The sequence below is a fragment of the Balaenoptera ricei genome, chromosome 21, assembly GCF_028023285.1.
Source record: "Balaenoptera ricei isolate mBalRic1 chromosome 21, mBalRic1.hap2, whole genome shotgun sequence".
Taxonomy (NCBI): domain Eukaryota; kingdom Metazoa; phylum Chordata; class Mammalia; order Artiodactyla; family Balaenopteridae; genus Balaenoptera; species Balaenoptera ricei.
In genome coordinates, this window is record NC_082659.1 from 32,052,453 (window position 1) to 32,196,631 (window position 144,179).

The following is a 144,179-nucleotide window of genomic DNA, read 5'->3' on the forward strand; positions in this document are numbered from 1 at the left end:
GCCTCAGAAACTTCTGTATGTTCACTTTAACTCTGCAAATGCAGTATTTGGTAAATGAATGAATGAATCAATGTAGAAAAAAAGGTCTTTGGTTTTGATTGGTCCTTAAATGCCTACAGACTTAGAAAGTGATGTAAATATACTACTATCCAAACCTGGGAGAACTTGGATTTGAAGAGTTCCAAAAGAACTACGAAGAGGCAATTAATTCTGTTGCCCATTTTGAGTGAGGGCAGCAATGTTCACTAATATTCGAGCTCTGCGATCTTGGCCACACCACTGCTCTCTCTGGGCCTCACTGTCTTCCATTGCAAAGTGACTTCTGTCGACTAGACCAAGTTTTTCTTGCTTTGACCACTAGCCACAGCAAGAAATTAATTTTTCTTCATCACCTAGCTCACATGCACTTATATCCGAAACAAACTTCATGAAGCAATACTTATCCTTCATTTGTGCAATGCACTCTATTTCCTGCAGTATTTTCTCTTAATTTATATTTATTATGTATTTATTAATTTATTAAATGCTGTGCCACCTCCTTTGGTCATTTTACAGGATTCCCTCCAGGCAGTTCAGCGGGCTCACTAGTGGGAAACACTCTTTTTAAGAACTTCAGAGGCTGCCATGTCTTATGATGTAGGAAATAGTAACAAAGTTAACAGTGCTGATTTTCCTTAGTGGATCCCCACCTAAGTTGTAAATGGAGCCTTAACTGGCCTCTTAATTTATCTTTTCCTGTAATAAAACTCATGACATTTCCTGCCCAGTCTCCTACTCTTTAAGTGGAGAGTTGGCCTGGTTAGTACCGAAAAAATTTTTCCTGGTATTAACCTAGAAGAAACATAAAACGTCAACTATTTTTTGTGGGCCGTGCTGCAATGTTTACACAGTTCTGGCTGATCCTGTGTCCTTCAAGAGTCGGAAAGCTTGGGGTGACTTAGGTTCTTACGACTTGAAATATGCCAGGGCAGACAAGCAGTCTGTTAAGGAAAACCAAGATGCACGCAATTAAATACTTTGTTTGCACAGATGCAAAGGCATGGAGATTTATGTGGCAAGGTCTGAATTCCAAAGTTTGTTTTGTTTTCAATTACACACCTAACCAAATGCATAAAATCCCACAAAATGAATGTAGCGAAAATGTCACCTTTTGTATTTTTAGACTGAAATATGGAGCCCATAAAAGTGAGGCTGTCATGAATTTTCACATTTGGGGATAAAGTGACTTATAACCAGGATAAAAAAAAGTCTCCACACAGCCACATCTAACAGTGATAAACAGTTTTTATTCAGGCAATGAAACATGGAAAAAATATATTAGTAATCATTATAATAATTTCATTTGTGTGAGTATAACTTTTACAAATATTTACCTGACATATAAAAGGGAAATTACTTGTGCATATAAAATTTATGTAGATGATTTATTCCACACAACACAACCCTCATAGCAGTAGTCAACGCAGCGTTAGATTCCTCCGGACGAGGCTCCTCACACACTTCGTGGCACCCGTGGGGACACAGTGGAAGCAGATGTGCAATTAATTAACATTTACTTGTTGGCACGTTAGTACACAGGGGTATCTAATGGCAAACACACACTTGCTAAAAGCGACACTGAAAAGGTTGCTGCTACCTCTGAGATTTCAAAGAAATGCCTGGATCCTGTCTCACTGGGTGGGAAGGACCAAGCCTGAGGCTGAGAGTGTGAAATCTGCAGACCTTCCTGCACTGGGTCGGGGGCGGGGGTGGTGGTGGTGGTGGTGGTGGTGGTGGTGGTGGTGGTGGTTTCAGAGCTCGTATTTTTATACGTCCCCTTGAAAATTATTCACAGAGCATCAGTTAACAACGTGACTGGGAGATTCTTTATGGAGCATATTTCAGATGCTGCTAAAAGGCAGAGGGACAGAAACTGGCATCTTTAAGGTTCTAAAGTGATGAATGGATACAGGGAAGGTTCAGACCACACCTCAGCACCAGGCCTGGTCTCCGCCGGCTGAGTCAGGGCGCTAGATGGACCGTCACAGGCCAGCATTGCACGCGACATCTCCATAGTACAACTATAACCAGTGTGTATATATATGTGTATATATATATGTAGTAGCTGTAACCATATTATAGTTAATAAAGTCATTCCTTAGGAATCTTGTTTGTCCAAATCTAACTGCATGCTAAGAGGCACAGAAATGGGATTGCATTTGGACGAAAAAACTACGGAAAGTGCAATCTTTAGTCTCCAGAATGCTAGCTCTGGGCACTACGGGGTGGGTCTTTGCTGGAAATTGTTGTTCATACAATCTTCCAGAGGAGAGCCTTAGAGAGAAGGATCTATCATGTCCATTCCTTTGCCTTTACTACATGGGAGACTCAAGGTTTGAGTGACAAGATGCTTTCGTCAAATCACTGGAATCTGGAGGCCAGTCAAACCTTTTTGGACAGAAGTCTCCTTAAAATACTTCTTTATGAAAATCTTTGAAGAAGATGACCCTATAGACTTTTGGCTTGACATTCTGGGATTCCCAGACTGTTATTTGTTCTTTAATAAGCAAATAATAATCTGCTACCTTTTAAATTCTTCAGAATATATACATCTTTACCCTAAAACACTTTGCTTGAATCATTTAATCCTTCAAACACCTAGTTTCTCTCTTCCCAACAAGAGGATAAAGTAAGAAACCACCCAAGTCCGAGAGCAAGCCTGCATGGTCACAAAACTACAAAGAAGAGACACCGGTCGCGGACAATTCATGAGATGGCTACCAACTGCGGCAAAAAACCAAAAGGAAAACAAAAGGGAGCTTTAGGGATTTCACTCCACTGAAAAAGGACGCGCTGAATTATCTCCAGTTAGTAGTGCATGCAGACTCACCACTGCCTGCTTATCACAACTCCACTTTGAGCTTTAGAGCCATCAAGTCCTCTGTTACCTTTCAGTAAAATGAGTGCTTCACTCTGGCTGCACTGAGTCAGCCCAGGGACGTTTGGGGCAGTTTACTCTGCTGGATTATCATCAGTCAGTAAGCATCCAAGGCCCGTACTAAAGTATCTAAGTATTTGTGTGAGAGTTGCAGAAAGTGTGGGACGGGTCAAAAAAAGGTAACTGGCTGGAAAGAAGATTCAACTTGAGCCATCCTCCAAAACGAAAGGTAAATCTTCCCTTGGACTCCGTATCAGTTTGGAAGGCTGCCAGGTCCTCAGAGTTTTTCACCATCATGTGCGTCTACACTTCCTAATTTGGGCTAGGTCTGAAGATGCTAGAAGCCATGCGAGCAAACTGGGCTTCTCAGTGTTTCCAGGACGTTTTCACAGAACAGAAGGTCTGGGCAGGTCACTGGCTTCCCCGAGTGTCTCCAAATAAAGTAAATTTTGGGAGGTCTGACTGTAAATGACTAGCCAACCAAGTGACAAACTGTGCAGTCTGTCTTCCAATAGATCCTCCAATTAAAACACTTTTAGGTAAAGACTATCTATACTTTGGCAAAATGAAAAACTTAGGATATGGCTCTGGATCCAGAGCCTCAACAAGACCACTCACGTTCCCAAACCACCGTCCAGGCCAGTGGCTTCCTCTCATTTTCCCTTCACGTTTGTCACAGGGAGTATTACTGTCTAGCTTACGAGTAATTTGGCCCGCCCACGTTTTGAAGCAAAATTCTAGGCCACATTCTTACTCTCCAGATTACTAAAAGTTTCTTTCTCCCCTTTATGTTTTTAAAAAAATAAACAAACATACTTCATTCTGCCCAGTATATTCTCTTGATCTGCCAGCTGTACAAGCTACATTTTTCTTCTTGTTGGAGAATATCCATCTATTAAATTAGAAGGAAGACCATTTCCTTGTAATGGTCATAGCTGAGAGGCCAGTGGCAAGTATTACTGAATAAGGGCCCTTTCGTTTTCCTTGTGCAGCAACTTTACTCCCTAGGGTCTAGTTTTAAGGGGTCTCTTCTCACCAGTGTGCTTGGGAAAGATTGTCATCACCTCTGTTTCAACACACAGCTACTTTCTCTTTTTATACACAAGAAGCCTAAAAGAGAGGACTGTAGGTTTATAACAGAGACCCCTATAATAAGCCTTTCATGCGTCAAACAGAGCAATACGAAACAGGTAAACATGGATATGTCACCAAAACACAGCAGCAAAAAGGTTTAGCAATGTTTCTTTCTGCAAAACACAAAATGAGTTTCTCTAGTGGTGGAGGATTGGAAGAGGCCGCAGTCACACTGCCTGGAGACACCTGCTCGTCCAGGGACACGGCTGTAGCAGGGCACTCACATCAAACCTGCGACTGCTTTCAGGGCCCAAACGATTGTCACATCACTTCTCCAAACACAGATCATTTCTGTTGTTCTGTTGTTGTTGGGTTTTTTTGTACAAAATGTTAAGACGGTAGGCTTTAAAACACAGCCTAAGCACCAATTGTGAGAAATGCATATCGGTTAAACGGGACTTCTGGCTTTAAAAGACATTACTGACCTCCCTGGAGCTAAAGATTGCACCCGTGTGAATAGTACACGGCTAAAGAAAAAGTCATCTCGAAAGAGCTAGAGCGGGTCTCCACGAGGCACAATTCATTGCTGAAGTTGGGTCATGCAGTAGTTTTACAAGAAAAGTATGAAAACTTACGTGTACTGGAGATAATGCATATCACCATGAAGACGCTCAAGGTGTTCAGATTAAGACAAAAGAGTGCTTTAAAACACCTGTGTGGATTTGGTTTCGCCTATCAAATGGGAGGGGTTCACACGGGAAACTTCCAATTGGGGGTTAGGGGCCCCGCCACTCTGAATGGAGTCCAGGACCGGCTTGAGGAATTTGCTTTTGTGAGTGGGGATCTGCTCCCTGCACTCCCCTCCTCCAGTCTTCGAATGGCCTTGGTTTAAAAATATTCAAAACGCACTGATTTTTGGAGTGGCTCGCGTGATTTTTCCTGCCCATTTGGTTGAAAATTCTACTGTCCTTAAGTTTGCAAGTTTTTTTTTTTTTTTTTGCCTTTGGGGAAAAAAAAATCTGAAGAACAATGCATCAAACTTGCAAAAATCCAACTGTTGCTTCACCTTACGATTGCTAATGGAGTTAATTAAATAAGATCATCTAAACCTTTGACAAGCAGACTTTCTTTGCATATTCCGAATAGAGAGATAATAGAGGGGCAAATGTCGATTTTGGAGCAACAAATGGAAGCAGAGGAGACTGACGGCTCTAGGACAGACTTGCCGAACCCCAGCTGTGAGGGATCCCACAAAGTAGATGCCCTGGGTCTGAGGACTAACTCCAGAGGGGCCGCCTGCATTCAGGCTGAGAAGCGTCCCAAGTACGGGGCAACAGGACACTAGGGCCAACAGTCTCCCTTATGTGACACCTGAGTCTGAGGTTATGAGTCACGCCAGACATGGAGTCCGGGGGCTTCACCTCCTCAACCCCCCAAATTCTGAAGTTGGCATTCTGAGACAGGACTCTGTTTCAAAATATGGGTTTTACATTTATGGAAATATGTCCTTCTGTAGAGAAGTTCTTATTTGATTATGCTTCAGGGAAACAAAACGCAGCAGCATATATAAATATGCGTGCGTGCATGCGTGCGTGTGTGTGAGAGACAGCGTGTGTATAAATGGGTACTCAACTGGAAGTAACAATAGGCCAAATTATCTCCTCAAATAAAACCACTAATATTGAAAATTAAATGTAAAAGATGAAATAAATTTTTAAAAAAATCAGACAGGTGGTGGACAGGATATGGTCCCAAATAGTAGCCATAAACTCATACACTGAACGCACTTGGGGAAAGTAAAGATGACTTTAAAACAAACCAAAGATAGAGAATCCTGCCCAGACTTGGCAGCCCGTCTCACTGAGCCGGACGGCTCGGTCAGGCCACTCCTTCCGCGGCTGCGCAGTAAATCCTCCAGTGGCGCCTCCCGGGCGGGTGCGTCGGCAGCAAAGCGGGACAGGCAGCGGTGGGCATGTGCTTTTGTAAAGTTCCGTGGTTTTTTTTTTTTCTCTGCAAAGGGGCAATTATTCCTGGATAAGGCAAGATAATCGTGGTCACGAGAGAAGCAGCCAAATGCAGATCTGCCGAGCTAACAGGGGAAACTCAGTCCGTCTTTCCCAGCTTTGCAATCAGCTCGTCACAGATTTTTGTCAGTTCTTCAATTTCTTGGTTCTGAAAGATAAATGATGTGATGATGCAGGCTGTGTCCCGAGATAACAGATCACAGTGAAATAGCCCCCAGACTGGCTATACTCCTTCCTAGGCATCCCAACTCAGTGGTTCTTAACTTCTCTACATCAGAAAGCCTTTAAAGAAAGGAAAGCTCTATACCTTCTCCCCTGAGAAATGGTCTTGTGTTCACAAAGTTATGCTTCTATTGAGTAGGGGGTGAGGGTAATTACTGGCCCTCTGAAGTCTGTCCTTGAAGTTTGTTTGTCAAACTTCCTTGCTATCATAGGAATTACTTGGGGGGTATTTGTAAAAAAAAAAAAAAAAGAAAGAAAAACAAAAAAAATAAGTATCTGGGCCTCACCTCATTTGATCCATCAGCATCCCCAGGGACCTGGGATCCCAGAGTCTAAGGATCCCAGGGGCCACTGTCTTAGGGGTTATCAGATGCCATGATAAAAACCCCTGCCCTGGCTGAATGGATGCCACAGGCCTGACAACATGATTGGAGACACAGTAAGAAAAACACTAGAGGCACAGAAAATGAAGGCTAAGAGTCACTAATTAGCAAGAGAATGGGGATCGTTATCACCACTGATGTTTACTTCTGTAGCAGAGTTTCCGGCCACATCTGGGCAGGGCCAGTCTTGGTGCGGGGCGCATCCTGTGCACCATAGATGCCTGTAACATCTCCCAGTCGTGACAACCAAACATACCCCCAAGACGTTGCCAAATGTCCCCTGGAGGGGGAAATTGCGATGAAGGGGGAAGATGGCTTCACATATTATATTACAGAAAAAAAACAAAACGAAAAGAGAAAAAAAAGGTAGCTTCGGAGCCTAACTAAGCGTTTGGTCCTCTGAGCTTCAGTTAATGCAACCTCCTCTCTGCACCCTGCCTGTGGCCGGGTCCCACTAATACACCTGGGAGTATCTGTTGCCACCTGAGTCACTTCCCAAAGGAGCTGGATTGAAGCGTCTGCGCAGAGATAAGCCCCTTTCATCCAGACGACGTGGGAAACCAAAGGTCTCGGTGGGCGTGACACCGCCCCTCTTACCTTCTGCTGAAGGGCCCTTTCCAGGGACTCCACCTTCATCTGCTCTTTCCGGAGCCCCGCGTGGAGAGCGGCGCTCTCAGCCTTTGCTTTTGTTCGAACCTGAGCGATCTCCTCATTGGCTCTGTTTATGGAACAAAGGGACAAAAAGCACATGGTTTGCCATCAGTCGCGGCTCCCGATGAGGGTACTAACCGCTGACACCTGTGACACAGAACTAGGAGGACTGACTCCACCACAGAGGAAGAAGAGGAACTGGTGAGCGACGTGATTCAATTTTAATTTATAAAAATTCCATTTACACCCAGCTGCTAAGGAGATTTCCACAATGCAAACCAACGGCAGAATCAACCTTAAAAGACACACGGGACCCTTCAACGTTCACATGCCACTAGAAAACAGAATCACATGACAGTTTCTACAACAGTCTTAAGATTTTTTTTAACCCAGTACAATAGCAGGTGGGATCTCTGTGGATTAACACAGCCAATGAGTCAGAATGCTAACCACTGGCATCTATGAAACAGACCTGCAAGCGACTTTATTAATAAAAATCTCCATTACAAAAGGAGATTCTCACATTTAAAAAATGGTACTTATGTGACGTGATGGAGCATTAGCTAACTCTATGGTGATATGTATATAAATGTATCAACTCAATGTCGTACACCTTAAGCTTACACAATGTCTTATGTCAGTTATAGCTCAATACAGCTGGGGTGGGGGGAAAAAGAACGATTTTCTGGGGTGAGGAAAGAGGTGGGAACCCACTGGGAGGGGGAGGGGGAGGGGGTGGGAGGGAGAGACTGTATCTTTTTATTCTTTTTAATGTCTGAACCTTGTGAAGAGTCCACCTATTCAAAAAACTAAATAAGACACACAGGTACACACAAGTGCGACCTGGAGTTGCAAAATAGTGATTTTTTTTTCTCGTCTCTGTCAATCTTCCCACAACATCAGGAAAAGTGGAATTCTTATGCACAAGCTCTTACTTGTCCAGTTTTTCCTCCGCGTGGATTTTCAGGGCCTGATACCGCTGCTCTTCTTGTTTAACTCTGGCTAAGTAATCCTGAGCACATTTTTTCAAGGCTTCTTCATTCTGTTCCCAAGTGACAATTTAAAGTGAAAGAAACAAGTCATTTTGTTTTCCTTCTACTAGTAACATACCACATATCAAGGTTTTCATTTAAAAAAAAAAATGAAAAAACCTAATATATTCAGATGCCTCCAAATAAGACTCCATTGTAGTTTGAAACAGGCACAGATAATTCTCACTGAAGAAACTGTAGATAACTTCTTCATGTATTAACTTTCAAATCATACAGTAAGTTACACTGACACACCTGCTTTAGGAAGGGCAGATATTCAAAACTGAAGGGCAAGCTGATCCCCATTTTAGACAAACCGGACAGTCATTTTTATGGTTAATGTGAAAAAAAAAAAAAAAAAGTGTTCACTGCTATAAATGTTCTTAGTGATGGTGTATAACCAAATCAAATCAATATGCTCACTTACACTAAATTTGAAACTTTACACTTACTTTCTTCCAGAATATGCAGCCTGTATTTTTCAGTGCTATGGCTTGACTCCCTTTTACTTTTACTAATATTAAATTGGTGAATAATCAAAAAGAACATTTCTAGAATTCTCCTAAGTCTGAGGGTCCCACGGTTCTTACGCTCCGTGCCACACTCCGGTCGTGTCCAAGGCTTCCTGACCTGACCCAGGAGACGAATGACCAAGACACGCCACCCAGGGGCCCCGATTCCCTGTTTCTAGGCCACCCGCACCTCTGGCACGTGCGTTTGAAGACCCAGAACCAAGACACACCACCAGGGAGGCAGAAGGCAAAGGACGGGCTACCTTCTTGAACCCTTCCAGGACGCCTTTCAGGTTCTCGTATCTCCTGAACAGGTCGGAGAGGGACCTTTCCACCGAGTTTAGGTCGGCCAGGGCCTGCTCCTTCTCCATGGTCAGCTGCTGGAAGCTCTTCTGAGAGGTCATACTCGTCCTCTGTTCATCTTCTGTGAGTCATGATCAGAAGCAACGCACGTTCTCTCAACACACAGCTCACAGCCGCCCTCCCGAGCCACCAGGCAGTACGCTGGGTCGGGGAACCCAGCAGGGAAGGTAACAAAGGTTCCACCCTCAAGGACTGCCCTTCTGGCGGGGGAGACACAGCCGGGCAAGAGGGGTGAGCAGCCTCTGTCAGAGGAGAGATGTGAGCGGAGACCCAGAGGAGCCGAGGGCGGGCGCCATGCATCTACCCGGGCGTCAGGTGATGTGGACGGCAGAAAATATCATCTCGCCGCCTAAGTTAATGCAGAAAGACCTGACTGACTTAGGGAGTCGGTCCTTACAACAGAGGCTACGAGAGGTTCTAAATGCAATGCAGGAGGGTGAAGAGCTGTCCTTTTCTAAAGGCACCGACGGGTCTGGCGCAGGGAAACCAGCACCTGCAGCGGAGTGAGGCCGCTGCATCAGAGCAGAGACGCCCCCCCGGGGGTACGAAGGGCGAGGTGAGGCCGCCCACCCTGGTGCTGGAACTCGAGTGTCTGCCGTCCCCTAAAGGGAACCTAACGACAGCGATCCTCATCATCTGCAGATGCCCTGCTCGCTATAGTCTATGTGCAGCCCCCAAATCAGTATGTGTGGTGCGCCCCCGGCCGTTCGGGGACACGCGTGGAATGGCAGAGAACCGGAGTCACCTGCCGGGCACGTTCTCGGCTGAAGCTGGACAAGGCGATGCTCTGCCTCGTTTCATACTGCAAACAAGTGTCCTTTTCAGTCTACTTAGGGCCACGTTTCTGGCATTTTTGTGCTTCCTGTTGGGGATTTTGAAATGGGCCCCAAGCCTAGGCTGCGGGGCTGTCTCGTGTCCTAAGGGCCACAGGGCTGGAGGTGTCTTAGAGGGAAAACCCGTGTGAGATGAGCTCTGTCCTGGCGTGAACTGCAGCACTGGCCGTGAGCTCAGTGTTAATGAGTCAACAGTACACCTTGAATAAGGTGTCTTTAGACGGCAACACCCATAAGGCGAGCTCTCCTGAGGATCTGTGATTCAGTATCGGCTAATTCAGTGTTTGGGCAACTTCATCAACTACTGCAAATGATAAGAATCGCTTGTATCTCCGGGATGGACAAACTGACATTTATAGTCTGATTTGAAGATCACCTTTGGATCCCACCGCTCACGCCCTAGAAAACAACTTCCTTACCGATCATTTGGGCAATGGTCTCCTCATACTCAGCCACAATTTTCCTTAAACAAACAAACAAAAACTTATCAGAAGAGAATTTTATTAACAGTGGAAGTTGGAGAATCGCTGCCCCAAACAATTAAACACATTAACATGTACTGACAAACTTACATAACCCAGTTACCTGCTTTGGGGCTCCTCCTTTTTTTTACGCTTAACCTAAGATTTGTTAATGTTCAGAAAGGTTTTTCTTGAGATTTTGTTTAACAAGGTTTTTGTTCTATTTATAGAAACAACTGCCTTCACCTTTTCTTTGCACTTGTGTGAATGACCCCCAAGGCAATACGTGAATTCTGCTTAGAGAAGTGAATCTTTTACAAAGTAAGTTAAGGACATTCTTGGGGCTCTTCCTAAGAGACCTGACCTGAGTTCAGGCTTCCCCTGGCCCCAAACCACTCTTACAGGCAGTGGGTCCCCTCTGATTCAGATCCAGGTTTTATTTGATTGTCCTAATTCCAGAAGTATTTTAGTTATTCAAAGAGGTTTAAAGATCGCCCTGCCGTGTTAACCTTTCTTTTAGGGAAGTGCAGTGTTTTCCTGATCCTGCCCAGTGACGAGTGCCCCTCCCTGTGACCTCATCCCCCATCGTGAGAAGTGACCACTCCCCCGCCCCTCACTGGCGGCGCCTATCACACTGACCCTGCATCCAAGTTCTTACGATGGCTGCTGTAAGCTCCCCAAGGTCGGGGGCTGTGCCTTCCTCCCCACCATGCCTGCACAGGGACTTACACCCAGTAAATGCTCAAGAAACCAAATAATACAAGAGCCACAGATTAGAGTGGACATATTTAAAATGTTTCTTAATCATTCAAGTGCCGACTGCACAGTTTATAAATTATTTATGCCCCCCACTCTTTGATGCCATCTTTAGTTATTTCACAGCTCCTAACTCTAGGGAGTGAGCAGCAAAAATAAAGAGATTTCAATGTAAACTCAGTTTTGTTTCCTGTTAACATGCTTTTTATAATCTATTTTGTAGTTGTGAAATTTGAAGCTACCATGTATAATTCGTTTTATAAATTATAGTGTTTCCATAATTGAGTATGTCAATAAATCTCTGTATTTCTGTTATAATATCAAATATCAAATGGATATTTTTGCACAAATTTGTCTTTTCAAAAGACAAGAATTATGTGGGTTCTGCTTATTTGCAATGTTCTGAACAACCCAAAATGAGCTACAGCATTTGAATACAATAACTGGTCGGCAATCCTCCGGAAATGACACCATCAGTCACAAATTAAGGTGCAAATAGCAAAGCCCTCGAGTTCTCAACAGCTGGTTCTGTGTAAGCAAATACTGTCATCACTTCCTTTGTATTAAATCTAAAAATGCATAAAGGTACCCACCCCTCCCGCAAACCTCCAGTCTAACCTCATCTCCAAGACTTCTTGTCGGGTTTCTTCGTATTTTTTCTTCCATTCATTTGCTTCCATCTCTTTAGTGATTATCTAGATTATAATGGAGATAAAGCTTGGTTTTACCTACTCAATCTCTTGAATTTAAGACTAGAGCCTGAAAACAACACACAAGCAGGTCCATCCGAAGGCAGTCAATCTACATTAGGAATAAAAAAACCTCAACATCTGTGTATAATGCTCACAAACACTGGGGAAATGCTCTCAGCTGCAGAGGACGCTGGAACGTGGTCACCAGGATGAAGGTGACCAGAACCTCTCCCAGGAAAGCTCCAAGTGGTTATTACCATCTCTGTTAACTCCAGCTCGGTCCGGGGTCTGGCTCTCAGCCCAGAACCCTGCTGGGTCAGGATGCCAACAGCTGAGCCATTTGTCTGGCAGAGACTCATCTTAACCAAGGGAGACGCCAGAGCACCAATTTAATTGGGCTGAGAAATGAAACTGCCACAAAATCAGAGCGGTGGAAGTTGGCCTGACCAGACAGTCTCTTTCCGCAGAGATTTCCAATTGAGTCAGAACAGGGCCCCGAAGTTCCTCTAGGCAGAGGCGTCCATCTCACTGTTGGCAAGGTCTTGCTCGCCAGACCAGAACCCATATCGCTGCGTTTGGGAGGCTCGTGCTAACTGGAAAGAAACACTCTAAATTCATGGCCTCAAATGCCATTTGCCCTGCACAGAGCTTAGATGGGCATCTATCGTTCTCCTGTGATTATACTTCTCTGTGCTTCTTTCTAGTTGGTACAATCTTTATTTTGGTGCCATCAATCAGGATCTCAAGAACTAGAAGCCAACCTGTCTGCTTCAGGGGATCAGGCACATCTTTGATGCATCTGGTGGTCCTCTTATAGTTTTAACTCTCAGGAGAAAGAAGAAGTCATTTTTCTCATTTACAAGATTTTGTAGGGGCCTCCTTACCACAGCGCCTAAGTTTTGACAACAGGACTAGCTGACACTCCTAATTACCAACTTATTGCTATGTTTTAACAGTTCGAAAGACCTAGGTCAGAGGTACTTAACCACTCTCATTATATTATAAAAATTAAGTCGCTACACTGAGGGAATTACCTTCTTAAAAATAAGGTGGAATCATCAAGAAACACACAAACCAAACACATAAAATACAGCAGAGAAACATAACAGAGGAGGGAGGTGACTGATTAATGGTACCTAACAGTGTCTTTCACATTTTCCAGATCACCCAGGAAAGGCCTAGCAGAGATCTGTTTTGAACAGAAGGTGTTCAATAAACACGATACAGGGATTCGAGAGTTGAGTTCTTTAATTAAAGAATGGATGAAGGGATTACAGGCATTAAGATGTGAGAGGAAGTCTGCTGGGGACTTTTGGGAAAGTCCTAAAAAAGAGGACTTTGCTCCTAAAGAGAGGTGAATGGCGAGAATTAGACGTTTTCTAATGCTAGGCACTGATGTCTGCAGTATGAAGCATGGAGCTGTAGCAGCCATCTTAGGACCATGAGGGGAGCTGACCTATGACATTGAACGGGACAGGCCAGTACGCTGAAGATGAAATGGCAAGAACTTAAGTCCTTGATGACCCAATTTGGCTGTGGGACACTATACAGATGTGAAAAAGAAGTAGGCACGCGGGCTTCCCTGGTGGCGCAGTGGTTAAGAATCCGCCTGCCAATGCAGGGGACACGGGTTCGAACCCTGGTCCGGGAAGATCCCACATGCCGTGGAGCAACTAAGCCCATGCGCCACAACTACTGAGCCCGTGCTCTAGAGCCCGCCAGCCACAACTACTGAGCCTGCGTGCTGCAACTACTGAAGCCCGCGTGCCTAGAGCCCGTACTCTGCAACAAGAGAATCCACCGCAATGAAGAGTAGCCCCCGTTTGCCGCAACTAGAGAAAGCCCGCGTGCAGCAACGAAGACCCAATGCAGCCAAACAAATAAATCGATAAAATAAATAAATTAAAAAATAATAATAATAATAATAAATAAATAAATTTATAAAAAGAAAAGGAAGTAGGCATGCATTAAATACTAATATGGAATGATCAGCATGATGTATTTTTAAGTGAGAAAAGCAAGGTACAGAATGGTATATGTAGTATTCTACCATTTGTCTAAAAGAGGGAAGAAAAGATACATATATTTATAATTGCTTGTTTCTGAATAAAATAACTCTGAAAGGAAAAAAAAAAGAAAAAAAAAGAATGGATGGGGCTTCCCCGGTGGTGCAGTGGTTGAGAATCTGCCTGCCAATGCAGGGGACACGGATTCAAGCCCTGGTCTGGGAAGATCCCACATGCCACGGAGCAACTGGGCCCGTGAGCCACAACTACTGAGCCTGCGCGTCTGGAGCCTGTGCTCCGCAACGGGAGAGGCCGCGACAGTGAGAGGCCCGCGCACCGCGATGAGGAGTGGCCCCCACTTGCCGCAGCTGGAGAAAGCCCTCGCACAGAAACGAAGACCCAGCACAGCCAAAAATAAATTAATTAATTAATTAATTTAAAAAAAAAAAAAAAGTTTAAAAAAAAAAAAAAAAAAAAAAAAGAATGGATGAAGGTAGGAAACAATGTTACATTCCTGCAAGTCTAGAACTGAAGAAACTTTTAGGCACGAGCATATATTCTCTGTGGAATGAAGGTGCTGATTTAGTTACATACGTGGGTAAAGTTAGCAAAATGTGATATGTAAAACTTCAGGGCTAAAAGATAAAGAAGTGTACAAAAGTTCTCAAGGATATTTCCAAGCGTCAGCTTTGCCCTCTGGATACCAGGAGGCCAGGAATCCAGCTCCAACGAGGCGTTTTACAGGGAGCCCTTTATACGAGCTACAAGTGGAGGAAACAGGGACTTCCAGCCAGGGAGAAAGAACTCAAGCCAGCAGAGATGGAACCTACCCACTGGCACACGGGCTTTACAAAGAAACGGGGCCAGAAGCGGACGCAGCGAGGAAGCCTTTACCTCTTCTCGTATCAGGGTGAGCACGGCGGTCTTGTCTGATTCACTGAGGCAGATGCCGTCCAGCGGGCTCTCCCCTCCACAGGCCACGGACACAGGGCCCTTCTCCCCCAGGGAATCCAGCAGTGCCTGTTGGGGGAGAGGGCACAGGTAAGACGTCCGCTCTTCAGCTTCTTAACCCCAAATATCCTCCGATAACTTCCTCCTGAAGAAACTGATCACACCCTTTAAAAAACACGTTTGAAGGGGAAAAAACAGCGGGGGAAGCTTAAAAAAAAAATCTAGTTACAGTATGATCTGAAGGAAAACCCGTTCTAATGAATATCAGGGAGGTCTTAGCTTCTGTTTTAACGGACGGCCTAGAGAAGTTTTCTTCTCATCCAAAAAGGAGACAGTGTAGTTACCATAGAGGTCAGTCACCAGAGAGTCATGTGCATAAAAGAGAAAACCATCTGTGGTTAATGTCTCGTGAACCTGGGGATCTCTGGGGATGATGTGTTCCATGTAAATAAATTCCCAAAAAAGTGTCAACCTTTTTACATATAGATGCTTTGTGTGTACTATTATTTGGCCACTTTGGATGGAAATGTTTCTAAAATGACTTTCAGGCCTAAGCAGGTAGAAATGGCAAATATACGTGAACTCTGACCCCACCCCAGGATGATTCAGGATTACAGGGAATTTCAGTGGCCCCGAGGGCTGGCATGCGGAGACACAGCGATGTTGTCAAGTGCACAGACGCCAGGGTCTGGGCTGCATTTCCATGTCCTGGGTCTTCCCGACACTGAGTTTTCAGTTCCCTTCTGTCAACATTTCACCTTCTGAGGTGCCAGCTTGATTTCTGCCATAAACCTGGGTTTCCGAGAGCCACATTCAGTTAGGATTTTGTTTTTCACAAGAACGTGGGCTTTGTACCATTTATTTTCCTAAAAAGCATTTTTGGGGGTTATTTCCTCCCACCTATGTTAACTTTTTGTATAAATGGGGAAAAAGCTGATCTAATAACACCCAAAATGCCCGCCAAGGTGACCTGGGAATCTTTTTTTCAAAAAATTATTAGAGTTAGGGGCTTCCCTGGTGGCACAGTGGCTGAGAATCTGCCTGCTAATGCAGGGGACACGGGTTCGAGCCCTGGTCTGGGAGGATCCCACATGCCGCGGAGCAGCTGGGCCCGTGAGCCACAGCTACTGAGCCTGCGCATCTGGAGCCTGTGCTCCGCAACAACAGAGGCCGCGATAGTGAGAGGCCCGCGCACCGCGATGAAGAGTGGCCCCGGCTCTCCGCAACTGGAGAAAGCCCTCGCACAGAAACGAAGACCCAACACAGCCATAAATAAATAAATAAATAATTTAAAAAAATTATTAGAGTTAGGGTTAGGATTAGGGAATAATCTTAATAATCTTCAATGTCAGCATAACTGATCAAATAGTTACCGACTGTAATCAATCGGGCTCTGGTATCTTGTTCGAATCGAGCTTGAAGAGGAAGTGCAAGGTCAACGTAGACCAGTGGTTTTTAAACTTTTCAGGGTCATTATGGACTCACCCTCTCTCTAGAAAATGCTCAGGAACACACACATAATTTTTGCCTAGATCTTCACTGCCCTCAGCCAAGGGTCCAAGAGACAAACCCCTGGCTGAGGCCACAGAAGAGGGAAAATGCAAAAGCCACAAGCTGGCAGTGCCCGTTCCTGCACCATCTGGGGGAGGCCAGCCCACCATGCTGACGGAAGCCTGAGGTCCCCCAGAAACACCTTCTATCCTGGGAGAGCTCCATCACCAGAGCCAGAAGCTACTAGGGGGCGGCAGCCCTAAAATGGCCCCCAATGACCCCACCTCCTGTACGAGTCCTTTCGTGTAGCCTCCTCCCCTCGAGTTAGGCTGGACCCAGTGACCCTCGTCTAAAGAACAGAAAGTGGTAAAGTCATGCGGTGTCACTCGTTGACAAAGAGGCTCCGGCTGTGAGAAGCTCTGTGGAGAGGCCACGTGGCAAGGAACTGCCAACAGCCAAGTGAGAGAGAGCTTGGAAGCAGATCCACCCAAATTGAGCCTGGAGGTGACCGCAGCCCTGGTCAGGGCTGACCCCGAGAGCAGCTGGGGAGAGACCCCGAGTCAGAGGCGCTCAGTGAAGCTGCCCCAGGACTCCTGACCCAGAGATGATGCGATCACGATCGTCAGCTGTCGGTCACTGACACACTGGACATCTGACTCATCCCCCCACCTCCCATGCCACAAAGCTCATCAAGACTCCTCCCCACCATCCCGCTTCCCGTGTAACCTGCCAACTAGGTCCAGCCCACACATTTGGTTCATCTCGTTACACTTCCGATTCTAAATTATTACATTTTAAATCAGTCTTTTGTTTTTATTATTCTAAATCAGAATCCCTAAGACAAGGCAACTCTGGGAAACTGGTCCCCTGTGCCTTCCGTGACCCTCATGTTAGCAAGAGTTTGGGAAATAAGCCAAGTTTTCTTAGTAAGGGAAATATTGTCTGTTCTGGAGTTCTGCATCTCATTCATCCATGAGGGGATAAATGAATTCAGTCCGCCCACTTGCTTAACGACTTCACTCTAACAAATGAGGTGTCTGGAAGGGGCAGCGTTCCGAGCTGGAAGATCAGGCCTTAGATGGGGACAAATACACCCGGACGAGTGGGCTCTTCAGCCGGCAGCTCTCCCGGCCACTCCCTCTGCCTGGCCATACGCCACAAGCCCCATGGCTCAAAATGCAACAGCTCTTACGAGGAATTTATAGCCGTGGCCTATTTTAGCTGCCTTTTCCAGTCCTCTAGGATTTATTTAGCTTTTTACATTCCTCAGTCCTTTATACCGTTTATCAAACAGCACAGAAAGCCTACAGAATCTACCATCACCAAAAACTGGTCTGACCATCTCTTCCTGGGCTGGGCAATCTAGAACGTGTTTAATAAAGATGCTAAACCAGCCAGATCAATCACATCCTTCCAAAAGGGTCCTGCTTCATATCCCCTGGTCTTTCTCCCTGTCCCACAAAGCATTCACCCTTGAGGACTCAAAACACCTGTCTACAGACAGTGGGACCGAGGGGAGTCTTGGCTGTAAGTTCACAGTGAGTGCAGATGCCACAAAGTAATTCTCTGCTCACGTCCTTGCGATGAGAGAAATCAGGATCCCTAATCTGTCAGGCTCATCCCATTTGTCCTTGAACCCGTTAGAGCAGTGTCCCCCCTGCCACTTCTAACGGAGACACACTGGAAAAGCCAAGTGAACTCAACTTTTAAGAAGTTTAAGATTTCTCTGAAAAAATAGCAGATTGACTCCTAAGTGAAAGATGCTGTAGACCAGCAGCTGAAAAGCGAGATGACCGCCCTCCGGTCTTAGTTACTCGGCCCTGGCCGCCCCCTGGTGCTGGGCAGAGACTGAAACAGGAATGCCCTTCAGAGAAACACCCAGAGGCTTACTGAGGCAAAGGCCAGACTAAACAGACTTCTTAGTCAGTGTTTTGAATATTGCAAGTTCTTTATGCAATGCTGATTCAGCGTTCTAAGGAAGTAGAAATTAATTTACTTCCGCAAGTTCAACTGGAGTTACTGTTCAAAGATGACGACCCAGGACGTGGTCTTTGCAGGGGGCTCTGGAGACAAGGCTTCCCCCACCTTCTCTCTCCCGCTCTCCCCCAGCTCTCCCGCCAACGTCACGCCACCTCACAGCAGCTCAGGGCTTTCTGGCTCAGCCTTGCACGTTACCCTTTCCCTGCATCTTCACAATCACCCTGCCGAGCCGAGGCATGGAGGTGGGGCTAACTCTGTGGATGAATAACTGGGGAACGTGCAAGCGTAACCGGGGCGTTTCAAGAACGTGGGTGAACCTCCCAAATCTGCAGACCAGAGCTTGGGTCCCTCAACACAGCCTTCGACCATCCCTTTGCCATTTTTACACACAGAAAAGACTAGACGACGCTCCCACAGTACCTGGAAAACGTCACAGGAAAGTGGTTTCCCTAAGGGCACGACCAGGCAGTTTGCGGAGCGGAGGCTGGAGTCTCATCCTTTTGTGGGGAAGGGCCCCCTCCCACAGATGGGGGGACACTTCACTACTCGCGGAGTGGTGGCCTCAGTGGCTCCTCTAAGTGACTGTGCCATCAGCCACGGCGGCTGTGCTGGGAATGATTACAAGACCTGGCTCCCAAAAGAGTGATTCTGTCTGGAAACCACCGTCACTGCGGTGTAATGCCCCTGAGAGGGGACCACGCTCCAGGTCCCTGACCCCTGTGTGCATGTCCTCCTGCCCGGCGCCCACGGCTCCCTCGCCCACCCCTACGTCCCTTACTCTGTGTCCTTCCAGGGAAACACCGTGGGTCGCAGTCCAACGGTGAGTCACGAAACCGGTTACTAGGACAAGCAACGTGCGTTAAAAAAAATGAAATAGAATAGAAGAAATCAGAGTGAGCCACATGAAGAAAGGCAGACACTGTCCTGTGCAATTTGTTTGATAACAATACAAACGCATGTGTTGAGATGTGTCATACGTACCTACGAGCCAGGATGCAAAATGTATTCTTACTGTGGATCCAGGTTAAGAACGTTTCTGTCACAACGTCACCTAATCCTTCAGCTTCAACTATCCCGTGTCCTAAGGGCACTCAGATCTACTGAAGCCAACCTTGACTTTTCCTGAGCTCACGCTGTGTGCGTCTCACTGCCTACAGGAGATGTGAACCGAGAAGCTGGTCTCACAGATGTCTCAAGGCCACACGTCTAAAACTGAACTCCTACGATTCGGCTCCTCCTCTACACTCCTGACGTACTGGCTCCTACGTTCAGCCGTGTTCACTGTGGTCAGTGCTGGGGTGCAGGGGCCGGCACACAGTCACGGTCCCAACCCGTGGGGCAGGCGGGGAGAAGAGAAAGTGCCTCCAAGGGGCGGGCCCACAGCAGTGAACGAAAGCCCGCTTGGCTGGGCAAGGGTCTGGCGTGGGAAGGAGGCAGGGGCGGTGTAGAAAGCCGCGGAGGCCACAGCAGAGTCTGAGCTCAGCCTAAAGACAAGGGAAGCCAATGAAAGGGTTTAAGCAAAGAGGAACAACTCTGGCTGATGGAAAAGGAGGACAGAATAGCCTCGGGAACAGGGAGACTCATTAGGAAACTGCCACCATACTTAGAAAGACTGGTGGTGGCCATGGGCTCGGCAAAAGTAGACGGATTTACAACATCTGCTTTCTGGACGTGGAAACCACAGACACTACGTGTGGGAATACAGAGGATGGGGAAGTCCAAGAGGACCCCAGGGTTGTGGCTTAGACAACGAGGTGGACAGCGGTGCCACCTGTCGAGACGCAGCCCCTCTGGGCTTGGTTATCAGCAACGCCGACCTCTCAGATGTTCAAGGCGGAAACCTCGATGGCCTTCAGCGACTTTCTCCAACCTCCACCTCGGCCACCACGTACACCCCGGAAGCCGCCAAGCAGTGATGGTTCTACCTGCTAAGTCCCAGCCTCCATCCCACCCTCTGATTTACCACCGATCATGATGCTCCCTACTTCAACCCCCAGGAGAGTTCTCTGCTGCTTTTCCATGAATTCCAAGCCTCCCGGCACGATGTCTAGGGCCCCAGTGGCCTGGCTCTCTCCTACCACATGCACAGTATCCTCCGATCACGTGAGATTATTCGTCCCTACAACTCCTTATAAAGCCCATGCTTCTTCTCACTCCCTGTCTTTGCACAGTACAACTCTCCTGCCCAGAACACCCTTCATTGCCTTATCTACCTGGCAAACCCCATTCTTCCTTTAAAACTTAGTTCAAGTGAGGAACCCAGAAGACACCACCTTAACCACGTGATCAAAGTTAATTCCACCGATAATGGGATGCACCGATACCCATGAGGTCACTGCTGATGCATTCGTGCCAAAAATGCATAAACTGAATTTAATCATGAGGAAACACTCGACGAGCCCAAATTGAAAGATATTCTACAAAACAACTAACCAGCACTCTTGAAAAGAGCCAAGGTCTGGAAGGACAGAGACAGACTGAGGAACTGTCACAGATTAAAGGAGACTGAGAACACAGGCACTGAACGCCATAAGGGGTCCTGCCCTGGATCCTGTGCCAGAGAAAGGACACTAGTGGGGGTAGCTGGCAAGACCTGGATACGGTTTACAGACCAGACAATAATACCGTACCAGCGTTTACTGATTCTGATTACAGAAGAGGTTAAAGTTTGAGGAGCATGGGTGCAAGAGTTATAGGAATTCTTTGTACTATTTTTGTAAGCCTAAAAGTTAAAAAGAAAACAAATGGTTTTTAATTAGCTCACAACATCCAGCCTTCCTGACACCTGATGCGCGGTGGGTCAGCCCTGGTGCCTCCAGTCCCGGGGACACATCCTGGTGTAACATTCACCACAGGGGAACCCTGGTTTCCATTTTGTAATCTACAACCAGGGCTGCTCAAAAGAAATACAATGTAAGCCATATGTAATTTAAATATTCTCAGTAGCCACATTTAAGGGGTAAAAAGAAACAGGTGAAATTAATTTTAATAATATAGTTTAGTTAACCCAATAGATCCAAAACATCAACATGTTATCAGTATAAAAAGTTAGAGACATTTTATTTTCCCTTCTTTTCTGTGCTAAGTCGTCAAACGCTGGTTGCACTTTACACTTGGAGGACATCTCAGGACGTCCAGCTACAGGTCTAAGTACTAGTGGTCACCCTCTGAGACGCCTCAAGTGAAGGAGCTGTGCTTTATTTGTATCTCATGCCCGTCACCAGACACAGACCAGAATTTAATTACTGAGTTAACATGGGCTTCAAAACGAACGCTGAACCCCCCGCGCTCACACCCCTCCCCCACGAGCCTGGGGACTCACGGGCACGGAGGGTCCATCCTTCTCCATCTGCTGGCACGTCTCCTTCTCAGCGCCTAAAACACAGAGAGTCATTTTTAGAGTCATCCCAAGAGGTCGTGCCTTTCCTTCCCACCGAGAGACTCTGGGAAACCCCAGCGCAGGCCCGGAAGGACATCCATGGGCCCCTGAACAGCATCTCAAGATCTCCGAAGACGCGCTATATTCTGCTGACCACTGCGCTGTCTGTGTTCAGGGTCCAAAACATCCAGAGGAACGAGGAGCTTAGGGTCGGTCAGCCTCAGACGGAAGCACGTCCTCAGGTGGAGAGAACGGCAAGGCTGCCCCCTTGTGTCCATGAAAAGTTTTGCAAGTGAGCTGGACTAACCACGGGGTCATTGCAGAAAGAGGAGAAGCCGTTAACGCTGAAAGCTATTTTACTACCAAGTTGGAGTGAATCTGAATTCCAGCCCTGAAGGGCACTTCAGTGGAATTAATGTAACAGATAAAACAAAAACCTCTAAACTTCAATGCCTGAAAACTAAATCCATTATCCTCCCCACACCCTTCAAGCTGGTTTCCGCGGCTCCGCTCTACCACCAGAGTCAACGTTTACAAAAAACCAACACTATGCTTTTTCTGATTAAAGGAACATGCACTCGTTGAAGAAAGTTTTTAAGTATGTAAAAGCACATAAAATGCTAAAGCTCCACCTGCAATCCTCCACCTGCAATCACAAATTACTACTTTAGTGCACTGTCGAGAGTGAATTATTGAGAACACAAATATGACCATCACTACTTCGCTTAAAAACCTTCAGTGGCTCCTCTATACTGATAAAGCCCCAATTCCTCAGGACGACCCCGGGTTCCCACCTGCCCTGTACTCACGGACAGCTACTGGGCATTTTACCTGTGTGGCAGGTTCCTTCCCATCCCTGTGAGAGACTCCTTGGGGTGCATCTTCGTATTCATCTATCAAGACCCAGGCTGAAGGTGATATCCCAGGACACAGTTCACCCATCCCACCTCCACACTCTCCCAGCCCACACGACCAGGGCCCCTGCTCGCTCCCACGATGTGGCTCATCAGTTACGAACGGTGTTAACGGGAGCTGTTCTGTTGGCAGAACCCCAGCTCATGAAGTTTCTGCCAAAGGAATTTCCTCCTAGTTAGGAAGGATATAATTCAACAAACATGGACCATGCACCTGCACTAGAGGAAAATCGAAGATGAATCACTCATAGTCCTTAACCTCAACAAGTTTATCAAAGATAACCTTCCATAACCAATACATGGAACGTACGAAGAAATGCAGTGGGAGCCAAGTGACCTTTCTGAGATAGACCAGCAAGGATGGGCAGAATCTCTACAGGACAATGGTGAAGAAAGGCATTTCATATACAAGAAATAAGTGTAGGTATGAGTGTCCTAAGGGTAAGCCTGTGTAATGGGTAAAGGGGCACAAAAGGAAATGGCAAACGGGGTCTTTGGAGAAAACATCAGAGCAGAAAAGAGGCCTGGGAGGAAATCTGGAACAGTGCCTGGAATGTTTATTTTACAGATGGGAAACAGACCTGGGTAGGTGGGGAGATAACTCTCACAATGTCCAGATTTCCACCTGCTTCTCTGGTTTGATGATAGATCATTATTTTTTAAATTCTAAGTATAAAAGCTCCACATTGAACTATGTTGCTAAAGACCTGAGCTTCCAATAATGTTTAATGAAGTCAGGAACACGGTGCCAAGTGCTTCACGATGAAGGTTAAGGCCACAGAGACAACCTGGGACCTGGAAAAGGGCCTCGGATTTAGAATGTTCTAAAGAGGAAAACAGCACTAAGCTTCAGCACAGGTTGGTCTCGGCCCTTATTAGAACATGAAGAAGCATCACTCATGTTCAATCCACCAAGTCTGCAGGCAGGAAAATTTACAATAGTTGAGGGTAATGAAAACCATCTCTTCACACGTTAGCCCTGTGGTTAAAAGACCGTGGAGCCAAGACTGCTGGGAACTCGGACCCTAGTCCACCACCTACTAGACAGGAGACCGTGGCCGAGATCCTTAACTTCTGTCTCACTTTCCCTCTCTGATGACGGGGAAAAGAATGCTGCCTAATATAAAACAGATAAAAAACAAGGGGCTACTGTATGGCACAGGGAGCTATATTCAGTATCTTGTAATAACCTATAATGGAAAAGAATCTGAAAAAATATATGTAAGTGAATCAGTTTGCTGTACACCTGAAACTAAGACAACACTGTAAATCAACTGTACTTCAATTTAAAAAGAAACAAAATAAACAAAAAAAGAACGCTACCTAGTGAGGAGACATGAGTTACTACACGTAAAGCACTTAGAACAGTGCCCGCATGTGGAAGCAACTATACCTGTTAGTCGTTATTATTTCTATAAGGGAAACCAGGAGCCCAATAATCACAACATGGTTCCAGGTCACTACACGTGACGATGTGGCCAGACTGAAATAATTATGAAAGAATTCAAGCAGTCTGATACATCAGCGTCTCCGTACATCCTGCCACTCGGATCCAGACGTCCCTGGCGCTCCACTGACACCCTTTTGTGTCTCTTCTCCAGGCAGAGAAGCAAAGCACAGACCAGCAGCCTAAACCTATCCATCAAGGGACCCGTTCTCTACTCTCTTTAAAGTGTCTCCAGCCCTGGGCTTCCAGGCATTTCTATGCTTATGTACGTAAGAAAGATGAAGATTTGCTTCCATACCTGCTTCTGAGGATGAAAACGCATGATTTATGGCAGACACGGGAACATTGGAACATTCAAAGTACTCCAGGTCGTCCTCTGGCTCACCTTTCCCCTCGGCCCCAATGGGTTTCTGACCAGATGACGTGGACGCCAGCTTCTCCTCGTCGGTAGCATGGCCATCCCTGTTAGAAATGTCTGAAATCTGGGAGATCACTGCTCCTTCATCCTGGGAAAGGCAACAGATGAGATGCTACCATTTAGGAGGGCAAGCAGTGGGGAAAGCAATATCTCAGGAAGAGCAAAGCAGCCGCCATTCCATATGGATGTTCTCCACGAATCTGGGTACCAACCAAGGAAGAAGCTGCAGCCCCTCAACCATGGAAGGTTGTATTTTCTAGGGCCTACCTTCTGTAATTCACACCTGAGGTTTAAAAAATTAAGCTTTTCTAGCCTAAATTTATAAGCAAGAAGTTTAACTGGCTGAAGAAAATAGTTTTCATACATTTTGCTCATATAGATAGATCCTAGACTTTTCTGGAAAATTTATGCACCCCACTGTATTTTCAGGTGACATCTAAAAACCTTTCACTATGAGCTTAAGTAGTCACAAAGGCTATAATATCTGCTACATATTATTTATTTGTTTGCTTGTTTACTTATCTCTCCTTCCAGTTTTATTGAGATATACCTGACATACAGCACTGTGTAACTTTAAGAGGTACAGCATAATGATATGACTTACATACATCATGAAATTATCACAGTAAGTTTGGAGAACATCCATCCTCTTACATAGATACAAAAGAAAAGAAAAAATTGTTATTGTATTTTAAATACTGACTTGGCTTATTAATTCAATTTAGTTACTCTAGTGATTTGATACTTTACCATCTGTTTAAAATCGAACATGAATAAGCCCTTTAATAGTCAGAAATTTACATCATTCCTTTTCCTCTCTGAATTTGTATTTCCTCGCTACTTCCAGCAAGAAATTATCCCAAAGAAATGCATTTGCTTCCAAGTTCTTTAAAGTTCTCCTATTACATTTGTTTAAAAAAATTTTAAAAACGTTTTTTTACAACCATAAGTCTCTAAGTGTTAACATTTTTTTCTTCTGGAGAGTTATCACTACAATTACAAATGCACAATTTATTCTAAAAAGATTACAATGTTTGGTAAGTACAATCAAACACAAAAGTAAAATTTTTAAGAAATGGAAATCGATTACAATATTTTGTTGCACCAATTTTAAAAAACTTTTACAACGTAATATGTGTTATTTTTCTGAAGCAAATCAAAGGTAAATTTTTCATGGTTCTTGCTGCCTGCTTTAGCAGCATTTGAAGGTAGATACTTCATATATTTGTAATAGATGAAGAATAAATCAAATTTTTTAAAAAAATCTTAAACCATGTACCAAGTTTTTGGTCCAATTGCATAAGATAAGTTAAACTTAAAATACAATGACTGTATTTCTGTAATCAAGGTTACGCTGGAATAAAGTTTTAAAAAGGAAAAAAAAAGGACTTCATTGCAATCAAATGGGTCCGGGTTTTCTTTTGTTTGCTTGTTTTTGTGTGTGTTTGTGTGTGTGTTTCCCAATTAATTATATAGTCATGGACAAATATTTATTGCTAGAATGAAACAAAGGTCAGCATCAATTTTATTCCTGTTTTCCATTTTTATAATTATAATCAAGAAGCCAGAAGCCTTACTAATACAAATAAATAGGTGAAACAGAAGGAAGTTTGTAATAGAAATGTCTCAGTTCTTTGAACTCCTTTCCAAATTATGTTCCAAAAAATTCTATCATCAATAATTATCTTTTTTTTTTCCTTTTGGGCCATGTCGTGCCGCATGGGGGATCTTAATTCCCCGACCGGGGATCGAGCCCAAGCCCCCTGCAGTGGAAGCGCAGAGTCCTAACCACTGGACCACCAGGAAAGTCCAAATAATTATCTTTTTAATTGAGATATAACTGACATATATCACTGTGCCAAAAACGTTTAATAATCTATCAGCTGACAATTCAGGCTCTCCTAACTTGTTAAAAGCAATGAGCTGGAAAACCATCTGACTTTAAAAATATATTATCCAGTCACTGGAGTCAATCACCTTCTTGTAACTTACACCAGTATTTCAAATCCCCCCTTTGGTGCCCAGAGGTTTCACACCCAGTGGCGATGCACCCTAGTAAGACTGAGAATGGGTGAGAGGGAACTTTATCAAAAAAAAGTGGGAAAAGGGTAGCTGTGAAGGAACGGTTCCCTTATCTTCAGAGCCCTTTCTCAGACCAACTTAGGAAGTCAAGGGTTTGGGAATTGGTTTCCTTAAAGCTGAGTACTCAGATCCCCACTGGAAAATCTTCGTTAATCACCACCCTGACGGGGAACACAGACTTACCTGAGAACACCCATCCAAAGCCAGAGACTGGGCTTCGTATTTCTTCACCTTACAGCCACTCCTGGGAAAAAAACAAACAGAACACCGGGCCGGTTTGGAATCACACTGACAACCTCCAAGCTGTGAGATGGTGCAGACAGCGGTGGGTGCAGACACAAGCCAAAGCGCACAGCCCCACACGAGTCACACCTGCACGCGTCAGCGACGGGAACAAACACCTTCCCGCCTCTGAATCCTCTCCCGAGAGGCAGGGCAAGCAAAGAACTGTAACTCAGTGACCTCCTCGCTTGCTTCTGCGGGAAGCTAAACACCAGCACTCCGGCCCCTACGGTTTGTAACTGCACGCCAGCAGCCATCAACAGCTTTGCCGAGAGCGGCCCCAGTACCTGGAGACGGTCGGGTCATCTGATCCGCGCTCACTTGGCTTTGATAGTCACCAGAAAAATTACCACGCCGGACCACATTCTTTAAAAGTTCTTTATTGCGCTAAAAGCCACAGAAGTCTGGGAAGACAGCTCCAGACCTGTGTGCTCACAGAGGAGGACTGTGGGCAACAGAAAGTATGAAAATAAAAATGTGTGAGCAAACTGTTACCATTCCTCTTAAGTAGTAAGATGGAAAACGAACGTCACGGCCGGAACTGGGGAAGCTCAAACCGCCCGCTTTGTTTAAACTAGCACGCGATTTGTGATCTGAAGACTATCCAGATTCTGTTCTGTTGTAATGAACTTAGAATTTCCAGCACCGCCGCTCTGACCACACCCCACCCCACCCCCAACCAAAACTGCAAGTTCTTCTCGTTTTGCGGGGCAAAAACAAAGACCAGCATGGCTACCAGAAGAGGGACCACCACCTCGGTAGTGTCTGCTTGTCTTCCCTAATGCCTGAGTGTCACCCCTGCCACCAAACTCAGGTTGAGCTGACTCGGTAAAATGTATCCCCTGCTCCGAGGCGGCAGCCTTATCCTATCAAAAAAGTCAATTGTTCCTGACATGAAACAGCAGAGCAGTTCCTCAAGCCACTGCGGGGATGAGAGCAGGGCCAAGCCAGCACGCGGCATCACAGCGTCGCACGAGGCGTGTGTCAAGCCGGGGACGCAAGCTCTCTCGCACCTGAGGTGGGAGGGCCCATCTCCAAGCCTTTGGGTACAGATGGCAAGGCTAATAAGCTGGCTCAGGAAGTGGCAAATGAAATGCAAAAAATCATCAGAAGATCCAACTCAGAAAGGGAAGCCGACATGCTATGGAGAGATGGTCCGGGGAGGGTAGGGGAGGAACTGCCAAGGGCCCCAGGGAGAGCCAGAAACAGGAGTACTTACAACAGAAAACAGAGAAATTTCACTTGTTCAGTAGTCCTGATGCACCAACAAAATTAGAGACGGGAAAGAGACAGACAGATGGAGAAAAAAATCATGTAAAGCCTGGAATATTTATCTCTAGTCTGGCAGACATAAAGGCTGCAAAGTTCTTTCTATGAGGTGAGACACGAATTAAAAATGTCATACTCATGAATGTTCCCACTGGTGAGTGAATGATTCTCAGGAGTAAGAGAGTGGTAGAAACACTCGGAAATGTCACACGGTCAAATTTATGGATGAAAAGTAAACTTTCAAATATTTGTAAATGTAAGAAAACGGCATTACTGCCGAGTATGTTTACTCTTAAATGTCTAGTCATCCAGATTAAAGGCAATCAATGCATGAATGAAAATATAATTGAAAATGTATCTGCTTATATCTCCGGTAGGTGTATATTACTGAGAAACTCCAAGTGATTTCACATAATTTATCTTATTTGACCCACAAAAATCCCAATCATAGGATGATGTCTCTATTTTACAGAAGAAGGATCTGAGACGCCAATTATGTCATCTTTTAAGAAGTCACACAAGTACCCTGTTATCAGAACTTCTAACTCTCTGCTAGATGCTACCTCCACCTGTATACTTCCAGCCTTTTCTACAATGAAGGGATTTTCTAAAAAAAAAAAGAAACCCAAAGTTACACAAGGGGTTAAGCATCCTTCTCCTGCGGAAAGAACAAGGAGACAAGAGTTTTGGTTGCATAAGAGTTTTAAAAAAATCTGTAAGGTATTTTAGACCAAGAAGTTCATTCATCAAAAACAGAACAGGAGGAAAATGCTAGCAGGCGAGGGTGGTAGGACTGGGAGAGGGTGCTTCTTGCTACTGAAAACAAGATGTAGGATAAACTTCCCTCCCTTTGGTTCCACTTCAGTCTCATGTAACATGAATGCACTGGCTACACACCCTCAACAAGCAACTGAAAGGGAGGCTCCCAATGACCCCTTGTCAACCCCGATAGGCAGGGCTGCCCATATTTAGGGGACCCCAGGTTAGGAAGAACCCAGGCAAAGACCTGGCCATCGTGTCCCCTGGGCATTGTCTAGACACAGGTAACTAACCTGAACCACAGAAGAGCACCTTGAGGTCACCTGATTAATAATATTTTTCAGCAACCATTTAACTGTGTGTCTATAATCAAAGGACAGATCAAGAACGATTAATGACATTTTAGACGTCCTGGGGAATATTCTGGCGCTGCTGAAGAATCCGTTCCTGCATTGCTCAAGCTTCTTGGTCCTGACTGATACTTTCTGCTCTTTAACCCTTTTTCTCTGGTGTCAATCACCACACCATCTAGTGTTTTTCTTTAAGTCACATTAATGCTGAAAAGCATTTCGCCAATACAACTGTGGTGACAACGAGAAACATGGTACTTCTCACCCTCCCTTTTCATATTTCATCCACCATGTCACTGGCCCTTTTTTTTTTTAAAAAAAAATACTCTATTTACTTAACTTGGCCACACCACACATCTTGTGGGATCTTAGTTTCCTGACCAGGGATCGAACCTGGGCCACAGCAGTGAAAGCGCCAAGTCCTAACCACTGGACCGCCAGGGAATTCCCCATTGGCCCTTCTTTATATCTAATTCTCAGTAAAATGTCACAGGGTCATAAAGATACCAGTAGATTGTCATCGACTCAAGTTTCGTGATAAGGTCACCCTGTAACAAGTTTAAACTGCAGTGTGACGTGGAATTATGGCCTGGGGGTGACCACTCCAAGGGATCTCCGAGGACCTTGCAAAAGTGGCTCCAGATTTCCCGGGAGAAGGGGGTCTGGTGGGGAGAGGGATCTCACACAACGAAGACTAACAGCCTAATTTAGTCAGATTTAGGCAACTGTTTAAAATAGTCTTGATTCTTTTTGGAAACTCACCTCCTTTCTCAAAGAGCCAGAAGCTTTACCAGGAGACATAAGAATTCTCACTAACTTTTAGTGGTAGGTTTGTTTCCAACAAAAATCACAGCTTTCTGCTCAAGTGAAAAGACTTCTGTAAGACCCTTTCCCACGTGTTACTGATACTACACCGGTAACCTGCAGCCCTGGGATTCTTGTTTCATCCACAGAGAAGCTGAAAAAGATGGCTAGCACTGACACCTGAATTCTGTATATAAAACGATTCCCGACAGCTCAGATAGGATTTCTGAAAACCGTCAAATCTCTACCTGCCTAGCCCATGACATTCTTTTTTTTTAATAGGAAAAAAGTACCCAAGGTGGGGGGAAAAAGAACTCAGCTGAATAAACTGAGGATTCAGAAGCAAGGCAGACATCTATAAAGGAAACCTCAGGTATCTCTGATTCCACACCAGAGTTAGGCAAAACAGTGAAGACTGCAGTCCGAGGTTACAAGCTTTGCGTCTGCCCCGGGGCACCTTCACCCAAACCAAAAGCAGTGGCCGCCAAACTCACAGAGAGGACACAGAACACAAGGCCCACGCCCGTCTCACTCACGTTATCAAACGCGACTTTGCCTTCTTGGGTGATTCTAAGATTTCACTAATATGACTACCGGCGGGAGAACCAAAGTCACTGCTCGTTAAAGTCAGAGCGGGTTTAAAGGGATCCATGGATTCGTCAAAGTGATCTGGGTCAAAGCGGTAGGAGCCCCGAGCCGAGAGCAGGGGCGAGCGCTGCAGCGGGGAGTGGCCTCCAAAGGGCCCGAAGTCGGGGCTCTCCCCGGGACACGGGCGGGGACCCGGCTCTGAGGACGCCCCTGCCCCCGGGGCGCCTGCTGGCTCCCCGGCGCCGTCTTTCTGAACCTTGGGCGTCACCCTGCTGCCCGGTTTCCGGCCGGGTTTCCTCGGGAGGCCTTTCCTGGACTCCACAGTCTCCACGTCTTCCGTGAAGTCAAACTCCAGTTTCAGAGGGGAGCTCCTCACCGCCTCCAGCAGCTCAGCCCCTGAGTCGCGGGTGTCACCGCCGGGGGCACACGGTGTCTCCCTCACCTCGGGGGGACACTTCTGGCTCCTGTCACCTCCTAGCAGGGCAGGGGTGGCGGCGTTCCCAGCCGCTCCGTCGGGACCGGACTGGCGGTCCGCCCGGGGAAGACGCGCGCCCTCCGGGTCGGGGTGGGCTTCGGAGACCCCGCCGCCTGCCGCCTTCTTCCTCGGGGGGACGGGCCTGGGCTTCCGCAGCCTGCTTCTGCTGGCCCCGGGCTCCGGACACGGGCTCCCCGCCTCCGGGTCGCCTTCCGCCGAGGCCTCCAGCGTGGCCCCCATGGCGCCCTCGGTCATTGCCTGGTCCTGGGCGGCGCCCGGCGCGCGGGGGCAGAGCCCGGCCTGGCCTAGGACCGCGGCCGCGCAGCCATGAGCCGCTGCTGGGCCAGGCGGCCCCCGGGGCGCCGTGGAATTCTTGGTTTCTACGGAAAACGGCCTCACGACAGAGATTTTGCTCACATCGTGTTCAGGTTCTTCTCTGAAACCCTTGACTGAGTAAGACTCAGTAGCCTGCTGAGCTGCCTTGTTTTCTGAGGGTCTAGAACCAGCCTCAGATGACCATTTTTCAACCACTTCTGCTACCAGCTGTTCGTCCACTTCTTGTGAGTCTAAAACAAAACACAAAAGCCGTCTGTTAACAAATTACCTTTTCAGCATTGGTGAATATTCTCCACTAGCTGAAGCCACACAAACGGCAAGCTCTGCCCTCTTTGCTTTTACGAAGCATCCCTAAGGTTCTGCAACGATGGCGGTGTGGCCTGCAGGCGGATGGCTGGTACTACACTCTAAAGCGAATCTTCCCAGCCCAAACGGTGTGTGTGTACTATCCAAGTCATACAAATAATAATTATACCAAACAGAGCTATTTAGGAAAAGGCTAAATAGATCATGGGCCCTCTGCAAAGCATATTAATATGATGTTAAAATTCCTCAGGTTAAAACAACTGGTCTGGAAGAAACTTTGGATGCTGACAGCTCAGGTACAGGGATCTCACCTGGCACGGACACGGTTCCCAGGCACTGCCTGAGAGTTTCAGGGTCTGGATTTTATGCAGTAAGCGGGTTTTAATCTCTGGATGTTAAGTATTCCCTCTTCCCCAGAATAGAGTTTAAATAACTGGACTGTTTTAATATTATATCAAAAAGTCATCATGGCCTGCTCAGAATAACTTCTCTGTACACTTAAAAACGGAAAGAGCCAAATAAAAAAACTAATTAGAAAAAGCAGAGATAGTAAAGTGGCTTTATGAACAAACAACCCTTATTTTACTAAAACACAAATCATAAAACAATAAAGTTACTTCTTCTTTAGAAGCTTCATCTCTAAGCTGGCCAGGAATCTTCTCAAATCATTTGTGAAAATGAAAGATCCTTTTTAATTGGGGTTTTATAAGGAGAAACACTGCAATCAGGAAGGTGTAAATGAAGGTATTTCTTTAAAGCACAAACTAAGATAGTGCTTTCCTGACTTAGGTATCTGAAATGATAAGAGAGTAGCAGCAAAAACTGAGTAAACTGGTTATTATCATAGTATCTCATGATTTAAGGGAAGCTCAGAGATGACCATCTAATCCTACTTCCTGACGGTAATCCTAATCCTAATCCAGGATCAAAGAACTGAGCATCACGGGGAGAGTTTTTTTAAAGCACTCACACATCTTTTTTACACGATTCCTTTATGGCTGGAATTGGGCAGTGGTTTACAAACTATTCTGCACAGATGCTTCAGATATTTTAACCAATGTCCAATATGTCTTGTTCTTAAAGATATATTTAACTATTATTAATACTGTAATTTTTAAAAAAGCTCTCAATGCATGATACCTGGGATTTAACTAACATACTTCAAAAGGATACTTTTTAAAAAGAGAAAGCAAATGTGGCAAAATCTTGATAACTGTTGAATCCAAGGATGGGTATATAGGAGTTTTCATTGTACTATTTTCTCTATCATATACTCTTGAACCCTTTCAAAATAAAAAAATTTAAAACGGCATTTCACACAGAATTTTAATGAGAACGTTTTAAAGTGTACTGACAACTTCACTTGTGTGTGTACAGACTCTCTGTTCTCTCTCCATATATTTGAGCTGTGATGCAGGTGTTATTGACTGTTTCTCTGTGCTGATGGGGGGTGGGAGGGTAGACAAGCAACAGTGAAAGCACAGCATCAGAACCCCAGGGCTGCAAAAATCTACATGCAACAGGCTCGGTTAGAAGCCAGGCTGGGTCTGGGCACACCTGCTCACACCCTAGCATCAGTCGGTTAAATAAAATCCAATCTTGATTATGCCAAAGTACAGACAGTTACCGCTTATTTTACGTGAGCCACAGAGAGCGCTGAAGCAGGGGTGGGTCGAAATTAGATTTACGTTCTCAACAGCTCTCTCCAGTTGAAATGTGGAAGGAGGTCAAAATGGAACAAACAGAACCGCTAGCATGTTATTCTGGGGCTTCGACCAGGGCGGTGCTAATGGACAGGAAGAGACGTGCACAGTAACTGAGAAAATGAGGTGACACGTGATAAGGCTTCGTGACAGGCTGGATGTAGGACTGAAGGAGGAGGAGGCATCAAAGATGACTCGTACGTTTTCAGCTTGTGGAATGAGAGGATGGTATTACTGTTCAACGAGATCCAGGGGTACCAGCCGAAGAGCTTGGGGCTGTCGGGCTGGGGCGGGGAGGTTGGCCCTGGACACCGAGAGCTGTCTGGGACCCTGAAGCAGAGATGCTGAGTAGGAAGTGAGTGGCGCAGACAGATCTGGGCTGCAACTAGTACTTGACCTAACTGAAGCCACGATGTACATGTGACTGGCTACCTTCGAAGTCACACTGGATACTACTTAACTGTAAGGTATCTATCTCCCTCCTACATTGCATCTTTGAGCCTTAGCATATCTTATTCTAAAATTTTAAATAGAGGTTGATTATCTTTTTTTCTAAAAAGAAGTTATCTAAAAAGGACTAACTTAAAATGAAAGTTGAAGTTTAACCATCTTTGTAAATTAAAAGAGTATTATTAATCACAACATCATAGTTATATAGGAAAGCGCCCAAACATTTTAGAGATGCATACTGAAATATTTGTGACATGATACCTGGAACTTGTTTTAAAAATACTAAAGCAGCAAAACAAAAGGAAAAGAAGGTCACGGTGGGGACAAACCTGGGCAAATGGGGACAATGATTTAACCTGGGCAGTGGGCACACACAGGTTCTACCGCAGGACGTTGGAAGCTGATGACAATCAAAGAAAAACTGTCTTTTGTTACATATTTGCTCTCCCAACCTCTCCTTGCCATTGCCCTCTAAACATTTACTGCCAGTCTCCCGCGTGGGAGCCCTGGGCACTGATACCCGAGTCCTCTGTGTTCTTCCCCCAGAGTCTTGAGATAAGTTAAGGGGAAAGGGTGAGGCGAGGACAGTGTGTCCAGCCCAGCAGCCCTTTCCCTCTTGGGACTTTTGTCTCCGTTTCCTGATTCCTTCACCAACAATCCCACACCTCCCAGAGACTGAGGGGAGACCTATGGAGTCGCCCTTCACTTACTCTCTCCTAGTTTTCAATTTCTGCCCTCATCGCCTCCATTAGAAAAGGGCAGGGCCTTCCCACCTTCCTCCACCTCCACCCATTCCTCTAGACCCTTGCCCTTCCCCATCTCCACCGGCTGCAGAGGAGCGAGGGATGGAAAAGGAGCCCACCCGGTAACCTGGGGACACCTGCAGCTCTGCTGTACCCTAAAGAGTGCCACCCAGCAAGTGGGGGGGGGGAGGAAAACAAGCACCCTCCACCTGAATTCGGCCCCCCAGCCTGAGCAGAAGACCCCTGCCCAGGCATTTCTTGGCCAGCTCTGGCCAGGTACCAGGTCAGTAAACCTGCCCACTCCTACGCCCACTCCCTGCAGGCCTTACCCTGGTCTAGCATCTTCAGTCACCAGGAGAAAGTACTGACGGGCAGGAGCAGGGGGAGGGCTTCTCATTGACATAAACCAGTTTGGGGGAATTCCCTGGCGGTCCAGTGGTTAGGACTTGGCGCTTTCACTGCTGTGGCCTGGGTTCAATCCCTGGTCAGGGAACTAAGATCCCGCAAGCCGCGTGGCGTGGCCAAAAAAAAAACCAAAATAAAAATAAACCAGTCTGGGGAGTTTGTGAAAATGTAAAACAAGGAAAAAACCAAACTCCTCACCTAACTGGAAAAGGTACCTCTGAGTAAGATTTTATTTGCATTTACACTCTCCATCAGCAAGTGTGCCAATACCAGGCGACCCCACATACCCAGGGCTGCCCTACAACAGAAACTAAAGGTAAGCATGGCACCACAGGTAACTTTCAGTAAGAAGTAAAATACCCAAAATGTCCGCAAGCTCTGGTTAAGAGTTCTAACCTCGGGTCTTCGTCTGAGAAGACTGTTATGTAACTAACCTCCCTCTAGTCATCCTTCCACTTTCACACAAATCCTGCATTCCATCAAAACCTTCCTCCAGGGCGCTGAAAAGCTCTCTCCCTGGATGGAGTCTACTGAGTTTGGATGATTCTGACAAGCACAGCACTGCCTGGCGGCTTGGTGAACGCAGACAGAGAGATGGTCAGTAGATGAATTCAAAGCAAACACAGAGGAAATCCAAAAATAGACCAACATTTCCACTTCTGCCACGTCTGCTGCTGTTAATGAAACTCTGCCTTTCAACGAGCAGCCTCTGCTAGATCTAAAACGTTGTGTGACGCACCCATGGGTGCTCTTAACACAGATACCTTATATGCTTATTTTACAGGACGTAGACTATTCTCTTGTAAAAAGAGATTTTTCCCTCCTTCTTTATAATATTTGTAAAAGAAAAGGCACAGAACGCCAAAATTCTAAAGACTGAGGTAACAGCTTGACCTTCTGCTTTGTACTCTGGTATGCTGAAAATATACTGGTTAAAATACAAGTGTATGAAAAACCTTGAAAACCTTAGCAGAAGAGAAATGCCATGAACACAAAATATTTCTGAAACTCAGAAATGTATCCAGCTCACATGTACTGAGAACCTGCTCAGCTGGCTGTTTCCACATGGATAACCTCATTTGAGAGGAGATAAAACAGCAACCACTTGGAAAACATTGTATATTAACACTGCAGATTTGGCATTTTTCTCAAATATGCTTGACATTTCCCCCCCTCAGATTTTAACTTTTTGGCGAAATGTTGTCTGCAAGCTCGTTTTAGATCTGCCCATCACTTCCTCTCCTTCAGCTACAAGAGGCCTCTTTTATGGGTTGTAAAATACTGGACATGTGGGACTTCCCTGGTGGTCCAGTGGTCAAGACTCTGGGCTTCCACTGCAGGGGGTGTGGGTTCGATCCCTGGTCAGGGAACTAAGATCCTGCATGCCTTGTGGCGCAGCCAAACAACAAAAAAACCCAAAATAACAAAAAACAAAAAAACCACACAAATAAACACTGGACATGTAAAGTGACAAAGCTGCCAAAATTTGAACAGGCCTCCTGTATCTCTCTCTCACACACACACACCCCGGCCTCCTTCTAACCTCAAAATCTGAACAGTATCTCACATCCAAGTCTAAGATGCAAGGCCTGACTCTGAGGCTAAAACAAAAATCTCTGAACCAATACATGAAAATGAATGTCTTTGCAATAATTCAGGAAGAAGGGTTCTGAGGTAAAATTTCAGAGGGTCCATGAAGCCCCAGAAACGCAATGAAAAATATTAGAGCCTTCTCCAGGGGAGAAAATTCATGGCCTTCTCCAAAGCCTGCCCTTAGAAACCACCGGGCAGGGACTTCCCTGGTGGCTCAGTGGTTGAGAGTCTGCCTGCCAATGCAGAAGACATGGGTTCGAGCCCTGGTCCGGGAGGATCCCGCGTGCCACAGAGCAACGGGGCCCACGTGCCACAACTACTGAGCCCGCACTCAAGAGCCCGCGTGCCACGACTACTGAGCCCGCACTTAAGAGCCCACGTGCCACAGCCACTGAAGCCCGCACGCCTGGAGCCTGTGCTCCACAACAAGAGAAGCCACCGCAATGAAGAAAGGAAAGAAAGAAGGAAAGGAAGGCAGGAAAGAAAGAGACAGAGAAAGAAAGAAAGAAATTTTTAAAATAAATTAAAAAAAAATAACTATTTAACAAAAAAAAGAAAGGAAAAGAAACCACCAGGCGGAAGACTGTATTTTGGGACGTTTAGGGTCCTCAAAGGGCTCCTCTCATTACTTGATAGTTACAACTTCAATCCCCCCTCAATCACCACACCGGGGTTTAAAAACTCTTACGCTACTGGGGGAAAAAATCCTAACATCAAAAAACAAAGCTCGCCACCTCCGAGAACACTCCAAGGGAATGCTGCAAGTGCTGTTTTAAGCAAATTTAAGTGTGGACTAAACGTCTGAGAGGGAACACGCACCAAAACACAAATTTAAATCGTCTGTTTAAACAGGATTTAGTCACGGGCTCTGTACCCGTTGACACTGAGATAGGACTGAAGGGTGGTGGACGGCCGGGCCCTAAGGGGCACCAAAAGTCCAGTGAAAGCTGGTGGGGTGGTCCCGGCGGGGCACTGGTGTGGAAGGGAGGGACGCTTGGATAGACCACCCCGTGGGAAATCAGAGCTGGGGGGATGCTTTCCTTCTCTGGAGGGTGGCGTGGGCTTTGCTGGGCAGAGGGCAGCGTAAGGTGAAGAGACAGCCAACACCTGGCCTGAGCCCGCAGCCCCTTCTCCACGCTCCGCTCCACGTGGAGCTCTGCTTAAAGGGGCCCCTGGCCTCTGGTAACAGCCAGATGCTGGAACGACCTTCCCTCGGAGGGAGCGCCACGCTGCCAGCCCGCAGAGGCCCAGCGCCTGAGGCCCTGGGAGACAGGCTCGCACGGCAGACGAGCAGGGCACACCAGGGTCGTGGCTGGACATCAGGGGTTGCCTGCTGCACGCCTGGTACAGGGCAAGGCCACAAGGTGGGGAGGAAAAGGAGGAGGAGAAGCACGGACTACTGGGCGTACTCGGTGACGGGGCATTTTACAAACAAAACCCATGTAATCAAAGGAGAATTAAGGAAAACGCACACAGAGAACCTCACGTCTCAGGGGCTTCACGAATCAGAGGGGGTGGGGCCTCCACCGGACCGTGAGCCTCCTCCCCATTTCCCACTTAAAACGACACTGTCCCTGGTGCCTGCCACTGAACAACTGAAGTCAGGAATGCATTCTACAGTTCATTCATAAAAACCAAGCAATTTTAAAAAATGGCCAAGGGGCTTCCCTGGTGGCGCAGTGGTTAAGAATCCACCTGCCAACGCAGGGGACACGGGTTCGAGCCCTGGTCCGGGAAGATCCCACATGCCGCGGAGCAGCTAAGCCCGTGCGCCGCAACTACTGAGCCTGCGCTCTAGAGCCCGCGAGCCGCAACTACTGAAGCCCGTGTGCCGCAACTACTGAGCCTGCGCTCTAGAGCCCGGGAGCCACAACTCCTGAAGCCTAGAGCCTGTGCTCCGCAACAAGAGAAGCCACCGCAATGAATAGCCCCTGCTCACCGCAACTAGAGAAAGCCCGCGCACAGCAACAAACACCCAATGCAGCCAAAAATAAATTAATTAATTAAAAAAAGAAAATGGCCAAAACACATTTGAAACATAGACTCGCTTTCACACAATTAATAAACCCGATACCGTTTTTAACCCATCAGGTTTGTAAAAATTAAAATACTGATGACGCTCAGTTAACAGCGGCCAGGCGAGGGGGCCAGTCGGCACTCGCACACACGTGTGGGACAGCGTATGGGGGATCCTTCAGCAAGTGCCTATCTCATGAGCTCCTCGGCCAGGAGTTCATTTTAATTATGCTCACAAAGAGGGCCAAGCACACATGTGTACAAGGGTGAGGACGTTCCCACACACTTTGGGGGCTATTACAGAGCACCACAGGGGACTGACAGCTCATCTAATGTGCAACATTGGCACGGGAATACTATTGATACCTGGGTGTCAAACAACACGCAGACTTGTATGTGCTGAAACGGGAGGGTTCCCAAGACAGGTCAGGTGGAAAGAGCAAGGGGAAGAAGGGTGCACAAGGCATGAGACCTTCTTCAGTTTAGGCATATAAAGACACAAGCCTTACAGATGGAAGGGGAAATTACCGCTGACCGACTGCCTTGGGGGAAAGTGGAAAGAAGCTTTCTGTACCGTTAGAATTTTCTAACAAAGAAAAGGGGAAAGGAGGGTGGTGGGCACACATACAATGGAAGGATGGGCCCTCTTCATTCTCTTTACACTTTTTTTAAAAAAGAATAAATACATAACCTGAATCAGGTTTTTAGACCTAATGTCCGGTTTGCAGGAAATGAGGGAATAGATAAATCCAAAAGATGGGACAAGCATACAGACAATGGCCCTCTTGTCAAACAAAATGTGGTAGGAAAAAAAAAATGGTGTGGGAATGGAGGGAATCGATTAATACATTAAAACAGACCAAAAAGACATAATTCTACCAAATGCAATATGTGATTTTGCTTGGATCCAACGTTAAAGACATTCTGAGGAGAACTGGGGAAGCCTGATTAAACATGGCTTGGGTTAGATAACATTAATTAGGTTAATTTTATTAGTTATGATTATGATCTTATGGTTAACAGGAAAAATGACCTTATGTTTTAGAGATGCACACTTAAATATTTAGGGAACACATCTCATAAATACTTCAAAAAAAGAAGCAAACATGCCAAAATGTTGATTGCTGTAACTGGGTGATATGCATATGGAGATTTATTGTACTCTTCTATTATTGTATACCTAGATTTTTCATAAGAATAAAAAAAACAGTATCTAGAAAAAACTCTGGAACGATGTACATGAATTTTTTTAACACCTCGTTCCTTGAATTGGGACTATGTTTGTTTTCTTTTTCTTTTTCTCTTATTTGCTTATCTAGATGTTCTACTTTGTGTCTACAATGAATATTATTTCGATGATTTTCCAAAGCTACGTACAATGATACCTATTTCTAGAGAGTTCAAGGCAAGTTCCCTTTCTTCCCAGGCACCCTTCGCCTCCCGCCCCCAAGCACAACGCAGAGGAACAGAAGCCCCGATCCCCTTTGATCCCACCCAAGCCAGTACCTTGATGCACTTGACCGCTTTCCAAACTTGGTTTCAGAAAATGACCTACAGACATAGCCTATCACAGAAGGGTAAGAGGTAACTTAACACAATGCTGGTGCACGACGCAACCAGACAAAACATTTCTCCAAGAAGCGAAGCAGAAAGCGTAATCAAAGCCTGGCTGCATCAGCAAGTGTAAAACTGGCGAGCAAACGGCAGACGGTGTAAGACAGAAATGGAACAACACAGGCTGTAGGAAAAGAGCATGAAGTAAGCTGGCTGTGCAGTGGTGGAGGATGCAAGAGTGCCTGACGGAAAGATGGAAGGACAGATATTCCCGTGGTGGAAACGGATGAATCTAGTGCAATGATTTGAAAATGCCCCTGAATCAAATCACTTGGGGAGCTCTGAAACAAACAGATCCTTGGGTGTTAGCCCAGAGCCCCTCATTTAGTTGGTCCGGTGAGGGGCCCAGGCACTTTTAAGAAGATGATTCTAACATGCAGAGTGGGACTGAGGGCTGTGCTGTCCGATGGAACTTTCTATCAGGATAAGAACGTCCTATCATCTGAGCTGTGTGATAAGACAGCCACCGGTTCTTTGTGGCTACTGAGAACTTGCAATGTGACAGTGTGAGGGAGGAACTGAACGTTCAATTTCATTCGATTTTGGTTAAACAGGCACGGGTGGCGACAGGTTACCTTACTGGACAAAGCAGGTTTCTAGGGGATGCCATGAAACACCTGCATCACACAACTCCACGGCCGTATGTACTTAACCGTTTCCCCCTGGAGAGAAGTCTCAGTGTTGTTAAGCCTTCTGGTGTCCTGAGAACAGCAACTCCAAAAATGAAGCGAATGCAAACAGCAAACCTGGGCGAGCTCGGAGCAGGCGCGTGGGCACCTGCACTCACCTCTCCTGCTTCGTGTTTCTCCTTCACACTTAGCAGCACCCCTCCCCCACCTTCCAGTCTAAAAGGTACACTCACTGGTTAAACTAATGACAGAAGCACTGAAGCCATGCTACATGTCACGTAATTTTTGAGAGTTTTCAAATTTCTTTGTCATTATAATTATTGCTGGGTGAAGATTTTCATGTACGTATCTTCATACTAGAAGATGTGAGACAATAAAAATGGCCTTTGTCCAAGGTTCCTGGCATAGAGCTCCTAAAACCCCCAGAATTTTCCCGGGTGACACGAGTGTCTTGTTATTGATAACAAGCCCCTTTTGATCACACCTGCGTTTAATGAGGTGTCTCAGGGTGTGGGTCCCAGATAGCGTCCAGATGGGGCTGGTCACCAGAAAGACCCAACTCGTGGTTAGAGGGTGGGAACGTTCAGGGGCTGGAGATCAGTCGGGTTATAAAAAGTCTTGAACAGTGAGATTCACGGGGCTCCCAGGTTGGTGAACCCACAGAGGTGCTGGAGGGGTGACAGGCCTGGAGAGGACGTACCCGGCCCCCTGCATCTCTTCCATTCGGCTGTTCCTGAGTTGCATCCTTTACAATAAAGCAGTAAACGTATTTTCCTGAGTTCTGTGAGTCACTGCAGTAGAGAAGCTGAGAGGGGTTGTAGGATCCCCCAAATCTGTAGCCAAGCTGGACAGAAGTGTGGGACCTGGGATGCACCTGGCGCCTCAGGTGAGGGCAGCCTTGAGGGACTGAGCCCTTAAATCTCTGGAGTCTGACGCTAACTCTGGGTAGTTACTGTCAGACTAGGATTGAACTGTAGGACACCCAGTTGTTGTATCAACCACACAGAGAATTGGTATTTGAAAAGACACCACGTATTTGGTGTCAAAAAACCCCCAAAACCCTCTCAACTACAAGTGCTATTTACATTCAGTCACATTTTCACGTATCCTAATAAGCTACAGGTTGACCACGGACAGTAGATAAATACAGTCTTATCTAGTAGCAAGATAAAGGTTCTGCCTCCGTGTGATGGAGAAAGCAGCTTGATTCACAATTACCCAAGGCTGACGATCTTCACAAGGGAAACGAGGCAAATTCGTACAAAACCAGATGCTGCAAGGTGTCCAGCTGGGGTACCCATCCCCGCATCCTCCAGAAAAAAAACAGAGAAAAAGTTTCCCCACAGTACTGTTTAACTTCCTGGTGACTAGCTGTCTGACTCCAGTTCAATGATTAAAATAAAAACCACATATTGTGGTACCATGTTAAAAACTGTGTTTGAAGTAGTTACTGACATAGAAAGATGCTGGCTATATATTATTAGAGAAACCAATTTTTAGAAAACACTGGGACCCAGAGCCTTGACCTCACTTCCAGAATAACTTACCCAGAGACTGTTTATTGTGCAATGATTTTCATGCAATAAGCCTTAGACAAGCATTACATTATCCCCCAGTGTTACAGATGTATAAACAAATGACTAATATTAAGCCAATTCTCCCATCCCGAGGCCCAGAATCCTTCTTATTAAGCACAAAAATCTCTTCTTACCCAAACCTAATCCCCTCTTACCCATTTCTCCTTTGTCTCCATTTAAACACAGGACTCCTGCCCCAAGCCCACCCAGCCCCACCTCTCCTTCTCTTCCCAAGATGCAAGGGTGGAATTTATTTTTTGTTAAGGGCTGTTTTTGAAGGGCCTTCCTCCTGAAAAATTCTTTGTAATTACACTACTATTGTAACTGTGCTTGGTGCTCCAGATATATTACTTTAAGGTGCTCCTTAAGCCGATGTTACAGATGAAGAAACCATGGCCCAGAGAGGTTAGAAGAGAGGGAGCAAGGAAGCAGGAGGGAGGAGGGGGCGTGGAGCCTGGTCTGGGGCACAGGAAGGTCATGGCTCAACCATGCTACACAGCCCCCCAGTTAATTCTAGAGCCGCCTGCATTCACCTCATTTCTCTTCGCTCCTGGGATGACCCTGAGAAAACCCAAATGGGGTCACAAGCCCAGGAAGAAGGGTTCTGGGGTGGAGGTTCAATGCTACGGTAGGACACAATCAAGTATATCGCTCTACATTGCTACACCCATGGAGGGGTGGGCATCTGAGTCAGGACGGAAGCAGGGGGCAGTCCGTGTCTAGGAACAAACCACCCGTGCCATGCTTCTGAGAGCTCAAAAGTGAGGTACAGAACCCACGTGACCAAGCTGGGCTAGACATCCAAACAGGTGGGACTAGGGAGTTCCCTGGCGGTCCAGTGGTTAGGACTCTGGTGCTCTCACTGCCGAGGGCCCGGGTTCGATCCCTGGCTGGGGAACTAAGCCATGTGGCGCAGCCGAAACACAAAACAAACAGATGGGACTGCTCCTCCCTCACTGCTCCATTCTGTCCTCATGGTGGGGGGCGCCTGATCCCACAGTGATCCACACACGTGGAGGGTCCAGCGATGACAAAAGTTTTACAAATGCACTGCTGTGAGCCAAGCTGTCAGCCACAGAACTAAGAAATCCTACACGCAGACCCAAACCAGATGCTCCATGTCACACTCCCTAATCAGTTTAAACCCTCAGCTTCATCGGGACTTGAAGCCCTAAAGTCAAATCATAAAATTATGTCTAAGATAATCATCTAACCAACCAACCACAGGCCCTATGACCTGCAGCATACGCTGCGCTGGGCATGAAGGGGCCACAAAATCAGCACGTGGAGCTTATAATCCAATGAAGGAGAGGAAAGCCACATTCCAAGACCCTTCAGAGACACTCAAGGGTTGAATCGTGAGGAAGTTACTACCACCTTCTCACGTGACAGCCACCTCACGTGTTCTTACAGAGAAAACCACCACCGCTTGACCTCTGGTCTTCCTGCATCACCGACTTCTCTTCCCTTTCTAAATGGGTTATTTCCTCTTTGAATGTGCCTCCATATTTAGCAAGAGAACTTTCTAGAAGCACTGAAGTAATTCTTTATTTTTGAAAGCCAGGTAGGTTGTATTTTTTAAAAAATATTTATTTATTTATTTGGCTGCACCGGGTCTTAGTTGCAGCATGCGGGATCTTTAGCTGTGGCATGTGGGATCTCAGTCGGGGCATGCAGGATCTAGTTCTCTGACCAGGGATCGAACCCAGGCCCCCTGCATTGGGAGTGCGGAGTCTTAACCACTGCACCACCAGGGAAGTCCCAGTTGTATTTTAAAAGAACCTTTATTGTTGACTTAGAAGCAAGCTGGGCAGCGACAAGGATGGACCTATAGATTGTCATACTGAGTGAAGCCAGTCAGACAGAGAAAGACAAATATCATATGATATCACTTATACGCAGAATCTAAAAAAAAAATGGCACAAATGAACCTATTTACAAAAGAGAAATAGAGTCACAGATGTAGAAAACAAACTTATGCTTACCAGGGGGGTCGGAGGGGTGATAAATTGGGAGACTGGGATCGACATATATACGTTACTATGTATAAAATAGATAACTAATAAGGACCTGCTGTATAGCACAGGGAAATCTACTCAATACTCTGTAATGACCTATATGGGAAAAGAATCTAAAAAAGAATGGATATATGTATATGTATAACTGATTCACTTTGCTGTACAGCAGAAACTAACAACACTGTAAATCAACTATACTCCAATAAAAGTTAATTAAAAAAATAAATTAATTAAAAAAAAAAGCAAGTTGGGAAGAAGTAAGAAGAATGAATGTAGTGCATCTAAGGTATGGGCTACGGGAGAGGTGAAGACATCAGTGACTAGACCAGACTCAGCATTCTTCCTCAGAGATGAAAGGAAACAACTGCTCTCGGGTCTAGGCAGGAGCTGGATGGGTCAGAGCCTGACGCTGATGTCCTAATGGGGCACTGATGCCCTCTGACTCTGAAAGCGCACGACCTATCTTCTGCTACCCCTCAAGAAACAGGTAGACAAGCCCCCAAACCACTTCAATTCCCCCTCCAACCCAATCTTAGTTCATATTCCTTTGGTAACAAGGGAGACAATCTCTCCCTTGAAATGCAACTCACAAAGGGGAAACGTAGTACAAATGTTAAACTGCAGACAGTGGTACCCTGAGTATGTTTTCCTAGAACTGAGAATTTAGAACAAATAAAATACTTCGCAGTCATATGATCTTCAAAGCACTTCCATACATATTACCTAACTTGATCCTCAAATCAACCCTGTGAAAAAGGCATAGCAGGGCTTATTAATTCCATTTAAAATCAAGAAAATGACACTATGAATAACTGTATGTTAACAAATTTGATAGCTAGATTAAATAGACAAATTCCTAAAAAGACACAAGCAACTGAAACTGACTCAAGAGGAAATAGAAAATCTGAATAGATCTAGGACAAGTAAAGAGACTGAACTGGTAAATTAAAAACTCCCCCTGCCCACACACACACAAAAAGACCTGGACCAGACTGGTGAATTCCACCAAGTATTTAAAGAAGAATTAACATCAATTGTTCCCAAACTTCAAAAAGCTATAGGAGGAGGAAACATTTCCCAATTCATTCTGTAAGGTCAATATTACCCTGATGCCAAAACCAAACAAAGATATTACCAAAAATACAAAATCGAAAAACTACAGACCAATATTTCTTATTGAAAATCAATGTGAAAATCCTCAAAATACTAGCAAACCAAGTCCACCAACATATAAAAAGGTGTGATTTACCCCAGAAATGCAAGGTTGGTTGAACATCTGAAAATCATTTAGTGTAATATACCGTAGCAATAGAATGGAAGACAAAACCCACATGATCATCTCAATATACACAGAAAAAAAAACTGACAAAATCCAACATCCTTTCATGATTAAAAAAAAAAAACAAAAAACTCAACAAACTGGGAATAAAAAGGAACTTCCTCAACTTGATAAAATACATCTCTGAAAAATCCACGGCTAATGTCATATTTAATGGTAAAAGACTGAATGTTTTTACCCTAAGATCAAGAAAAAGACGGGAATGTCAGCTCTCACCACTTCTATTCAAAATTGTACTAGAAATTCTAGCCAGGTCAATTAGGCAAGAGAAAGAACAAAAATGCATCCAGATTGAAAAGGAAAAGTAAAACTATCTGTATTTGCAGATGACCCAATTTTTTGTACAGAAAGTTCTGAGGAATCCACCAAAAATTATTATAACTAATAAGTGAATTCAGCAAGGTTGCAGGATACAAGATCAATATGCAAATATCAACTGTATTTCTATATACTTGCAATGAAAAGTCCAAAAACAAAATTATGAGAACAATTCCATTTATAGTAGTATCAAAAAGAATAAAATACTTAGAAGTAAATTTAACAAAAGTGCAAGATGTGTACTGTAAAAACTACAAAGCAGTATTTGAAGAAATTAAAGAAGATCTAAATAAATGGAAAGGCATCCCATGTTCATGGATTGGAAGATTTAATATTGTTAGGATGACAATCCTCCCCAAATTTATCTACAGATTGAACACAATCTCTATCAAAATTCTAGCTGGCTTCTTTGCAAAATTAACAAGCTGATCCTAAAATTCATATGGAAATGTAATGGACCTAGAATAGCTATAACAACCTTGAGAAAAAAAGAACAAAGTTGGAAGACTCACACTTCCTGATTTCTAAACTCACCACAAAGCTACCATAATCAAGACAGTGTGCATAAGGAGAGACATATAGCTCAATGAAACAGAATCAAAAGCTCAACCCTTACACCTCTGGTCAACTGATTTTTGACAAAGGTGCAAAGTTAATTAAAAAGGGAAAAAAACAGTCTTTTCAACAAATGGTGCTGGGGCACTGGATATCCACATGCAAAATGCTGAAGTTGCACCACTTCCTCGCAACATGTACAAAAATTAACTCAAAATTGATCAAAGACCTAAATGTAAGAGCTCAAACTATAAAACTCTTAGAAGAAAGCACAGTAGTAAATCTCTGTGACCATGGGTTAGGCAAAGCCTTCTTAGATATGACACCAAAAGCACGAGGGACAAAAGAAAAAAATACACAAACTGAACTTCATCAAAAGTAAAAACTTTTACACTTCAAACGATATAACCAAAAGAGTGAAAAGACATCCCACAGAATGGAAGAAAATATTTATAATAGGATATCTGATAAGGGACTTGTATCTAGACTACATAAAGTATTCTTACAACTCTAAGGTAAGTAACCTAATTTAAAAATAGGCAAAGAATCTGGATAAACATTTTGCTAAAGAAGATATACAAGCAGCCAAAAAGTGCATGGAAAAATGCTCAACATCGTTAGTCATTAGGGAAATACAAATCAAAACCACCATGAGATACCCCTTCACACCTATAAAGATGGCTACAATCAAACAGATTAACAAGTGTTGGCTAGGATGTAGAGAAACTGAAACCCCCCATATACTGCTGGTAGGAATGTAAAATGGTGCAGCCACTTTGGAAAACAGTTTGACAGCTCCTCAAAATTAGAAACAGTTACCCTATATGACCCAGCAATTCCACTGCTAGGTATACACCCAAGAGAAATGAAAACATACGCCCACACAAAAAGTTGAACGTGAGTGTTCATAGCAGCACTATTCATAACAGCCCAAATGTGAAAATAACCCGAATGTCCATCAACTGATGAATGGACACATAAAGTACGGTTTATCCATAGAGTGGAATATTAATCAACAATAAAAAAAAGAATGAAATGCTGATACATGCTACAACATGGATGAACCTTGAAAACATTATGATAAGTGAACAGAAACAGTCAGAGAAGACTACATTTTGTATTAATTCCATCTATATGAAATGTCCAGAATAAGCAAATCTATTGAGACACAGAGTAGATTATCAGTTGCCTAGGACTGGGAGTGAGAGAAAAATGGGGGAAGAGTGCTAATGGGTACAGGATTTCTTTGGGGGGAGGTGATAAAATATTCTTAAAATTAGACTGAGGTGACAGTTGCACAACTCTGTTCATATATTAAAAACCATTGAATTGTATATACCCTTTAAATGGTTGAACTGTATGCATGTGAATTATATCTCAATAAAACTGTTTAAAAAAAAAGAGAGAGAACAAAGAGACTCAGAGGGTAACAGAGCAGAACCATGTCCTGCGATTCCTACAAAATGTTCTACTACATCACAGACTTACATTTCAGAAAATGCTTTACTCTCTTATGTGTGTCACTTGTAGGAATACATACTTGAGAGAGGTGGTAGGTCTCACCATCACATCAATTTCAGATTTTATATTTTTCTTAAGGAAGCCCACAACATGCTAGAGAAATTCTATTTACAGAAAGAAGTGAAAAAATGACATCACTCTTCTTTTCTACAACAGATGTAGCCAAGTATATGAACCATCTTAGAGACATGACAATTGGCATGCTCAAAAGGCTTTTGTTTTTGTTTTGGGGGTAGGGGGAGTTGTGTGCTTTTTTAAAGTCTTTTATGTATTTATTTTTAGCATTGGACCTCTTCCCAGACCTCCCTCACACATTCCCTTGCTAAAACTACCTGTCTGCTGCTAAATGTCTGGGGAAGCCAAGGAGACCAAGGGGCCTGGGGAACAGGAGGCGGCCAGCTCCTTCCAGACTCTGAGCTCTGCAGGGCCTTATCCCCTGGTCCCTTTTGTGTCCCCAAAGCAGAAACTGAGCACTCAAGACAGAGCTGATGCTCACGGTCACTGCTGAGCTGATGTCTGATACATACAGGACCCCCTTCCCACCTGATCATCTTTCATACAGAACAAAAGTACACACAACAGTAGTGATAAAGCCGTTCAGCTCTATCCACAGGAGCAACGCTTGCTCTTCACTTGACCCTGTCCCTTCGAAGACCCCCCTCCTTTCTGCGTCTTCCCTCCCACCCTTGCTCTCCCAAGTCTGAACCAATGGAGGGCTTCAGGAGGGAAACACAAGGGGTCTGACCTGAGAAGACTGTTAATAAGGTACATATTAGCATTTAGGGGAGCGTCCAAAATGTGAACTTTTTTTAGAGTTTCACATCTCTGAGTTCCCAGTCCCTCTAATTCCCCCCAAGTTGAGATATACTTCATATATGTACGTTCTCAGCCACTCAGTCAAGGACATCAGCCTTAAAATGGAGTAGAAGTGCACTGTCCAGGGGCAGGACAACAGGATAACAGGACAGGAAGGCCTTTTCCAGGACTGCTGGGTAGACCCTAAGGGTGGTGGCCGCAGGACTCACGTTCCCCTGACAACCACTGGGGCCCCGGGTCACCCAGAGCCTGGGAGTGACGAGGGGGTTCCGAGTGGGTGAGTCAAGGTGGGAAAAAGCACAACAGCCTTTTAAGTACGCTGCAATGTTAAGATGTCCCCACTTACAGCAGAAAAACAGCACCAACACACACACGCACACCCTTGCCTAAACCCAGACAACAAACTGATGGTCTAAACCTCCCCACCGTCCAGAAAGCAAAAACAAAAACATTACCCAGGAGCTAGGGGGGTGGTAATTTATTTGCTTTTTGTAAGAGACGGGGCCGGGTGCTGGAAGCTCCTAACTCCTGAGAGAGGCTCACTCTAATATACAAGACTCCGCAGGTAAAGAATAATCTGGAAAGCCACTCGATAAACTGGAAAAGTTTGTACTAGGGATGACGAAAGTACTTCAAATTTCCAAACCAGCGCCCTATGCTATTTTATTTAAAAAGAGACCCAAACCCTATCCCCTGAAGGCCAAGGTGGACCGTAAGGTAAGAGGGTGGGGCTCACTCATCAGGAGGAGTCCACCCCCAGGAACCCCAGCCTTGCCCAGAAGCTGAGCCAATGACAGATGCGTCTTCTCTTCTCATTCAGGAGGTGCCCCTGGGTTTGGAAGCACCTGGATTCGTCTGAGGCTGCATCTCCAGTAGAGCAGAGACCCCCTGCATGGACAGAAGCCCTCCCCAGAGCCTTCTGCTCCACCCCCAGCAGGCAGCAGGAAGAGAAAGGGCGCGTGCTGACAGACGGGCTCCTTGCAGAGACCCGAACTTCACTCTACTGCTGCCAAACAACCATAATGCGCATCTCTTTAGACATCATTACTAGAGCATTCAAAACACCAACTGCCTCTCTCACAAAGTAGCAACCACCCACAGAGCTGGGAAGCAGACGTAGGATAAAGAAAAAGAGGGAGAATGTTCGGCAAGAGGGGAGCCTCCAGACAGAGCAAGCAGATGCCTCCGCGGCAGGACGGGGACGCTGGCCGAAGCCCACGTCATTGCTCGCGCCTCCTCTGCTCCTGCACCCTAAGGAGAGGGGCAGAAGGAGGGGTGGGGATGCAGAGAAGAGGCCCCAAAGGAAGGCGAAATGGGCTTTGTGGCAGGCAGCCTCCAAGGCAGCCCCCAGTGAGCCCCACCTCCTGGTGTTCACGCCCTTGGACCCGTGTAACCAAAAGGATACTGTGGAAATAACAGAGTGTGACTTCTGAGGCTGTCATAAGAGACGCTGCAGCTGCCGTGCTGCAAGAACACTAAAGCAACCTCATGGAGAGAGGTCCACCCGAGGGGTAAAGAACTGAGGCCTCCCACCAACAGCCAGGCCGAGGTGCCAGCCGTGAGCGAGCTGCCCGAGGAGGGGCTCCAGCCCCAGTCAAGCCTCCAGAGGACTATAGTCCCAGCCAATGCCGGGACTGCATTCTCACAAGCAACCCCAAGCCAGACCACCCCGCCAGGCTGCTCCCAAGTTCCAGACCTATGAAAACGACGTGAGATGATAAATGTCCAGTGGTTTAAGCTGCTCATCAGCTTTGGAGTTGTCTGTTAGGCAGCAGTACATAACCAATACCAGCCTCTTGGAAACTCTTCTTTCTACACCAAAATAGGGGCAGAGTCCCAGGAGACTGCACACATCTCCACGCACCTGCCTTTCCTCACCCACACATGACTCACAGGTGGAGAGGGAAGCAAGAGCTATGACGAGGGTGTCCATTCCCTGTTTATTTCTCATGGATGAGCAGAAGCTTAGCGTTAAGGAAGCAAAATGTTTTCAGTCCAACGGCACTGCTGACCCTGTGATGCTTTTTCTTTTTTCCCTTCTGACTCGATGTCTAACTTGTGTGTAAACTTCTGACGTTCAAAACTCTTAAAATACATTTTTTTTAAAAAATTTTTTATTTATTTATTTATTTATTATTTATGGCTGTGTTGGATCTTCGTTTCTTCGCGAGGGCTTTCTCTAGTTGCGGCAAGCGGGGGCCACTCTTCATCGCGGTGCGCGGGCCTCTCATTATTGCAGCCTCTCTTGTTGCGGAGCACAGGCTCCAGACACACAGGCTCAGCAATTGTGGCTCACGGGCCTAGTTGCTCCGCGGCATGTGGGATCTTCCCAGACCGGGGCTCGAACCCGTGTCCCCTGCATTGGCAGGCAGATTCTCAACCACTGCGCCACCAGGGAAGCCCCTAAAATACATTTTATACTTCATACGTTATATATGCTAAGTTAACACATGTGCAAGATGTAATCCCCTGATGATTTTTTAAAAAATTACTATCATTTAATAAGATACTAAAGAAGATGCTTTCCCCCATCACACACTCTGTCCTGGCAACACTTTAAGAACTTTTATTTCCTCTGATAGGTCTTCTCTTAAGTCAAGGAAGAGAGGGAGATTCATACATTCCCTGTGAGCTGGATGTGTGATCTTCAAAGCTGAACTTATGACCCCACTGCTGTAAAAGCTGTGGCCTCGATTTCCCAGTTTTTAGATTGGAAATCACATGTGTCCTGTCTCATAGCATCACTGTTATAAAATCAAATAAGATGCTGAAAAAAAATTGCTTTCAATACGTACGATACATACAGCTGAAACAGAAAGCTGGTGGTCTTTTAGGTCAGAATCTTGCAGTGGGAAAGCTGGAGATCAAGAATTTGTTGTCGTACTTCCAGCAATGACATAGGGCAGAGCGACTGGCTAGGACAATGTCTGTATCTGCCAAACAGAACTGCCAGATTACATTTTTCCATTTGTGAATTAATGAAATACTCCATTTGGCTACTATCCTCTTGTGAGTTTGGCCATCATCAATCTAGGCCCTGGGGATCTAATCATGTTTGTGAGAGCCCATAAAATTAGGTTCATGTCCACCCAAAGGTGAGGGTGAGATCTTGAACTCAGAAACGGCAATCCCCTCCTAGGCCCAAGGTTAACAGTTATCAAATCCCCACAGAGACAGCCGTTTTGGGTGGATCAACCATGATCTTTCCGTCACTGATCGGAGTTTAGAAGACTGTGACAAAATGGCATGTACTGCTAGGGCTTCCTATGAACAGTATTATTGATCACTTGGAAAAGGTACTATGACTGCTCTTTAAATGTTTAAATGGCTTTAGACTACATCCATTTTTTATGTGGAACATTAAGTGGTAGCAACGTTAATTTTAGCAGGGCTGCTCACAGCCCCCGCCCATACACCAGAGAAGATGCCTCCATCGCCAGAAGCTATCAAAGAAAGCTATACTGCTTTATTTGATGCTCAGGTAAGCCCCAAATCGGGAAATGCAAGTCTGAGGTGAGTTCAATCATTACAATATTTAAGAAGGTCTTGAATTTGCTGTTCACCTTAAAAGAATAATACTGCTTTGACAGGTAACTAAAATCTTCACTTCCGGCAGGCAGACTTTGCCCCTGCCCCCAAGTTTTTTATTCAACACTCTCTGAGTCTCTGCTGGAAAAATGATACTTTTCCCCCAAGAGTACATTGTCCTTGGGTGGAGCACCGTATAGAGGTAGAGACGCTCCCTGCACGGCTCCTTTACATTGTCATAAATAAAGCAACAGAGAAACATGGCCCGATCCCATTTACTAACTAGTGAGAATCTCCAAGCTGATAGCTACAAACATTAAACGGGGGCAAAAAAACAAAAAAAGGAATTGTATCATGTAGCTGAGGTTTTCAAGCCTCTCGTTGAGATGTTTTCTCTTACAATAATCTAAAATAGTGCAATATAAAAAATTTAAATTGTGAAAAAGCCTATCACATAAAAAAATTGAAAATAAAAATAAAATAAGACCATTAACCTGGAATGCTGTCAAAGGAGCCGCATGGGTTGAACTGTCGGACTAGGTAACAGTAAGGGTCCTTATTAGTCCCATTACTTCTAAGACATTCTAATAAAGCAATCCCTGCGGTAGGAGCAGGGAAAGGATGTCAAACTAAATCTCTAGGAGAACCACACTCATAGTTTCGACTAGAACATTTCAAGAAGTACCTCATGAAAAATGTTTGCATAATATTTGCTTATACATGTAGCCCAAAGCCTTAGAGTCAAAAATCTAAGGCTCAGATTTTAATAAGATCTCCCTTCTAGGTCTTATATAGATACAGTCTAAAACAATCCAATAAATACACCATATCAACCACACAACCTATACCAACAATACACCATAGCAACAGCCAAATTACAAACTCTCAAACACCCAAGTTACATTAAATACACTTAATGGGCAAAAGTGAAAAGCCTCTATGATTGTACTTGTACTAAATGATTCCAAAATTCTCCCCATTCTTCCCTAATTTCCTTTTTTCTCAGATCTTTCAGTCAATTGAAAATTAGGTATATTGACAGACCAAAACATTGTTTTGCAAGGGAGACAAACAGCCAGCCCAAACCAGTCTCGCCTTACGTGATGCCTTACCTGACCGTTCAGGCCTACAGGAATGGCACCCAGGGCCCACAGTTCATTTGTTAATCAGCTACAGCCTTGTAGCTTTTTTTTAATTGAAGTTTAAGTACTTAAACTTTATAATTTTACCAAAATTGTCGTAAGTGTGGATCTCAGTCGGCAAACTCTTCTGTGAAGAGCTGAACTAAATATTTTAGGCTTTTGCCCATCTTTCTTTCAGTCTCTATTCCAAGTACTCAACCTGCTATCTTACTGCAAAAGCAGCCAGACAACAGCGAAATGCACAAGTGTGGCTGCATGCCAACGAAACCTTATTTATGGGCCCTGAAATCTGAACTTCCATATACTTTTCAAACAAAATATGTGTTTCCACCGTTTAAAAATGCAGAAACCATTCTCAGCTCTCGGGCAGAACAATAAAAGGCAACAGCAGGCCGGGTTTGGCCTATGAGCCATCACTGGCTGATGCCTGATTTAGACTAACCCAAACTGCGTCGACAAAACAAGTCTGCAGTCCCCACAGGCCTCCAGCGGTAAATACCTATGGACTGACCCTGTTTATCTCTCTCCTTCTGTTCTGGAGGACTACAGTGTGTGTCTGGAATACCTAGCCATCTAATCAACACATCAAACAGGGTAGTTTTGTTCCAAGGGCATAGAGAGCTTCAGCGTGAATTAAAATTCCCTCTCTCAAAGAAAGGTAACAATCTGTAAATAAAGGGGTGTGGGTGTGTGTGTGTGTGTGTGTGTGTGTGTGTGTGTGTGTGTGTGTGTGTGTGTGTTGAGGGGAGGTGTCAATTAACAGAGGACAACCACTGCAGCTTTCGCTTTTATGACCTGAAACACTGGACAAAACCACAGGCCATTCGCACCAAAAAAACCCAAACAACAAAAAACAGATGAACTTGAGATTGTGCCTTTCAAAAGTCCTTTCCTAGGTGATGTCTCCTTACTGATACATCTCCCAGCAAAGAGAAAGAACAGTTAACGCCAGCAACTTAAACACCCTTTGTGGAGGAAGGCAGACAGATAGCAAACACAGAGCTACCAGCCCAAGCACTATAGCCACCATTCTGGTACATTCAAGAAACCTCTTGGCCTACAGTTTTATTTTACCAGTTAGTCTGAAACCGGCTTCTATCTGTGGCTTAAAAAAACCGCACAACCTCATCCACTGTCTAATTCCTAGGATGGCATACAATCCTGCCTTAAGAAGAGTTATTACAGGCCTATCTCAGAGATATTGCAGGTTTGGTTCCAGACCACTGAAATAAAGCAAGTATTGCATATAAAGTGAGTCACATGCATTCTGTTGTTGTTTTCCCAGTGCATAAAAAAAGTTATGTTTACACTATTCTGTAATTAAGTATGCAATAGCATTATGTCTGAAAAGACAATATATATACCTTAAGTAAAAAGCACTTTATTACTAAAAAATGCTAACCATCATCTGACAATGCAGGGGTTGCCACAAACCTTCGATCTGTAAAAAAATGTTGTATCTGGGAAGTGCAATACAATGAGATACGTCTGTATAGACTTCAGACACTTTAGGTCCCTAAAAAGCTTCCAATAAAAAGAAAATTAGTTCAAAATAGATGTAGATGTTTCCCCAAGTTCAAAGAATTAGATGGAGGTTGCGATGGAGGCCATGGGTACAGTACATGGGATGCAGCCACACATTTGAGGACCCTTCTACACCAGGAACCCAGGAACTTTTACATATGTTAATTCCAACCCTGACCGGCTAACAACTCATAGATCATCCCCTGAGAAGACAGAGCCTTACATGATCTACACCTGCTGTTGCCCCATGTCCTGAACCACAGAAACATGAAAGACTAACCTTATCAGGAGCCAAATAATCAACAATTCTTAGAGAAAGAGAACCATCCAGGCCCAGAAATTAGACTTAAACATTAAGACTCCAGGAATTTTTGTCCACTGATCTCTTTCCTGGTCAGACTTGTGCTTTGGCTGTATTTTTACACTTACTGGGTATGCATGACAAGGCCATCAACAGGGCTCTGGACAAGGATGGGGTGTTGGGGAGAAGAAACCCTAGAAGGCAGGATACTGCCAGGCTGATGAGGAATCATCTTGTTATTTAAAGACCCTAAATTGAAAGATGTCATAATATGTAGTGGCTTGTTTCCTAGTCTGTACCCCTGCCATATTCATGGTCCGCAATCATGATCTACTCCACTGAGCTTTCTTGGTTCATAACTCTCTAAAAGGAAAACTTCAGGAATTCCCTGGGGGTCCAGTGGTTAGGACTCCACGCTTCCACTGCAGGGGTCACGGGTTCAATCCCTGGTCGGGGAACTAAGATCCTGCAAGCCGCACCGTCTGGCCAGAAACAAACAAACAAACAAACAAAAAACACAAAAAGAAAACTTCTAGAAAGAGTGAAAAAGAGCGTATGAGCTACAAGTTACCAAAACTTGTAAAAATGAGTCAGTGGCACAGGAAGGACCAAACAATTGGGTCTGTGTGGTTCTGGGGGCCTGGGCCATACTGGCCTCCATTCAATTAGCAAAGAATCTGTCAGGATGAATCAGACTACCAGCTGACAGGATGGCGAGGAAGGGGCGGCCCAGGCTGAGCAATTCAAAGAGGCTTTCAAACGGCTACTTAACATGTCTTGTGAGCTTTATATGAATTTGAGGGGAAGGCCACAAAATAGTTCTCTCAAGCTTTCAAATCTCCCTTCTGATCTGCCAATCCTGAGAGAAGAAAAGGGAAGCTATGAGGCGGCATCTCTGTCACTGAGATTGCTACACAGCGAAGTGCCACACGCAAATCCTCCCACACGCAAACTTGCCTGTTCCCACACGGTCTCTGCCTGAACCCATGGTAAAAAGTAGGCCGGGGGGCTTCCCTGGTGGCGCAGTGGTTGAGAATCCGCCTGCCAGTGCAGGGGACACGGGTTCGAGCCCTGGTCTGGGAAGATCCCACATGCTGCGGAGCAACTGGGCCCGTGAGCCACAACTACTGAGCCTGCGCGTCTGGAGCCTGTGCTCCGCAACAAGAGAGGCCGCGATAGTGAGAGGCCCGAGCACCGCGATGAAGAGTGGCCCCCGCTTGCCACAACTAGAGAAAGCCCTCGCACAGAGACGAAGACCCAACACAGCCATAAATAAATAAATAAATAATTTAAAATAGCTTATTAAAAAAAAAAAAAAAGTAGCCCAGGGACAGCGGAGGGAGTTCTCAGCAGGGCGGCACAGTATGGAGCTCACCATTTAAAGCAAAACCACATCACAAAAAGCTGGTATCATTTCCCCAGTAACTCCAGCTCCGTCACGAAGTCCAGCACAGAGAACCTGACCTCCCGTGGCGACCCATGAGGAAGTTGCTAAGCAAGAAAATAGAATCACCGTTGGGAGAATAAATTCATGATCAGATCAAAAACCAGGTAACTGGATAACTGAAAGCTGGCTCTCCTTGGTCACTGCAGGTGACAGTGACAGACACTGGAATAGAAAAAGCATGTGAAAAGGACATCCCTCCTAGACGCCCTTCTCCAGGGAGCAGCCTGCCAGCCTCTGAAAAAGGAAGTCAAGGCATCAGCTCTCTGCTCAAAGCCCTCTGCTGTGGGTTGGACTGTATTCCTCCAAAAGATAAGCTCAAGTCCTAACTCCCCACACCTTGGAATGTGGCCTCATCTGGAAGTACAGCTGAGCCTTGAACAACGTGGCGGTTAGGGGTTCCGACCCCCGACCACCCAGCACCGTTGAAAACCCTCCACATCAGCGGTGCTGCACCCTCAGATTCAACCAACCGTGGACCGTGTAGTACTCTAGAACATATCTACTGAAAAAAATCTGTGTGAGTGGACCCGCACAGTTCAAACCCACGTGGCTCAAGGCTCCACTGCAGTATCTTTGCAGTAATCCAGTTAAGATGAGGTCAACCTGGATTAGGGTGGTCCCTACACCCAATGACTGGTGTCCTTATAAGAAAGCCACGTGGAAGACACAGAGACACACACGGAGGAGCTGGCCATGGAATGAAGGAGGCAGAGAGGGGAGTTTTGCTGCCACAGGCCAAGGAACACCGAGAACTGCTGGCAACCACCAGAGGCTAGAAGAAACAAGGAAGACTCCTTGCCTAGAGCCTTTGGAGGGAGCGTGGCCCTGCCAACACCTTGATTTCGGACTTCTGGCCTCCAGAGCTGTGAGAGAATCAATTTCTGTTGCTTCAAGCCGCCCCGTTTGTTTGTGGCACTTTGGAAAGGCAGCCCCTTCCTGTCTCACTCAGGAGGAAAATCAGTGCCTCGTTACGACGTGACCCAGGCCTCCCCCGACCTGGCTGACTGTGGCTCCCAGAGCTCCCTGCCCACCAGGTCGCTGCAGCCACCCTGGCCTCTTCCCTGGTCCTCGAACATGCTGCCACCCTGCCACCACGCGCCGGCCCACGCGCAGGCTGCTGCCGTCTCAGACCTTCGCAGGTGTCATCCTCTGTGCTGGAAGACTTCTCGGGAACCTGCACAGCTGTTCCCCTCAATCCTCCTTCAGGGCTCTGCTCAAGTCCCCTGATCAGTCGGGCTCCCCCGCCCCCCATCGGTCTTCAGCGCCACCTACCCGCCCCCGCTCTGTTCCCCCTTCCCCTGCTTTATTTTTCTCCATAATCCTCAGGACAAGCTGACATATACATTTTGCTTAACCTCTAAGAGGCCCGTCTCCCTCCGTATCGCTGGCTTGCGGAGATCGGGACTGTTTCACTGCTGAACCCCAGCCCACCCTGTTTACTGAATAGCTAAATGCATTCGATCAGGACAGGTGAAATTTTACTCAAAACTGGCTGTGTGACAAAAAGGGTTTCTACTAATGAAGCGGAACAGCAGCAGCTTCTGCAGATGAAGGGCAGGCTCAAGGCTGGGCTCTGAGGGGCCAGGAGAGAACCTCCAATCTCGGGGGGACTCAGGGGCTCACCACCATCCCTGGTGGAAGAGGGAGCAGTAAACAACTTTGAAACAGTCTCTTAAGAGTCCTCCTTATCTAAAAAAGTCAACTCTTACCTATAATTCTTGTCTCCAGCCACACCCTGTAGAAAGTGAGTTGGCCTGAGAAATGTGTGAAGCCAAATCTAAACATACCTCCATCACGGCATCAACACACACAGTTTTGTTTTTTAGGGGCCGAGGGGAAGGGCCCAGCGGGAATGTTCTCATAATGATCCTCTCATACTGCAAATGTACAGCCTACTTAGGGAAGAAAGCCTCTGACCACCACATTCGTAAAAAAAATAAACAAATAAACAAACAAGAAAACCGTTTCAAATGAGCCAGGAGCTTTCAAACAGCCCCTGCTCAGTAAGGAGACAATCCCAACCTTTTCAAATGGCCCTAAATTAACACTTTTCCTTCCCTCATTTACATTTTCAAAACTTTAAACAAAAAAAAGGCAAAAAAGGAAAGTCTTTCTTTACCTTGGGTTTTGGCCCCAGGGCCTGCCAGTTCTAGGTGTGAATCACAGGATTCCTTGCAAGGTGATCTGATGGGCGTTTCGGCTTCAGGGGTCTCAAAATTACCTTCAGAATCCGAGCTGCCAAGGGGGAAAAATGAGGAATTACCACTTTCAACGGTATTTCCGACACCCTTTATAGTCTACATATCCGCAAAGTCCAGTATTTTTGCCTAATTTTACAACCTGCGGGTCCTCAGCATGGACTGGCCTGTGGGAGCTGCTGCCGCGCCCTCCTCGGGCTTCTGTCTGGCCTCCTGTCTCCCTGAAATCTCCTCCATCCTCAGGAGCCTTCTTCCAGCACCATTTATTTTTGAGGTCATCCTTCCCTCTGATATCCCAAAAAAGCCCTTTCAACAGACTCCTTTTCTCACAAGAGCCCTTTCCTGGAAGTTTAAAAATTAAATTGCCCTCTCATTCTAAAAAAATTAAGCCAATATTCGCCATGATGCCTTTTTCTTTGGCAGGCGGCCTCTACCTGTCTGGAACTCACCCAGCCAGAGGCCGAGGATGCTGTCACCTGCCTTCCGCAATCACACGGGTGACAGCTCAGCAGACACCACCATTTCTCACCAGCTGCCAGGAGCCTGTCATTACGCGACCTTCTTTACTAAGGCTACATTTTCGGGACACAGGGGGACCCCCAGGAGGGCCTGGGAGCGACTTCTTCCCCACAGGGAAGGCCCCAAGTTCCACCGGGTGTGACCCACGACTGTGTGTGTGTGTGTGTGTGGGCGGGGGCTGGGGGCTCGAAGCTTAGAGAAAGTGACGGAGGCAGACGGGAATGCAGAGAGACTGCAGATTCTGGGTTAGGTTCAGAAAGCTCATACTGAAACGGGGGGAAGAAAATACCCGGGAGAACAGAACATCCTGAACCTTCGAAGGCACAGCGGGGCCCTGGTGACAGGCAGGGACGCAGCATTGCCACGAACACGGTTACGCGGGTGGCGACCACACACACGCACACAGAATGAGCCGCAGATGAATGGATGGAGAGCAGCGCGTTTGCATTTTGGCAGGAACGCGTGTACTTGCCTGAAACTCAAGGATTTGGTCTCGGCTTGCGAGTCCTCCTCCTCGGGGTCGCCCTCGGGCCCTCCGGCCTCGTCCTCTCCGGCGACCCCGCCGCGCACCGCGGACCACGTCCATTTCGCCCACTGCACGGGGGACAGGATCTGCCAAGGGCTGAACGCCATGAGCGCGACTCCTCCGGCTCCGGCTCCGGCTCCTAGGAGGATGGGAAAGGGGAGAGCCCTTTTTCCCTTTCAAAATGGAGGGAACCGGTGACAGGCGCCCGGACGCGTTTCCAGCGGAGGCGCGGATGTGGTTAAACGAGCGCCGTCGGGGGCCCGGGTGGAGCGCTTCCTCTCCTCCGGCTGGCAGCGCCGCTTCCTCCGCGTCCTCCTTCCTGAACGTGCGCCCACGGCGTCCCCGCGCCCGGCGACTCCCGCGGGGGAGATGCCTCTCCTGGGGCCTCCTCGGGGTCCGGGTCCGCGACGCCCGGCGGCTCGGCCTTGGCTGCACGGCGGCTCAGCTGCTCCTGGTCCCTGCGGCCCGGCTCCAGCCTCCTAGCTCCTGGCTCCCGCCTCCCGGCGGCTGGGCGCGCATCAGCTGCGGCGGAGCCGCGCCCCAGGAGCCGCCCCCTCGGACCGTACTACTCGCGCACGCGGGCGGGGGCGCCCGCGGCGGCGGCACTTTGAAGCGCGCGCGCCCGCCGGATCCCCCCGCCTTCGCGCCACAGTGGTCGCGCCTTCCCTGCGGGAAGGCGCTTCTCGGCTCCGACCCTGGCCGCTGGCCGAGGACCCGGGCGCCCCCAACAGCTCCACCGGCGTCGGGAGCCGGGAAGATCCGTTTTCCGTGTACGTGCACGCTGGACTGTGCCTCCTTCCCTTTTTATTTTTATTTTCTCATCCTGCTACTGCGACTTAATGGCGTTGGTGATACTGGATCGCAGAGAAGTTCAGCCCCGTATTATAAAAAACTCTGAGGCCGCTGTTGACTGTGTTTTCCCCTCCCTAATAGGACGGCGTGGAAGATTTCAGCCTGTTCGCCTTCAACCTTCAGATCCCTCAGCAACGCTGCAAGAGTAGCCAAGGGCTGGGATTTTAGATGCTTTGTGGCTCCTCAGTCCTCACTGGTGGAAGCGCCGTGGCCAGGTCTTGGGTAAAGGGTGCTAAATTACCCTGTGAAATTATAGCTTGATCCGTTTCCCATTCTCCTTTTTGAGGCTTTCTTTTCATAACTTCTAAGTGTTTGGTCTCTGACTCCGTTTGCTGCTTCCGAAGTCTGCCAACAGGCCTAATTATTTCAACATTCAAAATAAAAACCCTCTATGTTTGAAGGGAGAGGCAGGGAAGTAGCAGAGCTCTCCTCTGATTTTCTTCATTTTCCATCAAGGGATTCTACTTAGGGATTGCGCCTCTCAGAATCACCAAGGCACCAAGCGAATCTGCCTCGAACAACCAGGCTTCATGATCTCCTTGCCTGGATAAGGCGTTTCTTGTACTATTGTAATTTCCAGAGTTGCAGGTTCCCACAGAGACAGCAGCTCCAGAATTTAGAACAAAGTCAGGCTGAAACTGCCACACGGACGTCTCCACTGAAAGGGGTTGGCACAGCAAACTGTTGATGAATCATGACTGTCTTACACATTTGATAACAAAAACAAAAGCAAAAATAACGCAAGATCAGGCGTGGCAGGTAGTCTCACCATAACAGACGGATGGGGGTTCGCCTGAAGTCTAGACTAGAGGGCTGGGGTGTCTGGATACTTTAGAATTCATCCAGCTCCTTCCCAGAGATAAATACAACTGTCTTGACCATACTGGAGACTACGAAGACGAGAAATAAGCAGGAGTCGTTTTCTTTTTTTCAGGTCTGCATGAAATATGCCACAGTACTATCCAACTGGTCATATTTTTCGGTTTATGGCTCACCACACAAACCTTCAGATTATAAGGTCCCCCCAGGTTCCTGGATCTGACAACGTGTTTTGTTGCCCATGTAAATCTGTAGCTGGCATACAGTAGGTCCTGTTCGTTCTTCCTCCTGAGCAGTTCTCGAATCTTTTCCCTCCTCTGCATCCCCACTGTGACTGACATAACTCCCACACTCCCTAGTTTTCATAGATCTACTGTAAATGTGTCCAATTGGTTCTACCTCTGAGGGTCGTCTTGGCTGGGGTCACCCTTGCCTGGCTGATCTGTGACTTGTGCTCTAGTCTTGCTGTTCCTGCTCCCCTCTCCTCTGACCCTTTGTAGTCGTAGCCATAATCTCTACAGAATTGGTTCTGAACCTTTAATATGTCCAAGAATCATCTGGGGCCCCTCTTTAAAAGTCCAAATCTAAATTGCCAGCAGATTCTGGAAATCTGTATTTTGACCAAGTGTCCTGGGGAATTTCTTCCACAGGATAAATTTGGGAAACAGTGACTAGCTTGAGCCAACTAACTGCTGCATCAGGAACAATCTCCCTTTTGCCTGCAGAGTTTTGCACCCTCTTCCCCCACCCCGCCCTGGCCTCCACCCCCATGTCAAGCCTCCAGGCCTTGACTGCCCAAACTTCCTTCCTCACCCAGCGCAGGTGTCTACCCTGGGAAAACAGACTGATTTCTCCCTGCTTTCTACCATCTCTATACCCCGAACATTCAGAGAGACTTTGACTGTGGCCCTTAGGTAGTTTTGAAAGAGGGTACCATTAATAGCTACACCAGGACAACAGGCATAAACCAGGACGTCCCAGGACATAAGGTCACCCTACACTTAGCGCACTACATATAACATATTTGTTTACATGTCTCTCCCACTTCTGGACCATAAGCTTTTAAACGGCAAGGACCACATCATATTTACGATTTATTTTTGTTTCCCCAGAAATCAGGACAGGGCCACACACACTCAGTAGGGTGTTCTGTAAATGTGCAGAAAAGGAATATTCCAGTTTACATCAGACCTTCTAAGTTTGGCTAGGGTGACATAAATTCCTAAAGCCTGACTCTTCCGGGGGAAATCAAGATTTTGAACCAGCATAGCACAGAAACCAGATGAGTGATGGCCCCAGCAAGACAAAGCCCAGACTATAGAGCAATTTCTTGAAATTAGAGAGGTAAATGCCCAGATTTCTGAAAATCTCTGCAAACTCCTGGACTTAACGTGAACAGCAATAAAGTAAGTAATTACTCTATAGCCTGAATTATTTTTATTGTCTAGAACAAATAATGAGGCTGATATGTCAATTTTCCTGTAACTCTGGTAAAGACTGGGCAATGTTTGACAACCAAGGAAAACCATCATTTTGCTGCTAAGCCCTTAGCTTCAAGGAGCAGAATGTCTGCAAATGGAATGTCTTTGTTTTGCAAATGACCCTAAGCACAGGAAGGGCCCATCCATTCTCTTCCTTCCTCTGTTCCTTGCCCTTCACAGATGCTTTGGATCAATACACCATGAAAATCTAAAATGAAACTCCCTGAAACACTCCACACTGGTGGCCAGGCCAGGCACACACCTCGCCGCTAATGGAGGCTCCAGAGGGGTCTGTGAAATGGGTCTCTTTGGTAAAAAGTAAAATAAAATAAAATAAGATAAAATATATGAGTAAGCAAATTCACACAGGCAAACAACTATCCATTTAGTGGCGCAGCTACTGTGAGAACGTCTGGGGGAATGTGGCAGGAGGGGAGGGCAGAGGCAGGGTGGGGCCTGACCGGGAAGGATCCCTTTACTCTTAAGGAGTAGATCTTAACTCAGATTGAGCTGGATCTTGCAGTAGGGGGAGCAAACACAAGTCCCTACCTAGATAGTGTGAGGGAGCTAGGAGGCCTGGGTGGCAGCTGGAGAACCCTGAGGAGGCTAAGGGGCGGCCCGACCCAGTTCCTGGTGCCCATCTAACAATCTCCCAAGAGAAACCCAAATCCTGGCTTTTATAAGACGTCTTCCAAGCTTTCATGTTTCTTTGTTTGTTTGGCCGTGTGGCACGCGGAATCTCAGTTCCCCGACCAGGAATCGAACCCGTATCCCCTGCAGTGGAAGCGTGGAGTCCTAACCACTGGACCGCCAGGGAAGTCCCTAAGCGTTTGTGTTCTTACTAATTTCAATTGTTTTAAACCTTGTGGAGGCCATCGCAGTGCAGGACAAATAAAAGCCATGTGTACGCCTGCGTGGCCCATGGAGCCTGGATGGGCCGAGGGGAGTCATCACGCTTTGAAGCCAGTAAAAAACACTTCCATTTAGAAAGATCGTTCTGGCAACAACCTGTGGGCTGGGATGGAAGGAGTGAAGACTGGGAGACGCCTGAAACTGCTGTTTTCCCTGCCCCAAGCTGCCTGAAGAAGGCAGCCGGCTTCTCCTCCAGAGGGTAAAGAGGCAGAACTGGAATTAGCATCCTTATCTTTCACTCAATCCCTGGTCGGGGAACTAAAATCCCACAAGCCGCGCAGTGCGGCCAAAAAAATTTTTTTTTAATTTAAATAATTAATAAAGAAGAAGAATTGGAGCTGTGAGCAATCCAAGCACAATTTACAACAGAAGGAAGAGAAAACTGCTACTGGGAAGAAAACCATTTCCGACAGCCAGTGAAATGAGACAGTCGGTGAATTTCTGACTGCCCGTGTGTACGATGTTCCGGAGAGGATGAGGGCGGGGCCAGGGTGGCACTAGGGAATCACAGAGATAAAGTCACTGCTGAGAAAACAGAAAGGTCAGCCAGGCAGACCCATCAACTTATCTGTATTTCCTAACAATTGAGGAATTTGGTGAGCAAGAGATACACCTAATTCAATTAACATGAAATGCCAGATTGATGATGTCACCAAAGCGGCAGGGCAGCTCTGAAGGGCTGAGAAAAAGCTTGGGCCCATACCGACTTGAAACGGCCAATGGCAACTAGGTTTAGGTGCCTCAGCGGAACCTCGACAGACCATGTCCCCCTCCCCACCCTGCTTTTTGAGAGCCGCCCTGAGCTTCCAAGACACGGTGGGGCACTCTGGGCGTGTGCTTACTCGATCAGCCCGATCACTGAGCTAAACACCCTCAACCCTTAACCTTTTTCTACTCGAATATTTAAGTGATGAAGGTCTCTAAGTCGCAATGATAAGAGTATCTTATACAATAAAGTTTCATCTGATCTCTACAATCATTCTCCGGTAGTGCGGCAGGTTTTCTCATTCTCAATTTGCTGATGAGGTAACTGAAGCAGAAATGGCAGCCATCTGCCTGAAACTGCACCACAGAACTGAATCTGGAACCTTAGTCTCCTACCTTTCAGTACCCTTCCTTTGCTTTGTATCAAACCGGAAGAAAGCAGAAAGCCCTTGGAGCCACTTGGTAGCTTCTGGTTCCATCAGCTGGACAGCCCTCTCAATTTCTTGCAGCTGCTGCAGTCCTGGCTTCCTGCTTACCTGGCACGGGCTGCAAAGTCACAACTAGGAATACCTCACACCACCAGTGAAGAGTTGCCACTGCCAACAACGGCATCTGAGGTATTCAAATACGTTCAGGTTACAGTCTTAACCTTGCAAGATGCGATGTTATCCTTAACCTGGAGGCTATCATCACCTAGAGAATCACAATCTTCCCTCCACCACCCAAACACGCCCAAATCAGGGAATTTGTAGTATGCATTTACACTGAAAATTACATCCTAAAGAGAACCTCCTTTCTCATTTTTTTAAAACAGAAAAGCTGGATTTATGTCCATAGCTAAAACTCTTTCAGAGCTCCAAGAAGATTAAAAGGGATTCAGATTGCATCCATTAAAGACTTGGCCAAGCTCCCCACCTAGGAGACCTGCTCCAGATTTTGCTCTGGTGAACAACTCTCGTCAGATCCTCCCTCTCATCTATTTTGTTCTGTATCACAAAAACAAAGTTTGACTTCTCCAGAAAGTTATGTCATTCCACCTAGGTCAGGGGTCCCCAACCCCTGGGCCGTGGACCGGTGCCAGTCCAAAATAAAATAAAACTCCCCCAATAAACCTCCCCGTCTGCTAGACGAGAAGAACACTGATCAGATGGCCCAGATTTTCTGAGAGCATCCTGATATCAAATATTCTACCCAGTGTCCGCATAAAGAATTGTCCCCATTTTCATTTACAAAACATTGTCACCAAGTAGTTAGAAGGTACAGATTGGGAAGGCACTTGGAAAGGGCAGCAGAGAGTCGCTGGTAGGAGGATGTGGAGAGAGGTATCCTCTCAGAAGAAAGAGTAAAACCACAAGAGGGTTTCCAAAGTAACTGGGAAACCAACTCCACTGAAATCCTCACTCTGGGCACGTGGGGGCAATTTCATCACAGGACCTCGTGTGTTTGTGACCAAAAATCTTCTTGTGTTTCTAAAAGAAAAAGATCAGAAACTAAGAAGCAAATTTCATGACATGATATGCAGCCTACTGTTACTTCCAGCTTTTATCTTTTTATGCTAAAAGTTTAACTGCCATAATTTGGTTCTGAAACTACATGTGTGTGAAAATTCAAGGAAAATATGTTCTTTTACATCTCTGTTATAGTACAAAGCAGGGAGAGAGGAAACCTGTCCTTTTTGTGGGTGTTAAAATTTGTAAAAGTGCCAAATATTAACACACTGCTGATAAATATAAGCTAAATGACTAGCTGGATGGGAAGACATAACAATCTTCCAAGTTGGTAAAATTAAATATTGTAGAGACGGCAGTCCTACTCAATTAATTTATAGGTGTAATGCGATTTCCAGCAAAATTCTTAGGGGATTTTTCTGAGGATTTCTCAATAGTTTTCAAAAATTTATCTGGAAAAATAAACTGGTAAGCATACTTTAGATTCTTTTAAAAAATATCAAGAAGGGGATTAGTTATGCAAGATCTTAAGACACATTTATGCAAAAATAGGCATATCCTTGTTCTGTGAAACAGAACAGAAAGCCCAGAAAAAAACCCTGTAAGATATAGGAAGTTGTTATATGATAGAGAAGAGGTTACAATACAGTGGGGAAGGGAAGATTACTTAATAAATGGTTGAAGAATAATTGGTCGGCAATGGGAAAAAGCTCAAATCCAACACTTACCTCAGAGCATATACCAACATAAATTCCAGATGGATTAGATGGCTAAATCAAACCATGGGGAGAAAACAATCTAGAAGCAACAGAATCTGTCAAAGCTCTGTCAGAAGGATGACTGTCCAAACTTCGGAGTAATTAACGAAATCACACACAAAATAAAGATCGCAGATTTGGCTCCATTAAGAAGAGGAAAGCTCCTGAATGTTTGCCTTCAAATTAAAAGGCAAACAGACAGGCTGAGGAAAATAGTGGCAACCCAAAGCTCACACTGTTATCACCTAAGGAACTCATGGAAACCAGTAAGATCATCCAAACCCAACAGAGACGTGAGCAGTTATAACTGCTTACTATGTGTCCACACCATTATGAGCGCTTTGCAAGAATTATCTCATCTTAGTCCCCGCCCCCTTGCCCCACAGTCTCATGAGGAAGGTGTTATTACAGCTCAAAAAAAAAAGTAGGACAAGTTGGCTACGTTTTCAACCTCTAGAGCGGGGGCTCTTGATCTGGGCTTAGTAAGGAAGGACTTCAGAAGACCATGACTTCCTTGAAATTACATGAGAAATTATCCCTGTGTGTTTGCACCCATCTCTCCCCCTCCTCTTCCCCAGGTACAGTCAAGCTCCACTCCGGGAACAATGCTTTAGGCTGATTAAAGATGAATTTTCGAATCTGAAAGAGGTACCAGTAGAAGATTCTCTTCCCCCATCCGTTACAAGGAAGTTTTAACCCAAGAGGCCCATACTCAGAGAATCCAGACCTGCCAGAGATTAATACAAGAAGCAGTGACCTTGGCTGACACGCCACAGGTGGAAAGGAGAGGAAGACCCAGTGGGCAGCCCGTGGGTCTAATGTAAGTGACTGGTGACCAAAGTGTGACACCCTTGTACAAGCAGCCAAGATGCCGTAAAAAGGGAGATTTTCCCAGGGATCCCTACTGATACACAGGAGCCTCCTCAAAGACATACAGAATTGGGCCAGGATATAAAAGGTGCACTTCATGAGGGGGATGCAAAAGAATAATTGTAACATCTTTCTTTTGGGGATGCTGTCTCTTTTTGGTGTACTTCCTGTTAAAAAAAGAGACAATAAGTCCCAAATGGAGTCACCTGTGCTAAGCCCACGGCACCAAACCGAGACTTAATACCTAACCTGACTGCAGAGTCAGTCCCTCCCAGGAATGTGATCTTAACCAGACAGTCTGGAATTCCCTGGGCAGCCCTGGGGAGGTAAACACCTCATAGCCCCCTGCTGCCTCCCAAAGGGAGGTGACCTTGCCTGAAACAATCCGCTCTTTGCTAGCTCCCCTTTCCCCGCCCCTTCTGTCCATAAACGCCTTTTACTTTGTGCAGCTCTGGGGAGCTCCCTCCTATCGGCTCCATGGGTTGCTGCCCAATTCATGGATCATTGAAAGAAGCCAATTTGATCTTTCAATGCACTCAGCTGAATTTTGGTTTTTAACAGATTTGGTGTCAGTGACGGGATCCAAAGTGAACTTCGGACAGCTTCGGGGACAATGAGAAACACAGGCCTTGCTGCCTGGAGAGCCCTTTGAGTTCCCGGTCTTTCCCACCATTTCCAAAGGCTGCGTGTAAATGCTTCTCAGTTCTGAGCTCGGCTCTCTTTGCATTGAGCTCCCAACCTCGTTGGCGTTCCAGTCTGCAATTCCCCCTTCTGGAAACCCCTTCCAGTCCGCTGTCCTCACTTGTGGTTCAGTGCCCTCCCCAGTCCCCAGTTCCGGGTTGGGAATTGCTGGTGGTGTGGCCAGTCCGCAGTAACATCTCTTGGTTACTGCTGGTTTGTTAAGGTGCACATTTGTCTCATTTTGTGTATATAAAGGCTACTGCTAGTGGGAATCTCAGAAGCCAAAAAAGCTGCAAAAATTGGTGGGCATGCATCAAACACTTAAAGGCCATTAGGGCACCCGCCACCTAACTCAAAGACTCTGTGTTAGGATAAGGTGGTCAAAGGACAGGTTAGATTGACACTAGGTCACCTACCAACCTCAAGAAAGTTTCCAAGCAATGAGGTACACTGTAAAACACTGCACAATCCCCAAGCCAGCAGCACATCCCTTTTAGTTATTAGTTTGGCTCCAAGAGGCCCAAAGGCTTAGCAGAAGGAAGAAACAAACAAAAAAAGGAATGGGATCTTTAAGCTCCAAAGAGTCAAGCGTGCTACCTTTCAGCACAGCTGCTTATTTTATGTCTAAGAACTATGGCTTTGGAAGCTATAAACATCTACAAAAATGGCAAAATCTTACTAAAGACAACCTAGAATTACAATGACCACTGTGACAAAAGTTCCAAGTAGATAAGATCATTTAAGAAGTGCACTTAAAAGCAAAGGCTCCCAAGTCAAAAACAGAATGGGATACCTATTTTAATTAGCATGCAGAAGCTTCCGAAAGGCTTCAAAATTCCAAAATAGCTCCATGGAAAGATTCCTTGCAAAACAGATAATGCAAAGCTAAACACAAGACGTACCTGAAACAAAAGTGTGAGACCAACATAACTCCTACTGCTCCCCTCTATTCTCCTTGCAGCACTCACTTTTTTCTAGTAATCCTCTGTCTGAAAGTCTTTCCATTCTGAAGAGGCCACAACACCATAAACAAAAGTCCACCAATTTAGTGGCCGTGCAGACACCCCCCATATCTACTACTCTCAAAGGAGGACCCTCTTATGGGCCCTTCCCAGAGTTGATGAGTCTCTGAAGAATTTTCTGGTAAACCACTTAAACAGCCAAGGAAAACTAAGATTAAAATGAATGAGAAACCTGGCCAAATTCTGGTAGATACAGGTGCTACACTCTCTATGTAAACTCCACGTGGAACCTATAGGTGGGATCCTGGAGAAACTGGCAGAAACCACCTAAGGGTGAGAATTCTTATCAGAGACAGCTCTTCCAGATCTGTCTCTAGTACGCGGTAGAGAGAGGAAAATAAAATATCTTTTGTACTGATGCCGAAAACTCGGCCTCTGTGCACTGGTGCTCAACTGAATCTTGGAGACAAAGTTTTGGGTGAAGTAGAAAAGAATAGCTTTACTGCTTTGCCAGGCAAAGGGAGACACAGTGGGCTCATGCCTCAAAAACTGTGTGTCCCAACCCAAGACGATCTGGTGAGGAGTTTTATGGCAATGTTTCAAGGGCAGGGTTGCTGATAACGATCAGGGTGTGTGCGGGGCCTGCACTCCTTCAATCTGGCCTGAGGTGGTCTCCTCCCTTGTCTCTGCATCCCCACCCTTCCCTGATTAAGAACTGTTCGAACCTGCCCTTTGGAACTCAGGGAAGGTTATGGGGGCTGGAGTCTATTCCCTACAAACAAGAAACGGGGGACACAGAAAGGCTTCCTTGCCCAAGAGCCTCACAAGGTCCTGCTCAGTTTCAGTACCCTCTTTGGAGATGCCTCTTGAGTCCAAGTGGTTGTTCAATACTGCCAGAAATATTTACTGTTTGTCCCGGCTGACAACTACAAAGTAGCTCTGTGGTCAGAAACTGGCCAAACTGCAGAGCCTGATACAAATTTTTTTAGGCCTTCTTCCCTAAGCTAAAATAAAACTATGTACCCAGAGGGAAAGAAAAACCTTCTAAAGCCCTTGTAAAAGGATATATGGGCGGACCAGCCTATGATGTCATTTAAGTTGCAGCCCAATTCCTTGAGGAATTAAAAGCAACTGTCTTTATCTCACATATCTTTGCAAAATCAGAAATTTGGCTCCAGGAACTCTTACTTAGGTCATCTCTTTAAAATACCAACTTCAGGGAGGTACTTCTTATCAGAAGGAAAACAAAAGGTTATTTTGAAACTTAGGCAACTGAAAAATCCTAAATGTCTTCTCCACAAATATTAATAAAAAGCTTTAGCCATCTGAGCAGGCAACCTTAGATTATTCCATCTGCTAGAAATGTAATTTGGATCCAATCTCTTTTATAACTACCTGATTCATGGCTAAATTTTTAAACAGAAGCTATAAGGTCTCTGTTTGCATCTGTCTGTATGTGTATGTATGTCTATGTACATGTGTTATAGATACATGGTATTTTCCACCTTCAGATGGTATTACTAAATTAATTTGTAAAAGAGCCCTATTTAACTGGCTTGAAGAGAATTAAGCACTTGTATGTATAAAGGATTCTTAAAACTCTCAGAAGTATAATAGAAGCTAACCCAAATGTTTTTCAAGTTCACGTGATCTGAGATAATCTTTGGTAAATAAAAGGTAGTTTAAGTTTTTTGGATTAATTAAAATAGGTATGTCTTTAGAATTATCAGCATTAGAATAATGCCGACATACAACTTTATCCTACTTGGGTTTATTGGTCAAAGAAGTTCATGTTATCTCTGTTATGAAATATGTCAGCAAGAAAAATAGCTTAGGATGACAGTTGACTTTGTCTAATGTCTTATGAAGTTTTTGTGGTTAGTCTAAACATAATTATCAAGAACAAGTGAATTAAATAGATACAGTGGAATAAAAGTTTTTATGTGAACTTTTGAAATACTTTCCCCAAATCTTTTTGGTAACCTGAAACCTTAAAGTTTCACTTTAGATGACGGATAGTTATTAAATATCTAGATCATTTCCAAAAAAGATTAAATAATTACTGAACACAGGTTTGTCCATTTTGGGCTTCCTTTTACAGAGGAACTAAAGACATTTGGGTTTATTAGTAAATATGTTTTGTGCTACACTGAAAAATTTACTATGAGAAAGCAATTGTTTCTACAGATTATAAAAAGTATTTACAAATTTGTCAAGCCACAGAACGCTAATATAAAAGATAGTCCACAGTTGTTTACCTCTTTATTTTCACTAAAAATTAAGGTTTTTTAGAGTTAAAAATTCTAATATATATAGTAAAATTAAAGCTACTAGAAATAATAAAAGAAACATCTCTGTGTGAAAGGAGAGCAGGATGTGTATTTTTGATGAAAGAAGGTATGAGGAATGGAGATGCATTTTTGTTGAGGAAAAGAAAGTTTGTCCTACAGTGAGTCTGGTTATTTCAGAATGGGAAAGAGGAAAAACATAGGACAAAACTGTAGACGGATTGTGGAAAAGGAATCTTGGTAAAGGAATTTTATGTGTGGTCAAGATGGCTAATATTGGAATGAATTTATTTAAGTTAAAAAAAATGAAATGAATTTTGGTGCAAAATGAGAACTGGTTTTCTCTCTGTTAAAAAGACTAATTTTTTTTTTAGACTTTTGGTCTGCTTTTGAGAACAGTTGTGAAAGTTTCTTTACCTTTTAAGTAATCTGCCTAGAAAGCAAAGATTCTGTGTTTTGCCAAAATAATTTTCTGTGACAACTACTTAACTTTCTATATTTGCCTGCAAAGTCTTCAATTGTCAGTTTGGTTAAATGGATAACTAAGTATTGTTTCACAGTTACCTATGATCCTATTTGAACAAGTGTTTTGAAACCTTTGATGTTTTTGGCAAATGCCAAAAAATTAAATTATAAATAAAGTTTTTTTGACCTTGAACCAACTTCGAAATTTTCCAGAGGGCCCCTGGAACATCTCAAAAGATTTGTTCTCTTTCTCCTTATAAAAAAGGAGATGTTAAACTAATTAAGCTTATTTGATATGTTAAATTACATGGGCATTGTCAAATAAGAAAGTAATACTAAGCCTTCTTGATGTTGTATTTGTATAGGTATATTTTGTAAGTGTTCTAGAAACTCTGTGAAATTCCTGGAAATCTGATATGTTGTGGTATAATGTTATCAGTCATAATTCTAGTTATTCTCTTCAACTGTTGTATATCACAGAAATAACTACATTTCCTTATCAAATGAACTCTTATCAGATCTTTAACAATGGGTATTTTAAAAGTCTTTGTCATTTACAGAGTTTTGTCTTAGATGTTTTTGCAAAAGTGTTCCTACAATAGTACTTCATCTTCAAGGAGATTCAGGGAAAGGACTTTGACAAGTACAGGTTTCTAATAACTCTAAGATCATAAAACTGAACAGAATTCAAGCAGAACAAGTACAATTACATGGGACTGAATGAACTGAGGATGATCATAATTTTTAATAATATTTTTGTTTGAAGCACTGCTGGTTCCTTAATGTTTAGTTTTTCCAGATTTAAGGAAATCTTTCCTCTTAAGCTCTCTATGACTTACAGCAATTTTGTAAAGTATATCTTTGTAAACAAAGATGAAACATTTACTTTTTCTCCCTACCTGATCCTTCCAGAATTTGGAAAATTTTGGGTATTCTTTTCATGGCAATGTAATTCATTATTTGCATAAGTTCAATAAGAATCTGTTCTCCTTGTAAGAGGACACAACTGGAAACGTTGACTATATTACCAAGTCTTATATCTGAGAGAGATGTGTATAAATTCAGACATAGCACTGAGGAGATATATATAGATATAGATATAGATATAGATATATATCTCAAACTGTATAGCTTTAAAAACTGCTTGGAAAAATCAGGCTGGTCCCTTGCTTATAGGGTTCCTGGAGGCCTTACTTCTAGGTGAGTAAGAAAGGTCACTGTCTGATGGCTCAGGAACCTCAGGATATTTGGGGGGACCTTGAGAAGAGAGGAATTCACCCAAACTATAGGTATTGCAGGTAAACTCTAATGTTAAGTCCTTGGCTTGGCTTCCTGGCCTCAGAGGCTTTTAAGAGGTCAATCTGAGATTCCTTATGAAAAGTTCCAGCAAAGCAGTCTTTAAAAGAGCTTATATGGTCAATCAATATTCTTGCTGCACTTACGTAAATAATCAGGCCAAGATTAATGGAAGCAAGTTAGTTTTACTGTGATTATCTTTGGTTTAAAAAAAATGGGGTAATTGAAGAGAGAAAAATTATATTTGCACCTTCATAGATATTAGATTTTAGTTCTGTTAATTGTTTTTGAGGTTTTGTTATATACCTGTAAACTGGACTGTGCCCTGAGTTCTTCTAGTTTCCTCAAATAGCTGGCTACGACTCTCCAAACTAAGTTGCCCAATTTTCTCCCACCCTTCTGATTTGGAATCACTAAGAACAAAGATTGCCCCTGAATCTCCCTGGAAGGGACTATACCAGGTCCTCTTCACTACCCAGATGACTTGAACCAAAGGTATATATCTCACAGTTGAAGAAGTCTCCACTGATACCTGGTCCTCTACACCAGCTGGAGACCTCAAAATCAAATTGACTAGGAAGAGACTTAGCCGACATTGAGGACTTGCGTCCTCCGAAGACACCGGATCAAGACTTCACACTTTAACTAAACATGCACTTTAACTAAACTTTCTTCTCGTTTTCCTTCCTTTACTGTGACATTGGCCTGGAAAGATAATGCCATCATCCATATCTCCCAGGCCACTGTTAAGACAGGTAACCTCTGGAATTTAGAGTAACTTTTAATTTCAGGGTAGGAGATTTACTTCCCGAATGCACTACAAAACCTGATTAACTCCTAGCTTGAATGGGCCAATGTAACAATTCCTGAGAATGAACTCATTAACCACCTTAGTGAAAGTGGTCTGTGCTCTGGCAGGATTTACCTTTGTCTGTGGTGGTTATCATTCTCCTTGGGCCTATGGATGCCTAGATGGCTGGTGCATGGCCGGGCAATGCCTCTTAGGTTCTCTAACTGTGCCCTGAACTGTTTACCAACAAACAAAGACACATCATTGGTCAACTCCCCTGAATTTGCCTTGTCCAGTTAGAAAAGACTTAACAGGAGTCGCTCATGATTTAGGATTCACTTCCCTTGGCAGTGCCCTACTTCCCTGGTTTGGAGTAAATGTACATGAAGCTATGGTCAGGAACCTCTCCTCAACTCTTGAAAACACTGCAGAATCCACTGCTAAGATGATAGCTGCCGAACCAAAATCCTTAGACTTTCTGGCCAAAGTTGTTCTTGGTAATAGAAAAGTCCCTGATTATCCTTTAGCGGAGCAAGGAAGTGTCTGTTCTGTGGTCACCACCACCTGCTGCACCTGAATTAACTCTTCTGGGGAAGTTGAAACTCAGTTACAGAAGATCACCAAACAAGCCACTTGGCTTAAGACGGTGACTCCTTCAGTGGGGTCCTTCTTTGACTTACTTGGTTTTGATTGGTTTGGATCTTGGGGACCATGGCTCCAAAGTGCAGTCCAAACACTGGGAATTAGCTTGCTTGTGACAATCATTATAATCCTGGCACACTGTACTTTCCTTCTTTCTTTTTTTTTTTTTAAATTTCTTGGCCATGCCACATGGCATAAGGGATCCTAGTTCCCTGACCAGGGATTGAACCCACGCCCACTGCAGTGGAAGTGTGGAGTCTTAACCACTGGGACGCCAGGGAAGTCCTTGCATTTTCTAAAAAGGTTTAAATGCGTGTCTGCAGCTGCTAACTGCCAAGCACATGATCTCCCTAAGACTGGAAGGCCAGAAGAGGAATGAAGAAAATGACCAGCTGAAAAATTGTGAACCTGAAGTCACGACCTGTGAATACCACACAGAGGATCAACAAAAACTGAGAACTTCAGAGCCGTAGCTGGGAGTGGTGCCAACACCTTAAATTTGGATCACATTTCTCAGTTAAGCTTGAGTCTGATCAAAAGGGGGGAATTGTTCAAAAAGAGACAACAGGCCCCAAATGGAGTCACTTGTGCTAAGCCCATGGCACCAAACCGAGACTTAATACCTAACCTGACTGCAGAGTCAGTGCCTCCCAGGAATGTGATCTTGACCAGACAGTCTGGAATTCCCTGGTCAGCCCTGGGGAGGTAAACACCTCATAGCCCCCTGCTGCCTCCCAAAGGGAGGTGACCTTGCCTGAAACAATCCACTCTTTGCTAGTTCCCCTTTCCCGCCCCTTCTGTCCATAAAAGACTTTCACTTTGTGCAGCTCTCGGGAGCTCCTTCCTATTCGCTCTGTGGGATGCTGTTTGATTCTTGGATCACAGAATAAAGCCAATTTGACTTTTCAGTTTACTGGGTTGAATTGTCTTCTAACATTCCCTTGAGGGTGGTTTCTTCCAGGACACCACGTGGATGACGCAGATGGCACTACCAGGAGCCTTTCTTCCCATCTGGGAGAAGGCGGGGACCGTGGTGGGGCTCAGTGCAGGAACGAGGCATGGAGCAGGCTGCCGGGCCCCATTCTGTGGAGCAGGAAGCTTAAGAATTTGGGGAGCGCTCTTTAAGAAAATTACAAACGAACCTTGTGAACACAATGCCAGAGCCCCTCTGGAGACCTAGGAAGGGCTGCACAGCCAGGGGTCCTGAAGTTTAAGCTTCATTAGCTTCATGGTAAATTCAACTGGGTAAGTGAAAATATTGATACATTGAGGGAAAGGAAGGTTGGATATTGGACGAGGATATTATCTTCTTTGGGGAGATGTCCTTGAATATAATATGATTTTATAAATCCAGAAAAACTATATAATAAATGAGTCTTTTTCCAGTTCAAAGGCTAAGATAATAACTGACCAACACTCTATAAATGAATTAACCATTGTTGTCCTTTGGCTGTAACACTAACTGGTGTTAGTGACGATTTCCAGCACTCACCCAAAAAGTATTTTCTTGGAAACTGTTTTCTTACGGACTCATAATTAGTCAAGAGATATACACACACACACACACACACACATATATATACACACACACACATATATATACACACACACACATATATATAGGCCACACCACGCGGCTTGTGGGATATTAGTTCCCCGACCAGGGACTGAACCCAGGCCCTCGGCAATGAAAGCTCAGAGTCCTAACCACTGGACTGCCAGGGAATTCCCAAGGTATCCTGTGATTATTATCTTACAGAACTAGCATAAGCAAGGTTATCCTTACTGCTCTTTTCGGCACCTTACCACATATGATACAGGAATATCATATGTATTTTCTATTTCCTTTGGCCAAGGCATAGCTAGCTACTGAGTAGAATGTATTTGTTCTCAATTCTTTTCTGAACTAATAAGTCATTGACTCCAAGCCTAAGCCTCCACCCCAGATCTCATAGAAACACAAGAATTTTTAGCTGGAAAGGCCCTTTGTCAAAGATCCCTGGGCCCAATATCCTGCTTCCAGACAAGCAGATGAGTCTCTGCATTAAGGATTTCCTGAGGAGTACCAGACACCAAAGTTTGCATGACTAGGACTCAGTCCTCTCGGGTGGGACGTCTGAATTCTAGGCTTTCTCCTCAACTCTGAAGGATATAATAGGGAAGCAAACTTCGCCACCTCCAAATGTCTCTTTGGCATGTGGATTATATCAAGGTGGAAACAATCAAGGCACCAAAACTCAGGAAGAAATTCTGACCTTCTCCCAACTGACTAAAAAAATTCAGATAGAGGGCCTGTTCCCAGGATAGAGCTGTCACCAGAGACGTCTGCAGAGAGTATGGGCTCAGTACAGTGGGCGCAGGACCTAGAGACCAGAGTCCCCGCTGGGTCCCATTGTCTCTGAAGGGCCCAGCAAACAGTTGTGTACCAAACATTTGCTTTTCCATCTTCATGTGAATTTCCTTCCATCCCTTCGAAGTCCCAGCCACTACCCCCAGCATCCTCTTTTGTCTTCAGCTGAAGATGGTATATAAGGTGAGAGTTTCTGCCATTTGGGGGAGTTACTCGGTTATCCTGGGTCTCTCCCACGTACACATGTTATTCAACTTTTGTTTGATTTTCTCCTGTTAATCTGTCTTACGTCCATTTAATTCCTAGACCAGTCAGAAGAATCTAGAAGGGTAGAGGGAAATGTCTTCCTCCCCAACAATATGCACAGTTGGTATGTGTAACAGAGATACAACATCCCTCCCCAAATTCACCTCATTTTAGAAGGCAACATGAACTGTTTAATCAAGAAAAGGAGGGCTTCCCTGGTGGCGCAGTGGTTGAGAATCTGCCTGCCAATGCAGGGGACACGGGTTCGAGCCCTGGTCTGGGAAGATCCCACATGCTGCGGAGCAACTGGGCCCGTGAGCCACAATTACTGAGCCTGCGCGTCTGGAGCCTGTGCTCCGCAAGAAGAGAGGCTGCGATAGTGAGAGGCCCGCGCACCGCGATGAAGAGTAGCCCCCGCTCCCCACAACTAGAGAAAGCCCTCGCACAGAAACGAAGACCCAACACAACCATAAATAAATAAAATTAAAATTTAAAAAAAAAGAAAAGGATTCTTTCATATACAAATAATATTGTGCTTTGTTTTTAAAAGTATTTTAAATAATTACCTTTATTGTTTAAGGCAAAATAATACACATGCTCATTCTGAAAGCAGCTCTTTTGCCCCTTTCCTGTTTGCCTATTTCTGTTCCCCTCTAACTTTAAAAGAACCTAATTATAGGAATAAGATCACTAGACAATTTAACATAACTCCTGACTTATGCTCTTCTGGATGCACACCATGCCTTGTCTAACCTGCTGATTCTTTTCCTAGATAAAAAGCAGTAAAAATGAAGAATTAAGCAGTTAAAATGACTAGCTCTCTACTGTGCAACAGCCCCCTTAGCAATCCTGCACGCAGATCACTTGGGCAAGATAACATCTGAAGAAAGAGTCAGCCAGTCTGCAACACAACAGAGAACGATGCAGAATCCAACCTCCTGCCTTGATGATTCACTGAGATTCTTCCCCTTTTTTCCCCTTTAAAAACTGTTATGGCTGAGCAGACTCGTTGGAGCTGGTCTCATGACACAAGTCCACCTTCTCCCCAGTTTGCTGGCTTTTCTGACTAAGGCACCTTTCCTTTCTATTGACACTTGCCTCTTGAATTATTGGCTTTTGAGCAGCGAGCAGCCGAACCTGAGTTCGGTAAGAATTCTTTCATTCAATCATCCCACACATTTCACAAATGACAAGACAGACCCCGTCCTTGCCCTCATGGAGCTTGCATATTGGTGAGTTTAGTAAGCAAAGAAAATATGTAACTTACAAGCTGTCATGAATGATGTATAAGGAAAGTGCAGGGGCTCCTAGGAAGGCCAGGGAGGGTGGGGTGGGGAGGACGAGTGGAGATGATGAGTCAGGGAGCCGGGAGGTTGCTCTGAGGAGGTGACTAGCTGAGGCTTGAGGGAGGAGCCTGAAAACGGTGCAGACAGCAGCCTGGCAGCAAGCGCGACTTAAGCCAAGTGAGTGACGGGAGAATCCTCGAACGCCAAGGATCACGGTCTTTGAAACAGTGAATTTCAGATGGCACAGAAAAGTACAAAGTAGAAAGGAAAACTTACCCAGAGTCGTGTTTTTGCTAAACAACCAACTGTTAAAATGCTGGTGAGCCACACACTCTGTTTTTGTCTTTTTTCAAAGCACTTTTTACACCTGGAATGAAATTACTTCTATTTTTCCACTTAGTATCTGTCTTTCCTGACTAGAAGTGCGCTCTGTGAACACAAAGCATCTTGTCTGTCTTGCTCTGTCTGCTCCATAACATTTGGTGACTGAACGAATAGACAGAAACCTCCCAAATCACCCTGTTACATACACACAAGCACGTACTTATGAGCACGGACAGACAGACAGACAGACAGATAAACAGATGGACAGACAGATACTTTTAAACAAATGAGATTTAAATATACGTATTGCCCTCGTTTAGAGGCCAGGGCTTATTCCCAACTTCTCCTGTTTTCATCATAAGCTCTGCTCCCCAGGGGAAGGAGTGGGAACCAGGCTGCGAGTCAAGACCCTTCCTGACCCCTGCAGAGCCCGCGTTCCCAGCTCCTCTCAGCTGCATAACAAGCCTTTGTGTGTCTCCACGGTTTACATAATTTGCTCCCCGTGGAGGGATATTTAGGGGGTTCATCGTTCCTCATTATGAACGAAACCGGGATGAATAACCCTATACAAGCATCTTCTCACACGTACAGGATTATTTCCTAGAGTTAAAACTCTGGAGCACATTTTGTATCTGGAGACACATAGGAAGACTGCCCTCCAGAAAGGCTGTACTTAATTCACAGTTTTAAATGGCAGCATAGGAGACAGCATCTTCCTTAAATCCTAACCAACACCGAGTCAGTCAATCTTCTAAAACTTTGGCAAGTGGGTAGGAATGCTATGCCACTGTTGGTTTTACCTAACACATCTGATTACTAATGAAGTCTGAATATCTTGTAATGTATTTACTGAAACACTGGCGGACTTCCTTCCTTCCTGCCCTCCCCTCCTTTCTCCCTTTCTTTCCTTCTTTCTTTCTTTTTTGGTAAATGGAATGTTTCAGTCCTTTGCCTTAAATCAGTAAATGTAGGGTCCCTGGCCCAGCAGTATCAACATCACCTGAGAATTAGAAATGCAAATTCCCCATCCCCACCCTGGACATGTTGAATCAGAAACTCTGGGCGTGGGCCGTCCAGGTGATGGCCACTCGGGATAGATGCTGAAATGCCTTAAATCATTGGGATTTCAGTCACACCGTAGATCCTCACTTTCTATACAGAAAACGTGTCTCTAACCTCTAAACTGGAGACAAGAAGCTTTTTGATCAATAGCAGGTTCAATATTTCCTCCTCAAAACTGCATTTGTGGACTGAATATCATTTACCATTTCCTTTCCTCCAAAAGATTCTGTAGCTACTAATAAGAATCTACTGTATAGCACAGGGAACTCTTCTCAATACTCTGTAATGGCTTAGCTGGGAAAAGAATCTAAAAAAGAGTGGATATGTGTACACGTATAACTGATTCACGTTGCTGTACAGCAGAAACTAACACAACATTGGAAATCAACTCTACTCCAATAAAAATTTTTTTAAGAAAAGATTCTGAATTACCGTAACAAAACTCACCTAACTCAGAACAGCCGAATTACCGCTGCACAGGGGACTCATGATTCTCGTCCGCCCAACATCGATCCCCTTCTTTGAGCCACAATCCACATTGCCCCCCTCACTCTCAGGGCCTGTGGTTTGGACCCCCCGGCTCCTGGCGCAGGGGTGGGAGAGTGACTCAGGTCTGACTCAGCACGACCCACACCATACCCAGCACACACCGCCAGCCCCGCACGCGAGCCCCACACAGCTTGGCTCAGCCAAGGGTGCGGGACCCAAGGCCGTCGATGATTCATGTCTCCTGACCACCTCTCATCAACTCTTCCATCACTACCCCTCCTACTTCCTGCAGCAAATCTGGTGCCCTTTGGCAGCATTCCAAAGGGAGAGAGGCATGCCGAACACTGCCCAGAGGGGCCACCTGTAGGAGGGACGACCAGGAGGCGTCCCTGGGGACAGGATGAGCCCGCTTCAGCCGTATCAGGGGACAGGACATGCAGAAATGTGACCCTGCACTGGGATCAGCCACCAGGATGGGCATTTCCATCAGTCACTGGCCTTTTGGTTCCCTAATCCCTCTATCTGAGACACCCGGTAAGCCTCCAGCAGTGACAGCTGGCAGACACATTTCCCAGGCTGGCAGATGCCAGGATGGATACGTGCAGATTGTGTGGCAACATTCCTCAGCCTCATTCCAGGGCTCCTGGTACATCTGTCGGGGAAAACGCGGCCTCAGATGTTCCCAGAACTCTCTCCCCTGACAACACCATCAAGGGCCAAATGCACAGAAATTCCCCAACTCAGAGATATTAACATGTCCTTGTGCTGGGATCTTTCTTTCTCTTCTCCCTTTAGAGGTTGATTTTATTTTTGTTCTCAAATAAGATATTTGGAATGGTTTTATCTCAGCACCCACCCTTTAATTAAATTGACTTGTGCAAGAACATCTATGGAGTGGTTCAGTGGGGCACCCCACGCCCAGGGCACTGCTTATTCTCTCTGAACTCTGAACATACAAAACAGACAGAACGCGAGCAACTGATTTGTTTCACACATCCGAGTGATGCAAGTGGAGGAAAGCTCCAGGATGACCAAAAAAGGAAGCGACATGATTCAGCTTCCATAGAGGGTTTTCAAACGTGCAAGGGAAGATGTGTGGGGAGAGGGAGAGAGGAGGGGCGACCCGAGGGTGGCAATGGCACGGATGCAAATGAGGAACGGGAGCCCAAGGCCCCGCTCCCTTCCAGATGACCCAGAAGGCGAGTACACCGCTGCTCCCTGGGAGATAGTTTCACGCTGAAAAACAAGGAAACATCAAAAACCCTCTGTGCTTTGTAAAGAAGGCGGAGAACCTGGAATTTGATGCTCTCAGTAGAGTATTCACGCTCTGTACCAGACACACGAGACAGCCCTTCAGCCCAGCGGGGAAACCAGTCTCCTGACGTCTCTATGTACGAAATGTCACTGCTTTGTGACGAAGGACTTGTGGGCAAGTTGGGGCTGGCAGCACCGGGGTTCCTTCACACTCACACACCACACACACACACCACATATACATACACACCCACACAGTCATACACACCCACACACCACATATACATACACACCCGCACATAGTCACACACACACACCACATATACATATACATACACACCCACACAGTCACACACACACCACATATACATACCCACACACAGTCACACACACACACCACTTATACATACACACGCACACAGTCACACACACACACCACATATACATACACATACACACCCACACACAGTCACACACACACACCACTTATACATACACACGCACACAGTCACACACACACACCACATATACATACACATACACACCCACACACAGTCACACACACACCACATATACATACACACCCACACAGAGTCACACACACACCCCACATACACATACACACCCATACATAGTCACACACACACACACCACATATACATACACAGTCACACACACACAACACATATACATACACACCCACACATAGTCTCACACAAACACCACACAGTCACATGTACACACCACATATACACACTCATACCTCCCACATAAAGTCATACATACCACACACACACGCATACACGGTCACACACACACGTGTACACATACACACACCTCCCACACATAATCACACACACACCACATACACAGTTACACAGCCACATATACATACACACACCTTCCACGCAGTCACACACACACCTCACACACGTCACACGCACACACACACACACACACACACACACACACCCTTCAAGCATTTTCAGTCCCAAACACAAGACCCTCCCCAGCCCCACTGACCATTCAAACAGGGGTATGGAATCAATCAAACAAAACAGACTATTATCAGGGACATAAAAACAACTTTTACTTAAAAGAAAAAGGCCTTGAACTGGGAAAAGACTGCCGAATGAGAAACACAAGAGGAATTTAAAAGTGTGGACCTAGGGCAACAGAAACTGAGAAAAAGGGATGTCGGAGGAGCCAGTAAAGCGCTAGAGCTGTCTGGTCTTGGTGTCTGCAGAAGACTCCTCGGAGCGGCGACACCCCGGTCGTGTCACGGGAGACCCAGCGGCCGGCGGGGGCGGGGACGCGGGGCTCCTCCTTTCTCTCTGTGATGAAGTAATGAACAGCGGCCACCAGGGGGCACCAGAAACTTCTGTCACACCTTCAACCCGCAAATGTTTTTGAAGAGACTTTCTTCCAGCTTTGTATTTCTATCAGTCAGAAGGTCACAGTGAGCCCCCTCTGCGTCCAGCCCTGGGTGTTTATACTGCAGTTCAACCAGCGAACACCAGTGAACAACGCAAAGGAGGGGGAAGGCTTCCAACTCCTCAGAAGCCACAAAAAATATGCCCTGAACCACACGATTCGGAATGAAGAGAAACAAGACACCCGGGGGACGCAGGATCCCAGCCAGCAGAAGGAAATGGAAATACCAAAACCCTCGGCCTCATCCTCCCTCGCTCCCTAATCTGTTTCCTTTCCTCCTACGTGCACTGTAAGTTAGCATCCGAAGACTCTCGTTTTCTCCCACCCAGCAAAGGAGTGGGTTGAAGACCGTCCTGGTCACCCCAGGCCAACCAAGGCCAGAAACTAAGCAGATGGTGGCTGGCGCCCCCTGGTGGGAAGACTGGAGAACAGCACCCTCTACCCGGCCAGAAGCGGGACGGAGGTGGACGACAGGTGAAAGAGGTCCACTGCAGACACCTCTCTCTGTCTCCTCCTCCCCGCCAGCAACAGCTGCTCCTGAAACGTGGGAACATCTCTCAGTTCTGCTCTTGTCCTCAATGGAACCTGCCAACCCGCATTTCGGGTATCAACTGTAAAGGTGGCCCATGTTATTCAGAACTTGAGTTGTGTTCCCAGACGCCATCACTCCAGGCCACTGGACACGTCACAGGAACCATGGCTTCACACGTGGTGGAACCAGTGGATCACAGGTCTTAAAAGGCAAAGGAGGCAACTGGGGAAGGGACAGAGACAAGACACCGCTGGACTCACAGAAATGCTGAGAAGGTGACGCCTGGCAGGTAAAACATGTCATCTTCCTACCATTATGTCTTGCCCAAGCCTTCCTAGTTTTGTTTTCTCAAACCCCTATTTAAGAACACTTCTGAGGTAGCCATGGAAACATAACATTTTGCAGTTGTTAGGAAAACAAGACTCACAGACGAAAATAATTCAGCAAAGAAACCCGGGAGAGGCATTCTATCTGCTCTGTGTAAATGCAACACAGTGTACGGGTATTTGTCTACAGAATGGGCTGTGTTTTTCAACCATTTACTTTTCTCAAACATTTACTTTTCTGAAACTGTGCTATCAGTAGGGAGGGAGCCATAAAAACTTATTTTCTAGCAGATAAACAGAAGCCTCTGCTGGTTAATAAGTTGCTCTGTGGCTGACCCACTCTGGAAATGACCAGTAATTGTTTTCCCTCAGCCAGGTTCACTTGAATCCCTGCTCGACCGTTTACTAGCTCTGCAGCCTTAGTTTCTCAACTTTTCCAGGCCTCAGTTTACTTATCTGTAAAATGGAGCTATTAACAACTACTTTATAGGGGCCATGAAAGGATAAAACGAGCTAATGCTTATGTCTCAGGATCTCTGACTCTCATAACTTTTCTGTACTGTGTGTATGTGTATTTTCATTTGGAAAAAGTCTATAAAAGTTTTATGTTATCACAGGATCTCTGACCCAATGAAGTTTTCAGAGCTATTGCTCTAAAGTGAAGGGTCTTTGCCAGATTCCTGGGAGCTCTCATCTTCACCAATGATATCTTATGCTGTCAGGCTTTTATGGGGACATGCAGGGCGAGACAGATGTATGGGTTATATTAAAAACAGAACTATCCTGCCTCCAAAATATAGATATGACTCTAAAGTTGCTACAAAACACCCCTAAATGTAAGTAAGCCAAATATAATTTCTTTTGCCTACAACTGTTTTTCATAACGTTCACAGCAGACATACCATAAGATTGGCTAAGGCGAACTTGTACTAGGTACAGGCAAAAAACCCCCACAAAAAACGATATCCAAAGTGTCCTGCACGGTAAGAATCCTGAGAATGAAGGAATGTCAAAGTGAGGGATTCTCGCACTTTCCAAGGTTCCCACGTCTCCACAGGCACAAGAGGTGGAAGATCAGGAGCAGCAGAGGAGAGTGGTTTATCCTTATATAAATCCTTAATTCCTTATATAAATCTGTTAGGACTTTATATCATGTTACTGCGAAAAATAAAGTCTAGACTGTACATGAAAAATGTGAGCCTGACAAAGCATGCAGATGACCTGAGAGCATTTGAAGGCACAGCTGTTTCTGCACAGGAAGCTACATTGTTTAAAATGAAACCTTCAGGGCTTCCCTGGTGGCGCAGTGGTTGAGAATCGGCCTGCTAATGCAGGGGACACGGGTTCGAGCCCTGGTCTGGGAAGATCCCACATGCCGCGGAGCAACTAGGCCCGTGTGCCACAACTACTGAGCCTGCGCGTCTGGAGCCTGTGCTCCGCAACAAGAGAGGCCGCGATAGTGAGCGGCCCGCGCACCGCGATGAAGAGTGGCCCCCGCTTGCCACAACTAGAGAAAGCCCACGCACAGAAACGAAGACCCAACACAGCCAAAAATAAATAAAAAAAAAAAAAAAAAAAAAATGAAACCTTCAGATGGATGGCAGAGCGGCCCAGGGTGGTGTAAAACCTATGAGGAAAGCTCAATTACGAATGTCCTTTTTTTTTCCCAAGCTCCTTTCACAGGTCACCTCCCCTCATCCAACTCTCTGGCAAATGTCCTGCCCCCAACATTATCAATGAATATTCAGATTTTACACATTTAGAAATGCTTTCTTCTGCCCCTGTAAATTCCCACATAAATAATAAAGGATATTCACAGTGCCTGAACATAAGAAAGCAGTCAATTCGTATTTGCTGAATGAGTGAGAACAGAAAGAGAAAAACCATCAAGGGTTAAACAGAAGGAAAGACAGGTTATAGCACTGAATTTTAAAAAATGGTATTACAGGGAATTCCCTGGAGGTCCAGTAGGTAGGACCTGATGCTTTCAGTGCTGTGGGCCCAGGTTCAATCCCTGGTTGGGGAACTAAGATCCCAAAAGCCGCATGTCACGGCCAAAAAAAAAAAAAAAATGGTATTACAAATCGGTGGGAAGAAAAAGGATTATTTAATAATACTAGTACTGGAGTAACTGGTTAGCTATTTTGAAAAAAAAAGTTAGAGCCTTAAAGAAAAAAATGTTAGAGTCTTATCTTATACTAGTGATTCTAGAAATTTCAGATCGAGTAAATGGTTTCTTATAAAGAAAAGGACATCATGAAACAAATAGAAGAAAAGAGTTATCTCATCTGGGGACAGGGAAGAGCTTACTATGCACAAAGGCCGAGGAAGAAACCCCAAAGGAAAACGTGATAGGTTGATTTATACTAAAAAGTAACATGACTACTAAATGTAATATGTTCTGGAACAGAAAAAGGATATCAGGTAAAAACTAAGGAAATCTAAACAAAGTACCGGAACATATATATATGTATAACTGATTCACTTTGCTATAAAGCAGAAACTAACACACCATTGGAAAGCAATTATACTCCAATAAAGATGTTAAAAAAAAAATAAAAAATAAAAATAAAATTTAAAAAAGTATGGACCTTAGTTAATAATAATATATCAATGATGGTTTCATTAACTGTAGCAAAAGTACCATATTAATATAAGATGCTAATAATAAGGGAAACTGCTTGTGGAATCTATGAGGACTCTCTGTACATCTGCTGAAATTTTCTGTAAATCTGAAACTGTTCTAAATTAAGAAGTTAATTTTTAAAAATACCTCCCCTTCAAAACAAAACAAAACAAAAATGGAGGACAAGGGTTAGCAGATTTGTATAAGACAATGGCTAGGCATGTAGGTCTCTGGATTGAGGCCACCTAAATTTCAATTTTGTCACTCCAGCTGTGACACCTGGGACAAGTTAATTAACCTCTCTATACCTGTTTCTTCATGTGGAAAGTGGAAATGTAAAACTGCACCTAGCTTATAGGGTTATTTTGAGAATCATATGAGTTAATGCATGTGAGAGACTAACATGTGCCTAGCATGTAGTAAGTGCTCAATAAGTAGCTGGCTTCATCGTCTAAAGAATTCTCACAAATAAGTATAGAAAAATTAGTACCTCAGTACAAAACTGGCAAAGAGAGATACATAAGAAATTAAAACATTACAAATGGCTACTAAACATAGGGGGAAAAGTTCACTCTCACTGACGAAGAATTTAAAAAATCAAACCAAGATTACACATTTTTCTCTTACCAAACTGGCAAAGATTGAAAATGATAGTGCCTAGCTTAGGAAGGATGCCAGGAGCATACGGAAAGTACACTATACTGCTAAGGGTGGGGGGCGTATAATTTGGGATGACTTTTGGGGGAATAATCTGACACTATATAGTAATATATAACAAAATATAACTTTTCGAATACTTGCATTTTTGACCCTATAATTAAACTTCTAGGAATGTGTCCTAATTATTAATCAGAGATGCACAAAGAATTATAAGAATATTTATTAACTGTATTACGTATATGATCAAAAACGGCAACCAACCTAAATGTCAACCATTTGGGAAAAAGTAAATTAATTATAATATATGTACACAGTGTACTGTTCAGCAAGCAATAAAATGACATTTTAAAATTCAGTATAATGATACAGAGAAATGTTTATAATGTTAAGTGAAAAAATCAGAATGCAAAACACATATAGTATAACCCCACAGTGGAAAATTATATTTACTGGAAAAAAAAAGAAACTGTAATAAAATGTACCAACGTATTAACAGTCATCTCTGGGTGATGAAATTATGAGTGGTTTATTTTCTTCAGTTTTCTGGGTTTTCTAAATTTTCAGGGTTTTTTTTTTTAAAGTATGTTATGATTATCAAAGGAAAAAGTGTTTGTTGTAGAAAATTTGGAAAACAAGAAAAATGAAAAGGAGAAAACGCTTATATGTGTTACTGAATTGCTAATATACAAAAATGAAGACGAAGTAAGAGGTTGGAAAAGGAAAATCTAGCGCCCTGGATGTGATGCCTGGGTGAGTGATGAGGTGCCGAGGAGAATCACAGGTACCCCCACCATGTGGTTGAGCCTCTCGGCGAGAATACTTCTCCCCAGTTCAGTCCAGGGCTTGGCAAACCCTCATCTGCGGCTCCTGGAATTAAGTCCAAACTCCCAGCCAGCCACAAAGTCCCCAGCACGCAGCACTTCTTCACCTCTCCAGACTCACTGCTTCCCAATCCCCCATCCATTCCACACCCACCCTACCCCAAACCCTCCCCACTGCCCAGACAGGATGGATCCTGACACATCGGGCCATGATCTGCCATGCTTTCCTCACCTGGCCTGCCTTCCCCTGACCCCCCTTGCCTGGCCACTCACTCATCCTTCAAGACTCCTTCCAGGGTCAGCTTCTCCCCTGGGAACAGGTGGGTCCCTGATGCTCAACTCTTGGAACCTCTGACCTGCACAGTGACTCCAGTCTCCTGCCCACCCCTCCTGGGCTCCTCCCCACATCTGGGTCCTCTTTGGACACTCAGTGCCCGAGCGTCTGACTCACAAGCAGGTTCATGTCTTGGGGTGAAAAGTCTGGCTGGAGAGGGGGTAGAGGGGAGGGCAGGGAAAGAGAATTTCTGGGGCACCACACACAAGCTGAAGGCAGTCCAGCATTCTCTCATGAAGGCTGCTGACTGCCACCAGCCAAGAAGAAAAATCCAGAGAGACAGAGAGACAGAGAGAGAGAGAGAGAGAGATTAAAACACAAACCAAAAACAAACCTCAAGAAACCCCAAAGAGCTAAAATAATTTTGAAAAAGAACAAAGCTGAAGGACTAAAACTTCCTAATTTTAAAACCTACTATAGGGGCTTCCCTGGTAGCGCAGTGGTTAAGAATCTGCCTGCCAATGCAAGGGACATGGATTCGAGCTCTGGTCTGGGAAGATGCCACATGCCGCAGAGCAACTAAGCCCATGTGCCACAACTACTGAGCCTGCGCTCTAGAGCCCTTGAGCCACAACTACTGAGCCAGCGTGCCACAACTACTGAAGCCCACATGCCTAGAGCCTGTGCTCCTCAACAAGAGAAGCCACCGCAATGAGAAGCCCGTGCACCGCAACGAAGAGTAGCCCCTGCTCACTGCAACTAGAGAAAGCCCGCGCACAGCAATGAAGACCCAACACAGCCAAAAATAAAAACAAATAAATATATTTATTAAAAAAATAAAATAAAACCTACTACAAAGCTACAGTAATCAAAACAGTGTGGTACTGGCATAAAGATAGAGCTATAGGTCAATGGAATAAAGTCCTGTGGAACACAGTTTGCTGGTTCCTCAAAAAGTTAACCATAGAGTTACCACATGACCCAGCAATTCTATTCCTAGGCAAATACCCCCAAAGAATTGAAAGCAGGGACTCAATCAGATTCTTGTACACCAATGTTCATACCAGCATCATACACAGTTGCCAAAAGGTGGAGGCAACCCAAGTGTGTATCAACAGAGGAATGGATAAACAGAATGTGGTCTATACATACAAGGGAATATTATTCAGCAATCAAAAGGAATGAAACTCTGACACATGCTACAACATGAATGAACCCTCAGGACATGATTCTAAGTTAAGTAAGCCAGACAGAAAAGGACAAATATTATATGATTCCACTTATATGAGGAATAGGCAGATAGAGACAGAAAGTAGAATAGAGGTAGCAGGGGGTGGTGGAGGGAAGTATGGGGAGTGATTTTTTAATGGATGCAGAGTTTCTCTTCGGGATGATGAAAAAGTGTAAATGGATAGTTGTGATGGTTATACAACATTGTGAATGGACTTAATTGGACACTTAAAATGATTTAAATGGTGAATTTTATCTTACGTATATTTTACCACAATAAAAAAAAAATTGCAAAAAAAAAAAAAAAAGCATCCCATAGGAGCCAGAGTGAGCTTCTTCAGAAGATGGACCTCCACGTTCCATGGCCATTCAGGGTGCTACCAGTTCATCTCCTGACCTTGGGTTAACAAATTCACACACCCTGCAGCCCCCTCTGGCTACCAGCCAACTCAGATATTAAATAACCCACTTCGCTAGCTCAGGACACCAGCAGCTGTGCCCGCCACCCTTTCTCTTCTTGATTTTTAACACAGAAACTTGTACCAGCCAGGAGAAGCCGTAGGGTAGAGGTAGGGGTGGGGATCCACTGAAGCTAAAAGAGAGCAGAAATTGTGGAGCAAAACTAGACCCGAACCCCCTTGGAGTCTCAATCCTTGATAGATTATCTCTCTTACCTTTTAATGATTTGCAGAAAGGGATTTTTCTTCCCTTATTAACTCTTTTTGGTATATCAACTACCCTCACAGTCTAGAAGTTGTGCTATCTAAACTCAACATACACACACAAATAATTCCCTTGTCCTGCAATTCAAACCATTTCCTGTTGGGTTGGCTTCATCAGAGATAGAGGCCACCAACATCCCCTGAAAATTATATATTTCCACCATCTCTCCAGTCCCTCCTTCAAGCTAAATGCTACACTTCTTTTAACGTTTCTTCATATAGCTGGTTTTTCTGGGTCTTTTCCACAAACTTTCTGTAAGTCTCTCTCTTAACTGTACACTAAAACATTTTAGATGGATGTTTGAAAATTTTTTACAGCAATTGGGGACCTAAATGTTTTTAATGACAATAAAAATTGTGTGGTGAGGAGGTGGTGAACAATATGAATTTGAAAGCAGTGGGTTTCAAGAACATTGCTTCCTAAGTTTACTTGTTTTGAGTCCTGTTGTCCTGTGTCTAAAACTTCAAAGCCAGCACCTCCCTCTTCATGTCAGGATGTCTGTCCTTCAAGAGGCTCAATTGTTCCCAACTGACCCTGCAGTTCTCCAGAACATTGTAGAACCTACATGTAATTCACATGATCAGAAAACCTCACGGCAAAAACACTCCAGACCTCAGAAACTCCTCCTGACTTCGCCACTGACCTATTCCATTAGGATACATTCCAAATGCAAACAAAGACTGGCCTAGAAATATAACTGAAAGAACTGACAACAAGTGCATTATCGTTCATCCCAGGTGGACAAACTCAACAAGCTCTAGATGAATTAGTTACATGCCATATTCCCTACTGAAAAATAGGTTCTGCTCTATGTCATTCTTCAAACCTCTCCGCAAATAATTTACTGCTCTTAGAAAACCCACTTTGGCCCCACTGCCAAAAATAATCAACTAAGGAGTCATTGTTTACAAACATTTCACCAAACTACCATATCCCCAAACACAGGTCCATCCTCGGGATAGTGCATCTTGCTGGAAAATGGAAATTAATTGAGGAAAAAGTTAACTCTAAAAAGCCATTGTCTTGCTTCTCCAAGAGGCCTTGCTGAATTAGCACACAAGTCAACCCTCCCTTCAGAAGAGAGCCAGCCTTACTCAAAAATATACATCCCACAGAATCTAAAGCACTTTTCTTTTTTTTTTTTTTTATAGCTACTTTATTTATTTATTTTATTTTTTTATTTTTGGCTGTGTTGGGTCTTCGGTTCATGCGAGGGCTTTCTCTAGTTGAGGCAAGTGGGGGCCACTCTTCATCGCGGTGCAGGGACCGCTCTTCATCGCGGTGCGCGGGCCTTTCACTATCGCGGCCCCTCCCGTCGCGGGGCACAGGCTCCAGACGCGCAGGCTCAGTAGTTGTGGCTCACGGGCCCAGCTGCTCCGTGGCATGTGGGATCTTCCCAGGCCAGGGCTCGAACCCGTGTCCCCTGCATTAGCAGGCAGATTCTCAACCACTGCGCCACCAGGGAAGCCCTACATCCCACAGAATCTAGCGTAGCATCTGATGTACAGGTACATACACATGTGAATGTACTAATAATACAGTAAGTCCCCTACATACGAACCTTCAAGTTGCAAACTTTCAAAGATGCGAACGTGCCCCTGTATGCCAGCTGTTGTACTGTACTACTGTACTTTTCAAGGTACTGTACTGTAAGATTAAAAATGTTGTCTTTATTTTTTGTGTTTGCTTTTTATGTATTATTTGTGTGAAAACTATTATAAACCTATTCCAGTACAGTACTACATAGCCAATTGTGTTAGTTGGGTACCTAGGCTAACTTTGTTGGACTTACGAACAAATTGGATTTACAAACGCACTGTCAGAACGGAACTCGTTTGTATGTAGGGGAATTCCGGTAGCTCAGGTATTAAGCATATTTTAGGTACCAGGCCCTGCACTAATAATACACACCATTTCATAAGGTAGATATGATTATTATTGCCATTTTACGGATGCAGATATCTGCCCAACTGAAGAATTAAGTGATTATTTTCCAAAGCTTCCTGACCTAAGCTAGCGAGCGATCTTGCTGGAATTCCAGCCCAGGTCGGCCTGACTCCACGGCTTCTGCTCTTAATCACCACGTGAGCAGCCTCCTTGTATAAATGAGGTGAAATTTCCCCCTAGCTTTTACCAAGGCCGGCTCATTTGTTTCCTCTGGTTTGGGGAAGGTAGACAGCTACAATTTTCAATAATAATGTGTTTTATCTTAAAATCAGACCTTTCTCTTCATGCACATCCACACCTGTTTACATTTCGCAGTAGAGCTCTGTTAAGACAGATTTGTGTGGTTAATTTTCATACTTGATTAAGTTATTCTGAAATATAAATTGTGAACATTCTGAAACATAATTTTCTCCCTCAAAAGACAAATGCCAGTATTCATGCAATGTTCGTGAGGTTTTCACGTATTTATTTTTATTTTTTAAAAAAGGAACAATAGATTTTGAAAATGCAATGGCCTGAGTTAGGGGAACTTCCTTGAGGTCAGGGTTATCCATGGCAGCCATGTGTCCGGCAGGAAATCTGCAGCCGGGTGACATTAACAATGACCGTGGAGACCCTTGCGGCTGTACATTTGAACGAGCCAGGATTTGGATTAAAAGCATGCTTTTTGCTTTTCATGTATATATATCACAGGCATCGAAGCTCATATTTCTCGTCTTTCAGCTGGTCTGCACCAAGTGGTTTGTAGGGCTGACTCATTAAGCCTGCACACTCTGATGCGGCCAAAACTCCCAACACTGCCTACGTGCGTTTACGTCCTTCTTAATGTACTCACTCCAGTAGGATAGGGCATCCCTGGGCAGTATTCCCAGGTTTAGATCAAGGATGGCTTTTATGTTTATCTTTAGGCAAGTTTAGCTAAATATATAAGGCACATGCAGAACCTCATTGGAGAAAGAGAGATCCTCTACCTACCGCCAAAGCACGGGATAATTTGACAATTAAGAATCAGTTCCTTACCCTGACACCTGAACCCTGCACAGAAAGCCCTGAGTTCATTGCTTCAGCATCCTTTCAGAGAATGATTTAAGTATTTACTTTTGAGCTACACCAGCCACGTGCTCACAAAGATTAAACAGTCAACTGTCATCCTTGGCTAAAACAACTTACTGCTCAGAGATAAAACTATAACTTGTTATTCATATATACATGATCTTATGTCATCCTTAGAACAGCCTATGAAGTGGACATTATCTTCATTCCCATTTTACATACAAGGAAACAGACCCAGAGAGGTTAAGCAAGAGATAAAAGAGTTCCAGCTGTTAAGGAGCAGAGCCTAGAATTCAACCCAGGGCAATCTGCCTCCAAAACTTGAAACTTCATCTCAGTGTTACACTGCCTCTTAACTTTTTAAAAAGTTAAATCAACTTTGGCAGTTTTTGCTCATTAGGTATAAATATTGCTAATTCAGATTTCTCCCTTATTCGGGAGGAATTAAAGGGGAAAATGGGGTGTGTTCTGCCAGCTGAGATAACAGTTTGTTTCCTAAGTCAGTCCCAACTCTCCTGTGGAAAGTGGCTGCTGCAGGATTTCTGGAGTCAGACAAGCAGGGTCCACCACGTTTTAGCTCTGTGACCTTGGACGAGTCACATCTCTTTTACTTCAGTTTCCTCACCAATAAAATGAGGGCAATAATAGAAACTAACTCAGTGTTCCTGGGGATTAAATAACACACAAGTGTTTAGAACAGGGTTTGGCACATTTTACGTGCTCGATAATTCTCAGCTATTCTTACGATTAATAAGATGCCTGAACTAAGTTTAGATTACTGATTATATGTAAACATCAGAAGGAACAACTAACACGTCTATCTGGGTATTCCAGAAGATACTTTGCCTTGAAAAGATAATCCAAAAAAAGCCCTCCCATGGCCCAGGCTGCCTATATGTGATGGCTAAGTGTATCTTTCTCAAACTAAATAGCTTTGGCATTGGCTGAATTCAAATAGAGTGTGGATTCCTTGACATTACCTCACCTCCAAGACACGCACACCCTTTAAACATTTTTAATTATACGCTTAAAGATTGTTTGGGTTCTCAAATAAATATAGTTATCGACGCATCCTCTCTGTGGTAAGAAGCAAGGCCATCTTCCAAACCGTGCAACTTGCTCTAAATCACGTTCTCTAAAAATGTCCCTTCGGAGCATTTCAGTACTTGGTGTCCCCAATTGTTGCAGTCCCAGAACAAAAGCCTAATTGCTGCTGCTACAATACAGCCCTTTCTCTGAGATCATCATGAAGCCCTTGGAGCAAACAAGAGAGGGAGTTTTTGCGAACAGCGAGCACTGCATCAAATTCCTGGACCCTGAAGGCCAACACGAGCCGAGTTATCTTGGAGACTCGAGTCCCCTTCTAATATCTACTCCTCCCTGCAACTAGATCTGTCTCTGGAGTGTTTCTGAGCCCTTTAGGGACACGTGCGTCTTCCTGCTTGGACGAGTCTGGAAAACCTCGGGGTCCCCATGTCCCACCCGCGCAGCGCGAAGGGGCGCGGGACAGCAGCCCCGCCTGGGCGCGATTCTGTTGCCGTGGGTCGTGGCCCAGCGCCCCCGGGGCACTGCAGGGCGAGGCTCGGGGCGGGATGTCCCACCAGGCCCACCCCTGTGCCCTTGCGCCCCGCGGGCGCCAGCGGGAGCACCACCTTCCCAGCCCTGGTGGGACGGGAGCCGTGCGCTCCCATCCCCGGCCGGCATGCAAAGCCCGGAACGGCGGCCCCGGGATCTGGGGGCGGGAGGCGGGGGGCTCTGGGACTCACGCGATCTCTCGGGGTCTCGGGGGCCTCTCCGCGGCCGGCTCCCGGCCCCTCGGGCTCTGAGAGTGGGCGCCTCCCATAGCTCGGAGCGCGGCGCCCCGGCTGCGCCCGCTCGTGCTCCGCCGCGCGCCGGCCCGACCCGGACCCCGGCAGGAGGAGGCGGCGGGCGGAGGAGGAAGGGTGGGGCCGCGGGTGGGCGGGGGTGCCGGGGAGCCCGGCCTCAGGGTCCCGGCCGCCGGGAGAGCCGGCTAAAGGGCGTTGCTGGAGACGCTGCTACTTCTCCGCCAATCGCAGGGCTCGGCCGGCGCGGCGGCCCGTGACCCCCTCCTGGGGACCCCGCGGGGCGAGGCTGAGCGAGCGGGTCACGGCGCCAGGGAGACCCTGGGCGGCGGAGGGCGACAGGTGGAGTGGGCTGGGGGCCCGGCGGCCGTCGCCCTCCCTGTCCGCCCGGCGCGCGGGCGGGCGCCCGGGGAGCCCCGGCGCGAGGCTGGAAGGGGCGCGGCTGGGAGGAGGCCCGCGGGGCGGCCGTGCGGAGAAGCCCCGGGAGGGGGCGGTGTGCGTCGGCATCCCCGACCCGGGCTGCCTTCCCGCGGAGCGGCCTCCCCCAGCCGCTAGTCCCGCACAGAGGCCTCCGCGGAGTTCTGCAGAAAACTGGGGGAATCCTGGTCGTGTTCCCGACTAGCCGGGTGACTTGGGACAAGTTACTGAGCCCTCCCCGAGTCCTGCTTTGTTCATTTGTAAAATAAGGGAGTGTGATCATTCTTTACCTCTTAAATGTCCCTTCCGGTTCTGACAACCAATGAATGAATTCTCTTCTTCCGAACTCTGTCTTGGGCGGGGAAAAACGCTCCTTGTCCCTCCCATTACACCTGTGATCCACCTACTCATACACCTCGTAACTCCCTTTTCAGAATACTTCATGCTGTTTCTCATCCATTCCCGCCTCCCACTTCCCTCCCCTCCAGCCATCTCTCCTTCATTCACCCCAGCGTTTCTTTTTGTGGGAAGAAGAACGCTCTCTTCTCCTAACACCCATTTATCCTTCCAGACAAAACTCAAACTCCCTTCCATAACACTATCCTGCATCCTGATCTTACGACTTTTTTGTTATTGCCTGTTTCCTTCACTAGAATGTAAACTCCGTGAAGACAGGGAATTTATTTCATTGTTTCATTTTCACTGTTCCCCCAACATGCCTAGCACATACCTAGTGCATACTCATAATTGTTGATAAGTGCATTCATCCAACACACTTTATCACCTTCCTTCCCACTGCTCCCATAGCACTTGTTAATTCCTCTAACATAGCACTTACCAATCTTATTTTGTAATGATCTCTTCACTTACTTGTCTTTCCACTAGGATATGAGTTCTTTAAGGGCGGGAAAGCTTCCTTATCTCTGTATCCAAGCTTAGTGCCTGGCGCAGTGCCTGTATCCTGGCTTATATATAATAAATATTTGCCGAATGAATGAACGAGCCAGTGGTTTAGCGCACAGAATGGCGTGGAATGTTAACGTCCCCCTTGAGTGGAAGCTACAGGCAGTAAAGATGTATGTGGCTACATTTTAATGTTTCCAGAAAGGACGGGAAACCCCTAATACAGACTCATATTTACAACAGATCTCTCTTTTTCATGTCAAATTTTGACTTCCTGTTTATACATTACGTTCACTCTACTATAGCCAGAAGGTTCCCAGGATTCAGGATGCTGCTGCATTGTAGACATATACAAGCAGAATATTTGAGGGTGGGAAAATAAACATTAATTAGTAACAGTATAGTGAGACTGGGCATCGAGGTTTTGTGGGAAGGATTTCAAATAGCTGAAGAAAAGTTGACTCTTGGCAGATAATTTAAAAGTTCAAATTCTCCCCACATTCTACCTGGAATACTTTGGCAATGTGATCCAAGTGTCATTGAGAATGCAAACACAGCCCTGTCAAGAGCTGTGGTCCCCTCCAGAGGAACATTCAGCCCTTCCTAGGGAGAAAGGTGGGTCATTCCAAGGGAAAAATGGGAGGGGAAGCGGCGGGAGAAGGGAATGAGGATGGGAAAGTTTTCTTTTTACCGGGTAGACAAGATGGGTTGCGGGAGGAGTTTTATTACTACCGGGTTGGCCAAAAAGTTCTTTCGGGTTTTTCTATAAGATTTTCAGAAAAACCTGAGCGAACTTTTTGTCCAATCCAATATTTGTGAGGAAAGGCACAGGATAGCATCACTAAAATGGTTTAAAAGAAGAGGAAAAGAGTGAAGCCCACATCCTGTTGTGGTGCACAGAAACTGAGACAATGAGGGGGAAAAGGAGTCTGTACAATAATGTGAAAGATGGTCTACAGGGGCCCAAAGGGCATCTCTACTAAGATGCTTGTGTTTACTGCTTTTGCTGCCCTGTCTGGTACAGAGACAGGGATAACCAGAGGAGTGAAGACAGTGAAGGGAATTCTTGTCTTTGGGAAGTAAACTTATGAGGGCTTTTCAGGGAAAATGCCTGATGGGGTCCAGAAGGGGTAGTATTTGATATCCAGTGTTAAGGTTTCCCTTTGTGCATTGTGATTCTGTCAGTAAGGCATTTTGAAAAAAGAGTAAAGAAAGAAAATTTAAGAAACTGAAATTCAAGATTGTCCCTGAGATGGCAAAATACACCCTTCAGTGTCAAATCCTACCCTCAGAATGCTACTTATGCTGCAAGGAGGGATGGGAGCGAACATTTATTGGATACCAGGGACCCTGCTTGGTGGTTGACAAAAGTAACCACATTTAGTCCTCATAACACTGGGAAAGGATAATAGTAGGTAACATTTGTTGGGCACTTTTTAATGTGCCAAACTCCGTTCTAAATGCTTTAGATTTATTAACTCATTTAGTTCATCACAACATTTTAGGTAGGTACTTTTAGTATACTCAATTTACAAAGAGTAAAATGAAGCATAGAAAGATTAAACACACCTAAGGCCACACAGCTAGAAAACAGTAGAGCCAGGTTCTAACCCAGCTAGGCTCGTTCCAGAGCTATAACATAAAGCTTAGTTTCTATGCTGTATTTCCTTAATTTTTACACTGTGCACTCCACTTTAAGATGAAGAAACTGAGATGTAGAAAGGAAAGTGGTATATTCAGTATTTAAACCCAGTTCTGTCTTTATTACAAAGCTTATGCTCAAAGTAGATGTTTTTTTCCCCAGCAATCATGCCAAATGAATATTACTCTTCAAAGTAGCCAACTTGGGAAGCTACATGCTTATCTCAGAGCTGCACCATCTTCCCTTTTTTTGGAAATTATTTAAATGCCAATTTATAAACCAAAGATTAAAACTGGATTTACTACTTAAGAGCCACATACTGTTCTTGAAATCAGGTAGTGTAAGTGCTCCAACATTGTTCTCAATTTTCAAAATAGTTTTGACTATTCTAGGTCCTTTGTGTTACTGTATAAATTTTAAAATAAACTTACAGGGCTTCCCTGGTGGTGCAGTGGTTAAGAATCCACCTGCCAAGGCAGGGGACACGGGTTCGAGCCCTGGTCCAGGAAGATCCCACACGCCGCGTAGCAACTAAGCCCGTGCGCCACAACTACTGAGCCTGCGCTCTAGAGCCCGCGAGCCACAACTACTGAGCCCACGTGCTGCGACTACTGAAGCCCGCGTGCCTAGAGCCTGTGCTCTGCAACAAGAGAAGCCACTGCAATGAGAAGCCTGCACACTGCAACAAAGAGCAGCCCCTGCCACAACTAGAGAAAGCCCGCGCACAGCAATGAAGACCCAACACAGCCAAAAATAAATAAATAAAATTAATTTAAAAAATAAATAAATAAAATAAAATAAACTTATAAATTTCTTTTCAAAAATTTAATTAAATTAAAAAAATTTAAAATCCCAGTGATTGGATTTCCAAAGGGATTATATTGATTCTATTGACTAATACAAGGAGGATTGCCAGTTTAACAATTTTGAGACTTCTGATCCATGGACATGGTACAGCTCTCTATTTATGTAGATCTTCTTGAATTTCCCATAATGTTTTGTAGTTTTCAGCCTACAGGTCTTACATATCTTTTGCCAAATTTATTCCTAAGTGTTTTTATGGTATTGTAAATGGAGTTGTTTTATAATTTTACTTTCTAAATGTTAGTTGCTAGTATATAGAAATACAATTGACTTTTGTATATCGTATCCTGCAACCTTGCTAAACTCACTTATTACTTCTAATAGCTTTTTTGTGCATTCCTTAGGGTTTTCTATATGATATCACTTGCAAATAAAGACAATTTTACTTCTTCCTTTATAATCTGTAAACTTTTTTTCCTTGCCTTGCTGCACTGACTAGGCATTTCTATACAACGTTAAATAAAACTAGTTAGTTAACATACTTGCCTTGTTCCTGATCCTAGGTAGAAAGCATAAAATCCTTCACATTGTAGTACATTAGCTGTCTGATTTTGTAGATGCAGTTGAGAAAGGTTTTTTTTAATTCATAATTTACTAAGACATTTTTTATGATAAATGGGTGTTGAATTTGGACAAATGCTATTTCTGCACTTATTAAAATAATCGTATTGGTTTCCCCTATATGCTATTAATTTGTTGAATTATGTTGATTTTTCAGATGTTAGAGACTAATATTAGTGTTAGTTTATTAGTATCCATTGGTCAGATAATTTTGGACTGCATCTTGGACATCATGAATACTAAGCTGTGGAGATTTCAGATTCCATTATTTTTCTCTGGTGAGAGTTGTTTTTCCTTTGTTTTAGCAGATAATTTTCTTGTTGGGCTTGAACTCCAAACCCTGTTTCTCGGGGTGGCAGCTCCAGTCTGAGTGCAGAACTTCTGTGTAGCTGAGCTACTTTGAGTGTTCTCTGTGCATGTGTCGTTCAGGGGTTGGCCAATGATTTGGTGTAGGGATCCCCTCTTTGGCTCTTTCCTTTCTGGGTTCCCCCACTTTTTCAGCATTCATCATTTCCTGGCTTCACTTCTCTCATTCCCCAGAACAGCAGGACTCGGGAGTTTTTCCTGTATGTCTCTATTACACAAGCCACCGTGTGGACTACACTTAGCCCCGCACTAAAAGCCGTGGCAGAGGGACTACTTGTATGGTTCCTCATCTCCTCTTCTCCAAGCTACATGCAACACCAGAATCTACCTACTTCTGTTTCCTCTTAAGTACCTTCGAGTAATCGCTTTATGTATTATGTCCGGGTTCTAGAGTTGTTTTCTGTAGGAATGATCCTAATGCCCAGTATAGCCTATGATATCCAGATCTACAAGCCCATATCTCATTCTTATGAAATGGTAATTCTCAGCTTTATCAATCACCCACCTTACTCATCACAGTTGTCCTGAGTGACCCTGGCCTGCTTTCAAAAATCAAATTCACCTCCACAGGGTAAAGATTTGGAATACTGAAAATAATTTGCTATGGGCCCTGAAGATGATTTTAAGGGATAAGGACCAAAGGAGTTGAATAACAGGAGCTTCACTGCATAACTGGAATAAGTGTGTAATCTCTCAAGGTGACAGACTAATATTCCCTAATATCTGTTCTCCCCCTCTCTCTTAAAACAAACCAAAAAAAGCTGATTTTTAGGTATTATAAATAAAAGTTATGTTTCCCAGTCTCCATTGCACTTAGGTGTGGCCATGTAATTAAGTTTTGGTCAATGGGATGACAATAGAAGTGTCAAGTTCAACTTCCAAGAGGTATCATTCATGGCACGTGGGGAGGTACTATGGTCTGAATGTTTGTATCCCCCTAAAATTCATATGTTAAAACCCGAACCCCCAAAGGTGATGGGATTAGGAGGTGGAGACTTTGGGAGATGCTTAAATCATGGAGGTAGAGCCCTCATGAATGGGATCAGTGCCCTTATAAAAGAGGCTCCAGAGAGACCCCTTGCCCCTTCCACCATGTGAGGACACAGCTAGAAGGCACCAGCTATGGACCAGCAAGAGGGCCCTCACTGGGGCTTCCCTGGTGGCGCAGTGGTTGAGAATCTGCCTGCCAATGCAGGGGACACAGGTTCGAGCCCTGGTCTGGGACGATCCCACATACTGCGGAGCAATTAGGCCCGTGAGCCACAATTACTGAGCCTGCGTGTCTGGAGCCTGTGCTCCACAACAAGAGAGGCCGCGATAGTGAGAGGCCCGCGCACCGCGATGAAGAGTGGCCCCCGCTTGCCACAACTAGAGAAAGCCCTCGCACGGAAACAAAGACCCAACACAGCCATAAATAAATAAATAAATAAATAAATAAATAAATAAACCCAAAGTTTAAAAAAAAAAAAAAAAAAGAGGGCCCTCACTGAAATACCACCATGCTGGCGCCCTGATCTCAGACTTCCAGCCTCCAAAATTATGAGAAATAAATTTCTGTTGTTTATAAATGACCCAGTCTGTGGTAGTTTGTAATAGCAGCCCAAACAGACTAAGACAGGAGGTGAGCCCTTTACTGGCTCTTTCTTTTGCCTGCTGGCTGGAATGCTGATGGGATAGCTGAGTTCATGCAGCCACACTTAAACTTGAGGTTGAAGGATACTAATCCATAACACCTTGGAACCTCTAAGCCTGCCCTGAATTGCCTACCTACAGATTTCATTTATGTGAGAGAAAAATAAACTTACATGTTGTTTAGCCACTATAAGTTTGGATTTCTGTAAGACTCAGCCAAAGCAAATACTAATCAATATTCTGGTCATTAAACTGGGGAGAAGAAGAGTCCCATTATCTTGTAGTTAAACCACCTGTAGCTGGAAAAACTGTAGTACTTAGCAGCCTGCCAGCAATCACTCTATTTTATTCTATAGATAAAGAGTGCTATGTAAACTAGTCTTAACCCTAATATTTCCCAGTCCTGAAGTTCAGCTCTGGCTGAATCTGTCCATAAAACCTCTCCCCAGCCATCACTGCTAAGCAAATCTATGTCCTACCCCAAATAAACTTCCTCCAGTGGAATGATTTCATTCCCTTCTCCCTCAATACTATCCTGACTGACTGATTGATTCACTCATTCATTTGACACATATATATAAACGCCTACCCTGATGCCCGTCTTGATCTCAGTTCATCTTTGCAAACATATTGGATGAGGTGAGAGTCACCTGAAGCCTGCTACCAGCCTCAAGATGACCCTCTTGCAAGAAAGACAAATATCATATGATATTGCTTATATGTGGAATCTTTAAAAAATGGTACAAATGAACTTATTTACAAAACAGAAATAGAGTCACAGATGTAGAAAACAAACTTATGGTTACCAAGGAGGAAGGGGGGAGGGATAAACTGGGAGATTGGAATTGACATATATACACTACTATATATAAAATAGGTAACTAATAAGGACCTACTGTATAGCACAGGGAACTCTACTCAATACTCTGTAATGACCTATATGGGGAAAGAATCTAAAAAAGAGTGGATATATGTATATGTATAACTGATTCACTTTGCTGTACAGCAGAAACTAACACAACACTGTAAATCAACTATACTCCAATAAAAATTAATTAAAAGAAAATATTTTAAAAAAATGACCCTCTTGCAAATCTATACCCTAATTCTACCTTGCATCATTGTTTTGGCCTAAAGATAACAAAAAATAAAAACTAAGAGACTGATTCCTAGAACAGACCTGGAAAGGCTTTTAGAGGCCATCTAGTTCCACCTTCTTCTTTTAATATAAGTCAACCAAGGCCCTTATACCCCAGCAACTTGCCCCAGGTCAAGAGACAGAGCCAAAGCTAGAACCAAGACTCAGATTTCCGCACCCCTGCCCGGTCCTTTGTGCTTTCCTCAATCCTTATCTCTTTCATTCACACTTAAACCAAATACAAAGATTGCATATCTGTTATTTTGATGAGAAAACAAAAAATTTTACTTAAGAAACCCTCCCAGTTACACTCAGTGTCAAAGGGAGAAGTTACCTTTGTTGATTTGTCTTTGAATTTATTCCCAGTTGACTCTGAAGAGCAAACACGCCAGCAGCCCAGACCAGAACCTTTTCTCTGGCCTTGGAACCCTTGGGACTGAAGAAAATTAAGTCAGGTGGAAGTCACATGCTGACTTGCAAGGTAAGTTTTCAGTGCAAGTTTCCAGCCAAATGCCTTTTGCCTAAGGCTAATTCTTAGAAATTCCTCTATAATTCCAATAGCCACTCTGTGACTGTTCTCTAACACACTGTGCTAGCAAAGTTGAATTCTGGAGGGAAAAGAAAAACAAAAAAGTGTTCTCCTATTTCAAGGTGATGCAACTGTCACCTATCATAAGAGGGCAGTTTCGGGGCTTCCCTGGTGGCGCAGTGGTTGAGAGTCTGCCTGCCAATGCAGGGGACACGGGTTCAAGCCCTGGTCTGGGAAGATCCCACATTCCGCGGAGCAACTAGGCCCGTGAGCCGCAATTACTGAGCCTGCGCGTCTGGAGCCTGTGCTCCGCAACAAGAGAGGCCGCGATAATGAGAGGCCCGCGCACCTCGATGAGGAGTGGCCCCCACTTGCCGCAACTAGAGAAAGCCCTCGCACAGAAACGAAGACCCAACACACACATAAATAATAAATAAATAAATTTAAAAAAAAATAATAAGAGGGCAGTTTCTAGAAGACAGCTCGCGCTTCAGACCTGTGACCCTCATCTCCTCCTGTGGAAACAGCTGCCAGGTTCACAATTTCAGTCTGTATTCTCAGGGAGAGGAATGAAAGCACTTAAAAAAAAAACTTCTTTTGTTTTTTTATTTCATTTACTTGTCACTTCTATTCCGACATAATGCTTCAGGGACAGTACACGCTTTGTGGGCTTTTTGATTTTTTTTTTTTTTAAGCAGGCTATTTATGTGTGCTCTGGCTTTGTGTTCAGAGACAGAACCTGCCTATAACTCCTAAGTCCTGGATTCAGAAACCGCAAGTGTCTTCTTGGAATAGTAACTCTTAGTACTTTTGTGGGTCTCGTATAACTTTGGGGTAGTGACCTGGAGCAACCATTGGGTATTTAAACATGGATTCCAACCCCATTGTCTGGTCCTGGGGGTCGGAGGGTCAGGAGAGTTTATCCACCAATAGTTTATTTCCACTCTGAGCCAGCAGGTTCTGGCTTTAGTTACTCCACCAAGAAACAACAAAGTGGACAAGAAAATGAGAAGGCTGGCAAAAGTACTGAGGGTCTGGGTTCAAGGAAGCGCTTTAATTTGTGAGCCTTTGGAATTAAAATCAGTATGCATGGTTCATTGTACAAAAATAGGAGCGTGAATATAAGAAAAAAAATGCCACTGTTCTCTGGCTGGGCAAAACAAACAGGGTCTATGGAGTCTGAAAATGCTTCAAAGCAGAAGCAAACATTCAAAGGAAATCTCTAAAGAGAGACAAAGTAAATATTAAAAGTTCTTTTGGCTTGGAAGCTAAGACTGTCCTAAGAGGTTATATACAGACCGCGCTTGTTTATCTTAGGACATTTGCTTGCTTGCCAGGCGGAGCTGCCAAGTTACAAGAATAAAACAGGCTTTTAACCTTCAACAGGTTAAATAAAAGCAAAAGTAAGCACAGGTAGAAAAAAGCATCAGAGCCACTCCTTCTTCTGGAAGTTTTCCACCTTCCTGCAGAGAAAGACCAGAATTGCACACCTGCAGATAAAAACCCAGAGGCGCCCATAGGAGTTAGGATTGAAGAAAATAAAAGTATCATACCTTGCCAGGTATGGTATATACACAGATCAGTAGGGAGTGCTGTTGTTTTGCTTTTTCCATGTTCAAGGGAGCGGACATTTCCAAACAGGATTTGGTCTGTGTAGTCTTAGCTTTGACTTTTTCAACTTTCTTGCTTGCACTCACAAGCTTTTTATCTATGCTCTTATCTGTGGTCCACATTCATCGTTGATACTGTAACCATTTTGTTGAGCATCTGGGGCCTAAGAAGGTGTGGGCTTAAGTGGGAACCATAGCTTCTATCTTTTGGCTCCTTGGCACCTGCACGAATAGTCTTGGTCCCTGATCCTACAGAGCAGGGCATACGTTAGCCAGTGTAAGAAGAGAAGCAGGGGCTTGAGCAAGGTGGAATGAATGTGAGAAACGGAATAGCTGGGTCGTCTGGATCAGAGGAGGCTGAAGGCCTGTCATGGGGCCCAACAGCTGACAGAGGCCATTGGATCACCTGATTTGAAATCCCACCTGATGCAGGGATCCTCCACTCAAGATTCCTGATCAGTGGTTAGCCAGCCTCTGCTTGGAAACTTCAAAGATCTTTCTGGCAGACACAGAGCTGCAGCACTCAGTCCCCTGTCGAGGACAGATTTAGCAACCCAGCATCAAGGAATGTGGTTAGCTGCTAACCTCCAGCTGTTAGTGCCTTCAGAGTCTGCCTGGGCTTTTGAGCTAAGATCAGTCCTCTCTGGCAGCCCCCAGCCAATGGCTGAGCAAGGTGGTGGTACAAAGTCCTGGCCATTCCTGCCCAATGTGGGACTCCTCTCTCAGGCAATTTTTGCTTTGGAGCTTCACGTTGGCCTGGCAGACTTAATCTGACCTGTATCACAGTCTGAAGGCTGTCGTGTCCAATCTTGCTTTCTCTCCTTTTCCTGTCTCAGGTGTCACTCCTCAATAAGCCTTAATACGTGAAGGGCAGGGGATTGTTTTAGGGTATAAAACTATTCCATATGATACTGTAATGGTGGGGACATGACACTACACATTTGTCGAAACCCATAGAACTTTACGGCACAAAAAAGTGAAACTTAATGTGTTCAAATTAAAGAAAAAATATTTAGGAGATCAGGGAATCCCAGGATGGAATGCAGACTGTGACAAAACGACCCAACTGTATTGCAAATGTATGAAACAAGTCCACTGGAGGGGATGTGGGGGGAAAGATGCTGACCTAACTAACTTTGGAAATGAGTGGATTCTGTAAAACTGAAGGCAAAGGAAATTGTGCACAAGCACTGTTCTCTAGCTGATAAAGTTGTTCCCATGGGTGTGCGTGTTAACACGTCTAGTACCGCTATACACGTATGTCTCAGTTGAACAATGAAGTAAGTGGATGGCAGATGGTGGGAGCCAGGTTTCTCACTCTCGGAGTGGGGAGTTATAGACGAGCAAAGGGAGGTCTAGAAAGATCCATGTGGTCATGGATTGGAGTTGGAGACATCAGTGTGAATTCATGTTCTGCTGAATATAGATTCATATGGTTACATATAGAAATATTTATAAATGTGTGTGTATACTCAGGTATACTTCTTATTGAAGTATAATTGATTTACAATGTTGTGTTACTTTCTGATGTACAGCAAAGTGATTCAGTTATACATATATACACATCCTTTTTTATATTCTTTTCCATTAGGGTTCATCACAAGATACTGAATATAGTTCCCTGTGCTATACAGTAGGACCTTGTTGTTTATCCATCCTATATATAATAGTTTGCATCTGCTAATCCCAAACTCCCAATTGTAGGATTCAATTCTTGAGTCAAAAAACCTCCACATACATAATATCGGTAGGCTGGGCCCTTCCACAACTTTGGTGTCCCCATCACCACTGATGCCATTTTGTCTCCCACAGTGTTTTGCCTGGTGACTAATCTGCTGGCTTCAGAATGGGAATGCCACAGTGACTGCCAGCTGCCAGGCCCAAGGATAAGAGAATTAGAGAGTCTGGGGGGCTGAAAGGCATCTTCAGCAATACATGTCTGCCAAAGACTGGGCAATGCTTCTGTCAAGCACGGGGATGTCAATAAATGTGTGGAGTTTTCCGGTTCCGTGTGTAGAGAGCTTGGAGGTCGCCACTCTGTCCTACCAACAAGTAAAAAGATAAACGGACTGAAAAATCAACAACTCTTCTGGGATTCGTAAGAGAGGGGAGGAAAGAGGGCAAACCACTGCAGCCAGATTGGAGCAGCATACAGGTGAATGCAGGAAGTCACTGCTTAGCGGAGCAGAGACTCACAGCCACGACCACGGTGGAAACCATGCTGGGGTAAACTGCAATTGACGAATTGCTGGGGGCTCCGTGTGGACAGCTCTGAGGGTTTCAAACTCCAGGGAGACCCAGAATTTTGAGATTTACCCCCAGGAGCTAGACCAGATTCCCACAGAGAAAAATCCCCTTGGGCTTCCGGCAAGGGGAGAGGGAAAGAAACCATTTGAAACATGCCAGAGCGTTCCATTCTTCTTCTTCTTCTTCTTTTTAAAATTTTTATTTCATACTGGAGTCTAGTTGATTAACAGTGTTGTGTTAGTTTCAGGTGTACAGCAAAGTGATTCAGTCACACATACACATGTATCTATGCTTTTTCAAATTCTTTTCCCACTTAGGTTGTTACAGAACCCTGTGCTGTGTTGGTCATCCTTTTTAAATATAGCAGTGTGTATATGTTAATCCCAAACTCCCAATTTATCCCTCCCCCGCCTTTCCCTTTTGTTAACCATAGTTTGTTTTCTAAGTCTGTGAGTCTGCAGGGGAAACTAGTTAACCGGAGCCTAATCTGCTGGGGTACCATCAAAGCCTAACTGACCTGGAAAGGGAAATACTCAACTCCAGCCGCCCACCGCAGCCATCCTCTCTGAGAGACGCTGGAGGGAGCACGGCCCTGGCGACACCTTCTTTTCTGCCCAGTGATGCTGAGGTAGGACATGCGGCCTCCAGAACTGTTAGAGAATAAATGCCTATTGTTTTAAGCTTCCAAGTTCATGGTCATTTCTCACAGTAGCCTCAGGAAACAAATACACCCTCTTGCTAAATTTCATCCTCCTGTCATATAGACTTTCCTCTCTCTAATAAACAAAGCCTCTTGTATCTGTCGGGACCCTGGCAGGTAACACTCTCCAATTCGAGAGTTTAATAAAGGGACAGTTTACAAAGGCCTGAGTAGAGTTGCGGACAAGAGAAAGTGCAGTTCTCCAGAGCTGTACGGTCGGAGAGACACTGTTGCTGCCCGAGGCCTGAGGGTCGGAGGGACAGAATTGTGTGGCAAGGGCCGTCTGACAGGAGTGTGGCCTTCAGTCAGGGGACACACCAGCCCAGGTGACGCAGCACGAAAGGACCAAGGGGAATAAATACCTTTGTGTCCCTCTCCCCTCCCTCTGACCTCCTTCCTGAGGCCTCCGTTGGCTGAACCTAAACTATATAGGCGCCAAATGCAAGGGAACCATTTAAGTCAGCCTCCTGAACACAGAGGAGAGTGGAGAAGGGTGGGGAGGGGATTTAGGGGCCAATGGAAATATCCAGCCCCCGAGAAATTGTAACCACTCCTCCCAGACCACCCACATAGCAGACTGGTTTTGTGGACCCAAGCTCTATGACCTTGGCCAAGTCACCACTTCCCTAGGTATCGGTCCCCTCATCTGTAAAATGAAGGGTTTAGACCAGAAAGCCTCTGAGATCCCTTTCAGGCCTGACGCTCATGGTTCCAGAAGCAGACTGAATGCCTTCAGGCTAAGGCTGATCCCTGCCTGGAGCCCCAATAGCTGTTTATTTACTAACATCTCTTTTCCTTGACGCCCCCCGGCATCTCTGCAGGGATGGGCAGCGCGGGCGGGCCGCCTAGCCGCTCCCAAGAAAGGAGCCGGCCCGTGCTCGCTCAGGGATGCTGGAGAAGGAAACCTGAGGCAGGGAAACCAGACGGGGCTCTGGACAACCAGCGGCGAGAGGCCATGAGGCAGCAGAGAAGCTGTCCCTCAGCCAGCGGGGGGGGTCAGCAGCCCGGGGCACACCTGCTTGTTCCTGAAGAAAACTCCAGGGACCCCAGCCCCCCACGGCAGCTGGAGCAGCCCTCAGGCTGGCCCAGAACTCTGGCGGGCAGGCCCAACGCAGCTGCTAATAATTAGCCAGAAAGTCAAACTATGGAAAGTTCCAAGGGTCCAGGAGAGCCCCACATGGACCAGTGAACATACACCAAGCCTTCCCCTGCTGCCTTGGGACATTTTGTTCGGTACTGCGTCTGCTTTTTCAGTGACTTCTGTCTGCTTCTGTCTCATGGAACCTCCTTTTGAAAATAGACGTGAAGCTAGGAGCCCCTCCAGGGCTGAAAGTGCGGAAGGTGTAACCTCCCCATTCTCATGTATCTTGGGTGGCCTGGGAGATACAATAGATTCCTCCTTTTCCCCTAACCCTACCCTTAGCCATTACACTAGGTCCCTCCATAACTACTGATAGGTCCCACGTGAGCCTTAGTTTATCACGTATGAAGGACCTATATTCCAAAATCCTTAAAAACCCTCCCCAAACTGCTCATTGATTCCTAAATTCCATTGTCATCTTGTCTCCAGCAAAAATAAAATTAAAAAAATTATTCTTGTTGTAAACACACCCACACGTGGGCGATGTGTGCTTTAAGGTTGTTCAGTGAATTAAGGGCCTGAAAGCCTTACCAGAGATGGGGAAGGAAGGGGTCTGGATGTCGGAGGCTGAGAAGGTAGGTGGAAGAAGGGCCTCTACGAAAGAGAGACACAGAGAGAGACAGAGAGAGAGAGCGCTCTGGGCACCAAGGAAAGACATCACACTTCATGCCAATGCCTGGAGCTATCCCGGTTGAGTGCTATAAAGATTTGGAGAATTCAGATAAGCAGCTTCTGTATCCAGTAACACATGAAAAGCTTGCGATCTGGACCCCAGACCCTCACAAAGGAGCTTGTCTTTCCAGGCTGGAGCAGGAAACAACTGGGGAGCTGGCTAGCGGGTGCTTGGGGAGTCTCCCTCCTCCAAAATGCTCTCCTATTTGCTGCCACAGTGACAGCTAAGTCTGCCACTGGAGATGCACCTGTGTATCAATTCACTTATTAGTCACTTTCAATGGTTCGCTCAAAGTCAAGCACTGGTCAAAGGAGGGTTGGATGGACATCAAATAAGAAGTTCTATTTTAAATATGGGATACAGAGGGGATTAGGTGCTGAGATCCCTGCAAAATAGGAGGGACAAATCCCTGGAGACAGTGGGCCTCTCGGAGTGCACGGAGAAAGGTTAAGAAGACAACCTGCTTCACGAGGTTACCCACGCCTGGCCGCCTGACCCAGTCTGCTGGCTGGGATGCAGCTGCGCTGGGCCTCTGCTGTCAGGTGCCCTTTACATCTTCTGACCCCTGCTCTCCAAATGCCTAAGAGGGCTGTGAGTTACTCCATCCCCTTCCAAATACAGCCCTCCTCAGACAGCTAGAAAGGGCTTAAATCAGGGAGGATTAGATTTACCATAAGGTAAGAGTTAAGCGCCCACACCCAAACCAGACATCCTGAGTTAGAATCCCTACCCTGGCACTTAGCAGCTGTGTGTTTTTTTGCATATTATTTCCTTCTCTAAGCCTTGTTATCCTTATTTGCAAACTGGGGATAATAGTAGTACTGTTGCCCCTGGAACAACACAGGGGGTTAGGGATCACCACCCGCCACAGAGTCAGCCCTCCGTATCCGAGATTCCGCATCCGTGGATTCAACCAACCCCAGGTTGGGTAGTTTTTTCAATAGGTACTTAAATACTGTATGTATTTATTGAAAAAAAATCCTCTTATAAGTAGACCCACGCAGCTCAAACCCATGTTATTCAAGGATCAACTGTACTCACCTGATAGGCAGACATGGGGGTTAAACAAGTGAGATAATACATATGAAGCACTTAGCACAATGCCTGACTCATAGTAAGTGCTCAATAAACAGCCCCCGCTAATTTATTTCTTGCATACTTTTGCTTCCAGTAACAGTCGGCAAACAGATGCATGCTCCTCTCAAAATCATTACAAATTTAATCTAGACTTAGGCGGCGCTCACGGATTTGTTCTCTGAAAAAGCCACAAAATTCTTTTGTAAGTCATGATCCCTTCCTGTTTTTTTTTTTTTATCAGCTATATTTAGCTCTTAAATTTAATATCTCAGCTTGAAATCTTAAAGTCATCCTTCCAAAAGTACAAGTGGTTCAGCCAATGGCATTTACAAGCAAGCTTTTGTTTTTTTGTTTTTTGTTTTGGAAATAACAATAGGTCAGAAGTGGGACTAATTTCCATAACTACAAAGATAAATAAGTTAAACTTCATTTAATCAAAGGATCCAATTTGGCAAGTCCAATCCTGAAGACTAGTTGTTTCAGTTTTATTAAACTTCTAAGAGAACATCTAAGCTTTTTCTCGTAGGTCTTAAGCTGTCTCTCAGGGACCCTGGATCCTTCCTGGCTGGGGTCCAGGCACAACCGTCCCATCCCCAGCTCACAGGTGAAATTGCTGGAGTCCATTTTTCAATCTCAAACACTAGTTACTTCTTATTTCCAGCCTGCCACCCAACTACTTGCCTAAGGTTAAACCAACCTCTTTTACACATAATAACATATTTATTGAGTGCTTACTATGTGCCAGGCACAGCTCTAAATGCCTTATTTGGACTAAGTTATTTCATCATAATATCGTTATGATATAGGTGCGGTTATTATCATCCCTCTACATGGAATATCTTTATTTTGGAAATTCGCCGAAGATGATCTAGCTAATATGGGGCAGAGCAAGGATTTGAGCCCCAGGAGTCTGGCTATAGAGCTGGCTCTTTCCCACTAAACCATATCACCTCTCATAGGACAGGTGATGCTCCCAGGGCCACAGCTTGGACAAGAATTCCAACTCTACTTTTTCACAGCAGCACTCTTCCTCCATGGAACTTTCTGTCCTGGCCCCGTTCCTCCCAGCCTATTCTCAGAGACCATCCTTTGCCAAAAATATGAAAGAAACACACAACAACATCCCTCTTACCTCTGTCAAATGGGGCTGCAAAAATATTCAAGGTGGGGTGGCTCAGGCTTGGGGGAGGGGCTCCAATCCCACCTTCAGCACTGACTGCCTGGGTGCCCTTGGTCAAGTGATGTAACATCTTTACCTTTACATTGTTCATCAGCAGAGTGGGGAACAGGCTGAAACTGCCTTCCAGGGCTTTCGTGGGGATTACCTGAGCATATCTGCATAATGTGCTCAGCACAGCGTCAGGCTCCTAAAGTAAGCTGTCATCGTTAAGGTAGATGAATCATAGCTATTATGAGTATTGATCAGGCAGTCCATCACTGTGAGCAGAATTGAGAAGGACACATTCCGAAAAGACTCAGAGAGAGGCCGGGTTGTAATATAAGCTCTCTGGGGCCCCGCCTCTTGTCTGTCCCTGCACCTGAGGACCAGCTGCCTGGGACGGAAGGGCTCACCTCCCGAGCCCGCTTGACACACACCTCCTGTGGGTTCCCCAGAGTGGGAGATGGTCACTAAGTAGAAGGTGATGGGGAGGGCCAAGTGAGAGCCCAGACAGGGCCCAGCTGGAAATCCCTCCATAAATCAACTCCGTTCCGTAAGCAGTCATCTTCTCCCTAGACACAACATTGCCTGTCCCAGGGAAGCAGTTCTGAACATTGCTTTCAAAACTTTCTTTCAAATGGGCACCCCAACACGTAATCAGGTAAAGATGGAGCTGCTTTGTCGGGGGTGGGAAGAGGAGGCTCCTGGAGCACCCACAGCTTCTTTGTTGAACTCCTCCCCTAAGGGGACCCTGCAACCCTTCTAAAGAGCAATGAGGTCCTTCGATCACAGGTTGAGAAACATTGTCTAAGAGAGACAAATACGTAGTCGTCCCTTGGTTCCCCCTGGGGGTTGGTTCCAGGTCGCCTGCGGACACCAAAATCCACTGATGCTTAAGTCTCTTCTATAAAATGGCATAGTACTTGCATATAACCCACACACATCCTCCCTTATACTTTAAATCATCTCTAAGTTACTTATAAAACCTAATACAACGGAAATGCCATGCAAATAGTTGTAAATACAATGTAAATGCTATGTAAATAATTGCAGTGCAAATTCAAGTTTTGCTCTGGGGAACTTTCTGGAATTTTTTTTGAGGGGGGGGGGGGGTTCGTTCCGAGGTTGGTTGAATCCAGAATGCAGAACGTGTATATGACACGAACCCTGCCCTTAGCGAGCTTAGAGTCTAGTGAGCTGGTGGCTACAGGTTTGTACTGGCCGGCAAGTGAACTCCAATGTCCCTCGTTAAGGTACAAATCCTAACAAGGCACTATTGCTACCTCCTACAGGACCCTGAGGCTTTTCAGTTGCAAGAGATCCCTCCACATTTATAACGCACACAGGAGGGTCTGGGAAGAGCATTGCCTACATTGTTGACCTCGTTCAGTAAAATAATCTTTAAAATTAATCTATCTCTCACAACACCTTTGTGAGGTGTGGTTATTACTGTCTCACTTTGCAGATGAGGAAACTGAGGCTGAGGACATTTAACTTGTCCAAAACCACCCAGCTAGACAATGAGGGAACCAAGGGTCAAACCCCAATCTTGGTTTCAGAACATCGCATCCTGGACTCAGTATAGATCCCTCCTCTGCACTTACTAGTTGTGTCTCCAGCCTCAGTTTCCTCATCTGTAAAATGGGGATGATGATGATGATGACACCTGCCACCTTTACAATGGTGCTTGGCACACAGCCAGTGCTCAGCTAGAGTTAGTAGCTGTCTTGGGATCATAACCATAATAGGTTATGACTCATTTGTCCAATTCACTCTCTCATTTATTTATCTTGTTAGAGAACAGTGCAAGGCAGTATGTGGATAAGGAGCAAAATGAGTGCTACAGAGAAGTAAAGGCCATAGGAATTCAGGGAAAGGGCGTTTGAAATTCTTTGTTTATGACTGCTTCATAAAATTTTGAGCACTCCTTGTGCAGAAGCCATGCTGAGTTGTCTGGGTCAGTCCAATGTCAGCACGTGTTGCCAAGGCTAACTTCTCAGCGACCAGCTGCTGGGGCAATTCCCTAACAAGCCACATGCAGCCTTCCAGGTAGACCAGTTAGCTCTGCCACAGACATCTAAGACTCCAGGGACACCTGGGCTCTGCCCATAAATGCACAGCACTGGGGCCATATGCCACATCCCCCGACCTGAGAAACAGCTCAAGGTGTGTGTCCCCATGACAGTGGGTGGGAGGGTGGGGGAAGGGGGAAGCATGGCGGACCAGGAGGACACACCACCCAGGTCCTGGGAAACAGCTGGACCCCAGCTCATCAAGGGGAAAATGCCTTTTCCTTGTGCAGCCGCGTGGGTCATTCCTCTCTGAATCTATTCAGAGATGAATGTATTTATGAATGCTCCTTGACATTGCAAGACTCCGTCCCCACGACCTCTCTTTCCAAGAAAAGAAAGCAAAAGAGAAAAGAAATCAGGAAATTCCCAGAATTCTGCCCTAACACTTTCCACACCAGACAAACAACGCGTGCCTCCAGAGATCCAAGAATTAAAGTAAAATTTGCAAAGGGAGAGGGAAAAGAAATGCCCGACCTCCCTGGAGTCCACTCACCCACCACACATCCCCATCAACCAGAAAACGTCCCCAGCCCAAGGCTTAAAGCTCAAGGGCCCCCGCTTTGCTCAATAAATGCCAAATGACCCCGGAACATCCAACCCCTGTTCCTACCTCGTCGGCGGTGGTCCCCGGGTCTCCTCTCTCCCTTTGGCGTCACCTGCTACAGCGGATCCATCATCTTTGCTTAGGAAGCCGAGCGCCTCTGGTCTGGGAGGGGTTCCGTGGAAGGAAGGGGAGGGCGGGCTGAGATCACCGACGTGGGGAAGGGTGGGTCTCCGAACCAAACGCTTGGTTCGAGGGAAAAGGATGTTTTGTAAGTTTTGGCTTGAATGTCCAGGGGCAGAACAGGAAATGTCCACTAGGGCTGGGAGCCCCAGGGAGAAATTGGCTGCAGTCTCCCTTCAGAGCGAGCTTCCCGAGGGCTCTCAACTGCGCCCCGTCTGGAATTTAAAGCTCCCTCTGAATCCTTTTCCCGCTTACTCTTTCCTGCGGCACTTTTTTTTTTTTCTTTCCTTAATGGAACGTCGGCTTCGTTCCTGACATGCTGGAAAAGTTTTCCTCGGCCTAAACTTGGCTCAGGAACACTCTCCCCTTGTGAGAGGATTTCTCCTGTTACACAGTTCAGCTTTAAGAAAAAAAGACAGACACAGAGTGCTCTTTGTTTTGCCAACTTTTGTACTAGGGACATTTTTGATGGATTTTTTTCCCCCTGAACCTCTGGATTCCAAGAAATATACACACCCACATCCCTCTTGACCTTTTTTTGGTTAATTTTTTTTTTTTTACACCAATACCACAGTGTCTTTTTTTTTTTTTTTTTTGGTTGCGCCGGGTCTTAGTTGCAGCACGTGGGCTCCTTAGTTGCAGCATGCAAACTCTTAGTTGCGGCATTCATGTGGGATCTAGTTCCCTGTCCAGGGATCGAACCTGGGCCCCCTGCATTGGGAGCGTGGAGTCTTAACCACTGGACCACCAGGGAAGTACCCCTTGACTTTTTTCCCCCCCTCCCTTTCTAATTGAAAAGTAACAATAATAATTGTTGAAAGATGGCAGAGAAAATGTCCTTAGGTTGTGGGCTCATGGGGTCCTGCCTGGGTCAGCCTTCCCCGGGCGCACACCTCTGCCCACAGGACAATGTGTGTGCTGTGTGGCAGAGAGGGGTAGTGATCGTCTTCCAGGCCCTCTCTTCGTTCTAGGTATTTCTATGACGGAAGCACAGGAATGGGCTATCTTTCCCAAATGGGGTCCGGTTCCAACTACAAACTCTGCCTCCTTGGCCCCCCAGGGATGAAGTGAGAAGATTCCTAGCTGTGATTCTTGGAGGCGCTGGGTAGGGGGTGCATGGGGGTGAGAAGGCATCTTGAGATTCAGTTGTTGGCGGTCCCCTGGAGGGCAGCATGTCTGTGAACTGTCAAATGCCACCACAAATTGGGAAGCTTTGGGGGTCCTCGTTGACCCCTGAAATAAAACTTGGTGGTTCTCACAAGAACTGATTGGGGGATTGGTCCACAAACAGGAAATGAGAATGTCTCCTTTGCTCTATTTATTGAAAGAGGGTAGGTAAGAAACAAATGAATAGTGTAAGCAAGATTATAACAAAAAAACTTTGGGCCAATTCACTAGGTTAGAAAGTTTCAAATGTTTTGGAAGTCTCTTTCAGTTTACAGAAATTATACGGTCTATACACATAACAGGCTGAGGCTAACAATTTTTAGATCATTGAGTTGATGTACTGATTACATACTATTTTTATCTAGTTAGTGAAGCAAAACTGAGCTAGGTGACATTTTTGTGTTCTAGCTTGAGTCTGGTACCTGAACTTGAAAGTAATTGACATGCATTTATATTCTGAAATTTAGAGAGTCTATCATTTGGAACATGTTTTACTGTGGAGATAATCATAACAAAATCTAACCCATCATTAAAAGTATTTAATTAGATGCCTATTTTTATTTTTAGACATATTTAAGCGTGATAGTATCACAAACACAGAACTCCCTCACCTGGTTTTTTATCCCCAAACGATCTCAAGAATTACACTCTGAAAAAAGGTCAACAGATTGAGTCTATTTGATATCTAAATAATAAACAAAGTGTGTTTTTGAAAGATCGATCCTGCCCCCAATTGAGGGCAAAAGTCTAATTCCATGGACTTGCAGAGTGTGAAGCCAGGTGGGCACAGCTCACCATGGGGATGGGGGGATGTTGCCAGGCAAGACTGAGGGAATGGCACTTCTGATGCTCCTTCTGAGAGCAACAGTCACTAGGTTAGTCACCTGCTTTTAAACTAGCTGCTTTGCACTATTCACAACAGCCAAAACATGGAAACAACGTAACTGTCCACCGACAGAGGAATGGATAAAGACGATGTGGCACATATATACAATGGAATACTACTCAGCCATAAAAAAGAATGAAATAATGCCATTTGCAGCAACATGGATGCAACTAGAGATGATCATGCTAAGTGAAGTAAGTCAGAAAGAGAAAGACAAATACCATATGGTATCACTTATGTGTGGAATCTAAAATATGGCACAAATGAACGTATCTACAAAACAGAAACAGACTCACAGACACAGAGAACAGACTTGTGGTTGCCAAGGGGGGGCAGGGATGGAGTGGGAGTTTGGGATTAGCAGATGTAAACTATTACGTATAGGATGGATAAACAGCAGGGTCCCACTGCATAGCACAGGGAACTATATTCAATATCCTGTGATGAACCATAACAGAAAAGAATATAAAAAAAAGAATGTCTACGTGTGTATAACTGAGTCACTTTGCTGTACAGCAGAGATGGGCATAAGATTGTAAATCAATTACACTTCAATTAAAAGAATAAAATTTGGGGCTTCCCTGGTGGCGCAGTGGTTGAGAATCTGCCTGCCAATGCAGGGGACACGGGTTCGAGCCCTGGTCTGGGAAGATCCCACATGCCGCGGAGCGACTAAGCCCGCGAGCCACAATTGCTGAGCCTGCGCGTCTGGAGCCTGTGCTCCGCAATGGGAGAGGCCACGATAGTGAGAGGCCCGCGCACCGCGATGAAGAGTGGTCCCCACTTGCCGCAACTAGAGAAAGCCCTCACACAGAAACGAAGACCCAACACAGCCATAAATAAATAAATAAATAAATAAATAAATAAATAAATAAAGAGAATAAAATTTAAAAAATAAATTGATGTCATGAATGTAGACACAGGTATAATGACCTCACATTGGGCAGCAAAAGACAGAGCTGAAGTGAGATGAAAACCCAGTCTTTTCAAGGTTAAATCTAGTCAATATTTCACAGAAGGTCAAAGCTTGGTTGGTTTGTGGTTGAGGGACCATCCTGAATTTAAGTAGCGGCACAGCGTTAGTTGAGTGCCTAGGGTGTGTCTCGGGCCTGTCTGAAGCCTCCGCAGATAGAAAGCAATTTCACACAATTCTGAAAGGTGTTGTTACTTTCATTGTACAGAAGGGGAGCTGGTTTCTGAGAAGTACGTTTTGCAATTTTACTTGGCAGTGTCAAGATTGTTCATGATTTGAGTTTTTTCCAAAGATTCATTTTCCTGATGCTGCCTGTCTAGTCCTCCAACTCCCTACTATGTTCCATGTTAGAATTGCAAATATCATCCATTCCTTCATTCCAGTCAATAAACGTTTACTGAACATTTATGTACAAAGTACTGGGCCAGGAGATGAATGCCTCAAACTCTGCCCTGGGGGTGTTTGTATTTAGTAGGGGATGGAAATAAACATACCCATATCATTTGATGCAGCAATTCCCCTCCTAGGTATATACCCAAGAGAACTGAAAACTATGTCCATACAAAAACCTGTACACGAATGTTTGTAGTAGCGTTCTGCACTATAGCTGCTGGTGAAAACAACCAAAGGTCTATTAACTGATGAGCGTATAAACAAAATGTGATAAAGCCATACAATAGAATATTGCTCGGCCATGAAAAGAAATGAAGTACCAACGCATGCTACAACATGGATGAACTTTGAATACATTATGCTAAGTGAAAGAAGCTGGTCACAAAACACCACATATTATATGATTCCATTTATCCTAAAGGTCCAGAATGGGCAACTCCTAAAAGACAGGAAGTAGATTAGTGGTTGCCAAGGGTGACAGTGGAGCAGGGCATGGGAGGTTGTTAGTTAAAGGGTACAGGGTTTCTTTGGGGAATGATGAAAATGTTCTAAAATTGATTGTGGCAATGATTGCACAACTTTGTAAATATACTAAAAGCCACTGAATTGTACACTCTAAGTAGGTGACTTTATGGTATGTAAATTATATCTAAATAAAGCTGTTGCAAAAATAATACACATACCTGAAAAGATAACTATTTCTGTTTGTTTTGTAACCTACCCCAACTTCTAAAGTGCCATAGTCTATGTACAGTTTCTTGTTTCCTTGGCTAACTCATTTTGAGGTTTTATTTTGAGAAATTCAAGACATTGAGAAAGAAAAGATGATGTGGGAAATTCAAGGAAAGAATCATTTCTTAGAGGAACACTTTATTCTGCATATTCTTTGATAATCTTCCTTCTTTAGGGAAATAAATATCCCCAAACTCTCTCCATCCTGCCCTCTACCAAACTTCATATTCAAGAAAGAATTTTGAAAGTAGAATTACCTGAGATTTAGGAGCCTGACAACGATTACTGTATGTGCATTTAACTGATGAACAAATTTTGGGGTGTTTTAAGTTAATGAAATAAATTCACTCTAATTTTTCATCTCTCAAAAATGATCAAACTCTTACTATGTCGCAGGTAGCCTGAAATGTACAGGAGCTATGAGTCTGGCTGAGGAAACAAGCAAACAAAGCAACGTAGCGGGCAGTTCCAGGTGCTATAATAGAAGATACTGTAGGATAAGGGCCCAGCGAAAGCAGAGAGTGTATGGCGTGGGGAATGGCGGGAGAGGCAGGTGTGGTTAAAAGGAGGCCTATGGAGTCGCTTCTGTAATTGATGGGAACCACTGAAAAGTTTGAAGAAAGACGGTGTCATGTTTTAGAAGAGGTACCGCAATCACTGAGAACGGTGAAAGTGGTCCAGAATTTCTGGCAATGGGGTGAAAGGGGTTTCATTATTATTACTGTTGTGGTTGTTTTGTTCTGTTTTGAAGGCGGGATTACGTAGAGGTAATTTAGTAGCAGCTTTCTGCTCCCTGAAATATGGCTGGCATGGTTACAGAGGGAAAGCCAATTCCACTGCCCTTTATAGAGGCCCCCACCAGGCCAGTAAAAGTCATTCTCTGGGTGAGTCAGATGTCATTCTCAAATACGTCCAGTAGATGGAGGCATTGCTGTTCCAGAAAGAAAACTCTTTTTTCCAAACTTGGTCTCCGAATTGCTGGGGCTGCTGAAGATCAGCAGGGTCTGCCCTTTACTCCTTTTTGCATTGGGCGGCAGACTAGGCAAGGAGCCCAGAAGGTGCCATAGAAAGAGCATGGGTTTTGGAGCTGGACAAAGTCGTGTCCTAATCCCGACTCCCCTTTCTGATTAGAGCGACTCTGGGAATCTCAGTTGCCTCATCCAAAAAGTGAGGATTTCACAGGGCCACACTCTTTTGTCCACATTTCCAAACTCCCACATTCTGAAAACCAGAAGCATTTTGCAACTCACTTGGCAGTAAGACCTGACCTAAACTGACCTGAGGTTACGTGTTTTACTACTTAATGTGAATTTTCTCACATTACACGGCAGAAAGGGTTTATGTGTTTGATTATAATGTGCTCCTCCCACCCACTGAGGGCTTGCTATCATAAAATATATATTATGTTGTAGTACCTTTCCAAAATCTTAGGAAAAAAAAAAAAATCAGAATCCTGAAGCACACCTGGCTTTTGGGTAAAAGATTGTGGATTAGCAATACTGACCACAAGGGTGCTGTGAGGATAAAGGTTGGTGACTTGTCTGAAGCATCTGGCACACAAACCCCACTAGGGCTCTTCTCTCTCCAACCCCAGCCAATCAGAGTTGGGGTCTGGCACATGAGAGAAAGGGGAGGAGGGACAAAGCAAAGAATCCCACTGATGCATTCACATCATTCATTGATATGACAAAAAAAAAAAAAAGAAATTAAGCACCTACTAGGTGCCAGATACCTTGTGATTAATGGGCTTATGGTCTTCTGCTGAGCCTATGCCTTCCACAGGGGTAAAGTCAGGCGTTGTCTTGGTTGGGCTCCACGCATGACTCAGGCCGGTGGGAAAGAGAGTCACTGGGGGAGGCAAAGGTAAGATACAGAAGGAGGTGGAGGCACCAGGTGATCCCAAGAGAGAAGAGGAAGACCCCGCTCTGGAGTTGCCTTTTTCACCAGTCCCTAAACTTTTAATACTCTCCTTGCTGTTCACTCCGAAGATTTCTCCTGGTTAAGCTTCCGCCCTGGAGGAGGAGACATTTCTTGACCCAGGAGCAAACAGCATGAAGGCCTGGGCATCTCACTCTGCTTCAGATTCAAGCGCCGGTATCGTGGAGTGACAGTCCCTGGCCCCGCCCACTTCTCCATCCCGTCCACACTTCTGCCTCCCCGCTCTGACCCCGGGCTCCATGGTATCAAGTACTGGCAATTTTTCAAATGTGCCAAGTTCTGCCTTCCTTCTTGGCCTTTGCACACCCTGCTCCCTTTTCCTGAAACGGCCTTCAGCACTTTCCCTTCTCTCCTGTCTAACCCCGGTTAGTCCCTCCGTGCAGCCCAGGGCTCAATACCTACCATTCTTTGCTGTCAGTGTTGGGCCATCCCACGGGACCCTGGGCACACTGCCATCACAGCTCCGAACCGAACGCACTGCACTGGAATTGTCAATGTCGGTGTGTCCTCCACCCCCGTGCCACCTACCACACACAGACGCTGGCAGCACCTTTTTAAAAAAAATTTTTTTAAATAGATCTTTATTGGAGTATAATTGCTTCACAATACTGTGTCAGTTTCTGTTGTACAACAAAGTGAATCAGCCATATGAAGACACGCCCCCATTCTTCTTTGTATCCTTGGTACCCGCTGAGCCGGCCGCTGGAATGTTGGTCGATTGAATGAATGGCAGTGGAGATGGATGCTACTGTATTTATGAAAAGAGCTTTGAGCTCTTGGGAGGTATGATAAGGTTGAGCAGAAAATGGTGTGAGCCTGCAGTCACTGCAAGAAGAAATCTGAGACCTATTTTGATGTCAGGTCCTCGCCTTGCATGACCCCTTGCTTCATCCCAGGGGCAGAGACCCTACTTGTGGGAAGCATCCTGGACCGGATGTCCCAGAGCCTGGGCTCGGGGTCCACATCCATCACCAGCCAGCTGTGTGATCATGTCACGGACCATCACATAGCAGTTTACCCTCCGCTTCCCTTATCAGGGCAGCTAAGAGTCAGAGCAGCTGCTCCCTAAAGCTCCGTCTTGTACTCATATTCTATGGCTTTACTTTGAGTGCATAGCACTGTGGGTTCATAAACACATGGTGACATCTAACCAAATTCGTTAATTCAAAAAAATAGCACATCTGGGTGAACGTGCAACCCCTTGGTGTACAGAGACAAGGATTTGCGGGTAAGGATGCTAGTGTGAGTGGTGGCCAGTTGAAGTCTGCCCCACAAACACTTCTACCTTTACAGATTGATTCTTCTTCTGTCTTCGAAAAGTCTCCTTATAAAATTCGAATACTTTGGGGTCCTACACTGTCACCTTAAAATCATAGAATTTCGAGGTTGGAAAGGAGTTTAGTGGATAATGGCTCAGTTGTCCCATCAAAACCTGGGACAGGTTGATGGGACAGGCTCTGACTGGCACCTTGGTCACAAGCCCCAGTGAGACCTGCAAGCTGTTGATAGAAATGTAAGAAGGAACAGTAGTGGGACTTCCCTGGTGGTCCAATGGTTAAGACTCTGTGCTCCCAATGCAGGGAGCACAGGTTCGATCCCTGGTCGGGAAACTAATATCCCATATGCCACATGGTGCGGCCAAAAATTAAAAAAAAAAAAAGAAGGTACGGTAGTAAAATTTCCCCTACCTTCTAGGCTTCCCTCCACCACACACCAGTTGCTCAAACCAAAGCCCTAGAAATCATTCCCTCTTTTCTCCACCCCAATGCTCAATCCATCAGTAAATTCTATATTTCAATTCCTTCAAATATATCCCCAGTCTGACCACTCTCACCAACTCCACTGCTGACACCCAAGTCAAAGGCACTCTCATTTGCTAGGACTAATGCAGCAGCCTGCCAATCTGCCCCTACTCTCGTTCCCCCAGACATCACTCTCTGTACAGCAGCCGGACCCATCTTCTCCAGCTTAAAGCCCTCGCCTGGCTTCCCACTGCCAGTATAGGAAGATCCAAACCCCTCACCATGTCATGAGGCCCCGCCCACCCCTCTGATCTCACCTACCAGGCTGCAGCCACACCAGCTTTTCTGTCCCTCCAACACCCCACGGGCTCACCCCTAATGTTAGAGGGGCCCAGGACAAGGGTACAAATGGAGGCCCACATACCACTAAAAACTGTTACGTAAGGTATGTTCTGTCCTCTTACCATGACAAATGCCTTCATAATGGCGAAATTGAAAAATATGTGTAAACGTATGGTTTTTATGACTGTATGTTAGTAAAATACAAAACAAAATGGAATTTAATTATTATTGTGCATATTTGAGGGTTCTGTGGGTTGGCGGGTGGCATTTGAATGATCAACAAAACAGACATATGTTATTCACAACTGATATGTTTATTTCACAAAAATTCATTTTTTGCTTTCATTTAAGTGAAATCACTAATAAAATCATTGTCGAGTAATTTGTGTTCTATTGAGATGAATGATATAAAAGATTTTTTAAAATGTTATTGTCCTCAGATGTACAAAATTTGAATATATTATCGTTAAAAATGTAACTGAAAGTAAGTATAAAAAACTAAAATATTTTCACATACGCTTTCAAAGAAGTTATTTTTCTCAAACATTCAAAATTATTTTAAATTACATAAATGCATATTAAAATTAGCAGGTATGATCATTTTAACTTAGAATTATTTAAATAAAGCTGAAGAACTTTGGATGGAAATTTATCTAAATTGTACTAAATATTCTTACTAAAAAAACAATTCTCATTATGACTTTTGAATGTCCATGTCGTTGTCAAGGCAAATAATTGGTATGCATCAGGTATCTTACGTCTAGACCAAACTACATACAACTTTAAGAGAAACATGAATTATTTAACATTGCAAAATGTTCCTCACACACACCACGTGCAAATGTGACAAATACGCCTCTAATCCATGGGCGTCTCCAGAACGCAAAGAACAACAACAAAAATGGATGTTAGGAATTCTGGGAAACAATTCCTTATGCAACATCCTTTGCATTGATGCAATCCGAGAAGAAGAGTTTAACCAATTAATTCATTCGTCAATTGTCCTTCCTCTTCCCTAAGTGCCCCCGCCATACTAGTCCTCTCAATGCCACCTTGCGTTCCAACAGCAGAGTGGAGAAGCATTTCCCTGGAGTCCAAACAGTGTTAAGGAGTGAGGTTGCTCAGGGTCCTCTTCACACAGGGCCCAGGGAAGTGCCAAGTGCCTTGGTCCGAGGGTAGTTTTGCTTATAAGGTCACTTTCTTCTATGTCCCAGACATAGAAAGGCCTTTCCTGAGCACTTGGATTAACTGAAGTGGTGTCCCCTCCCCACCCAAGTCTTACTCTATCCCATCGTCCTAGATGCTTTTCTTCATGGCCATGGACCCCACCTGATAATACAATTCTATCTCATTTGTTGGTAGCTTATTATCTTTCTCCCCCACCTGTGGACTCCCACGTCTACTTTACATTCTCGGCCCTTACAAGAGAGTGTGGTACATGATAGGTCCTGAATAACTATTTGCTAATAGTTGAGCATCTCCGACCTTATAATCCTAGAGTTACCATAACCATGTACATTTATTTATGTGATGCATTCATGCCTCTGCAGTGCCTGCTCATCCAGGCTCTGGTGAGATGCCCAGAACCCGTCAAGTAAAAGGGCGTGACTGGGGCTAAGAACGGTTCCTTAAGAGGTTTGTCAGTGTGAGCCAGCGATAGAGCTGGGGCTTGAAACCAGTCTCCTAACCATAAAATTAGGCTTCTTTCTCCGATGCCACTAAAGTGAAGAAGGGGCTTCCAAGGTTTATCCCATTGCCTTGAAATGTACACACGATGGGCAGCTCCATGCATTTCTTCCCCTAGAGGGCAGTGACTGCACACACATAGACATCTCACAGATTTGGTCCACCTGAGGGTAGTGATGGGTGGCCACATCTTCACCTAGACTTTAGAAGACCCTCCAGATATTCTGATCGCACCAGATCTGGACTATAATACCATTTCCATAGATCTCATTAGCTCTCTATGTTTCCGGAAAGTCAGGAACTTCCTAGATGGACCCCTTGCCTTTACCCCATCTTTTTCCAAGTAGAAAGTTCGAATTTAAGCCAATTCGTCTCTGCTTCTTTCTGCTTTTGGATGCCTTATTTCTCAGTCTCCGTACTACTGATATTTTGGGCTGGAACACTTTTTGTTGTGCAGGGGCTGTTCTGTGCATTGTAGGATTCTCAACAGCGTCCCTGGCCTCTCCACACTTGTTGCCAGTAGCGCTCACAACTCAATCCCTGCTCCACACGCACACACAGTTGTGACAATCAAAAGTGTCTACAGACATGCCAAATGACCCCAGGAAGGGAGGGACGGAATCACCCTCTCACCCTGGTCTGAGAACCACTGCTTCACGGTTGGTAAAAAAAACCAAAAACCAAACTGCCCTTGGAATAGACGTCCTGGAATCTAGTTGTGAACAGAGACCCCTGCGGAGATATTCACACACGTTCTCAGCACAGGATCTCGCGATTTTCATGTAAGTGTTTCTTCCAGCGACATTTAATTTTTTTTTATCATCTCCAAATGGCAATCTTTTGCAAATTAAGTGGTGTTTATCCTCCTGGCTGTGAACTCTAAAAGGAGTGCAAGGTTGGTTTTTTTTTTTTTTTTTTTGCCTGCGCAGTTCTTCCTCCCTGGGACTCATTTCTCTCTCTTTTGTTGTTGTTTTTCTTCACTTGGCCTCCCCCTCACCAGGCAGGCTTAATGACTGCAATCATCACATCGCAGGGCAAAGCGGTAGGCAACCACCCGCGCAACGGGGAATCAGACGGTTCCTCAGAGCCCTTGTTTCTTTTGTTTTCTCAGGCAGACTGCAGTTTTGTCTCTTGGCTCTCCCTGAATGAAAAGAATCTTAAAACATCGTGTGGCTGCAAACGGCTTGGTGAAGGAGCGGTAAACAGGAAGTCAACAGCAAAGGAGAAATAAAAGTGATCGTCAATTAGGCTGCTAGGACGACTTACATCCCCCCCAGGCATCTTTGGGGAAAGCTGGGCTGCGATAATCAGGCCAAGCCATCCAGGCCCTGAGCAGAGCTGCAGGGAGACCTGCTGGGAGCTAGCCAGCGCTGTGAGCGCCAAAGATCTTCCAGGAGAGGCGGAACAATGCCGCCCACATGCCTGTGTGGAGATCATCACAGCCAGGATGCAGACCTTAACATGACCATTTTTTATCCTTCCCTGGACGCAGATGAAAGGCCACACTGTGAGTGGAGAGTACAGTCGCCCTGGCATTCCCGCCCCACATCTGGCTGCTAGAATTTCACATTCAGAAGGAGACAACCCACAATGTTCTTGAGACGCGTGGGCACTGGGATTCCAGCTGTGCCCCGGAGTCCGTTTCTTGGGACCCTGGTTGCCCCCCCCGGCTTCTGTGCCCGGTATCCTGACCCCACGGTGTCGCTCTAGGATGGGAATCACTGCCACGCTGCTTTAGACCCTGGTTCATCCGGCCCGGGAGTCTTTCCTGAAAATAGCATCACAGAATTTGGGGGATGATATAGTGACTTCTTTGCTGTCAGTCTTAAAGGGAAGGGATGCCTCCCAAAAGTGAGAAAGAAAAAGAGAGACGGAGAGATACACAGTTCCTTGTGAAATGAGACACCAGCTTGTGCAGGCAGGGAGTTTTCTAAAAAAAGGATATGGGAGGTGGTTGGAAGGGTAAGAACCATGTTCTGAGACCAGTTTCTAAGGCTACCCGGAGAAGGCACAGTATGTAACGTATAGAACACTGTGATTATAAAGTAACTCCCTCTCCAATCAAAATTCCTTTGATCCATTTATTTTGTCACAGATTATTCTGCAAATCCAAACGTGGAAGTAGCCCAGGCTGTGTTACCGTGCAAAGGTGCAACTGCGGAGAGCGGGGCCAGTTTACAAGGAAGCCCCTGAGAAGACTCATATCACGCAGGATGTCAAACAACAGAATGATGGCAGAGTCTGACCTCAGGCCTCCTGAACTAGAGTCTGAAGCAAGTTGTTGTCCAAGAGCTGACATCTTTGTGACTAGATGGAATTGTAGAGACACTGCCGGGCATGGGAAGGTGGTTGGTCTCCAGCTTCTGCTTAAGCAAAGCTTCCCGTCTTCCTGGAAACACTCTTGCTGTCTGAGCCCTAGGCTGCTGTGACAGAACCACTTGCAGGAAGCAGCCATTGCTGCCCTCCCCCGACACCGCCCACAGAGGGACCCCAAGGGGGAGGTTTTATTAGCTTCTGCATGATTCTCAGCCTTCCCTGTAAGCAGTCCCAGCAGGAGTCGGGCAATCACGAATATATAACTTTGCAGTAACTTGAATGTCTATGGGGTAAACACGGATACAGACTCTGCTGGAGTGAGGAGGGCCTCTTAGCAAAACTCCCATTTCCCAGATAAGCTAAGAGTTAAGACTTGACCCAGCCAATCATCATGGACAATTAATTAGTGAATCAATGGATGAGAGCCTCTGCCACGTATCTGGACTGTGTTCAGTACTGTGGGTATCAAAGAAACCAAAACACCATCTGGGCTTCCGTGAGGTTACATCCTAGTTCGACTCACAGAGCTAACAAACTGCAAGGCTGAGACCACAGAAGGACACTTGATCGTTCTGGCCCTCAGTCAGCTCCGGCCCAAACATTTGTGTGGTAGAGCTTTGGTACTTTGCTAAATAATACCTCACATTGTTACTTAGTCTGTCCTATTAGGTTATAAACTCCTCCGGGGTAGAAAGCACAACTTGCTCTTCTTAGGGTCTCATCACACACACACACACACACACACACACACACACGGTGATATACACACATTAGGTGCTCATTATGCTGTTCCTGAATGCTCCAGTAAGTATAATCGTGTGGAACAGAATATAATTGCAAAGGGAGTTTGTGTAAGGGAGCAATCTGGGTGGCCTGGGGCAGCTGGAGGGAGATTTCACGGGAGATGCAGGAGGCAACTGACATGCTGTGGTTCTCTTTTTTCCTTTCAAAAGTAGTGATTAAAGATAACATTAAGGGGCTTCCCTAGTGGTGCAGTGGTTGAGAATCTGCCTGCCAATGCAGGGGACACGGGTTCGAGCCCTGGTCTGGGAGGATCCCACATGCCGCGGAGCAACCAGGCCCGTGAGCCACAACTACTGAGCCTGCGCGTCTGGAGCCTGTGCTCCGCAACAAGAGAGGCCGCGATAGTGAGAGGCCCGCGCACCGTGATGAAGAGCGACCCCAGCTCGCCCCTGCTCGCCGCAACTAGAGAAAGCCCTCGCACAGAAACGAAGACCCAACACAGCCATAAATAAATAAATAAATAAAATTAAAAAAAAAAAAGATAACATTAAGAAATGTATAAAAGTGTACATATCCATCATAGAAAATTTGTAATAAAAAAATAAAGAAGAAAATGCAAATCACAGGTAGTTTGACTCCCCAACATTCACATGCAGAATATATAATTATAAACCGTAACGAGTGCTATGAAGGAACAGATAAATAAGAGAATAAATAATGGAGGACCTGATCTGGACCTGATCTAGAATAGAGGAGGCCTCTCTGAGGATGTGACATTTAAGCTGAGACCTGAGGGTGAGCAGGGTTTAGACTGGTGAAGAGAGAAAGAGAGGCAGAAACAGTCAGGGTTAAAGGATATATTTTTTAAAAAGGTAAATTATGACTCTATAGAAGTATAAAATGAACATGTACCAAAGATTTTATTTAACTCATAAAGTAATGAGGGAACCAAGAAGATGTTACAATTTGTTCAAAGGAGAATTCAAAGTACCACATTTATCAATCAGGAATATTGAAATGAAATACAAATAGATGTCAAACTGGGTGCAAGAAAATTCGCTGTCTCTCCCTTGGACAGAATTCACTGGTGTATGGAAAATAATCATTTGCATTTTTCTCACTTATCTACAACTTATAGACTTGTAAAGTAGCTCAGAGAAAAGGAAAGATGTAGATAACCAGGATGGTAAACTAGTCAGGACACCCATGAATCCCCCCCCTCCCTTCACACACGCACACCATTTCAAAGCATTTTGCAGTTTTTGCTGACATGTGCAAATGCCCTGGGGAAGGAAAGACCTTAGCAGAACTGAAAGAAGAGGAATGTTACTGGAATGTAATGAGCAAGAGAGTGGGTTGAGACAGGGGTCATGTTGTCCGTTCTGGGTTGTAGCCTGCTTTTTTCATTTAACAACATAGGATAAATATTTCTCCATATCACTGAACATCCTTTTGAAGCACAGTTTTAATTAGCTGCACCATGTTCCCTTGTAGTGGACTCACTGCAGTACATTTACTAAACCCCCCTTTGGTCTATTGAACTGGGTATCACTTAATATTCTCGTTCATGAATCTTTGTTTTCACACATCTTCGATTATTTCCTTAGGTTAGATTTCTATACATAGAATCTCCAGATCAAAGATGATTTTAAAAGTGTTAATTCACAAAAGTTGCTTTCAAATGAAATGTTTTAGGAAAATACTGAGGCATGGAGAGGTCGAGGCTCCGAGATTAGCTAGAAGACCAGTGTAAGGAGGAGGGGTGAAGTGGGAAGGGTCTGACTCATGCAGAGCAGTGGGGTGGAGAGGATGTCAGCAGTGGGAAGCGTTGAGAGTCTGGGTTTGTAGAGTCCAAGGGGCGCAGGAGCAGATGACTGCAAGGCTTTGGGGTTGCTTTTGCCTTAGACACACTTTGGAAATGGGCATATTTGGAGGAGAAACTAATTTGAGGGAAGAAGACACATTTAATTTTGGACGCGGAGGGTGTGGCATACCCGTAGAGCAGCGGTCCCCAACATTTTTGTCACGAGGGATTGGTTTCTTGGAAGACAATTTTTCCACAGACTGGGCGGGGGGGGATGGTTTTGGGATGATTCAAGTGCATTACATATATTGTGCACTTTATTTCTATTAGTATTACATTGTAATATATAATGAAATAATTGTACAACTCACCATAATGCAGAATCAGTGGGAGCCCTGAGCTTGTTTTCCTGCAACTAGATGGTCCCATCTGGGGGTGATGGGAGACAGGGACACCCGAAGTGTGTTCCTTATGTCCAGTCTACTCTGTAAGATGCAGCTTAATTGCCACTTGTCACTCACTGATAGGGTTCTTTTTTTTTTTTTTTTTTTAATTTATTTTTGGCTGTGTTGGGTCTTCGTTTCTGTGTGAGGGCTCTCTCCAGTTGCGGCAAGCGGGGGCCACTCTTCATCGCGGTGCGCGGGCCTCTCACTATCACGGCCTCTCTTGTTGCGGAGCACAGGCTCCAGACGCGCAGGCTCAGTAATTGTGGCTCACGGGCCTAGTTGCTCTGCGGCATGTGGAATCTTCCCAGACCAGGGCTCGAACCCGTGTCCCCTGCATTAGCAGGCAGATTCCCAACCACTGCGCCACCAGGGAAGCCCACTGATAGGGTTTTGATATGAGTCTGCAAGCAGTTGATTGATTATGGTCTCTGTGCAGTCAGACTTCTCTGCTAATGATGATCTGTATTTGCAGCCGCTCCCCAGCGCTAGCATCACCGCCTCAGCTCCACCTCAGATCATCAGGCATTAGATTCTCATAAGGAGCGCGCAACCTAGATCCCTCGCAAGCGCAGTTCACAGTAGGGTTCGCGCTCCTACGAGAATCTGATGCCGCCGCTGATCTGACAGGAGGTGGAGCTCAGGCGATAATGCGAGCGATGGGGAGCGGCTGTAAATACAGATGGAGCTTCGCTCACTCACCCCCTGCTCACCTCCTGCTGTGCGGCCCAGTTCCTAACAGGCCACAAACTGGTACTGGTCCATGGCCCAGGGGTTGGGGACCCCTGCCGTACAACATGCAGGAGCATGAAGGGGTAAGTTTGGGAGCCCTAGAGAGACCCGATGGTTACAACCAGCAGAGGGGGGTAGGGAGTGGGAGGGGCCCCCCGCAAAATCCCCACACTCAGGGGCACCCAGAGAACCTAGCAAATAAGCAAGAGGGCAGGGAGAGAAGAAGATGAAAGGACGTGCCCGGGAGGCAGGTAATTAACAATGTCAAGTATTGCCATGAGGTCAGAAAGGACAAGGACTAGGGAAAAAAAAAAAAAAACAACATCGTGTTTGGCCAGAAGAAAGTCACAGTGGCCTTGATGAGACATTTCCATAGAATTGAGGGCGGGGGAGTCAGCGGTTAAGGGCAGAGAAGATGGAGACAGTGAGTGTGGCCACAGTGTGGAGGATTTTGGCAGCAAAAGGAACAGGAAAGTCTGGAAATTAGCTAGAATGGAGTTGCATCCAGCATGATTTTGTGAATTTGCGTCTTGTCCATATTCCAACCCAGCATCTTCCGGCCACCTCTCCACATCCCCCGCCGCAGTTTCCTCCGCTTATTTTTCAATCCCAAGTATTTTTTCAACCGCAGAGGACAGATGTGGCTTCTTATGATGAGCACTTAACACAGAGCGGGCACATAGTAAGTGCTCAATAAGTGTTGGCTATTGTTATTATTTTTATTAATCATGAGCCCTTAGGAAAAAAGATATGCAAACAAAAGGGAAGAAAAGAAGGCCAGGGAGGGGGGAAGGGAAGGGAGGAGGTTAAGGAGGGGGTGACATCCTTACCAGGGAATCTTTAGAAACATACTAGGCTATTTTTCATTTTTCTAGATCTACTGTTGACTTAATTCTAGATATACTGTTTCTATATAAGATGTCCTATCCTAAGGAGTCTGCACTTTGTCAGTTTGCATGTAGATTTGAGACCCTTCTCAAGGATCTCTTTTTGCATCTCGTTCATAGCCTTGAGGTCAGTCTGAGTCTTAGGTCTGGTCCTTCCCCTTGGAACTGTGGAAGAGAACAAAGGACAGCTCCCCAAGGGATGAGATTTGGGAAGAGAACATGCAGAGGGGAAATAACCAAGTGCCCAATGTGTGAGCAACTTGCAGCAAATGCAAGGGATAGAGGAGCCCAGGAGCCCAAGCCTTTGGGGCTGGACTGAGGGACATCACAGCTTGTCATCAACCAAGAGGATCTGGGCAGGACCAAAAGCTCAGAGGGTTCTGTTTGCAGGTGACAGTGAAGAAACCATGTGGGCCGAGGAGCAAGGGGGCAGGTCCTACTTCTCCTGTAGCAAGATGGCAGAGCTAAGCCACACTGCATCAGAGCTGTGCGGAGAAGATGCAATTCATTTATTTTGTCTATAACTTTGCTGGTCTTCCCCCTGAGCCCTCTTCACCCACTGTTTAGAAGGGGAAAAGTAACTAACTGTCCAACATCATTTAAAGCTTCAGTAACTTAGCAGTCCCTTTGGGTAGAGTTCAGTGTTTCAGGGATAAAAATATCCTTCCTCCTCCTTCTCACCTGAAGGTAGCCTCTGGGATGCAAAGGAAGAGCTACGTGTGGCTTACACGAGGGAGGCCCTCAGACGTACCCTCAGCATCCTTGGAGGTCCAGTGAGCTTTCCTGTGTCTTCCTGGTTGCTACTTGCCCTCCTGGCCTTCTCAGGTGAATCAAAGACTATTTAATATACAACCTGACCTCTCTCGGCTTGACCAGAGCTCAAAGCACTTCCAAATTTGACCCACATTGATCCCCAAATTGACCCGGCTCTCCTGTTGCTGTGTATCCTTCAGAGGACTGTCCGTGACTGCTATTAGGTCCCAGTGCCCAGATTCCACTCTGCAGCCCTGGCTACAGAGTGACCCTTCCCAGTGATAATTCTTGACTCTCTCCCAGCAATTTCTTTTCAGTAGCCCTGCCATTACAAAAGCTGACTGCCTCATTGCTTGATTTTATAACTGGGCTAAATGTCAGCCTGGGGAAAACAATCCACTCTTAAGGCTACCCTTAATAATGAGAAATGAGGCCCCAAATTCCTCTGCATTGACTGAGGCTTCAGACCAAAGTGTTTGAACTGACCAGTTGTCCTGGCATCTGGTGGAGATGGCTTTGTTGGCCAACCCTGAAAACCTGCGAGGTCTTTTATTTCAAGCCCTCTCAACTCTGCTCTCAATGAGGATGGAAAGTGTTGCATGTGGAAATTGCCTGGGCGACTGGGGGAAACGTTGGCAAAAGAGAAACTTTCCAGTTCTTAGCTTTCAAAGTGTGCACTGTGCCATATGTCATGAGGTAATACAGATTCTCTGAATGGGGGCGTCACTGCCAATGAACGCAGTGACTTGACAGTCAGCAAATACAGTTCTAGTCACTAATCAGAGGCAAAAGAAGAATTGCCAAGAAAGAGCAAAAGAACAGGCAAGTTAGGCATCGAAGCAGCACAAAATGGAGGGAAGGCTGCCCTCGGGCCCAGAACTTCACTTTGTTTAGGAAGAGAAAATAGGCTTGAAAGTGTTCCTGAAGCAGCAGTCTTCACGTGAACAGATACCATCTGGAAATCAACAAAACTCAGGTTTTGTTTTTACAGATTTGTACTGAAAACCAGTTCCAGCTAGGGAATCTCAAATCTCAGAAGGTTCCAACAGGGCACTAAGCTATAAACAATCATTTAGCAAAATCCGCAGTCAAAATGACAGATGCAGGCTGCTGTCTTCTTCTCTGTATTTAAATCAAGAGATGAGGTCAGACGTGACCCAGTGCGTGGAGATGTGATAGTCTGCTGATGCATTTTTAGTAATTTTTAACCCATAGAGACCAGCCTCAGAGACAGGCAGACTCCATCTTCAAGACCCTTCATTCCACTTAAGTATCTAACATCCCTGCTCTGGCCCCCTCTTCCCCTCTCTGCCCCCCAAGATCACAGTTCTTGGAGGATAATGATTTAATGGATTTGTTAGTCTTTTTCCTCAACCACCCTACCTTTTCTCCATATTTGCCTTTTAACAAGTCTTTTTGGAGATAATAATACCTCTAGGGGAATTCCCTGGTGATCTAGTAGTTACGACTCTGAGCTTCCACTGCAGGGGGCACAGGTTCCATCCCTGGTCCAGGAAATAAGATCCCACATGCTTCACGGCACAGCCAAGAAAAAACCCAAAACAAATAAAATAACAACAAAAAATACCTCTAAAACAGTTGTCTGAGCTGTGGGAATTTTAGGCAGTAACCTGGCGGGCTTGGGCGGGTGGGGTGGAGAGAGGGGCTGCATTTTAAGGGTTGATACATTTCTCAAATCACGACTCCACAGACATTCGCTGTCTGCACGTGGCCGTTCTGGCTTGAGGCTGGCTGTAGCTTCCTTTGGCTGGACCTCTCATCTCCTTCCACATCCTGGCAGGTGTGAGCAGGAATAGCTGTGAAAGTCTTGCTTTCCTGTACAGCACAGAGCATGAACGAGCCTACACTGGTGGCCGAGAGCAGTTAGTACAGATTTCCCTGGGTAACTGGGTGAAAAACAGGCCCCATGTATAATTCCCTGCCTGCATGTGGCTATTTCCAAACAAATTTCGCAGCCAGAACACCTCAGCTTCTCAGACAGCCCCGTGTCTGGCTTCTGTCTCTGGCCCTGCCCTGAACTGGGATTCAGCGAGATCGCAATTCCACGGCTGCCCAGATGCACTTTGGTGCTTCCTGGTGCTTCACGCTGGACTGTGGGTCATTCCATGCTAGGGCAGGTCACAGGCTTGTTAATTAGATGGAAAGCAAAGACAGACAGGATACAAATTTTCCTAGAGAGACACCAGCATGGTGTGACGTCAGTACTATTTCCAACTTTCAGCGGTGATTATGGCCTCTACCCTTTCCTGCTTCCTGAGGACAACAGTTCAACCTGATTTTCAGCACAATTAGAATGAACTGTTTTAGACAGAGCCAGTATTAAGGGTGGGAGTGGGGGGTGGGCCTTAGAGCCACAAGGCACTGACTTTTTCATTGATTTCTCAAGGGGGCGCTCATGCAAAACTGCAATTGGGAACACACAGAATTTCCTGTTTTTGTTTTATTTGTAGGCAGGGTATATTTGCATGATACTTTATTGTTGGCAAGCACTTTCATGTTCATGATCTCATTTGACCAGAATCATTTGAGGTAGGTATGGTGGGGATCAATCTTTCCCTTGGTTGAGTGAGATAGCTGAAGTTCAGAGAGCTCCCACAGGTAGTAGTGAAAAGGTAGGATGAATTCCGGGTTTCCTGACTTCTAGATCCTATTTCTACTGTATCAGCATCCCTTCCTTTGGGAATCACCCCGCCCTCAGTTCATTTGGTTTGGCTGTGGTAGAAACCACCATGTCCCTTACTGAAGAGATGGAGCTAAAGCCTGATCAATCAGAGTATTCTATTATCCCAGCCACTATGATTGGCTCAGATATGAGCACATGACCTAAGCTTGCCAATCACAGTCTTCTCTGGGTCTTTTGTTAAAGCATTTGGGAAAGATGTACTCCCTTTCTCTGGATCCCTGCTGACATGAAGCAAGAGTCTGACTAGGAATGAAGGCAAGCAGAAGGAACCAGAGCTGATGGAGAGAGTCCTGATGTTATTATTTAACCCATTAATCCAGCTGTGCCTGAAACTCTTCAGTGAGCCAATAAATTCCTTTTTTGCTTAAGCCAGTTGGAGTTGTGTTTATGACACTTGCAAATGAAAGGAGTTATTGACTAATAAAACTGTCGATTCTGTCTTTCCCAGAATTAGGAAATTACCTCTTTAAAACTGTTTATTTGTAGTATGCTTTATTCCTTCCCACACACACAAAAAATTCTGAAGCAGTTTATAAAAATAAATAGGAAAAATAGGCAATTAGACAAAATAAATAAAAGGGAAAGTTTAATACATAAAATACATGTCATATGTGTATGTATAGCACAATCTTTATATTAAGTTGACAAAATTATTTTTAAAATTATAATACCAAGTATTGTTGAGGGTGCTGGGAAATGGACACTAATGATAGAAAAATTATAAATTGGTGTGAACTTTCTGGAGAGAAATTTGACAGTGCTTATTCATATCCAGTGCTTGTCCATAACCAATAATCAGAATGCACTGGAAGGAAATAATTAAATAAAAAAGAATGCATGCAAATATTTAGCCATAAGAATTATTGTTACTATCACCCAAAATTGGAAAACAGCCTGAATATCCAATGATAAGTTATGGGTCAAAAAAAAAAATGTCCATCCTTTGGAATATCATGTATTTACTAAAATAATAATATGGACTTTTATTTACTGACCTGGAATAATATTCATATATTATGGGGTGATTTTGGACTAGCACATCTACATTCCCCCTAGGCCACAGCAAGTTTCAAATAATTTTTCACCCTTAACCCTATGTTTTCAAGTCAAACAACAAACAAAAGCCTATTTATTGGTTGGGGTAATTAAAAAGGGAGAAATATAGAAGTGGCAAAAATTGCCCTTCTATTCTCACAGTTTGGGTGTTCTTGCTTGAGTCAAATTCAGCTTTCCAGAGATGTGTGGTTAATTATCCCCTCTTGGACCACATACTATCTAAAACACAATTTAATTTTGTTCACAATCTTGTAGATCAGAAATTTGTGAAGGACTCAACCTGAGCAATTTATCCCTCCCCCAAAGAGCACCAGTTGGAGCAGCTCAACTTGATCTAGAAGATCCACTTCCAAGATGGTTTATTCACTTGGTTGGCAAGTTGGGAGCTCAGCCAGGGCTGTTGGCTGTAGCGGAGGGTAATGTCTCAGTTCTTTGCTATATGGCTTCCCCGTTGGGCTCCTTGGGTTTCCTCATGAAATGGAGGCTGGATTCCAAGAGGGAATGTTCCAAGAGACAGGAAGTAGAAGTTGTCTGTCTTTTAAGGCCTGAAGCAAGAAAATACCATCATGTCACTTCCATTATATTCTATTGGTCAAAGGAGTCCAAGACTCCATCCAAGATTCAAGGGGTGGAGGCACAGACTCCATCTCTCAATGAGTGATCTGGCAAAGCATTTGTGCCCATCTTTAATCCATTACATTGTATGCAATCACAAATGTCTGAAAACCACTAATTTACGTAAATAGAATATGTACCAGCAGCTCTACCCCCAGACTGGGGCTTAGTTCTCTTGTATAAGAAATTCCTGGCCATCAGAAGCTGGTCTGCTCCTACTGATGCGCTTCCCCAAAGCTCTTTCATTAGGCTTTTCTCTTAATGGCTTATTTACTCCAAAGGCATAGTCAGAAGAATATATGCAGGATAATGTAGGGAAAAATAGAATCAACTCTTATTGGCACTTCTGCTTTATCTTGCTTAGTGAAAGAGTTTGACTAACAGTAGAAATAAATCAGTTATCTGGTCAGGTGTTGGTGACTTGTAAAAAATTTCTTTTTTAAAATAGTATACTTTAAACCAAATTATATTGAATATTAACCTAAATATAGTCAGAATGATGTTATGACTTGAAGGGCTATAGTTGTAACAGTGTTCTACCAGAAATTCCCTAGTGCACAGGCTAACACCTGGTTTCCTTTCTCATTAATCAAGCAAAACAATTGCAAATAGAACTTTAAGATTTCCCCTAAATAACATACTATACTCTTGAGGAAGATAAAGTGGCTTACTAAACAGAATAAACCCATTTTGTAAGAAAATGTGTGTGAGAGAGTCAAGAATAAAATTTTTTTTCATTATTTATGATCCTAAATTCTGGCGCTAAGAAGAGCAGATCCTGAGTAGAATCTGTTGTTTTCCCGAGCAGGGTGATGTGGGAGGGTACAAATTAGTAAAAGTGAGATAATAAGAAGGTTTTTTTTTTTTCCATGAGAAAAGGAAGAGATGTTGGAAGGAGGCAAAAGCATAGAGGATGACTTGTTCAAAGGTGTGGGTGGAGGATAATTTTCCTATGTGGGCTGCAGGGAATCTCCTCCAGGTCACCACAAAACCTTCAGTAAAACCTGTGTTATTTGGCAACTCTTTTTTTAAAATTTATTTTTATTGAGGTAACATTGATTTACAATATTATATAAGCTTCATGTGTACAACATTCTATTTTGACTTCTGTATACAGTACAGTGTGCTCACCATCATAAATTTAGTTTCTATCTGTCACCATACAAGTTGATCCCCTTCACCCATTTCACCCTCTCCCTCACCCCTTCCCCTTTGGTAACCACTATTTTGTCCTCTGCATTTATGTGTTTCTTTTTGTTTGGTTTGGTTTGGTTATTTTTGGTTTGTTTATTCATTTTTTTCTATTTTATATACGAATGAGATCATACAGTATTTGTCTTTCTCTGTCTGACTAATTTCACTTAGCATAATACCCTCAAGGTCCAACCATGTTGTTGCAAATGGAAGATTTCATATTTTTTAATGGCTGAGTAATATTTCATTCTGTGTGTGTGTGTGTGTGTGTGAGATCTCACATCTTCTTTATCCATTCATCCACTGATGGGCACTTAGGTTGTTTCCTTATCTTAGCTATTGTAAATAATGCTTCAATGAACATAGAGGTGCATATATATTTTTGAATTAGTGTTTTAATACTCTTTGGATAAATACCCAGAAGTGGGAAAGTTGGATCATATGGTTGTTCTATTCTTAATTTTTTGAGGACTCTCCATCCTGTTCTCCATAGTGGCTGTACCAATTTACATTCCCACCAACAGTGTATAAGGGTTCCTTTTGCTCCACATCCTTGGCAACTCTTGTTGTTTTTTTGTCTTTTTGATAATAGCCAACCTAACAGGAAAAAGTGATATCTCATTGTGATTTTGATTTGCATTTCCCTGATGGTTAGTGATGTTGAACATCTTTTCATGTGCCTGTTGGCCATCTGTATGTCTTCTTTGGAAAAATGTCTATTCAGCTTCTTTGCCCATTTTTTTTTTTAATTTTCCATTTCTTTTGTTTTAAATTTAGTTATTTTATTTATTTATTTTTGGCTGTGTTGGGTCTTCATTGTTGCACGTGGTCCTTCTCTAGTTGCGGTGAGTGGGGGCTACTCTTCATTGCAGTGTGCGGGCTTCTCATTGCAGTGGCTTCTCTTGTTGCGGAGCATGGGCTCTAGGTGTGTGGGCTTCAGTAGTGTGCCGCATGGCTCAGTAGTTGTGGCTCATGGACTCTAGAGTGCAGGCGCAGTAGTTGTGGCACATGGGCTTAGTTGCTCTGCGGCATGTGGGATCTTCCCAGACCAGGACTTGAACACGTGTCCCCTGCATTGGCAGGCAGATTCTTAACCACTGTGTCACCAAGGAAGCCCTCTTTGCCCATTTTAGTACAGAGACTGAAACAGTAATCAAAAAGCTCCTGAAAAACAAAAGTCCAGATCAGATGGTTTTACAAGTGAATTTTATCAAACACTCAAAAAAGATCTAATACCTATCCTTCTAAAACTTTTCCAAAAAATTGAAGAGGAGGGAATGCTTCTTAACTCATATTAGGAGGCAAACATCACCCTGATGCTGAAACCAAAGACAACACAAAAAAAGAAAATTACAGGCCAATATCTCTGATGAACATAGATGCAAAAATTCTCAACAAAATATTAGCAAACTGAATACAGCAATACATTAAAAGGATCATACATCATGATCAAGTGGGATTTTATTCCATGGGTATAAGGATGGTTCAACATCTACAAATCAATCAACATGATACACCACATAAACAAAATTAAGGATAAAAACCATAAGATCATCTCAATATATGCAGAAAAAGCATTTGGCAAGGTTCAACACCCATTTACAATAAAAACTCTCAATAAAGTGGGTATAGAATAAATGTACTTCAAGATAATAAAGGCCATATATGACAAACCCACAACTAATATCATACTCAATGGTGAAAAACTGAAAGCTATCCCTCTAAGATCAGGAACAAAACAAGGATACCCATTCCTGCCACTCTTATTCAACGTAGTATTAGAAGTCCTTGACGGAGCAATTAGGCAAGAAAAAGAAATAAAAGGCATCCAAATAGGAAAGGAAGAAGTAAAACTGTCACTATTTGCAGATGACATGATTTTATATATAGAAAATCCCAAAGACTACACCAAGAAAAACCTATTAGAAATAATAAACAAATATAGAAAAGTTGCAGGATACAAAATCAATATACAAAACTCTGTTGCATTCCTGCATGCTAAAAATGAGCTAGCAGAAAGAGAAATTAAGAAAACAATTCCATTTACAATCACAACAAAAAGAATGAAACACCTAGGAATAAATTTAACAAAGGAGGTGAAAGACTTGTACACCAAAAACTATAGGACATTGCTGAAAGAAATTGAAGACACAAATAAATGGAAAGACATTCTGTGCTCATGGACTGGAAGAATGATCATTGTTAAAATGTCTATATTACCTATAGAAATTATTTTGGGTGTTGGATTGTACTCTTTGGGGGAAAATTTGGGGTGACGTTGACATGCACTGAAGGCAGATCCAGACCAAGAACAAGAATAACCTAAGGAATTTCAAGTCACTTGTGAGTAACATCAGAATAGGAAAAGTCTGAGATATACATGCACCAAATTATGACAGTTACTATCTCTGGATAGTGGATTACAAATGATATTTATTTCATTCCCTCTTCGTTTTTCTATTTTAAAATTTTTCTATGAGTTGGGCTGTATAAAGGAAGTTATTTTGAAACACATGTGGACTTTGCAATCAGACAGGCTTATATTAGAACCCAGCTCCGCTACTTCTGGAATTTGTGATTCTAGATAAGTCCCTTGAACTTTTAAAGCCTCAGTTCCCTCATTTGTATAACAACTACTCATAGGTAGTTGTGAGGATTAAATAAAATAATCCGTGTAAAGTTCTTCAAACAGTGCCTTTGAACTGAGTAGGCATACAATAAATCGTACAAATTATTATTGTTTTTGGTAAGTAAACTTTGCTGATGGTTTTCAGATCCTGAAAATGATCAGCCTTTCTACTCACTGCCAGGAAGTTAAGGCAGCACATGGCCTTGTGGCTTCATCGTCTAATGAACAAGCAGAAGAAATTCAACCGAGTTTTATCTCTACCATATAAGTCACACAATAGATAATCATCACGAAGAAAAACCTTTCTGAGTACCTACTATGTGCAAGTTATTTAAGTTCTCAGATGTTAGATCCCATCCCTGTGGCCTTCATCTTGTAGCCAGGTCACTTCTGGCCACTAATGCTCAAGTGTCTCAACTCCTAATTAAAAACACTTTCAGAGTAAGCTATACTTAGGATGGGCCCACATGGTTTTAATTCCCAGTGAAGAATACACATTACATTTCAGGACTTCTACACTAGCCAAAGCGTTCTGATGTGGGGTTTGAGTCCCTTGGCTCTGTCATGTGACAGGGTTTTTGATGTGGTCTCTGTTCCAGTAAGTTAAACTCTGGCATCTCAGAACTGGCGCAGCCTGCCCAGCTACAGATGAATTCTGAACGCAGACTCAGGCTGAATCTGCATGCCTGTGGGTGGATGGGACCACAAAAGGCCATGGGGTTAATTATCTGGAGGCTGTTTTAGCGCAGGCCCCACTCTTCAGAGTTTCCTAGTTGCTGCTGTGTAGCTTCGCTATCTAAGACCGTGCTCCTCAAAACATTTTTGGTTTTTGACCTCTTGGCTGGGAGAAAAAAAACCCTCTGAACCCTGCATGTTCCTGCTTGAGGCTACAGAGGCAAGCTTACTGGGCTTCACGAAACTTTTCACTGCTCTGGATGAGGTCTGCCCTGAAATGCCTGGTGTTTATTCATTATAGTAAGTAAATAAATAAGTCGTGCTTGAAACAAAAGCGCAGGCCTTGTTAGACGTGACATGCTCACACCATCTGGGTCTCCTCTCCTTCCAGGCACGTGGAAGACAAGACTGCCCAGCCCTCTGGGGTCTGGTGGGGCAGTGTGACCAGTTTAGGCCAACAGGGTGTGAGCTGAGGTGACACCTGTCACTCCTCCGCATTGAAGAGCGGATGAGTCGTCCAACCTCTCTCTTCCCTGGAGACCAAAGAAGTCACATGTTCTAGATGTTACAGCTACAGATGGTAGAGCCTCCATCAGCCTGGATCCTTGAGTGACTGATGGTGTGGAATTTTCCCAATACACATACCCACCACCCTTGACTTGGTGACCGACATGTATCATATGCAAGAAATAAATCTTTTTGTGCTCAACATTGGATCTGGGGGCTAGTTTGTTATCACAGCACAATGTAGCCTATTCTAACTAATACAATTATCCCATAAACATTAGTAACATAGAAAGTGGTCTACAGGTCACCTGTTGGGCCTGTCATTGGGAGTTGGCCAAGGCTGTCTACGGTGAAAGGTAGAGGACTAAAGGAACCCTTTCAAGGATGAGCAGTAGTCCAGATGATGAAGTTCAAGGGACCTGCAGTCTATATTGGGAGGCCTGGAGGAAGGCAAAGGTGACACTCAGTCTCTGGAGGTGCTCATCCCAGGCAGGCCAGACTCTAGGCCAAGGTCAGCCAAGCAGAGCATCCCAACCCCAAGGAGAGGAAGCATTCCCAGTAGACTGCTTACCCTGCCCTCCTTGGTTCAGAAACTGTGTTGGTTGGCAGGCTGCCTTTAGGGCCCCAGAAAGTGAAAAAACATTCATAGGTCACTTTAGATGCACAAGATGTTCGACTGTGATGAGATTTTATTTGCTGGTCTGTATTGGTTTTCTTTGCATAGGCCCCTGAGGGCCAACCATCCAAATGGGAGTTAAGACATACTCACACAGACCCCATCTGAGGTTCTTGGAAATGCAACGTGAATGATTAACAATCCCAGTGAAAGGAGGCTGTGGCTGCTCTTTCCATTTCTAAACCTGAAATTACCCAACTGCCATATTGAAAGTCAGGAACTTTTCAGTAACCTGGATGGAGAGGGACCTGGGAAGTGAATGAGTGGAAGCTTCCCCCCCTGCCTTTTTTTTTTAATGGAGACACTGGTGGAAAAATGTTTTTTTGTTTTTTTTTTTAATTTTTGAATTTTATTTTATTTTGTTATACAGCAGGTTCTTATTAGTTATCCATTTTATACATATTAGTGTATTTCTGTCAATCTCAATCTCCCAATTTATGCACACCACCACCCTCCCTGCCACTTTCCCCCCTTGGTGTCCATACGTTTGTTCTTTACATCTGTGTCTCTATTTCTGCCCTGCAAACCGGTTCATCTGTACCATTTTTCTAGGTTCCACATATATGCATTAATATACGATATTTGTTTTTCTCTTTCTGACTTACTTTACTCTGTATGACAGTCTCTAGATCCATCCATGTCTCTACAAATGACCCAATTTCGTTCCTTTTTATGGCTGAGCAATATTCCATTGTATATATGTACCACATCTTCTTTATCCATTCGTCTGTCGATGGGCATTTAGGTTGCTTCCATGACCTGGCTATTGTAAATAGTGCTGCAATGAACATTGGGGTGCATGTGTCTTTTTGAATTATGGTTTTCTCTGGGTATATGCCCAGTAGTGGGGTTGCTGGGTCGTAAGGTAATTCTAGTTTTAGTTTTTTAAGGAACATCCATCCTGTTCTCCATAGTGGCTGTATCAATTTACATTCCCACCAACAGTGCAAGAGGGTTCCCTTTTCTCCACACCCTCTCCAGCATTTGTTGTTTGTAGATTTTCTGATGATGCCCATTCTAACTGGTGTGAGGTGATACCTCATTGTAGTTTTGATTTGCATTTCTCTAATGATTAGTGATGTTGAGCAGCTTTTCATGTGCTTCTTGGACATCTGTGTGTCTTCTTTGGAGAAATGTCTATTTAGGTCTTCTGCCCATTTTTGGATTGGGTTGTTTGTTTTTTGTTTGTTTGTTTTTGTTTGTTTGTTTTTGGTTTTTTGTTTGTTTGTTTTTGTTTTTTTAATATTGAGCTGCATGAGCTGTTTATATACTTTGGAGATTAATCCTTTGTCCGTTGATTAATTTGCAAATATTTTCTCCCATTCTGAGGGTTGTCTTTTCGTCTTGTTTGTAGTTTCCTTGCTTTGCAAATGCTTTTAAGTTTCATTAGGTCCCATTTGTTTATTTTTGTTTTTATTTCCATTACTCTAGGAGGTGGATCAAAAAAGATCTTGCTGTGATTT

At 44.9% G+C, this 144,179-nt stretch overlaps 1 protein-coding gene across 15 annotated transcripts; it reads right to left on the reverse strand.

Annotated features, from left to right (window-relative positions):
- Positions 1-1,266: 1,266 nt before the first annotated feature.
- TACC1 (transforming acidic coiled-coil containing protein 1) lies at positions 1,267-115,237 on the reverse strand. 15 transcript variants are annotated; one of them, XM_059909608.1, is made up of 14 exons: positions 115,009-115,075; positions 60,185-61,788; positions 59,115-59,230; positions 30,588-31,680; positions 26,771-26,831; positions 24,386-24,593; positions 21,670-21,722; positions 14,820-14,945; positions 11,846-11,922; positions 10,430-10,473; positions 9,078-9,238; positions 8,207-8,313; positions 7,218-7,338; positions 1,267-6,163 (listed from the first exon to the last, which is right to left on the reverse strand). In XM_059909608.1, the coding sequence occupies exons 2-14, from the start codon at positions 60,343-60,345 to the stop codon at positions 6,095-6,097; spliced, it is 2,397 nt and encodes a 798-aa protein (XP_059765591.1). In that variant the 5' UTR covers positions 60,346-61,788; positions 115,009-115,075; the 3' UTR covers positions 1,267-6,094. The 15 variants fall into 15 exon arrangements, with proteins under 15 accessions (XP_059765591.1, XP_059765595.1, XP_059765590.1 ...); XM_059909612.1 differs by having other exon boundaries at positions 60,185-60,377; positions 115,009-115,072; XM_059909607.1 differs by lacking the exon at positions 115,009-115,075 and adding an exon at positions 103,525-103,626.
- Between the last annotated feature and the right edge of the window lie 28,942 nt (positions 115,238-144,179).

Bases quoted from the DNA above. Each gene is read 5' to 3' on its own strand.
- TACC1 (XM_059909608.1), bottom strand. From the start codon at position 60,345: ATGGCGTTCAGCCCTTGGCAGATCCTGTCCCCCGTGCAGTGGGCGAAA. The intron at 24,594-26,770 runs GTAAGTCTGTGT...TGCCTTTCCCAG, and splicing joins CTTTGGATGGGTGTTCTCAG to GATGAAGGAGCAGTGATCTC. The intron at 7,339-8,206 runs GTAAGAGCTTGT...TTCCATAAACAG, and splicing joins GCGGAGGAAAAACTGGACAA to AGCCAATGAGGAGATCGCTC.